The sequence below is a fragment of the Cricetulus griseus genome, chromosome 4 (genome assembly GCF_003668045.3).
Source record: "Cricetulus griseus strain 17A/GY chromosome 4, alternate assembly CriGri-PICRH-1.0, whole genome shotgun sequence".
Taxonomy (NCBI): Eukaryota; Metazoa; Chordata; class Mammalia; order Rodentia; family Cricetidae; genus Cricetulus; species Cricetulus griseus.
In genome coordinates, this window is record NC_048597.1 from 113,455,106 (window position 1) to 113,582,167 (window position 127,062).

General features: G+C 48.0%; 1 protein-coding gene across 13 annotated transcripts; it reads right to left on the reverse strand.

Moving 5' to 3' along the window:
• Positions 1-9,849: 9,849 nt before the first annotated feature.
• Positions 9,850-98,549, reverse strand: Gtf2ird1 (GTF2I repeat domain containing 1). Of its 13 annotated transcripts, none has more exons than XM_027416124.2 (27): positions 97,939-98,089; positions 60,688-60,813; positions 60,131-60,272; positions 55,811-55,966; positions 54,144-54,327; positions 52,372-52,682; positions 51,162-51,251; positions 48,853-48,936; positions 43,447-43,630; positions 40,615-40,640; positions 38,918-39,026; positions 37,901-37,938; positions 37,338-37,418; positions 36,669-36,758; positions 34,325-34,372; positions 33,676-33,741; positions 32,188-32,371; positions 29,844-29,893; positions 29,593-29,748; positions 27,649-27,732; positions 25,156-25,339; positions 24,190-24,218; positions 16,085-16,162; positions 15,344-15,536; positions 13,213-13,250; positions 12,118-12,311; positions 9,850-11,108 (listed from the first exon to the last, which is right to left on the reverse strand). In XM_027416124.2, exons 1-27 carry the CDS (start codon positions 98,077-98,079, stop codon positions 11,043-11,045), a joined length of 3,132 nt encoding a protein of 1,043 aa, XP_027271925.1. In that variant the 5' UTR covers positions 98,080-98,089; the 3' UTR covers positions 9,850-11,042. The 13 variants fall into 13 exon arrangements, 12 of the variants coding, with proteins under 12 accessions (XP_027271925.1, XP_027271930.1, XP_027271928.1 ...); XM_027416129.2 differs by having other exon boundaries at positions 9,850-11,111; positions 12,118-12,245; positions 29,593-29,649; positions 97,939-98,088; XM_027416127.2 differs by having other exon boundaries at positions 9,850-11,111; positions 12,118-12,245; positions 97,939-98,088.
• Between the last annotated feature and the right edge of the window lie 28,513 nt (positions 98,550-127,062).

Below are 127,062 nucleotides of genomic sequence, written 5' to 3' on the forward strand. Positions count from 1 at the left end.
TGGAAACCAGGACATGTGTTACAATGGGGTAGGGGTTTTGCTTTGGTTTCCACAGGAGAAGAAAAACTTTGGATACCATCAATTTGATCAAGATTTGAGTTGAAAAGGAAAAACCTCTCGACGAGGAGAAATGACAGGTATTCTACTAAGGTATGTCTTATAAACTAAATAGAAACCTCCCAAAGGAAAGGGAAGTATTTTGCTTTTATCTTCACAGCAAAACTCATCTCCAGAAAGCAAAGGACACTGCATGGGTAGATGCTTAAGAAGAAAAGGTGGCTATAACCTTCAAACAAAAGGAATATGCCATATGGTTAACTTTATAGCTGTCTCTCAGAGAACTCTATTTCTCTTTATTTCCTAGTCCCTATTCAATTAAACCAATGCTAGCGTTAGAGGTGGATTTGGCTTTCCAACAAGTATGTTATTTAACTAAATGTCAGAGCCACTGTATTGTATCAAGAAGCCAATTGATGTAATACAGAATGAGAGAAAAGTTGGGGACTGTCTTTGTCTTTTCTTGGCTCTTTCTCTCAAGGTGTACATCCTCTCATAATTGTTATGCTCCCATGGTTGCATTCCCCAGCATGTGTACATACACAAGCAAACATTTCTCCACTAACATTTATGTTTGAGTCCCACACAGCCAATGAAGACCTGCCTGATAGCAATCCCTGGACACCCCAGAAAGAAAATGGGCCATACCTCCTTGACTGCACTGGATCCAACTTGCTTCATTTCAATGGACACTCTGGCTAGAGCTTCGGGTACTGACTTCAATCGAGTTGAAGATTTCAATCGAGATCTTCAATCAAGGGAATCCCATCTAATAGGGACTGGATACAATCCATTCAAGACTTTCACTATACTAACATTTTCTTCCTACAGGACCCCACAAGGATGTCGTCGTCATCCCATTTCAGCAGGAAGTAACTTGGAAGATACTACGTCCCCTTTCCCCCATTGTTGTCACTTAGGATAGTGTATACCTGGTTAGGGATAGCTTCCTATTGTTTATGGTTGGGATTGAAAGGAGGTGTTCAGGTTTGGACACCCCTTTCAGATGACTTTAGGGTTTAGTTAAAATAGACATAGTTAGGATGTGTCATAGCAGATTATTGTATCTTCTTGTATTTCATCTTTATGATTGTTTTGTTTTTTTGTTTTTTTTTTTTGTTGTTGTTGTTTTTTGTTTTTTTGTTTTTTGTTTTTCAAGACAGGGTTTCTCCGTGTAGCTTTGGAGCCTATCCTGGCACTCGCTCTGGAGACCAGGCTGGCCTCACAGAGATCCGCCTGCTTCTGCCTCCTGAGTGCTGGGATTAAAGGCGTGTGCCACCAACACCCGCCCCTTTATAATTGTTAATTTTGGATACTTTACACTGTTAAGTTTTAATCCTCTTTTAGACTAAAAGTAGAATTGTAGGGGACACTGTAACCACGCCTTCTATGGGCTGGCTACAGGTGTGCCTGACCACGCCTATGAGGGGGTGGTCAGGGTGACAGGGAAAGTTGAAGAGTTGAGGGGCACACATGTGGCAGCCCTTCTTCCTTTTCATCTTTGCCTTGCTGTACTTAATCCTGCCCTGCCACCTGGCTAGGTTGCTCTGTAAGTAAGGCTTTTCCCTAATAAATACCCTTATATTTTTACCTGACTCTGTATTAGTAAATTCCCACATTACGGGCTGGACAAATGGTTCTTCAAAAGGGACAGCTGTAGTTGTATCTTATCCTATCATTAAGACAGCCAAAATTGCTGCAGCTTCTGCCCAAATGGCTGAACTTTTAGCTTTGGCCATGGCTCTACAACTCTTCCCCAGGGAAGCACTAAACATCTATACTGGTAGTTAATATGTAGCTCAAATTGCCCAACCCTTGGAGATGGCTGCCTATGTTGCCCCTGTCTCCAGAGTACAAGAGAGTTTGTTACAGATGCAGGGTCTGCTATGGCAACAGAGTGAACCTGTGTTTGTGGGACATCTTAGGGCCCAAACCCCTTTGCCAGGACCTCTCAGTGAAAGAAATTACACGGGCAACAGGTATACTCAAATTGTTGCAGGTTCACAAGAGCTCAGTAGAGCACAATCCTTACATAAGCGCTTTCATTTCAGCACAGGGTCTTTATGCTTTCATACTGGGATAACCAAGGAACAAGCTGTGTGGAATTTCTTCCTGTGTCCCACTTGGGAGTTAATCCCCAAGGACTGTTGCCCAGTTACATGTGGCAGATGGATGTAACGAATATGCCATCCTTTGGTAAATTGCAATTTGTCCATGTTTATGTAAATAATTTTTCCATACTAATATTTGCCTCTGCCCATTCTTGTAAAAGATGTTAAAAGTCACTGTTTACAGGCTTCTGCTTAAATGTGGGTCCCAAAACAAATAAAGACTGATAATGGCCCCTCCTATGTCAGCAGAGGTTTCAATCAATTTTGTCAAGATTTTAAAATTACCCCCAAAGCTGATATTCTTTCCAACCCCTAAGGGCAGGCTATTGTGGAATGTGCCCACCGCACTTTAAAAGCCTATTTAGTTAAAGAAGGGGGACCTTGAGGGTCACCTTGGCTCCCCTCACTCTGCTCTATAACTTATTCTCTATATCTTAAATTTTTTAATTGTGGATGATTCTGGTAACTCTGCAGCAGACCATCATTGGCGGTCCTCTGCACAGAAAAGGCCTCTGGTTAAATGGAGAGACCTTCCCTTGGGCCTATGGAAAGGGCCAGATCCGGTTTTGGTGTGGGCCCCGGGGTCTGTTGTGTTTTCCCACAGAATAGTGAGTCCCCAGTTTGGGTTCTAGAGCACTGTGTGGGCCCAGTTCCTGCTGATATGCTTCAGCCATCTAATGACCGACCCATTGGGCTCCAGTGAGAAACCTGCCTGTCTTGGTTTTATTTAAAGTGTGTAAGTGGCCGGGTGTTGGTGGCGCACGCCTTTAATCCCAGCACTCTGGAGGAAGAGGCAGGCAGATCTTTGTGAGTCCAAGGCCAGCCTGGTCTCCAGAGCGAGTGTCAGGATAGGCTCCAAAGCTACACAGAGAAACCCTGTCTCAAACAAACAAACAAACAAACAAACAAACAAAAAAGATTCAGGATGTTATGTTTTTGTTTAAATTAGATATAAAGAAAAAGAGGAGGTGCAAGATGAGACATAGTAACCAATTTATTATAGGCCTGACAGAGTAGGGAGACTAAGAGAGAAGAGAAACAGGTGTAATGGCTGACCACCACGGCCTTTTGCCATAGAGAGGCAGAGAAAGCTCATAGGTGGGAGAAGAGAAGAGCAGAGAGCGAAGAAGAAGCACAGAGAGAGCGAAGCAGGGAAGTTGGAACTTTTAAAGGGAAGACTACGCATGTGCACTGAGGTTCCTCGCATGTTCAGAGTCCTCATGCAGGCTGTAAATGCATGGTGGGTGATGTGGTGATGGCATGTCCCCGTGTGTGCCCTGACTGTTGTCAGGGGGTGGTGGGGGAGGGGTCTGTCTCTTAAAGAGGTAGAGCCCATCAGCATTAAAGCCTGAACCTTTCACAGGGGACATCTGTTAATCTAAGACAGAGGGTCTGCAGGGCCGGGGCAGGCTTTTCTTTGACGGGTAAAACAGGGCCACCTAAGTCAGATACTCATTTTTTGTTTATATATAAAAGGGGTGACCTGTTGGGGACCTCTTGGGGTTTGCTGATCTTCTCAAGACTAAGGGTGACCCACTGTGCCCTTGGGGTCCGCTGACTGTCTTGTGACTAGGTGTTTACTTCCTTGTTTCACGTTCGAACTAGGCCTATATGCAAGAATGCAAATTATCCACCCATTGCAGGATGGGGAGGTGGGGGTGGCTTGGGGGTGTCAACCTTGACCTGAGTAAATTTCCACTGTGGCTTCTGTTGGTATATAAGTCTACTCGCCTTTGAAATAAACGGTGTTCTCCTTGCAAGAATGACCCACTGTCTTGTCTTTATTCAATCCTCCGATTCCCTCGCCTGAACTCGTGAAAAGTATTGTAACGCAGGCAGGGGAGTGTGAAGAGCAGCTGCTGTTACTTCCGGAGGATCCAGGTTTGGTACCCAGCACCCACATGGGCCGCTAACTACCAATTTCCAGGGGATCTGACGCCCTCTTCTGGCCATGCAGGTACCAGAAACACATGAAGTGCACAGACATACATGCAGGTAAAGACACTCATACACACACAATAAAATATTAATTAATTTAGTTAATTAAATAACAAATAAAATAAATACGTATTTAAAAGGGGGCAGTGGATAGATAGATCAGCAGTCAAGAGTACTTGTTACTTTTCTAGACCTGAATTCAATTCCCAGCACCCACATGGCAGCTCACAACTGCCTGTAAATTCAGCTCCAGGGGTTCAGATGCTCTCTTCTGGTTTTCACATGCACTAGGCATGTACATGGTACACAGATATACATGCAGGCAAAAACACCCACACACATAAAATAAAAATTAAAAATAAAAGAGGGTGCTCCTGACCCCTTTTATTTTTTTCCCCAATTACTTGACCCAGTTAGAAGGTAAGTGTGGTGGTTAATCTCATCAACTTGATGGGATACATGTCTGTCTGGCTTGGGTTAGCTGAGGTGGAAAGACCTACTCAACTTGGGTGGCACCATCCCATGGGCTGGAGTCCTGGACTGCATTAAAATGAGAAAATGAGTTGAGTACCAGCATTGATCTCTGTGTGACTGTGGATGCCACGTTACTAGCTGCCTTAGGCCCTTCCCATCATACCTTCCCCTCCATGATGGGGTGTACCTTCAAACTGTGAGCCAAAAGAGATCTTCCCTTAAGTTGCTTTTTGTGGGGTCTTTCCTTGCAACAATGAGAAAAGTAGGGAATGCAAAAAGAGCCTGACTCCCCGGAACTCAGTAGACTTTTTTTTTTTTTTGAGACAGGTTTTGCTCTGTATTGTTTTGGAGTCTGCCCTGGAACTCGCTCTGTAGACAAGGCTGGCCTTGCACTCAGAGATCCACCTGCCTCTACCTCCCGAGTGCTGGGATTAAAGGCATGCACCACCAACACCCAGCTTCTCAGTAGAGATTATTAAGGAAGCCTTGACTCCATATGTAAGAGGTGGTACAGGTCTTTAAGTCCAGCAACTCTGGAGGCTGAGGCAGAGGGGTCATGAAAATGATGGTAGTTTGGGTGTGGTGGAAACTCCTTGTGGAGACACGACTGTCCCTCCTTATGTAGCACGGACAAGTCAAAGTACCATTCTAACCCAAGTCTGATGTGTGGAGCCAATGAGTTTCCTGGGATCACCAACATAGCATGATGAGGGCTATTGACAGGAGTGGGGAGCATGCAAAGCAGCCACAATACTGAAGTCTCACCCCAGCATACATGGAGAGAATGACAACCTCCACACAGTTGCATAGACAGAGTCCCGGCTTCAGTTAGCTTTCCACAGTGTCCTGGCACTTCCCAAGACCATAAGGGCCAGAAACAATCAGGGAAAAATTACATACAGCCATCAGGGAGGTACAGGAGAAAGTGTCTGAGATGAAGTGAGGGGTCCAGGATCCTCCTCACTCCCTCCTTATGTGAATGAGTATCAGCAGTCCTTGTAACAACCAATTCCCTCATGGAGATAGATGACTTGTAAGTAATTGAAGCTACCTTGGTAAAGATGTCTGCTGTTTTGTTTAGAGGACAGCCTTCTACAACATTGGGCTAGGGAATGAGTGTGTGTGTGTGTGTGTGTGTGTGTGTGTGTGTGTGTGTGTGAGACAGAAATATACAAAGAGAGAGGGGTAGAGACAGAAACACGGAGACACACAAAGACATTTTACAGTTGTAACAGTTGGGAAGCTCCTGCCCCCAAGAACACAAGCCCACCCTCATCTGCCTAGTACCCAGATGCACCTGGGCAGCTAGACCGGCCACCCCAGAGAAGCAGGTGAGGTGTGGGGAGCAGGTGTGAGCATCCCCACTCAGTTTCTTCCCTCCTGCAGCACCCTGGCGTTGTTTCTGGCTGATGATTGCTTTATTACTGTTTTCAGTCAGATGTAATTCTAGCATTTTCTATAATCTCGATCTTTTCATTGATACGAGATCTTTATACAAAGAATTTGTATATAGGATGATTAGACACCCACCAGCACACATCCCCAGGCAATTAGAACGTTTGAAATGCAGTGCAGCAATTCACATCCTTCTTTTATTACTTTGGAAAGTGTTTTGTGATTTTTCTTTTTTGGGGGGGTGTGAGGGGTGTGTTTACAAAACTCAACAATTCTCATTTCCAGTTGCAAAACATGAAGCCATTTTGAACGGAGACAGATGGCGGTTAAATGACGTTTAATTAAAGAATGAGCGCGTTGAATCAAACCACTTTACAAAGTGAGGCACGCGTTCAGATTCTTGAGTGCTTGCATAAATAGCATCTGGAAGCCTCTGCAGACGAATCCAGAAAGGTGTCCCAGGGCGATCTGGGAGCTCAGGAAGCAAGGGGCAGGTCTGTGCGGCCTGACCACAGCTCCTAAAGTTCGGGACCCAGAAAGTGGGGTGGGGCTGAGACATGAGACCAGGACAGGGGGAAACAGGTAAATTCTTAGATGAAGTCTAAGTGACACACCTGTAATCCCAGCACTTGGGAGGTGGAAGCAAGAGGATCAAAAGATCTGTCTGCCCCATAATGAGTCTGAGACCAGCCTAGGTAACCCAGGATCCTGTTTCAAACAACAAAGACTGCTTTGAAGGGACACCCTTAATTAATTTTTTGTGGCGTCATTTTTTTTTTTTAATTTTGGAATTTTGCTTCGAGACAGGGTCTCATGTAGCACAAACTGTTTTCCCACTCTTGATCCTCTGCCTTCTCCACTATTGGGGTTACAGATGTGTCTCATCCACTATGCCCAGTTCTACGCAGCGCTAGGATGGAATCCAGGGCCTGCTGCGTGCTAGGCAAGCCATCGGAGCTACATTCTCCCAGCCCGCTTTGTTTTGAGACAGGGTCTCCAAGCCCAGGCCCACCGAAGCGCAGGGATATGCTGAGGGAATGTGCCGCTTTGTGTTGCTCACAGCCTTCGGATCTGGTTTCCCAGTGCCAGCCCCATCCAGGGGCCCCGCCCCAACCGCGGACTCTGATCTGGTTGCCTTGGGCCATGGTGGGGACGCTTAGACCACAGACAGGCGCCAGTGGCTGCTCCCAGAGTAAGGGCGCCAGGTACCCAAGGCCATATCTAGACCAAAGCTGGGTTCCAGCCCCGGATAAAGGGTGGCTTGTGAGGTTGAGCTACAAGACTGACTGGGGGAGGAGAGGGGAGCGCTGGAAGAGCGTGCCAAGAAGTTAGCGCTTAGTGTTTAAGAGGGAGAAAAATCCTGGGGCTGTTGTCCGTTTTGAAATGTGGGGGATGAAAGCCAGGCTTCGTGTGTTATGTAGGTGTCCCACCGCTGAGCAGCCTCTCACGGGATGGCGGCGGCATCGAGGGTGGGTGGGTGGTCTGTGGGTGAAGTCTGATCTAAGAGATTTATTTGAGACAGGGTATCTCTATGTAGTCTTGGCAGGCCTCAGACTCACTATGTAGCTCAGTCTGGCCTCAAATTCCCAGAGATTTTTGCCTGTCCCCGTCTCTGAAGTTCTTTTAAAAGTCTTTTACATAAAAAAGGGGGGGGCGCTGGAGAGATGGCTCAGATGTTAAGAGCACTGACTGCTCTTTCAGAGGTCCTGAGTTCAATTCCCAGCAACCACATGGTGGCTCACAACCATCTATCAGAAGATCTGGTGCCCTCTTCTGGTGTGCAGGCAAATATGCAGACAGAACACTGTATATGTAATAAAAATAAGAAAATAAATTAAAAGAAAAAGAAAAGCATTGGCCAGGCAGTGGTGTCACCCACCTTTAATCCTGCAAATTTGAGGCCAGCCTGGTCTACAGGGCTAGTTCCAGGACAGCCAAGGCTACACAGGGAAACTCTGTCTTGAAAAGACAGAGGCAAAAAAGATTTATTGCTATTCCTCTTAACTATGTGTATGTGTATGTGTGTAGACATGTAGAAGCCATTCACTTCTGGAGCTAGAGTTATAGGCCATTGTGAGCCACCTGACAGGGGTGCTGGGAATTAAGCTTGACACCGCTGTAAAAGCAGGACACACTCCTAATTGCTGGGCTGTTTAGCTAGCCCTAAGTTTTTTGTTATTTTGCAGTACAGGGTTTCTCTGTGTATCCCTGGCTGCTGTAGAACTCCCTACACAGACCAGACTAGTCTCAAGAGATTCACCAGGTAGAGAGTGTGGTTTTGTATTTTAAGAAAGGGTTTTATGTAGTCCAGGCTGACCTCCTAATTTGCTATGTAAAGGAGAATGTCCTTTGAATGGATCCTCTTGCCTCATTTCCCAAACACTGGGCAACAGGTGTGTGCTAGCATATTTGCTTGATTTTGTAGTTTGAGACCAGGTCTCAACTTGAACTCATCAGGCTTTCAAGGTGAGTGTACCTTTTAATCTGGTCTCTAGCTCTCTCTTTTGGTCTGGGGTTATAGGTATACCCCAGGGCCAACCATCTCCATTTGAAGAGGTAGTTTCTGTAAAAAGGATGCTGTCCCGTGATGGGGTCTTAGGCCTTGCAGAGAAATAGGGGATACCCTTCTTTATGCTGTGAATATGTTTCTCTTATTGCTTGATTAATAAAGCTGTTTCTGCCACCAGAGTGAGTTTCCGTAAGGAAACACAATGTAGCCACCAGGAAGGTAGGATGTCTGGGCATTCTCGGTAAGCCAAGACCATATGGAGATACACAGATTAATAGAAATGTGTTAATAATTAAGAGAGAGCTAGCCAATAAGAAACCTGAGCCATCAGCCAAACAGTTTATAATTAATATAAGCTTCTGTGTATTTATTTGGGACTAAAGGGCTGCAGGGACCGGAAGGAACAGAAACAGTGTGGCAGTGAATGCCTGCGATCCCAGCACTGGGAGGCATACACAAGAAGACCTCAAGTTCAAGGTCATCTGCAGTTATGTAAGAAGTTGAGGCCAGTCTGGGCCACATGAGACTATGTCTCAAAAAAAAAAAAAAAAGAGCCAGACAGAGAAGAGAGTGAGTGTCTGGTGTTGTATCCCCCTGCTCCCATTCTATCATTGAGACATGGAAAAGGAGGCCAGCTAGCAGCTGATGTGTGTGTAGTGGGGGTTGGATACGGATGCGAGCAGAGATATGGACAGTCAATAGGGGTATGCTAACTTTGTGGTTTGTAGTATCTTTCCAGGAGGAAGCTGATCCAGATGTCTGTGCCAAGGTCTCTCTCCCAGCTGGGTGCACAGGCTGGGAGAAACATCTGGACTGCTCTGTCATATGTCCAGGCAGAGGGTTGATTCTGACTAGAGCATCAGAACCAGGTCCTGGGGTCATCGTGTCTTCTTTCCAGTGATCACCATGTAATGTTCAGGCAAGAGAGACAGGGGACACTAAAGGGACACAGGAAGAGAAAGGGTGTGTGCATATGTATGTCTGAAAGTTCCTACAGAGGCAGAGAGTCAAGAACTCCAGTACAATCAGCATTTAACAATAGTGGACATAAAGACAATATGGCATTTTTCTAGAGTCTTTTTTTGTTCTTTTTAAACATATGGTCTCAAAAAAACAAAAAATAGCCGGGCGTTGGTGGCGCACGCCTTTAATCCCAGCACTCGGGAGGCAGAGGCAGGCGGATCTCTGTGAGTTCAAGGCCAGCCTGGTCTCCAGAGCGAGTGCCAGGATAGGCTCCAAAGCTACACAGAGAAACCCTGTCTCGAAAAACAAAAACCAAAAAAAAAAAAAAAAAAAAAAAAAAAAAAAAAACCCAAAAAAACAGCAACAACAACAAAAAAAAACAAGCAAGAAAAAAATGCCAGGTAGTGGTGGTTCATGCCTTTAATATTAGGGCTGGAAAGATGTCTCAGCTGTTAAGAACACTAGTTGTGCCAGGCAGTTGGGATGGCGGTGGTGGCGCACACCTTTAATCCTAGCACTCAGGAGGCAGAGGCAGGTGGATCTCTGAGTTCGAGAGCAGCCTGGTCTACACATTGAGTTCCAGGATAGTGAGGGCCACACAGAGAAACCCTGCCTCAGAAAACAAAACAAAAAACATATGGTTTGATGTAGTGCAAGCTTGCCTTGAACCTTTTTGTAATGTGTATGGTGTGTGTGTGTGTATGTTTGAATGTGTGGAACATGTATACAGATGTGCTTACACATGTGTTTGAAGGCTGTCAGTCAACACTGGATGTCTGCCTCAACTACTTCAGGATACACATATTTAAATGTATATAATTAAAAAAATCACACTTGGGGCTGGAGAGATGGCTCAGAGGTTAAGAGCACCGATTGTTCAAGATAGCCATCTTGCTATCCCTTTTCATCTTATTTTTGGAGACAGGATCCAGAACTCAGAACTCACTATTCCAGTCAGGCCAGCAAGCTCCAGGGATTCTATTGCCTCCCATTTTCAGGGTTACAGGCAGATGCCACAATGCACAGCTTTTTTCAAGGACATTGGAAGGTGATTGTGCTTTCAAAGGAAGGCGCACTTTCCCCATGAAGTCACCTCCCCAGACCCAAAGGGGAACTCCTGATCCTCCTGTCCCCAATTCCTGAGTGCTGGGGTTATAGATGTGCACTACCACACCCAGGAGATGCAGTGCTGGGATGGCTGTGTGAAGGCTAGGCCAGCACTCTGTGGCTCCTCCTGTGGCCACAAGTCCTTTGGCAGTAAAGAAAGTAAGTTCTGTCCCAAGACACTTGAGACTCCAGAGTATGTAATCCGGGCACCTGAGCTGGTGTCTTGCCTGACTCGGTTCCTGGGTGGCTGCTGGGGTCACACCACCAAAAGCATACATATAACCAGAAAAAATAAAGAAAGAAATAAAGGTAACACTTTTTTTTCTTTTTCTTTCTTTTACTTATTTAAAAAGGCCTTAGCGGCAGGAATATAGTGTAAAAATCATTGGAAAAACTAAAAGGCATCGATACATATCCGAATATACTTTGTACATAAATTACATTTCCTTTAGTCTTTCTGAGTTGAGGTCCTGATTCGGCTCTGAGGTCTAATAATCAAGGGGGCCTGGGAGCTGCACGTTTAGTCCGGAACAGTCCACCATGTACACTGGCCACTGCTAGAGAGAGGGGACAGAGGCACCAGGTTAGGACTCCAGACGACACGAAGGAACTCCCAGAATAACTAGCTGGCTCTCTTTCAGGGCAAACTCAAATGTTACTGATGCAGCTACTGACCTCTCTGGGGCCACACAGGTAGAGCCTGGTGTGACTGTCCCCAGCCTGTGTTCCAGGGGTTCAACACGTGGATTAGACACCAGAGGGAGCTGAGTGAGCAGGCACAGTAAACACCGTATGCCCAGCCTCACCCCACAGACTGTCCCACCTCTCGGGGCAAAAGGAATACTCAATGATAAAAATAAAGGTAGGAAAAAAATTGCAATTCTGGGCTTTCCAGAGTACCAGAAAGGGACTGAAGGGACACACAAAGGGTCTAGAAATCCTAAAATCAGTCTTTCTTTCCCTTCTTTCCTCCATTCCTTTTTGTTGAGACAGTCTCACGTAGCCCAGGCTAGCCTCCAATTTCTCATGTACTGAGGCTGGGGTTACAGGTGTGTGCCACCATGTCCAGTTTATGCTGGGGACATAACCCGGGGCTTCATGCTGACTGGGCCACACCCCCAGCTCTGTTTAGCAGTTTTCTTTGAGACAGAATCTCAAATAGCCCAAGCTGGCCTTGAACTTGTAGGACTATAGGCATATGCCACCACAACCAGTTTTTTTTTACATGTTTTCCTCCGAATCAGGCAAGAGCCAAACTCAGCAACATGGCCGACAGATGATGGAGGTAGAGTTCTGTCATGTGACCATCTACCCTCTGGCTCCCACTGTCCTCATTTACACACATCGCTGGTGACACACACACTTCAAGCACTGCACTGATTGCCCAGACCCCTCAGTCTATCTTGTGGGCAAGACAAGTGCATGTGCCTGCACCTCTGAGGCTGGCTGAGTCCCTCTTAGAGCCCAGTGCCTCCCAGTTCCTGGAGCTGTGGGCGGCCCTGCCCGAGGGAGGGGCAAAGGCCACACAGAATTAGGGTGAAGTTCAGATCTGCGTGACTTTACCACGAGGGAGATCTGGTTGGTGGATGCCACAGACTCTGGGTTAGAGGACGAGGATGAAGAAGAGGAAGAGGAGGAGACCGAGTTGCCTTCCGAGACCCGCTTTCTCTTGCGCTTGGGAATGTCTTTGGCTGGTGGAAGAAACAGTTGCTGAGGCCGGATGCTGGGGGCCCTTCTGTGTCGGCCTCCTGAACTCCCTGGAGAAAGCCCTTGCTTTTAGAATTTTAGTGTTTGGTTCCCCTCCCCCCCCCAAATGTCTGGGAATGGAACCCAGGGCTTTGTATATGAACCATACTCCTAGGCCCTTATTAGGCAGGTGCTGTACCGCTGTGCTGAAACCACATCCTTTTATAGCAACCTAGGCTCTGTGACTCTCTACCCACTAAGTGGCTAAGGCTCCATGGTCTAGCCTTATTCCCCAAGCAGGTATATGGGCCAGTTGTCTGGCTCCTATTCACCTACCTGCTTTGCTGGTAGGTGAATCTCCCCTCACCCACCTCAATGGGCTCAGGCTCAGTACAGGGCTCCAGCTCACCTAGATCAGTCCATTTTCAGTATGGCTATTTCCCCAAGACCTTCAAAAGTCCTGAGCTCCTCTTTCCACTTCCTACCAAAGTGTCTTGGTTTGCTATGTTGAGACAGGGTCTCGAGTAGCCTAGGTTGGCCTACAAGTCACTGTGTAGCTGAAGCTGGCCTTGACTCCTGATCCTCCTGCCTCCACCTCCCAAGTACCAGGATTAAAGGTGTGTGCCACTATACCTGATTTACGTGGTGTTAGGGAAATTGTAACAGGACTTTGTTCATACTCTCCCGACTGATCCACACCCCAGCCTTACTTATTTCTCTTTTTAGAAATATTTATTTATGTATGCATATATGGCACATGAATGGAGGTCAGAGGACAACTTGCAGGACTTGGCTCCGTTTCTCCATCACGTGGGTTCTAGGGATTTGAACTCAGGTCATCAGGTTTATCAGCAAGCACCTTTATCCACTGAACCATCCCCAGGTCTGTGCCTGCCTGTGCTTTTTTTTTTTTGAAGGCAACAGACTGGTCCCCATGAGGCAGAAGGCTGGCCTCTCCTGCATCTGACTCACCTGGCACCTTGGCATCATTGCAGACTTCTGCAAAAGGTCTGAAAAAGAGAAGCAAGGCCACAGTTAGGTGGTTTCCTCTCCTCACCCGCTCCTTGGGATATGGACACTTACTCTCCATAGTTGAGAGATATAGCTGTTGAGGCTACAGCCAGGTCAGTTCACACTATAGTTTTTACACCCTAAGTGTTGCCCAATGGTCCATGTGTTAAATGTATGGTTGCCAACTTGGCACACTAGACCTTTAAAAGGCAGGTCCTACTGGGAGGGACAGGTCATTGTGGTCATGGCCTTAGTGGGGATCATCATACCATTGCTTCCTCTTCTCTTTCTCTCCCTGCTCCCTGGCTCTCATGAGGTGAGCAGCACCTTCCACCATGCATATGCTCCCATCAAAACCAGGCTCAAGTGACCAGAGCACAAAAACCCTCAAACTGTTTTCCTTTTGAGAAGAGCCTCACTATGTAGCCCAGGCTGGTCCATCCTCTTCTTTCTTCCTCTCTATTACTGGGATTATAAGAATACATTAGCACACCATGATCCCTCAAACATTTCTTCTCTTTTTGTTTAAAATTTTTTTATTACATGTATTTATTTTGTGTGTGTCTGTGCACAAGTGTGCCCAGGAGAGATCAGAGGACAAATTGTGGGAGTCAAGTCAGTTCACTCCTTTTAAGATGTGAGTCCCAGGAAACCTTACTTAGGTTGTCAGGCTTGTTGACAAGTACCTTTACTTGCTCAGTCCTCACCAGGGACCTCTGCGTGCATGTGCGTGACAGTATGCACGTGTGTGTGGGGGCACAGGTTAATGTTGGGTATCTTGCTCAGTTACCCTCCATGTTATTTTTATTCTAAAGAATTATTTACTAGTCGGGCATTGGTGGCACAGCCTTTAATCCCAGCACTTGGGAGGCAGAGGCAGGTGGATCTCTGTGAGTTCAAGGCCAGCTTGGTCTCCAGAGCGAGTGCCAGGACAGCCTCCAAAGCTACACAGAGAAACCCTGTCTTGAGAAAAAAAAAAAAAAAAAAAAAGAATTATTTATTTACTTATGTACATGTGTATACACAGGTGTTTGAGCCTGTGTGAACAGGAGGAGGCCGGAAGAGAGGGTACTGGTGTCTTTCTTTACCGTTCTCCACCTATTCCTTAAGGCACAGTGTCTCCTTGAAGCTGGCACTAATGCTTTCTCACGGGACTGGAGAAAGCAAACTCCAGAGATCATACTGTCCTGACCCTACTCGTGGGGCCACAGGCGCCATGCGAGTCATCTGGGCACTGGAACCCAAGCTCCAGCTCTCACGATTATGCAGCAGATATATTTACCTGTTGACCTTTAACCTCTCATATTCTGGTCTCCATGTTATACTTTTAGGCAGAAACTCTCACTGAACCAGAAGCTCACTAATTTGGCTCCCCTGAATGGCCAGTGTGCCCCAGAAATCCTCTTGCTTTTACCTCCCCAGTGGTGGGATTACAGGTGCACACTGTGGGCCCTGGGGATCTGAACTCAAGTCTTCATGCTTGTATGACAAGCATTTTGTACCAACTGTGACATCCCCCAAGCTCCTACCCCAAACTTTTTAAAAAAAGATTTAATTTTTTCAGAATTCTTTTTTTTATTATATGACTTTCTGTGTGCACATGTATGTGTGCCATGTTTGTGCACAGTGCCCAAGGAAGTCAGAGGAAGGCATCGGATCCCCTGGAATTGGAGTTACAGAAGTTGTGAGCTATTATGTGGGTGCTGAGAATCAAACCTGGGTCCTCTATGAGAGCAACAAGTGCTCTAAACTGCTAAGCCATCACTTCAGCCCTGTCCTTAAACATCTTGAGTACAGAGGATACTTGAGAAATTATGAATTGTGGGCTAGGTAGAGTGGCTCATGTCTGTAATCCCGGCACTTAAGAGGTGGAGGTAGGAATATTAGGTGTGCAAGGTCAGCTTCAGCTATATAGTGTGTTCCAGGCCTGGGCTAAATGAGCCTTTGTTTCAAAACAAACAAAAAAATTGGAGTTGGTTTTCTTTTCTGACTCAGGGTTCTCTGGCGGAGCCCGCTGATCTTGTCCTGGGCCAGGGTGGCACCTTTCCCTCTCCCGCAGCCCTTGCCCTGCTGTCTACCCTGTCGCACTCACTGGAGTTGGTTGATGATAACCATCCGTACATTCTCCCTGGCCTTCAGGATCTTCTCCAGCCGATGGATATCATAGGTGTTGGGGTTCCGGAAGGGAATGTCATCCGGGAGGCCTTTCACTTCCACAGCATCTGGGCTGTCACGGATCAGTTTGTAAGGGACCAACACAGGCCGATTCAGTCCCAGGGCCTCACCTAGAGAGTGACGGTCAGAACCAGAGAAAGATGCCCCCATGTCAGAAGGTAAAACACTGCAGGGAAGGCATCGTGATGCTGACAGCCCAACTCAGCAGCCATCCCACCCCAGGGACAGCGACACCATCCACATACATCACTGTGAAGAACATACTGGTCATCCACAGGTTCTAGAATTACCTAGAAGACATACCTCTGGGCACATCTGCACATGAGGAAGTTTCCTGATTGGGTTAACTGACGTGGGAAGACCCACCCTAAATGTGGGAGGCACCATGTCATCGGCTGGGTTCCAGAACTGACTTAAAATGGACAAAGTGAACTGGGCACCCGCATTCATCTCTCTGCTGCCGGACTGCAGATGTGATCAACTGCCTCATGCCCTTGCCCTAGGGACTAGTTTTAATCTGTGACCCAAGATAAGCCTTTCTTTAAGTTGGGTATTTTGTCACAGCAACTAGAAAAAAGTAACTAGCACATATACCATCAGTCACTGTGGGCGTGCAAGCTGCCCCGTAGACCCACCCCGGCCACCTGGAGGCACTGACCGTATTTCTCATTGAAGAGCTCCTTCACCTGCTCTCGGAGGATCACCTTCTCACCGAGCCTGTTGGCGTCATCCTCATCTGCAGGGAGACAATAGGACTACAGGGCTACTACACACTTCTCTCATGTGCTGTGGCGCTGGCCTGCTGGGCAACCTCTCTAGATACCGCCTTCTCCACTGCAGCTGCTCTGGTCTCATAAGTATTCCCACACACTCATTTCACTCAAATTCATCTATCCACCCACCCACCCCCCATCCATCCACACACCACCCACTACTCACCTCCCATCCATCCACAGACACACCACACCCACTCACCTCCTATCCATCCACACACCACCCACTACTCACCTCCCATCCATCCACAGACACACCCACTCATCCTCCCAATCGCCTGAATTTCCCAAGCAGCATCCTCGTACAGGATAGGCATAAAGCACACCAAGAGGAGCTAACAGTGTAGGGGATACTAGTCACAGCCCCAGAAACAGGTGTGATGGGACACTCAGAAGGTGACAAGAGGTATCACCCAGAGGACTGGAATGCTTCCCTTGTTGCTTTTTTTGACTTTTCAAAGACAGGGTCTTATACTGTTGCCTCACCCAGCCTTGAACACAACCAACCTCTCTCAGTCTTCCAAGTGTTGTGTTTAGAGGAATGTTCCCACATGACCTGCTTGGTGCTGTGGATGGAGCCAGAGTGTACAGCTTGCTGTATAAGGGTTTCTCTGTGGCTTTGGAACTTGTCCTGGAACTCACTCTGTAGACCAGGCTGGCCTCAAACTCACAGAGATCCCCCTGAAAGGTGTGTGCCACCACCACCTGGCAATATGTAGTTTTGCCAGCCTGAACTCAGAGAGTTCCCCCTGCCTCTGCTTCTCAGTCTTGCATTTAAAGATGTGTGCCACCACTCCCAATTTATTTCTTATTTTTATTAATGTGTAAGTCACATGTATGCAGTATCTGAAGAGTCCAGAAGAAGGTGACGGGGCCCCCGGAGCTGGCATTATAGGAGGCTGTGAACTGCCCAACCTGAGTGCTTAGAGCTGGACATCATTTTAATCCCAGCACTGGGAGGCAGAGGCAGGTAGATCTCTAGGCCAGCCTGGTCTACACAGTGAGATCCAGGACAGCCAGGGAGACTGTTTCAAAAAACAATCCTCCCCCCAAAAGACCTAGGGTTAAGATATCTGCTACTAACCTGATAACCCCAGTTCAAACTCCAAGACCTACGCATTACAAAGATAGAACTGACTCCCATAGTTGTCCTCTGACCTTCACATATTCAGTGTCACAAGCACCCACACCTTCTTACAGGGCTAACAACAACAAAAATGTGCTATGAGATAATCCTTCTGTACACTGTATGAATATCTGTCACCAAGATTGGTTTAATAAACAAGCTGACCCCCACCCCACCCTGACTGCCTAATGTGGCTGGTGGCCATGCCAGGCTAATGTCCTACCAATTCAATTAAAGGTGCTGGCTGCTTTTATTGCCATTGGTGGTCTTTAGAAGTTAATGTCTGTGTGTTTGCATTTGTGCCTGTACACCGGTGGAACCCTTCCTCAGGACTCTTACGTTTTGAGAGTGTCTCACATCTAGAACTGGCCAAGTTGGTTAGGCTCGCTAGCTCACAAGCACCAGGGACCTACTTGTCTCTGCTCCCCAGAGCTGGGACGCCAGCCATACCTGTCCTTTTCTCTGTGGGTTTGCTGATTCGCTGAATGAGTCATCCCCTGAGCCCCTCTGCTTCATAATTTACATAAGTGTTTTTGGAATCTTATAGAAAGGTTCCAGGGCTCCCTCAACCTCCTGGATCATGAGAGCCTCTTATTTACAAACCCAAGAACACAGAAGTTCCTTCCCAACCACACATTCGGTGCAGGACTTGAGATCTTTAACCCATCCAGGGGCAGAGTGAGTCACAATGGCCCTGGCTGAGTTTCCATATACCCAGAATGGTCAGGGTCTCCCAGACACCACCCTGTGGCCCAATGGCTCCTTCTGGAATAAAGGAGGAAGCATAGGGCCAGAGAGGCCTCCCTGCCCCACCCTGGCAAAGGTCAGCGCTTACCAGGAAGACAGTAAAGCAGTCATTACTGCAGCCATATTAACAGAGAGTAGCCTAGATAATGACATGGAGGAAGCACAGCTGGCACTGGAATTGTGGCATCACTGGATACTGAGAAAGGACAGTGTTATTTAGCTCTCAAAACCAAGATAGAGCTGGGAGGGTAGAAGGGGAGGGAGGTAGGGATTAGAGGACCAGAGCCAGGAAACTATCCCTCCAGCCTTGGGGTATGGGACACAGAAGGGCAGAGGGAATTCTGAAGAAATGAAGGCCTAGAGATAGTGAGACAACCTACCTGAAATTGTAGATTGTAAGGGGCCTTATCCAAGACCACAGAGATTAAGTTAGTTAACGTATCCAACATCACAGAGAGTAAGTTAACTTATCTATGATCATATATAGTGAGCTAACTTATCCAAGATTATGGAGTAAATTAACTTATCTAGGATTATAGACCACAAGTTAACTTATCTAACGTCACAGCACAGGAATGGCAAACATAGTTCCTAAAGGGACAAAAGGGACTGTTCCCCTCCTTGCTCCCTGATTGTCAACACCAACCCCAAGACTGGTCTCCAGGCCTATGTCAGGTCCCCTTCTCCCTGATGCTCTCCTTAGTTTCAAGGTGACAGTAGACTGTACCAAGAGGGGCTTAGCAACCTGTGTGTGGCAACCCTTTTCCTCTCAGCTGGGCCTCAGACGAAGCTAGAGAAATGGCCTGTCTACTTTCCTCAGTGACATACTGATGTTATAAAAGATTTACCAATAAACTTGCTTGGAAAATATTAAGTTGGCCATGCTGGTGGTGGCACTTAGGAGGCAGAGGCAGGTGGATCTCTGAGCTCTAGGCCAGCCTATGGAAGGAGGGACCTGGGAGTGGGGTGGGCACACGACTGGAAAGCAACTTAGAGATGAAAGAGAGCCTAAAAATCCAGTGTGATAGCTTAAACCTACATAAAGCCACAAGGGATTCCTGTTCTGGGCTGGTTTCTCTTTAGGAGCAGACTATTAGTTTTAATTTTTTTCCTCCTCTTATTCTATGAATGCTTGGAATAAATTCTCATGGGGGTAGGGTGGGCTTAATTAATCTGCCCTAACAATTTCTGGAAATTGAACCTGAATTGGGAAGTCTATTGTGGGGTGTCCTAGATTAAACCGTGACTGTTGAGAATTTGGATCCAGCTCCCTAGGGAGCTCAGGTTTCTGGGCAGTGGGGACCCAGCACACAAAAGCTCATTAGGCCTAATCCAGGGTGCACACCTAAGTTCTGAGCATCTGAGATGGCCTTGGCTTTGTGCTCTAGAGTAGAGAGAAGGCAACCCTTCCTGATCTTTTGGCTTTTTGGGTTTTTTTGTTTTGTTTTGTTTTGTTTTCCCAAGACAGGGTTTCTCTGTGTAGCCCTGGCTGTCCTGGATCTGGATCTGTAGACCAGGCTGGCCTCGAAATCAGAGATCTGCCTGCCTCTCTCTGCCTCCAAAGTGCTGGGATTAAAGGCGTGTGCCACCACTACCCTGCTGATCCTTGCTGTTTTATAGATAAGGACACTGGTGCTCAAAAGAGCTGAACTGGCTTGCTGCTGTCACAAGGGAAGCTGGCAGCTCTGCTTTGCCTGTGGGGACCCCAGTGTACCCATTTTTCCTTGACAGTGGACTGACACTGGACCTGCGGTCAGAGGAAGCAATCATGATGACATACGTATTCGTATGCGTATGTGCATGTGTGTGTACCAAGTGTCTGTAGTGGCCAGAAGTGGGCACGTGGACCCTTTGGTGCTGGAGTTACAGGCAACCATGAGCCACTCGATACAGTTGTTAAGAAGAGACCTCAGGTCTTCTGGAAAAGCAGCAAATACTCTTAACCTGAGTCATATTTCAAGTCCTTATTATTCAGTTTTAAGACAAGGTCTCCTATAGCCCCGGCTAGCCTCAAACTTACGATGTAACTGAAACTGGCCTTGAACTTCTCCCAGGTACTGGGATGACAGATGTCTATCACCACAGCCTACAGAGGAAGTGACAGGCTGTCTGGAAGCTCATAACTGGCAGCAAAGGGAAGTGGGTCCTGTCAGGTACTGTGACAAGGGAACAGCTCTTGCTGTGACAGGGTTTGCAGCAAACCCTGGAGGGAATATTCTCTTTGGTAAGTGATTCACTACCCAACCTCTGCTTGAATGCCTCCAGGGACAGGGAGTTCACTACTTCCAAAGCCGCCCCCTTACCACCCCCCAGTAGATCTGAAGAATCAGGCTTTTAGACAAGCGTCACCTTCATTTTCCATCTTTTCCACCACCTTCCTCCCCAGCCACTCCATCCCCTTCTAGATCTTAATTCATCTCTCTCTGGGACCACCACCTGGGCCCAGGCCTCTGTAGTCCTCGGTTCCAGCTTTACCTTCTGCAGTGTACCTGCCCTAGGTGGAAGCTGGTCACCATGGCTACAAAAAAAAGAAAAAAAAATGCAAATCTGACATCATTTGAAAAACAAATCTCTGATGCCTGAAAATAAAACCCAAACCACACTTAGATCAGTACAGACCTGTAATCCCAGCTACTTGGAAGGAAGAAGAGGAGGATTGCAAATTCCAGGCTAGCCTGGGCTACATAACAAGACACTGTCAAAGACAGGCAGGCAGACAGCTGGCTAGGGGTATAACTCTATTGGTAGGGTGCTTGCCTAGCATGCATGAAGCCCTGGGCTGCATCTCCAGTAGTGCACAAAAAACCCAGCATGGAGTACACACCTGTAATCCTAGCACTTTGGAAGTATCTTGGAGGCTGGAGGGTCAGAGTTCAAGGTCATTCTTGCTGTCTAGCAAGTCCAAGGCTAGCTTGGGATACCTGGGACACTCTGTTTCAAACAACAACAAAACAAACCTAGAGTGGGAAGGCGGAGCTTGTCTGTTTCCTCATCCCAACCTGGAAAATGTTGCCTCCCCAGGCTGGCAGCTATACCCTAACCTCCAGATTTGAGTGGCTTGTCACTGGAGTGAAAAACTCCACCTGAAGGTGGCCATTGTGTGTATTTGTGGAAACCAATCTATAGCTATTTTTGGAGTACTTCAACTGTGCATACTATCCATACATGTGAATGCCTATACATTCACATGTATGTATAGGCCTGTCTTCCTCTTCTCCCCCCACGATGCTTATTAATTTTAGTAACACTCATTGTTCCAGTGAGTCTTCTGGGATGATACCTCCAACAGTTCTTCCCCACAGGAACCTATGCTCCCCAGCTGGGGGACCCTTCCCTATACAGAAGGGACTGCATCTGCTCCCAGCACCTTTCCTTGCTTGACAAAAGCCAAACTCAAAAGAGATAATGCTCCCATCAGATTGCCTTTAAGCAAGTCTGTAGTACATTTTCTTAATTAGTGATTGATTCGGGAGGACCCAGATCCATTGTGGGTGGGACCACCCCTGGGCATGTTGTGAGGTGCATAAGAAAACAAGGTGAGCAGGCCGTGGAGAGAAAGCCAGTGATTAGAGTTCTTCCATGGCTTCTGCACCAGTTCCTGCCTCCAGCTTCCTGCTATGACTTCCCTCATTAACACTGTGAGTTATAAGCTGAAATAAACCCTTCCTTCCCTAAGATAAACATGATGTTTATCACAGCAACAAAAACCGTCGACAAGATCGGACCAGTCTGACAGAGTGGCAAATATTTGCAATCCCAGCACTGTCATGTGAAGGCAGGAAGATCCTAGGTTTAAGATGATTCTCAGCTAAACATCAAGTTCCCGGTCAGCCTGGTCTACATGAGACACTGCCTCAGGACACAGATGGTATGGGATGGGATGGGGGTGGGGACTAGAGAGATGCCTCAGCAGTTAAGAGTGATTGCTGCTCTTGCAGAAGACCAGGGTTTGGTTCCCAGCACTCACACAGTGGTTCACAACCATCTACAACTCCAGTTCCCTGACCTGCACAGACACTAGGCATACTCCTGGTGCAGGGAAAACAAACACACATGATAAACATATATAAAAATATTAGAAAAATAACAGCAGCAGCAACAACCAACAAACAAAAAGCTAGGGCTAGGGAGATAGCTCAGTGGGTAAGTGTGTAACTTGGAAACATAAAGACCTGATTTGAGCCCCATAGCCTTCGTAAAAAGCAGGACCTGGGCCAGCCACATAACTCAGCAGATAGAACTTGCCTTTCACTTGAAGTTACCCTCAGGCATGTACACACACACACACACACACACACACACACACACACACACACTCACTCCTAAAACCAAACCGAAAAACAAACCCCAACAAGTAAACCAGTTTTAAACTGGAAGTTTAAAAGATTGTTGACAGGACCCATGTTATTGCACATAGTGGCCATGAGGGGGGACAAAGAGACACTCAGCAGGATCAGAGATTTAGCACAGTGGATGGGAGTAGACAGCAAATTCAACCCGGATCCTGCAAATCTCAGCCAGGCTACGGAAATGCTCAGTGACTTTGAGAAATTTTCTTAACCTCTCTGAGTCTGTTTCCTCTTGAAAGAAGTTAACCAACCCCAGAGTGGTGGCACACAGTTACAGTCTGAAGATTCTGGAGGCTGAGGCAGGAGGATCACAAGTTTGAGGACTGTCTGGGTTACATACATATCAAGACTCTGTCCCCAATGCAAGCTGGGTACGGAGGGCAGGGGGAGACCCAGGGAGCTACAGTGGGTTGGCTGACAGATACGCTAACTGGGTTTCTATGGGGTCTGGAGGTTCAACTGCACTTCCTAGACCACTTAGGGATAGGAGTAGCACCATTCACAGTGACATCAGGCAGTCACTTGTGTCAGGGCTGGCCATTGGCTAGGGTTTGAAAAGCTATCAGCCTGGAGCCAAGAGGCTTGCATTCACAAATGAACTCAGGAGCTGGGGGTAAGGGGCCGTGTGGGGTGGGAGCTTGCTATTACCAGGCAGAATGGGGCTGGACCAGGGTCAGAGGCAAGGAAGGGACTTTCTGAAACTTTCACTGGTGGGCAGGCAGTGAAACAGGGCAGTCCCCTGTGTTCACAAGTCCCCAGCTCTCTGTTCACAAGTCCCCAGTTCCCTGTGTTCACAAGTCCCTAGTTCCCTGTGTTTACAAGTCCCCAGCCCTCTGTGTCCACAAGTCCCCAGCCCCCTGTGTTCACAAGTCCTCAGCTCTCTTTCTAAGAAAGCAGTCATTTACCCCTTGGGCTGGCTGCCAGCTCTGGCTCAGCCTCTGGCCACACCCAGGGTTCTCTCCATTGTGGGCACAGAATCCTACAGTCCACCCAGTGAACTGCTGCAGAGGGTACAATAGGGTCAGAGGCTTTTTTGTTTGTTTTGTGGTGAAGTACATGTAATCTTTTTTTTTTTTTTTTGGTTTTTTGAGACAGGGTTTCTCTATGGTTTTGGAGGTTGTCCTGGAACTATCTCTTGTAGACGAGGCTGGTCTCGAACTCACAGATATCGCCTGCCTCTGCCTCCTGGATGCTGGGGTTAAAGGTTGCGCCACTATGCTCACTCTTTTTCTTTTGAGTCAGACTCTCACTGGCTTGGAGCTTGCTTAATAGACCAGGCAGACTGGTCAGTGAGCCTCAGCAATTTGCCCTTCTCCACCTCCCTGGCATGGGGATTACAAGTGTGTACTACTATATGCAGCACTCGTGGGTCCCCGGGATCAAACTCAGGCCCTCGTGTTTGCACAGCCAGTATTTTATAGACTGTGTTATCCTCCCAGCTCCCCTGCACCCTATTGACAACACTCAACACTCACTGAGTTAGCCAGGCCCATTAGAGGTCACTGGGACTCTGACACAGCTGCAACCCTGACTGGGTGAAGCCAGGGGGTTCAGTGCTATCTCTCTGCCCTAGGACCTGTAGGCTTTCTCCACTAACTTGGGGCAGATCAACAGGGAATTGTGGGAACAGCAGGTCAGTACCCTGGGTCCCATTGCTTGAGCCAGGCAGTTGTGCCTATGGTGGACTTGGCTTGGAGCTCCCAGAACTGTGCAAGAACCCCAGGTTCCCAATACCACGTGCCTCCCAAACACACAGAATACCACTTACCAGGCTTTGGGATGAGTCCTTGGAATGGCCTGGAAGGGAAACAGAAGTAGGGTTTAGGGAAAAAACATACAGGACAAGACTACCACCAGGTATACGATGATACTAGCTTGCCAAGGAATCGGTAACAAATGCCTAGGGCCCATTTCACATATTAGCATTTAATGCTTGATTCTTTCAGAGAGGATCTCTTGTAGCCCAGGCTAGCCTTGAACACCCTATGTTATAGCTAAGGATGACCTGGAACCTCTCATCTTCCTGCTGCTACCTCCTGAGTGTTGTGGTTACAGGTGTGTACCACTAAGCCTCATCTATGTGGTGCTTGGGCTTCATGCACACAGGACATGCCTGAAACCAACCAAGCCCTTGATTCCCCTGCCCCAGGATCCACGATTCAATCAGTGACCAGGTTAAGTGTGTATATTGAATTTTTGCTTTCTCAGGGGGCTGGGTATGTCTGTGAGCTGCTGAGGAGCATACAGTAAGAAGGGTGGCCAGTCACTGTGTGGAAACTTCTGAACCCTGTCTGGTCTGCAGTTCCTCTCTAACACCTTGTGGTGGCTTGAAAGAAAATGGCCCCCAAAGGGAGTGGCACTATTGGGAGGTGTGGCTTTGTTGGAGTAGGTATGGCCTGATTAGAGGAGGTGTCACTGTGGAGGCAGGCTTTGAGGTCTTTTGCTTAAACTTCACTTGGCGTTTTAATCAACTTCCTGTTGCCTGCAAGATGCAGGACTCTTAGCTACCTCTCTAGTACCTGCACGCAGCCATGACAATAATGGACCGAACCTCTGAAACTATAAGCGAGCCACCCCAGTTAAATGTTTTCTTTGTAAGAGTTGCCATGGTCATGGTGTTTCTTCACAGCAATACTGACCCTAACTAAGACACTCCCCTATTGCAGAAATTTCTGGAGCCCACTCCCAGTCCCAGCCAGTTTAGTCTCAACTCTTCCCCTTCCTCATCAAGTACCTGGTGACTGTGAACTTGATCTTGTCAGCCACAGCGAGGATCCGTTCCAGGTTCTGGGAGCCAAAGGTGCAGGGTTTGCGGAATGGGATCCCAGGAGGCAGGCCCTCGATGAGGACTGAACCTGGATTGCTTTTGATTCGCTTGTAGGGGACCTGCACTGGGTATTTGATGCCCAAGGCTTCACCTGGATACGAGAAGGACAGTTGTGCCAGTTAAGAGGAAGCAGCAGAACAGGGCGTGCAGCATAAGTATGCCAGCGTCTCTCCCATTGGGCACAGGGCACAAGACTGTAGAGCAGCGGTCCTCAACCTTCCTAATGCTGCGACCCTTTAATACAATTCTTCTTGTTGTGGTGACCCCCAACCATAAAATCATTTTATTGCTACTTGTGGTGGATTGAAAGAAAATGGCCCCAAAGGGAGTAGCACTATTAGGAGGCGTGGCCTTGTTGGAGGAAGCGTGTCGCCATGGGCAGGCTTTGAGGTCTTTTTCTCAAGCTTCATTCAGTGTGACAGTGACTTCCTGTTGCCTCTGAGTCAAGATCTAGGACTCTCAGCTCCAGCATCACATCTGCCCACCTGTCACTATGCTCCCCTTCCTGATCATAACGAACCAAACCTCTGAGACTGTAAGCTGCCACCTCAATTCAATGTTTCCTTTGTAAGAGCTGCCATGGCCATGGTGTCTCCTCACAGCAATAGAAACTGAAACACTGCTTCATAACTGTAATCTTGCTACTGTTAGGATTGTAATAAGAATATCTGATATGCAGGGTATCTGATGTGGGACTCCCCCAATGGGGGTGACCCACAGGTTGAGAAGCACTGCTGGAGAAGGCATAAATCCACACTGGGTGGGTCTTGAGTACAGAGAGTAAGAATGTGTGGTTCCAGGTGCTGGCCAGGGAGGTAATTAGTATTTCTCAGACTCTGGGCTGTACCGCACACCTGCCTCTAGGACGGGAACCTTCTCCCGAGACTGCGGTTCTCAGATTCACAGTCAGGACCCACACAGAATGGATGGGACGCTCCTCCTAGCAGCAAGGACATGAGGGACCACTGTCTACCTGGTCTCAGGACCCTTCCCTTCTTTCTTTCCCTCAATTTATTTCGAGACAGTCTTGGCTGGTCCGGGACTCCCTATGTAGACCAGGCTAGCCTTAAACAGAGGCCTCTGCCTCCCAAGGACTGGGATTAAAGGCCCAGTACAGAACAAGTTCCAGGATGGCGTTACACAGAGAAACTGTCTTGAAAAACCAAAACCAAAAAGAGCCATCTCTCCATACCTAACATCTCTTTTTTAAATTCTTTTGATTTTTGAGAAGGATGTCATGTAACTCAGGCTGACTTCCAACATGCTATGAGCTGAGGATAACCTCCAACTTCTGATCCTCCTGCCCCTGCCTCCTGAATGCTGGGGTGACAGGTGTGCCTACCATCACACCCAGTTCATGTGGTGCCATGGACTGAACCCAGTGCTTCACACATGCTCAGCAAGTAGTCTACCAACTGAGCCACACCTCAGTCCCTATTAAAAAAAAAAAAAAGAAGCTTTAAATTACATTTTATTTATTTAGATGTGTATATATGAGCGCATGTGTGCACATCCCATGGCGCACATGGTGGAGGGAAGAGGGCAACTTGCAGTTGTTGGTTCTCTCCTTTCCTGTATGCCAGTTCACCAGTGAGCATTCTCTCTCTCTCTGTCTGTCTCTCTCTGTCTCTCTGTCTCTGTCTCTCTGTCTCTGTCTCTCTCAATCCATATTCTGTAGTTCCTGCTGTCAGGAAACTCACAGCAGTCCTGCTGCTGCAGCTTCCCAGTGATGAGATTACAGGTGTGCACCACTAACACATCTTACACTGTGTCTGTTTTCTATTCCCCAGCACTTGGCATGTCATAGACGCTGAAGAAACACCTAAGAGCTGGTAAGACATCAGTGTGCACAGGTGGTTGCCATCAAACCTGGCAGATTAAGTTTGATTCCCAGAACCCCACACGGCAGAACAACACAGCCAACTACTGCAAGTCTGATTACCATGCTTGTGCTGGGGGTATGTATACGCATCCATATACAAAGCCACACACACAGTAAATAAATAAATAAATAACCAACCAACCAAATAAATAAATAAATGAATAAATAAATAAATAAATGTGTTTTTTTGTTTTTGTTTTTTTAAAAAAGGAAGCCGGACGTTGGTGGCGCACGCCTTTAATCCCAGCACTCGGGAGGCAGAGGCAGGCGGATCTCTGTGAGTTCGAGACCTGCCTGGTCTACAGAGCGAGTGCCAGGAGAGGCTCCAAAGCAATACAGAGAAACCCTGTCTCAAAAAAAAAAAAAACAAAAAACAAAAAACAAAAAACAAAAAGGAGAGAGAGAGAGAGAGAGAGAGAGGAAATACCTATAGACCAACTTCTTTGCCAAATGTGAAGTTGGCCACATGCAGGAAGCTGCCCACCTCTCCCTCCACCTGACCCCTGCCTGTAACTCACCATATTTCTTGTTAAACAGGTCTTGGACTTGTTCCCTAAGTGTGTTGGCGATGTCAATCCTTGAGAGTCTGGTGTCATAATTTTCTGTAAAGTAAGTACAATTATGGACAGAGGCTGTTACATTAAAAGGCACTTGGTGACTTTTACAGGAAAACGATTTCCTAATTACAGCAAACTCCTTCTCTGGCAATTAGCAGATCTTTGGAGTGGGCTCCTCAGAGTCCTTCAAAACCAGTCTCCACGAGACTCAGTGTGTGAGTTTGTTTTGTTTTCTTCCTGGAAGGACTCACACTGTTTCCACAACAGCAATGAGATGAAATTAAGTTAATTGTTGACATTTGAAAACCAACAAACTAATAAATAACCCTGGAAGTGAGACACTAGGGAGAGGGGGTTTCTGTGTCCTCAGCTGGGTAGGAGTTGGAACAAGGGCTTCAAAAAGCTCAGAGGGAGGGCCGGGCGTTGGTGGCGCATTTCTTTAATCCCAGCACTCGGGAGGCAGAGGCAGGTGGATCTCTGTGAGTTCGAGACCAGCCTGGTCTCCAGAGCGAGTGCCAGGATAGGCTTCAAAAGCTACACAGAGAAACCCTGTCTCGAAAAACAAAAAAAAAAAAAAAAAAAAAAAAAAAAAAAAAAAAGCAAAAAAAAAAAAAAGCTCAGAGGGAAACAGAGGACTAGAAATTTGAGTGTCCACTCAGGGCTATTTATTACTTGGTGGTACAGGGGATGGAGCCCAGGGCATTGCAGAAGGTACAGAGATACTCTACTTCCACTACAGAGGCATGCTGTCAGCCCCTCACTGGGGCACTCTAGGTAGGTGCTCTACCGCTGAGTCACACCCCAGCCCCTCACTGGGGAATTCTAGGCAGGTGCTCTACCACTGAGTCACACCCCAGCCCCTCACAGGGGGATTCTAGGCAGGCGCTCTACCACTGAGTCACACCCCAGCCCCTCACTGGGGGATTCTAGGCAGGTGCTCTACCACTGAGTCACACCCCAGCCCCTCACTGGGGGATTCTAGGCAGGGGTTCAACCACTGAGCCACACCCCAGTGCCTCACTGGGGAATTCTAGGCAGGTGCTCTACCACTGAGTCCTGTTGCCAGCTCTTCACAGGGTGGGGAGGACACTTGGCAAGGTCTACCATCCTGAGGTAGTGTGATTAAGGACCCCCAAGTACCAGCATATCAGGACTGCACCTTTGACCTCAGGAAGGGTGCATCTTATCCTGGCCTTAGGAGAGCAAGGATATGGATGGCAGTGGAAAGAGAAAATGACCTCTGGTGTTTCAAATGCAGTCCTGGTGACATTCTCAGTCCCCTAAGGCTTGGATATAGGGATCTACACAGGGAGTGGTAAAATACACACACACTGCCCTCGCTGTTCCAGCTGCCTGGGAGGAGAGTGAGGCACTGAGGTGACCAGCAGCTGGTCCTCTGTGAGGTGACCGTCACTCTGGGACTCTCACCGGCCATGCCCATTAGTTCTCTAAGCTGTGCACACATAGGATGGGATAGATTTTCAGCTATACCCTGATGGCACGGATGTGGGATGACCTCACACCAAAAAGTACCAGGAGTCTCCCCCTTGATCCAGCTGCAAGTCCTCCTTTAACAGTTTCCTATACCCCACTGCCCGTCTCCCTGCCCGCTTTCCTGGTTCTTCACAGCCACCATCCACTCCTTCAATTTCAAAGTAGTAAGAGCTGGGTTGATGAATGACTACAGAAAGGTAGATGGCTATTGCCTAGATAGGGAAGCTAGCCCTGGAGTCCTGTGCTGAGGTGTCCCCCTATTGACAGCCAGACTCTAACTCGGACACAGCAGGCTAGTCGAGCACCCATGGGTATGGTCTAGCCTCTTCCCACTTCCACTGTCGCTCCCCCTCTAGAGCCATTCAAGGTCACGACCCTGGAATGCCTAAATGTACACGGGCCTAAACTTACCTTGAAGGCCCTGTCTCTTCGGGGTCTCGTCCACAAGACGGTCCCAGGAGTCCCTCTCTGGGGGTGGGGTGGGGAGAGAAGGCACGTGAGGAGGGAGCACCTGGGGTCTCAGGTGGCTTCGAGGGGGCAAACCGGACAGGGGCAGTGGGGAAATGCCTAGGGTAGGGGATAGGACAGGGGCATCAGGAGGGGCTATGGCAGAGACTGGGTGCCCTCCCACACCCACCTGTGTCTTGCCCATGCCCAGGTACCTGCAGTATCCACAACTTGTTCTTTGACACCGTCAGTGAGCAGTTCGGGTCTAGAAGACATAACCAGTGCCATCAATGAGGTTTGTCCAACTATCCTAGGGTTGTTCAGCCTACAGAGCTATGCAATGGGCTTTCCTTTCCCTAGCCAACATAGCATTAAGGTCCTTGCCACTAGGGGGCAGCCATCCTGGTTGACGGGAGCTGTCAACAGCTCTGAACGCTGAGGTTCCTCCCAAGTCCTGGGCTGGCTGATGCCCAGAGACTTGGCATCATCCAATCCCTTTTGCCTAGCATCGAAACACACAGCCTCCAGATTGAGGGTGAGTGACTCCTGGGGAAACAATATGTGTGTTTGTATACACACATATGTACAGGTGCAATGTAGGGGCCAACAACTGCTATCTTCCTTTATTGCTCTCCACTTTTCTTCTTCTTCTTTTTTTGTAAGGTCTTATTTTTAAGTGTGTGTGTGTGTGTGTGTGTGTGTGTGTGTGTGTGTGTGTGTGTGTAAAACCACTGAAACTGGAGTTACAGATGGTTATGAGCTGCCCAGCCAGGACCCTGGGAACCAGCTGGGGTCCCTTTAAGAATGGCAACCATTCTTAGCCTCTGAGCCGTATCCGGCTACTGCACGTTATGTTGTGAGACAGGGTCTCTCCCGGAACCTGTAGCCCACTGACTGGCCAGCAACCCAGGGATCCTCCTATCTCTTCTTCCTCAGCACTGGGGGCTACAGGTTCGAAACACCTTGTCTGGGTATTCTTCTTCTTCTTCTTCTTCTTCTTCTTCTTCTTCTTTTTTTTGGTATGACTTGGGTTCTGGGGATTGAGCTCAGGATCTCAGGCTTTCACAGAGTGCACTTTACTCACTGAGGCATCTCTAAAGCGTCTCTCTTCTCTTATTTTTGTTGAGGTGAAGTACTGTGATAATAGTCTAAACTAAATACCAGTGGTTCTCAACCTGTGTGTCAAGACCCCTTAAGGATGTGTGTGTGTGTGTGTGTGTGTGTGTGTGTGTGTGTGTGTACACTCACGCACGCACATAGCAATCCTTAACAATCACCTAAGGCCACTGGAAAATACAGATATTTACATTACAATTCATAACAGTAGCAACATTACAGTTATGAAATAGCTATGAAAATAACTTTATGGGCCAGGAGGTGGTGGTGCATGCCTTCAATCCCAGCACTCGGGAGGCAGAGGCAGGCGGGTCTCTGTGAGTTCAAGGCCAGCCTGGTCTACAAGAGCTAGTTCCAGGACAGCCTCCAAAGCCACAGAGAAACCATGTCACGAAAAGCCAAAAACAAAAAAACAAACAAAAAAACCCTTTATGGCTGGGGGTCACCACAACATGTTAGAAAGGTGTAAAACCACTGGTTTATATCTTCCTGCCTTGGCACTTAGCCAAGTGCTGCTATGTAGTTATCATACCCAATTCTAATCTAGTTTAGAATCAGCAGGACATGGTGGCTTGCATCTATAAATCCAGAGCACTTGGGAGACTGAGGCAAGAAGATTACTTGGGTCAGCCTGAGCTATACAGTGAATTCCAGAGTAGCCTGAGCCAGGTGATAGCAGCACAGGGCTTTAATTCCAGCACTTGGGAGGCAGAGGCAGGCAGATCTCTGTGAGTTTGAGGCCAGCCTGGTCTACAAAGTGAGTTCCAGAACAGGCTCCAGAGAAATGCTGCTTCAAAACCCCGGAAAAGAAACCCCATAAACAACAAACCCAAATACACTAAAATAAAAAACAAAGTAAATAAAAAAGTAAAGGACAACTGGGCAGCAGTGGCGCATGCCTTTAATCCCAGAGCTCAGGAGGCAGAGGCAGGCAGATTTCTGAGTTTGAGGCCAGCCTGGTCTACAAAGAGAATTCCAGGAAAGCCAGGACTGTTATACAAAGAAAACCTGTTTCAAACAAAACAACAGCAACAACAAAAAAATGAATAAATTAATTTAAAAAGTAAAGGAAGTTTAATCCCAGCACCCAGGAGCCAGAGGCAGGCGGATCTCTGTGAGTGCCAGGATAGGCTCCAAAGCTACCCAGAGAAACCCTGTCTCGAAAAACAAACAAACAAACAAACAAACCAAAAAAGAAAAGGAAGAAAAAAAGATTTTGCAATCTGAACAACAGGGAGATGCCAGTTTGGTGCTGTGTCTGGCACTGGGCAACTCTGACTGTGTCCTTCATGGGTCTGGCCAGCCCTTATTTCAATTTTTTTTTCATTACTTTCATCTCCCTTCCCCCACCTTCAAGCCAACACTCTTCTTTTTTTGAGACAGCACCTCACTAGGTAGATTTGGCTGGCCTGGAACCGACCACCACACCAGGTTCAGCCTTACCTCTTGATGACAAACTGGATACTGTTGCTAGCTTCCAGAATCTTCCGAAGCTTGGCAATCCCAAAGCAATTGGGTCTGCGAAGAGAGATGCCTTCAGGCAGTCCCAGTACGAACAGCTCCTCGGGGTGCATCAGGAACTTGGAGTAGGGCACCTTGACTGGCTCCGAGGTACCAATGGCTTTGGCTGCAAAGACATGGCTGCTGTAAGGCTACCTGGAGCCCCAACCCCTGTGCCCACCACTCTCGGAGTTGCAGGGACCACAGAGCTTTGGAGGTGGCATTCATTTGAACCCCACAAACTTGCCAGAGGGAAGAAAAGCACACCTAGCCTATAGGTAGTATGCATGTCCACAGGGGAGGTGACTTGTCTGTGGGCACACACCCTGGGAATGTAAACCCCAAAAGCCAGTCCTCACTTATGCAGGGACCACATATGGGACCTGACTATGGGTCCCTCATCTCACTTCACATTCCACCCACTACCTTCAAAAACCCCAAACCTTGCTGGGCGGTGGTAGCTTACGCCTTTAATCCCAGCAGAGGCAAGCTGATCTCTGTGAGTTCCAGGCCAGCCTGGTCCACAGAGTGAGTGCCAGGACAGGCTCCAAAGCTACATAGAGAAACCCTGTCTCAAAAAAAATCAAAGAACCCCCCCCCAAACCTTAAACCTTCACAAAGCCCCATGGCATGCCAGATCTATGACTAGCTTTATCTGAGCTCTTTGCCCCTGAGTAGCCTGGTACCCTAAGCTAGCCTCATCACCACAGCAGGCTTCATATTTCTCATTTGAAAAATGGGTTTTAGGATACAAGGACTGTGAGGAAGGGATGAGAGAGTCTGAGAAGCCAGCACCTGGCAAACTCAAGGAGCTAGAGAGAAGCAGGCTTCTTCAACCTCTTTCTCTTTCCTGGACTCTTTGTTGTTTTATTGTAGGGCTGTGGATGGAACCCAGGGTATTATCTACCCCTTCACTGGGGATTCTGGGCAGGTGCTCCACCACTGAGCCACACCCCAGCCCCTCACTGGGGGATTCTAGGCAGGTGCTCCACCACTGAGCCACACCCCAGCCCCTCACTGGGGGATTCTAGGCAGGGGCTCTACCACTGAGCTACATCTCACTGGAAGACCCTATGTAGGAACTCTCTACCAGTGAGCCATGCCCCTGGCCCCATCACTGGTGGATCCTAAGAAGACACTGTACCACTGAGTCACCCCTCACCCCTTTCTGAATTTCAGAGAAAGATAGTTCTTGCTGTGAGTTCCCAGGAAGTTAAAGTTAGTTCTTGCTGTGAGTTGCCATGAAAGCCTGGAGCTGTCCACGAGGCCCTCCATGGTTGAGACTAACTAAAAGCACATGATCTGGAGGGAGAATGTGGACCAACAGGCCAGCCGGGTGGGATTCTCTGCTAGAGGCTGTTGCCATGGGTGACTGACTACAAGTGTTCCCATCCTGAAGATAGGTCTCTCTGTCCTAGAGGCCCTACTCACCATATTTTGTGTTGAACAGCATCTCTACCTGCTTCCGCAAGGGCCGGATCACATCACCAGGGCTTTCTAGAAGGCAAAGGCAGTGTGCTGAGCTTCCTGGGTGCAGAAACCCCCATCTCTGGAGGTACCAGGAATTACCTCTGTGACTTTGGAGCACACCAAATGTTTCCTAATACTTTACAGGTACCCTGTCTACATCTAGCTGGTTCTACAAAGTGGCATTCATCTTCTACACTGGGTTGTTTTATTCTAGGGGCAGATACACTATCGACAAACAAGATTATATTCTTGCCTTGACCTCTCCACAGAGAGAGAAAAGGCAGTTTTGCTCACCAAATCTTACAGCAAACCAGTTGTATATATTCAAGCTAAAAATCAAGTTCAGGAAGATGACGGGCACAATCGGTTTAGATGACGGGCTTTCTTCATGGAAAGCCACTGTGTGTGTGTAGACCAAAGCTAACCTTCATTCTGACAGATGCCTGCCAATTCTAGCACAGTCTAGAAATCTCTCCCACCTAGTACAGTTCACACAGGACTCCCAGTGCAAATGCAGGACGTTGGAGAGAGATAATGGAGCAAAGGGGAATTGCTCATAGGGGTGGAGTGAACATGGAGAGGGAACCATGGGAGATAGGCAGGGTCTTACCTTCTGCTGGCTTCTCCTCCTGCCAGGGCTCCTCACTGGGGCCTTTGTCTAGGAGAAAACAGAAGATGTTAAGAAATCATGTTCAGGCTGGAGAGATGGCTCAGCGGTTAAGAGCACTGGCTGCTCTTCCAGAAGTCCCAAGTTCAAGTCCCAGCAACCACATGGTGGTTCACAACCATGTGTAATGAGATCTGGTATCCTCTTATGGTCTGCAGGCATACATTTAGGCAGAACACTGTATACACAATAAATACATTTGTTTTTGTTTTTAAATCATGTTCATGCTGGGCAGTGGTGGTGCACACAGTTAATCCCAGCACTCGGGAGGCAGAAGTAAATAGATATCAGTGAGTTCGATACCAGTCTGGTCTACAAATTCAGTTCCAGGATAGCCAGGACCATTCCACTGAGAAGCCCTGTCTCAAAAGACAAAACAAACAAAATTTACAAAATGTAGGCAACACAAACACACACACACACACACACACACACACACACACACACACACACACGTGTAAAAAAGGCTGTGCATTGTGGTATAATCCCAGCACAGGGAGGCTGAGGCAGGAGGCCTGTGGATTGCAGGATAGCCTGGGTCATGTAGCAAGAACCTGTCTCAAAACCCATGGAGATGCACACCAGCAATAATGGTTAGTTTTAAATTTTGAAAAAGTGCTTTTTACCTGCCAAGCCATCTCTCCAGCCTCCATTTTTTTTGGTATTTTGAATCGCCTGTCAAATAGGGTTGTTGTCTAAATCAGATTGGCCCGTGGACATGTCTATGGAGGACTGTATAGATTATGTTAATAGTGTGTTAAGACCCAGACTAAAAGGAGAGGTCCCATTCCCTGGGTCTGGGTCCTGAATAGTAAAAGAATACAGAAAGCAAAATGAGCAGTGAGTATGCATCCATCCCCTCTGCTCTTGTCTAGAGATGTAATGGATGTGACTAGTGGCTTCAAGTTCCATCATCTTGACTTCCCTGAAACCGGGATCTGTGACCCATATAAACCTTTCCTTGTTTACATTGTTTCTTTTTTTCTTTCCTTCTTTCTTTCTTTTTTTTTTTTTTTGGTGTGTGTGTGTGTGTGTCAATATCTGTGATCAAACAAGAACACTTCTCATCCTAGCAACGTGGGAGGCTGAGGTAAGTAGCTTGGGAGTTTGAGGCAAGTCTGGACTAAACAACCAGTTCAGGAGGAACACACACACACACACACACACACACACACACACACACACACACACACACAGAGCTGGGGATGCAGCTCAGCTCGAGAGTGCTTGCCTGGGATGTACCAGGTCTTGTGTTTGATATAGAGCACACCTTTAGGTTATCTGTATAAGACACAAGTAAAACATAACTATTCTGGGTCTGGGGAGATGGCTCAGTGGTTAAGAGCAATTACTGCTCTTACAGAGGACCTGAGTTCAGTTCCCAGGACCCATATCAGGCAGCTCACAACTGTCTACACCGCCAGCTCCAGAGGATCTGATGCCCTCATCTGTCCTCTGAAAAGGCAAACCACTTTATTTATTTAATTATTTTTTTGAAGACAGTGTTTCTCTGTGTAACAGCTCTGGCTATCCTGGGACTCACTTTGTAGAACAGGCTGGCCTCAAACTAACAGAAATCTGCCTGCTTCTGCTTCCTGAGCACTGGGTTGAAAGGCGTGTCCCGCCACTGTCTGGTTATGTTACCCATGCTTGTATGTATGTTGGGGTGTATGTGTGTTTTTGTGTGTGAGGACATATGCATGACACACAGAGGTCACAGAACAACTCATTACACCCTGTGAATCCCAGGGATCGAACTCAGGTCATCAGGCTTACACAGCAAGTGCTTTTACCTGCCGAGGCGTCTCTCACCCCCATTTTTGGTTTCATGTAGCCTAAGGTTGCCTAGAACTTGCTATACAGCCAAGGATACCCTTGAACTTCTGATCCTCCTGCCTCTATCCCACCCTCCCCCCCAAATGCTGGGATTAATGCCCCACAACATCTGGCTTTTTGGGGGGAGTTACTTTTACTTGTTCAGTTTTTTCACCCCCTGCAGTGCTAGGGGGTAAAATTTGAGCCCTCAAACACATTAGCAATCTACTACTAGGCTTTAACCCAAGCCAATGAGCTGACACGTAGTCTGAGGTCCCGTCTCTGAAAGCATCTATCAAGTTGCAGATACAGGTGGTCCCACATATGTATGGCATGGCTCTTGTGTTGATCCTTCTCTAACAAAGGCACCCAACTTCAAGAAAAACTCAGGTGCTTCCCAACCCACCTGTTTTCCCTGTAGCTCCCCAGGGTGGTAGGTCCCCAGTATGGCCAGCCCCAGCCCACCTCTTACCAGCCGGTATTTCCATCCCATAACCAGAATCCTCCGAGGGCAGGTGTCCAGGTAGTGAGTCGGCCATCTCCTCAGAAGTTGGTGAAGGATCTAAAGGGAAACTCCACATGCTGAGAGCATCCTTTACATGTCCTGCCCATCAGGGTCCCTCAGAGGTGCCAATGGGCCAAGTAGGTCTACAGACCAAGATTCTAAAGAAATCCATTAAGCCAGATGTGATACAGCCTGTGATTTGGTGACTTCAGCTCTCAGGAGAGTGAAGGAAGCAGGACTGAGAGTTTAGGGGCTACTGAATGGGTTAAGGGTTAGGTCAGTCAACTCAGTGAGACCTTGTCTCAAAATAAAAGCGAAAAGGGGGTTGTGGCTCAGTGGCAGAGCCCCTGCCTAGAATCCCCCAGTGAGTGGCTGGGGTGTGGCTCAGTGGTAGAGCCCCTGCCTAGAATCCCCCAGTGAGGGGCTGGGGAGTGATTCAGTGGTAGAGTACTTACTCAGAATGTGGAAGACCCCAGGCTATATCTCAAACACTTAAAAAAAAAAAAAAAATCCACCCAGATACATTGGCCTGATGCACTAGGCCCAGGGCAGCAGAGCAGCACAGCTTCTGTCAACCTGTTTGTTCAGGTTGACAGAACAGACTGCACCAGCAGTCCTTTGAAGTGTGTCTCTTACCTGGGACAGTAACCTGAATGATGTCTAGCTCCTCTGGCTCAATTTTGATGGGCCTCAACATTCCTAGTTCTCCTGAGGTTCCTGCAAAGAGACAAGAAGGATCCTGTCAGGCAGGGGCATGGGCATGCCCACAGAAAAGCAAGTCTTTCCAGAACATTTAAATGTCTGTGACTTAACAGTGAATAACTAGGAAAAGTCATTTTGGACCCTTGGATCCTGCCCAGATCAGGAAGGACCAGACTGCCCTTGGACAAACTCAGGCCAAACCTGGCACCATTAATTTAAAGAGCTTACAGGGGATGCTTGTCTACAGACACAAAAGCAGACAGTGGTGATGCCAGGATTTGGTTTCTACTCCCCTTCCCTCTCCAGAGGGTTCCCAGCATGCTCTACTGCTTGCCTTGTGTGGCTGTGGGATGGCCATGGGAAGAGAACTATCCTCAGTATTGAGGGCTCACAGCCTGGGCAGGTCTCCTCCTGGCTGTCAGCAGGGGACTGCTATCCACCCTCCTGGTTCTATAGTCACAGAATATTATATACAAAAGAGACATGACACTTCTCACCTGGCCCACAGTCTTCAGAGACACTGCTCTTGTCTGACCTGAGAAAGGAAGGTGGGGAAATGACCCAGTGTCAACCTTGTCTTGAGTTTCTCTGCCCAGCATGCATGGCTCTGCCCCCACTTCAGACACCACCTCCCCACTCCCAATCTGAGTGTTACAGAGCCCACTTGTGACCTCAGTACTTGAGAGAAGCACACAGGAGGATTGCTGGGAGCTCAAGACTCTGTAAAAGTCTGAGAAAACCAAACCAGACTAGAGAGCTGGTTCAGTAGTTAAGAGGGCTGGCTGCTCTTGCAGAGGAATCAAGTGCAGTTCCCAGCATCCGCACAGGGGGCTCACAAACAGTTATAATTCTAACTCCAGTTTACCCAATGCTGTCTTACACACGTGGTGCGGGAAGATACAATCAAGCACACATACATGCACATAAAATAAAAATAATCTTAAACCAGGCACGATGATGCACACCTTTAATCCCAGCACTCGGGAGGCAGAGGCAAGCAGATCTCTGTGAGTTCCAGGCTAGCCTGGTCTTTCAAGACAGCCAAGGCTACACAGAGAAACCATGTCTCAAAAAAAAAAAAAAAAAAAAAAAAAAAAGGGCTGGAGAGATGGCTCAGAGGTTAAGAGCACTGACTGTTCTGCTCTTCCAGAGATCCTGAGTTCAATTCCCAGCAACCACATGGTGGCTCACAACCATCCGTTATGAGATCTGGTGCCCTCTTCTGGTGTACATGGAAGCAGAATGTTGTATACATAATAAATAAATAAAATCTTCAAATAAATAAATAAATAAATAAATAAATAAAATCAAGACCAGGTATGATGGAGCATGCCTTTAACCATAGCACTAAGGAGGCAGAGGCAAGAGATTTCTGTGATCCACAGCCTGCCACACACAGTAAGCCCTTGTGTAGAATCCAGGGTCCAAGTGGGGTGGTGGAAACCAGTTAGGCCTCAGCCCTTCCTAGACTGTGCAGATCACAGGCCTAACTCAGAACAGAATAGTGACCTTACCAAGCAGTCCCAGCCAGGTCCAGCATAGTGTCCCTACAGACCTCTGTGGAAGTGTCTTCTGGTGGGCTGGCTGGCTCCAGCTTCATGGGGTCTTTGGTAAACTTGTTCCCTGCAAGAAGAATTGGGTTTAAGATGGCAGTTCTTCAGACAGATGTGGTGGCGCATACCCATAATCCCAACATTCAGGCTGCCATGAGTTTGACGCCAACTTGGACTGTGAGCCTATCTAGTGAACCCCCAATGACAGGGCCTTTCCTATTGGTGAGAGACACCCAGGCAGTGGCTTGTGTAGGACATTCCTAGAGGCACTCCTGGGAGGGGGGAGTCTGCATCTGATTTCTTGTTGGGGAGCTGTGTCTGAAATAGCCAGGAATTCATTCCTGGCTATACCCTGTCCTCATTCTAGAAAGTTCTCCCCACCCGCCACCAGGACATGATAATGTAAGAGCCTCAGGAGAAAGGCCAAGCCCTCACTCCCACCCATTTCTCCCATGGGATCATTTTCTCCTTTAATAAAACCAGAAACTAGCAGGCAGCTAGCTCCTCTTTTTATTTTTATTTTTTGTTTTTCAAAACAGGGTTGCTCTGTATGGCTCTGACTGTTCTGAAACTCTCTGTGTAGACCAGGCTGGCCTTGAATTCACAGAGATCCACCTGCCTAGGCCTCGGATGCTAGGATTAAAGGAATGTGCCACCACCACCTGGCCAGCTAGTTCGTCTTATCGTCTCCATGTCACAGATGGAGAAACTGAGGCCACAGACAATGCCCAAGGTTTCAAAGCTGCCAGTTAGTAAATCTGTTAATGGGACTCAGGTATATTAATGCCCCAAGGATCTGTGTAGATTTTGGTGGCTGAGGCTTAGGGACCACAGCATCTAAGAAAAATGTCACAGCCCCCACTTCTTCAGTGCTTTAGTTGACTTATCTGTATATGGGAGTGGGATCAGACCCATGTCCGTAGAATGGCTGAAAATTATGGGGTGGTGGCATATGCCTGCAATCTCAGGACTCAAGAGACAGCGGTAGAAAGAGCCTGAATCTAAGGCTAGCCTGGGTTACATAGAGGCCAGGCTGGGCTATATGGTGAGGCACTAAAAGAGATAAATAATGGGGGGGGGGATTAATTAAAAGAAGATAAAGGAAATAAAACAAGGTAGCTCAGGGGCTAGGAAGACTAACCTATAAGCTAAGTGCCTGCCATGCAGTCATGAAAACCTGAATTTGGAGACCTAGCACCCACAGAAAAAGACACATCAGGACCATATGCCCATAAACCCAGACAAGGGAGGCAATGACACAATCATTGAGCAAGCTGTCTCCAAAAGGAATTAAGGTAGAGAGTGACCGTTAAAGACTGGGGAAGATGGTTCAAGGACCAAGTGGACTTCTGGTCTCCACATGGATGGACGGACACGTGTATGATCGCACCCTCGCACACACACACACACACACACACACACACACACACACACACAACAAAAACAAAAGTAGTTCCAAAAGGAAGCTGGCTATATGTTTAGCAAATGGTATCACTATTTCCTCCAAGGAGATTGTAAACTCTACAAGGTTCCAGTGTGTCAGCCATTGGGAGCCCAGAGACCACATGTAATCCCAAGATGTCAAAGGATTCAAGAGAAAAGGGTCAGTTTGAGAAGACACCAACTCTAGAACAGACCACACAACATGACCCACTTACCTGTGAAAATGCGTTCATCAAACATCCTGGGAAGAGAGGGAAGAGAGCATGAGAGTGGTGTAGGCTGTCCCACCGGAGATAGCCACAGATCTCACTAGCACAGTTCTTAGAGCCACAGACTAGGGCACAGGGCTGGCCACACACATGGGCAAGGGTTGGGGAGTGACGGTTATTAATCTTGCCAACCTGATGGGACTTATAACCACCGTGGAAACAAACCTCTGGTCACGTCCACGAGGGAGATTCTAAACTAGTTAATTGAAGAGGGAAGCCCCCCATCCCAAAATGTGGGGGCCCCATTCCATGGGCTTGGGTCCTGGGCTGAATCAAAAGAAGAAAGACAGCTGGGCGTCAGCATTCATATCTTTACTTCCGATTGAGGATGCACTGTGACCAGCCACCTCACACTCCTGCTGCCAACCTTACCAGCCTGATGGACTGTATACCCTTCAACTGTGAGCCCAAGTAACCCTTTCCTCCCTTGAGTTGCCTTTGTTAGGTGTTTTGTTATAGCAACAAGGAAAAGTAACAAATAAAGAGGGAACATGAACAACTCAAGCTAATGTCCCATTGTCACTCTGGCCGTGAAAGACCTGTTAGGATTTTTTTGTTATTCTGTTTTTTTGTTTTTTTAAAGACAGGGTCTCATGTAGGCCAGGCTGACCTCAAACTCCCTATGTAGCCAAGGATGACCCTGGATGCCTGGTCCTTTTGCCTTTACTCCTATGTACTGGAATTACAGGCTTGTAACACCATGCCCTGTTTGCAGCACTGGGTATGAAACTGCCAGGGCTTCGAGAATGCCAGGTAGGCATGATACCCACTGAACCACATCACCACCCCTAGACCTGTTCATTAACTCCTGTTATACTTGTGTCTCACTAAGAGCCAGGCTCGGCAAAAAGCAACTTGGAGCAAACGACAGATCATAGCTATGGAAGGTGACCTGAGGGGTCCTTCAGGGGTGTTCCCAGAAAGTAGAGACCCTAAGCAAGGGCAGAAACTAGGGTGTTATGTAGCTAGCTAGAAGCAAAGTCCTTGTAGTGACGTGTAGTGATGTGCTGACACACAGGGCTTCCACTCTTGGGACCTACAGAGCCCTTGAACCTTGTAACAGGGTCCAATCACTGATGGACCAATTAGAGGGGAAGAAGCTGGGGCCCAGGGATGGTTCAAGGACTAAGAAAAACAGACAAAGCAACTGGAGCCCAGGCCAAGAATGGAGATGTTTGCCTGTAATGCCAACATTTGGGAGACTATGGCAGGAGGATCTTGAGGTAGAGGCCATGGGCTCATGACCTCATCTCAGAAAAGACTAACAACAACAGTTATTATTGACATGACCCTACAAGGGGAAATATTCCAAAGAGAAGAAAGTCTAGGGGGGGTCAGGGTTGGAGTCACATGTGCTCTACTTAGTTTTCAATTGTCTCTGTGACACAAACTAGAGTCACCTGAGGAGCTGCTAACATGAGACTGGCCTGTGGACATGTCTGTGAGGGATTGTGTAAATTGATCCCCCCCCCAAGTCCACTCTGGCAGGTGATCCTGGGCTGAGTAAGAAAGCTAGTGGAGCCTGAGCAGCAGGTGAGCCACAGATTGAGTCAGTGAGCGGCATTCCTCTGTGGTTCCTGCTCCAGTTCCTGCCCTATCTTCAATGGTGGACCATGACCTAGAATCAGAAATGAACCCCTTTTCCCCAGTGAAGCTGCTTTCAGTCACTGTGTTCATCAGAACAACAGGAAGAAACAAGGATAGGAGGCTGAGCATGTTACTAGGGGGTGACTATGGGGAGAGTGCCTGTGTGGAAATGTCGTGAAACCTATTATTTTGGATGATCAGTCTAAATTAACTTGCTCACAGTACATGAGACCATATCTTTAAAAACAAAAATGGGGGGGAGGAGCAAAACCCAACAATAAAAACTAGCCAGGAATAGTGGCTTTTAATCCCAGAACTTGGGAGGGCAGAGACAGACAGATCTCTATGAGTTTGAGGCCAGCCTGATCTATATAGTAAGTTCCAGGACAGCAAGACATACATAGTGAGACCTTGTTTGGGGGCGGGGGGAGCCGACTCAGGGTAGACTGGGTTGGGTGTCTAGGTTAAGGCTCAGGGCATGAAGTCTGAAGTGACTTCCTGTTCTTCTGGGAGACTGAGGCTTCACTGCTGTTCCTGGAGCTCTGGGAGCTCACATATATTTGGATACCACAAGGCCTGAAGCAGCCAGAGAGCAATGCCAGTGGGAACTGACTTCCTGTCTGGGGGAAGTAGGGTCAGACTAAACGGGTTTCTTTTTCTTTCTTTCTTTCTTTTTTTTTAAAGATATATTTATTTATTATGTATACAGTGTTCTGTCTGCATGTATGCCTGCAGGCCAGAAGAGGGGACCAGATCTCATTACAGATAGTTGTGAGCCACCATGTGGCTGCTGGAACGTGAACGCAGGACCTCTGGAAGAGCAGTCAGTGCTCTTTATCTCTGAGCCATCTCTCCAGTCCCTAAAGGGGTTTCACATCCTTTTTGGAGATCTGAAGGCAGAGGAAAAAGGGCAGATGGCCTCATAGGATGTCTGGGCTGGAGGGCACGCTAGGAGGACTAGGGTCCCAAAGCAGTCCTGAGTTCTATAATCTGCTTCTCTTTTTGCTTTTGTGGCTCTGAGGACAGAAAAATCCAGTGTCTCACACATTAGGCAGGTGCTCTACCACTATCCACACCCCCAGCCCCTCACTGGGGGATTCTAGGCAGGTGCTCTACCACTGAGCCACACCCCAGCCCCTCACTGGGGGATTCTAGGCAGGTGTTCTTTCACAGAACCAAGGCAATTCACACCTCTTGATTATGAAGTGAATGCTGTGTCGCTCTTCCAGAATCCGCTTCAGCTTGGGCACCCCATAAGTACACGGTCGTTTGAAGGGGATCTTGTCCGGGATGCCCACAATCTCCACAGCCTCAGGGTCACAGGCAATCTTCCGATAGGGGACAGGGACCATGTGGTCCAGGCCCAGGGCTTCCGCTGGAAGGGCAAGAACAAGAATGAGTGCAAGAGACAAGTCACAGATACCGTGGGCCAGAGCCCAGGTCACAGTCTCTTCCCATCTGACACTGCATTGGCTGTGTAGTAACAACCATGTCATCTTTCTCTCTCTTCTTTTTACTGTTTGAGACAGAGTCTCACTGCATAGCCCTGGCTGACACAGACCAGGCTGGCCTCCAATTCAGAGGCCAGTTTGCTTCTGCTTCCCAAATACTGACATTAAATTAAAGAACAGTACCACCTTGACCAGAGTCTTTTTTTTTTTTTTTTTTTTTTTTTTTGACTTTTCAAGACAGGGTTTCCCTGTGGCTTTGGAGCCGGTCCTGGAACAGGCTCTGTAGAACAGGCTGGCCTCAAACTCACCGAGATCCACCTGCCTCTGCCTCCCGAGTGCTGGAATTAAGAGTAAGCTACCACCACCTGGCCCAGAGTCCTTTTTTTTTTTTTTTTTTTTTTTACATTTAAAAAAGTTTACTATTTATTTTGGGGAGGCATTGCCTAAGTGCCTGAGTATGGAGGTCAGAGGACAACTTGCAGAAATCAGTTCTCTCCTACCCTCAGGTAGGCCCTAGGCTTGGCTGCAAGAGCCTTTCTGTACCAGCTGAGCCATCCCTGCTCCCCTGCATCTACTTGAGACAGGGTCTTGTTACATTCCCCAGATTGGTATCAAATTCACAGCAATCCCCCTGCCTCAGTCTCTAAAGGGTTAGACTTGCCAAGCACCAACTATTGCTTATTTTCTGGGGGGCAAGCTGTTCCTTGCTCTGGGCTTTCCCTGTTCTCCTCAGGGCTGTGTCCTTGTAGCTCAGAGCTGCCCTCCATCTACTCACTGGCCACATAAGGGCTGGGCAGGATAGTCCCAGCTACTTCAAGAGCAGTGCATTGTTTTCTTGTCCCCGGTCTGTCTGGTGGTAGTGTTGGCAGCCAGCTCTACACTGTGAAGTCACACTTAGCTTGTTGTCAAATTAAACCTTTGAAATCTCCACAGCTGTCAAATTATTTCTTCCCCACCCCTGCCTCCTGTCTGGGGAGCCCGCCCTACCTGCCTTCAGTGTTTGGGCAACCACTTTTTAGAGTCATGTGAACTGATGACCATGTAATCTCAGCCTCAAGGGACTTTTTTCTTTTTTTTTCCCCTGAGATGGGGGTCTCTTTGAATTCATAATCCTCCTGCCTCCATTACTCAAGTGCTGAAATTATAGGTGTATACCACTATGCCTGGTTTATAAGTCTCAGGGGATGGAACCCTGGGCTTCACACATGCTAGGAAAGCACTCTACCAAGTAAGCCACATTCTCAACCTCCTTTCGTTTTTCTGACAGGGTCTCTCTTTATATCCCAGGAAGGCCTTCAATTCTTAAATCCTTTTGTCCCCATCTCAAGAATTCGGGGATGACAAGTGTATACCACCAAGGCAGCTCTCTCTGCACCCCCCGCCTCGCTGAGACAGAGTTTCTCTGTGTAACATCCCTGGCTGTCCTGGAACTCACTCTGAGGACCAGACTGGCCTCGAATTTACAGAGATCCTCCTTCCTCTACCTCCTGAGTGCTGGGATCTAAGGTTTGCACCACCACTGCCTGGACAGCCAGGGCTGTTACACAGAGAAACCCTGTCTCGAAGGAAAAAAAAAAAAATGGGGCTGGAGAGATGGCTTAGCGGTTGACAGTACAGACTGTTCTTCCAGAGGACCAGGTTCAATTCCCAGCAACCACCCACATGGTAGCTCAAAACTTAAAAAAAAAAAAACTGCCGACAAAGAACAGCACCACCACCGCCCGGCTTTCTTTTTGGAGGCAGGTTTTCATTCCTATTTTTCTTTTCTTTTTTTTTTTTTAAGGATTTTATTTATCTATTATGTATACAACATTCTGCTTCCATATATATCTGCACACCAGAAGAGGGCACCAGATCTCATTACAGATGGTTGTGAGCCACCATGTGGTTGCTGGGAATTGAACTCAGGACCTCTGGAAGAGCAGCCGGTGCTCTTAACCTCTGAGCCATCTCTCCAGCCCCTCATTCCTATCTCTTTACCGGGCTAATTCCCTGTCTGACACCTGCAGGTTCCCTCACTTGTGTATCTGCATGCAAGTACCCACTGCTGTATGTGTCTGCACACACGTTTCCTTCAGGCATTGATTATTGAGGTGCTTGGACATAAAGTCATCCTCTAGTACAGAGGACATCATGGCTGTCATGTTATCATGACATCATGTCTCAGGCTTTACTGAGTGATGTGCTCTGTCCAGGGGGCAAATTCCAAATATTTTATAAAACTCAGCTTTTAGATCATCTCCTACAGAGTCTACCTCCCCCAAGTGAAAAAGATCTGTTAGGCAGAGGACATAAAACAGGCAGGCAAAGCAGGAAAGCCAGAAGGAATCCTAGCACTGTGCGAGGACGGAGGCAGGAGGGTTACTATGAGTTCAAAGCCAGCCTGGACTATAGAGCAAAACCTTTCGATAGATAGATAGATAGATAGATAGATAGATAGATAGATAGATAGAATAAAGGTGCTGGATTGTGACTCAGTTGGGAGTGTTCCCCTAGTACAAAGTTCTGATTCCATCTCTAGCATTGAATAAACTGGGTATGGCGGCACATTCCTGTCATAGAACACTTGGGAGGTAGAGGCAGAAGGATCAGAAGTTCAAGGTCATCTTTGGCTACACAGGGAGTTCAAAGGCAGCCTAAGTGAAATGAGACCCTGTCTCAAAATAAATATATAAATAAGAAAGAAAGCCTGGCAATGATGGTGCTGACACATACCTTTTATCCTATCACTCTTGAGGCAGAGGCAGGTGGACTTCTGGGAGTTCGAGGACAATCTGGCAGCCTGGACTACAGAATGAATTCCAGGACAAAAACAAACAAAACAAAAAGAAAGAAAGAAAGAAAGAAAGAAAGAAAGAGAAAGAGAAAGAAAGAAAAGAAAAGGGAGGAAATAAGGATGGTAAATTGGTCACACACACATAATATTTGGTGGGTATAGGCAACTTAGCCTAAACAGTGATTTCAAGGCTAGCCTTGGCTATGGAGTAAAAGACCCCATCTCCAAAAATCTAAAAGAGAGGAGGAGAGATGATCCGGTGAGTAAAGGCAGTTTATTGCCAAGCCCAACAACCTGAATTTGATCTGTGAAACCCATATGGTAGAGAATCAACTTCTGAAGTCTGTCGTCTATACATATGTATGCCATGGCACACTCCAGCCTACACACATACACACAGGCAAACACAAATAAAAGTGAAATTCTCATGCTCCGGAGGCAGAGGCAGTTGGATCTACAGAACAAGTTCCAAGACAGCCAGGGCAACAGAGAAACCCTGTCTCAAAATAAATAAACAAAACATTCACACACTGAAAACAGCAACAACACAGAGAAAAGACAGGGCTAGTGATGACAGCTCACCAGGTAGAGGCACTTAACACCAAGCCTGACAATCTGAGTTTGATCCCTAGTACCTAAATGGTGGATAGGGACAATCAATCCCAAAAGCTATCTTCTGACCTGCACATATGCACACACACAACCGTATATAATTAAAAAGTCTTAGCTCAGTTGATTAAGTGCCTGTCTTACAAACACACGGATACAATTTTGATGCCCAGAACTGTCGCAAAAAAAAAAAAAAAAAGTCAGGAGTGTAGCTGGCACTTCTAAACCACAACAATGGAGATATAGAAACACATGGGGCCCTGAGGCTTATTAGGCCAGCCCCATACCTACTTAGTGAGTTCCAAGCCAGTAAGAGACCTTGTCTCAAAAAAAAAAAAAAAAAAAAAAAACAAAAAAAAAAAAAAACAGGACATAGAGCGAGGACTATACGAAAGCAGGCTGTGCAAGCCATGAGAGCAAACCAGTAAGCAGCATTCCTCCACAGCCTCTGCTTCAGAGCCTGCCTCCAGGTGCCTGCCTTGAGTTCCTGCCCTGTCTTGCTTCAGTCATGGAGTGTGACCTGACAGTTGTAAGCTAAAACAAACGCTTTCCTTTCCAAGTTGATTCTGGTCATAGTGTTTCAGCACAGCAACAGGGTCTTAAAGGCACTTGCTGCCAAGCCTGACAGCCCAAACTTCGTATCTGGAACCCCACACAGAGGAAGGAAAGAACTGGTTCCTACAAGCTATCTTTTGATCTCTACACTTGCACTGTGGAATGTGCGCGCGCACACACACACACACACACACACACACACACACACACACACACACACAGAGAGAGAGAGAGAGAGAGATGCACACACACACAAATTTATTTAACAACATTTTGTTTTGTTTTTTGAATTTTTTTCCAGACAGGGTTTCTCTATGTAGCCCTGCTGTCCTGGAATTCACTCTGTAGCCAAGGCTGACCCGGAACTCAGAGACCCTCCTACCTCTGCCTCCCAAGTGTGTGTTAGCAAAGGCATGTTTCATCACTGCCCAGCCATAACTCTTCTTTTCTTTTTTTCTTTTTTTTTTTGGTTTTTGAGACAGGGTTTCTCTGTGTAGCTTTGGAGCCTATCCTGACACTCGCTCTGGAGACCAGGCTGACCTCGAACTCACAGAGATCTGCCTGCCTCTGCCTCCCGAGCGCTAGGATTAAAGGCATGTGCCACCAATGCCTGGCTGATAACTCTTTACTTCTGAAAAGAAAAGGCTTCACTTTGTACCTCTCCAGCTGGGATAGAACTTTTTATGGAACCCTGGGTTCCATCCCAGGCACCTCAGAATATTGGACGTGGCAGTACCCCAAAACTCAGGAATTAGAGGAAGGAGGAAAAGTTCAAGGTCACTCTCATTTATATAGCGATTTCAGTGCTGACCGGAGCTACATGAGGCCATCTCAGCCACAGCACACAGCTGAGCTTGTCCTCTGGCCTCTACACACATATATGCATGCACACACAACAAAAATAGCAGAGGGCAACATGGGGCTGTCGGAGTAGTACAAGTCAACAGAGATCGACGCCCCCTGCCCATCTTCCCACAGGTGACTCAAGGTCTGGGGATCTGCCATCACCCCACCCCCACAAAGAATCTGCAAGGCAAATATTGACACAACCACCCTCTCCCCTGACAGGGGAGAGCCCACGCTGGATGCCATCCTCACTGACGCTGTGCGGGCGCCAACATATGGCTCATGCTGTTGTGTTGGGGAACACAAACGACTGCCGCACATAATGAGATGCTCACCCGGTGGGCTGCGCCGCCCACTCACCGTATCTGCTGTTAAACAGGATCTGCACGCACTCCCGCAATGTGTTGATGTCCTCCATCTCCTTGATGAAGACGTCCCACTTCTCTATCAAAACACAGAAGGCCCAGTGAGGGCTGGTCCCCAGAGTGGGGGCCGCGTCCTGTCAGAGCCCGCAGCTCCTATCCCCACAGTGGGGGCCGCGTCCTGTCAGAGCCCCCAGCTCCTATCCCCAGAGTGGGGGCCGCGTCCTGTCAGAGCCCCCAGCTCCTATCCCCAGAGTGGGGGCCGCGTCCTGTCAGAGCCCCCAGCTCCTATCCCCAGAGTGGGGGCCGCGTCCTGTCAGAGCCCCCAGCTCCTATCCCCAGAGTGGGGGCCGCGTCCTGTCAGAGCCCCCAGCTCCTATCCCCAGAGTGGGGGCCGCGTCCTGTCAGAGCCCCCAGCTCCTATCCCCACAGTGGGGGCCGCGTCCTGTCAGAGCCCCCAGCTCCTATCCCCACAGTGGGGGCCGCGTCCTGTCAGAGTCCCCAGCTCCTGCCACTCTCCTTCCACAAGTCTAGGGTGCCATTCTAAAGCACACAGCCCTCCCACCCATTGTCACCTCAGCCCCTATGCAATTTAGGGTGCTCAGACAGTGTCCCCTCTGCATCTCCCATAGTCGTGCAGGCTCAGATCTGTCTCTCCCCACACCACACTACCTCAGGCAGGCAAAAGCCTGGGAAAGCCACGTCTCTTGAGGAAGGAGAATCTTACTACATAGACCAGGCTAGACTGGATTTGAAATCCTCCTGCCTCAGCCTCGTGAGTGCTGGGACGCACGACAGGTATGTGTCACTGTGCCTAGGAAATTAGGTAGTGCCAGTACATGTACATGCTAGAGAAGTCATCTATTGTCCAGCCAAGCTCCCAGCCCCTCATTGAGAAATTCTAGGCAGGCGCTCTAGTGCTGAGGTACACCCCGTGCCCCTCACTGGGTGACTAAAAAATATATGCGACTATTCTGTCACATTCCCAGCCTCCACATACAGTCTTCTTTTCTAGTCTTTAGAGACAGGTCCTTACTGCATAGCCCAGGTTAGCCTCAAAGGAGAGTTTCCTGCCTCAGCTCCCAAGTGCTGGGAGCTACCCATACATGGCTCCTTTCTCTCTCTCTCTCTCTCTCTCTCTCTCTCTCTCTCTCTCTCTCTCTTTTCTTTTTTTCTTTCTTTCTTTCTGAAGCAGGGTGTCACTACATAGCTCTGGCAGGCCTGGTACTTTCTTTTCTTTTTTCTTTTTTTCCTCTGGTACTTTCTATGTAAACCAGACTGGCCTCGAACTCACAGAGATCCTCTGGCCTCTGCTTCCTGAGGGCTGAAGTTAAGGCACACACCTAACTTATTTGGTATTTCTTCTCTAGTGAGGAATACAACTCTTCCCTCTCTGAGCACTGGCTGGAACATTTTGGGCTTCTCACATATAGAATGGGGCAGAAATGAGGTCATTTCTGAAGTGGGGTCATGAAAAAACAGGCCTCCTTTCTCTGTCTCGGACCACCAAGTCTGAGAACACCAGCTGCCATGTTTTGAGCCTGCTCAGCTGACCTGATGTAAATAAACCAGCCCAGATGGTTTAGAACTGAAGTCTCTTACCCATGGCTGCAAGGGTGACCTTACACATGGCTCTCCAGCTTTAGTCAAGCCTTCAGATTAGACTGCAGTCCAGCTGACACCATCATACAAGCTTGTGAGAGACCCTATACTACAAACTACTTCCTCATTTGCTGTGATAATAATCAGGTTTGCTTGGCAACTTGACAGGATTCAGAATCACCATGGAAATGACCCTCTGGGTATGTTGTTTGTGAGAGACTTTCTAGACTGGGTTCACAAAGTTGGGAAGACCCACGCTAACTGTGGGCAGTACCACTCCATAGCTGAGATCCCAGATCATATAAAAAGAAGAAATCAAGCTGAACATTCTATGACCAGCCACCTCATACTCCTATCACTATATCTTCTGCACTCTGATGGGCTGTAGCCCCTCAAACTATGAGCTACAACCAAGTCTTTCTACCTTAAGTTACTTTTTGTCAGCTATCTTAATCACACAGCAAAGAGAAAAGTAACTCCATGGCAATGAGAAAACTAATACACACATAGAAACTATGTAGTAACAAACATTTGTTTAAAGCTCAAGTTTGGGGATATTTGTGACATCCATGGCTATTACACCCAGGTTTGACTCCCAGTCCCTTGGGCAAAACTGTTCATTTCCTTTCTCACCAATATCTAATGGACCTGTTTTCATCACAGAAAGTCACTCTGACCAGGTCACTGCCAAGGGAGTCGGCCTACCTGACTTGTCATGGACGATGGAAAAGAGGATGCGCTTGGAAGCATGGACATTCTGGATGAGAGGCCCAGCAGGTCCTGCGGGCTTCTGTCCTAAACAAGGGGGAAAGAGAGGCATACATTTTGGAGGGGGTCCCACATACCTCAGAGAAACTAGAACTGAGCCCTGTGATCCCAAGGTTCTAGGCCAGACCCCCTAACTACAGATCTCAGTTGTTCTTTACCAGACTTGGATACCCAGGGGCAGGCACCATGAGAGTTCTTTTCTCATTCTTTTGATTACATTTATTCATTTATTTATAAAGATCAAAGGACAATTCAAGGGAGGTGGTTCTCTCTTACTTTGTAGGTCCCAGGAATTTAACTGAGGTCATTGGGCTTGGTGAGAAACGCCTTAGCTAGGCCAGTGCCTGGTCAACTGAGCCATGTCCTCCAACACCCAAGTCTGAAGTATTTATTTCAGGAATCTTTGTTTGTTTGTTTGTTTGTTTTCCAGACATTCTTTCTCTGTATAACAACTGTGCCTGTCTGGGAACTTGCTTTGTAGAACAAGATGGCCCCCAAACTCACAGAGATCGGCCTGCCTTTGTCTCCCAAGTGCTAGGATTAAAGGCGTGCACCACCACTGCCTGGCTGCTTTAGGAATCTTGATCCCAACTATCTTAGATAAGGGACAGTCCATAAGCATTCCATTTTGCAAATGAGGAAAATGAGACTTGGTGAGGTTGAGACTTTCCCTGGCACACACAGCCAGGATAGAGCCCACATCTTCATACCCCCTGCTCCTTCTCTTAGGTCCCTAGATCTTGAATTCAAGCAGGGTATGCAGCAGGCGCTCATTAAATGCATATGGGCTGATTATTTTATTCCTTTTTTAATGGCTCTCATCTCTTACGGGTGTGTGCATGTGCACAAGATGCATGTGTGGCGGTCAGAGGACAAGTTGTGGGATCCAATATTCTCCATCCACTGCAGGAGTCTTAGAGATGGAACTCAGATCAAGCCCCTTTACCAGGTGGACCACATCACCATCCCTGATTAGGCTATTTATGCTCTTCCCAGCCTCCAAGGTCTATCTAGAGGGTCAACTGGAAGCCCCAGTTTAATAGGTTCTCAACAGAGAGGAATGGGCAAAACCCACCCCTGCCCAGAAATGCCTCCTCCTTAGAGGCAACCACCCAGAGAGACATGCAGGCCCCCACTGCAGCATTACCACAGCAGTCGGAGAAATCTTGGGCACTGGGGACCTGGGGCTCAGGCATAGGCCAGCCCAAGCTCAGGTCGCTGGGGGTCAACGGGCAGGTGGGCGCCTCCTGCTTGAGTTCCCGGATGGTGTGGTTGGGCATCGAAGTGCTGTACAGGAAGTTGGTCATGGAGGATGGGGTGGCGGTGGGGGGCAGGTCCTGGGGAGTAACCTTGGAGGCCTGGCCATACAGACCGAAGTCTCGGGATCCCTTGGGCAGCAGGGAGATACCGTTCATCTCCAACAGCGCCTTTGAGTCCCGCCCACCATCATCAGGAGGCCTGGGTAAAGGAGAGGAGATAGTGACTGCCTTGAATTCCTCTTCTTGTCAGTCTCTCCCGTCACAGCCCATGTAACACTCTACAGGATGTAACAGACCTGGGTTACTAAGGGTATTTCAAAGAGATGGGATGGGAGCCAGGCCCTACATTATAGGTAGGGATGCAAGCCTGGTGGTGGCCTGGGCATAATGCACCTGACATCAGGTCTGCACCAAGCTGCCTCAGTTCTCCACTAATCCCATCCTCCACCTGGTTCCTTCCCATCCCATCTCTCCCTCCTCATACCTGCTCATGTACTGCTGGGGAAGATTTAGCAGTGATACGCCACATAAAGTCGCCAGCTATGCTGGGTCCATGGTATTCACCTTGGCCCAGCCTTGACCTCACCTCCCATTAGTCTTTCACGAATCTCATTCACAGCCCAAACTCACATCCAGGCCATGAGGCTCTCCTAGCTCAAGACTTTTAAAATCAATTCATGTTTTTGAGATAAAGGTCTCATGTAGCCAAGGTCATCTCAAACTTACTATATAGTTGAGGATGACCTTGAACTCTTGATCCTCTTACCTCCACTTCTCAAAAATGCTGGGATTAGAGGTACATATCCCTACATGACAATGTCAATTCTACACACCATCATTTGTTCCTGACTGCTGCACATCCTTTGGTGTGACTCTTTCCTAAGCCAGAATTCTTCTGGACACAGTAACACAGAAGTCCCTTGGGAAACTTCCATAGCCATGCCCTGACTCAGATTACACTGTATGGCTGGGCCTTAGCTTTGATGCCTCCCAAAGACCCAAAGTCTTTCCCTCAGATTATCTCCAGCTTTCTACTCTCTGGCTGGGTATGGGGTGTGACAGATTTGTTTGCCTTTTTTGGGGGGGGTGGGAAGGGGGAAGGAGACAATCTCACTATGGCTTGGAATCTGCCACGTAGTCCTGGCTTTCCTGGAATCTGCCAGGGTGGCCTCAAACTCAGACATCCACCTACCTCTCCTTTACAAGTGCTGAGATTAAGCCGTGCATCACTGCACCCTGAGAGTTTTAACTGTTTTAATTTGACATTGTCTACAATCACATGGGAAGAGAGTCACAAAGGGGGATTTAGACCAGGCTAGCCTGTGGGCATGTCTGTAGGGAAATTGTCCTGATTACACCGAGGTGGGAAGGCCCAGCCCACCGTGGGTGTCATTATTCCCTAGGCAAGGGATTCTGAACTGTCTAAGAGTAGAGAAAGCAAGCTGAGTGCTGGCATACATGCCTGAATTCACTGCTTTTGGCTCTTGACTATGGATGTAATGTGACTAGCTGCTTCAAATTCCTGGTGACTTGACCTCCCTACAGTGAAGGACTGTAACTTGGGATCATGAGCCGAGTGAGCCCTTTCTTCCTTAATGGGCCTTTGTTGGTATTTTTAACACAGCGAAAGGAAACGAAACTAGGACACAGGCTTACTCACCTCCTGAGCTTAAACCGTATTCGGTGGCTGTGCTCCAAAATGGCCATGAGCGCCTTGGGGTCATACTCAGCTGGCCTCCGGAAGGCCAGGCCTTCAGGCAGTCCCTGCACAGCCAGCAGCCCTGGCTCCCTGAGCAGCCTCTCATAGGGCAAAGGTACCACACTGGCCCTGCCCATAGCCTCACCTGTCAAGGAGTAAACAGTACTGGCTCAGTACTGGCGGGGGCTTGGCCAGACACATTGGGAACCAGGCAATGTGAGGTGACTCCCCCTTGGAGAGGGGCTTCAGGTCCCTCACTGCTGTAGGCATGGTATAGAATGAACAACACCAGCCTGTAGATAGAGCCCTTCTATTTATGTCTGAAGGCTGGAGAGTGGAGACAGGAAGGCCCATATGCCAAGCTGGTAGACTGAACTCTGCCAGTGATGGCACACTGCATTTTAACCCCAGGCTCATCTTTTGGGAAGATAGCCTTGGTGCCAGAATAACCAGGAGGCAGAAGGGAGTGGTCTATAGGAAGACCATGGGGTGGGGTGGTGGTTAGAGGTAGCTGCCCAGAAAAGGTGGCTGATGGGGACACTCATGCCTGGAGTCTGGAGCTGGAAAAGGGCTAAGGTAGAGAAAGCCATGTCTTGGGGTCTTGCTTTGCTCAGGGGACCTATAGTGCAGACGCAGAGGCCTGCTCTACTGGGTGAGATGGGGAAGGGCCAGACTGTGTGGGACTGGGGTGAAGTAGGTAGGGAACAACTAGGCAGAGCTGGGCAGAAGTGGGCAGGGCTAGGCAGGGGGATGGGTGGGGTAAGGGCTGGGCTGACCTGGGTGGGGCACTGCTGGCTGGCCAACTACACTGGGTGTGGCCCGGCTAGGTAGAACTGGGCTAAAGTGGGTAGGGCAAAGCTAAGCTGGGCTAGATAGAACACAGCTGGAGTAGGCAGAGCTGGGTTGAGATAGGTAGAGCAAGAGGGATTAGAATTCAGCTGGGTGAGGCTGGGCTAAGGTGGGCGGGGCACAGAAGAGCAGGGGTGGGCTACGGTGAGTAGGGCTAAGCAGTGTGGCACTTGATTGGTATTGGTGGAGTGTGGCTTGGTGAGGCAAAACTAACACAGCTGGGCAGAAGTGGGTGGGGCTAAACTGGGGCGGGATAGGGCAGTGCTGACGTGTTGCTGGGCAGGGCTAGGCTGAGGCGGGCAAGGCTGCAGGGTTGAGCTGGGTAGGGGATGGCCATACTGGAGTAGGCAGAGTTGGGTGGGGCGGGGTGTGGCAGAACTGGTGGGGCTAAATTGGATTTGGCAAAAAAAGGCCTGGACTGAAGTGGATGAATAGAGCTGGGCAGGACTGGGTAATGGCCGAGGTGGGGTGGGCAGAGCTAAAACAGTTAAGACCGGGCCTAGACAGGCAGAGCAGGTGATGCTAGGATTGAAGCAAGGCTGAATGAGGCTGGGTCAAGGTGGGTGTGGTTACACTGGGAGGGCATGGCTGGACTGACCTGGATATATGGGATTGGGCAGGAGAGGCTGGGTCAGACACCAGTGGAGCTGGGTGGAGTGAGGATGGGCTGAGGTGGGCGGGGATGATCTGGAAGGGACTGAACTAGACAAGGCAGGCGGGTGTGGGTAGGCTGGTCTCCCACCCGCCCCTTTCCGGAATGGAATGAGGAAGGATCTTACTATAAAGAACATCAAACACTTCCTCTACCATCTTCTGCAGCAGGTACACATCCGAGCACTGCTCCAGAGAGGACCTCGGGATGCTCCGGCCACCACCTTCGCAGCGCTGCACCTTTTTAGGGTGTCCTGCTTCTGGATCCTTCCATAGGGGTCCCCCTGTGGGACAAGAGCACACGAGCCAAAGGTTGGCGTTAAGCCCCAGAGGCACGAATGAAAGAATGAAAGAATGAATGAATGAATGAATGAGTGAGTGAATGAATGAACGAACGAACGAACGAGCGAGCAAGCAAGTGAGCACCCTGCTGAGAGCCAGCAAAGACTGCAGGTCTCAATCTGGCCACACACTTGCTAGTTGACCTCAGGGTTGTCCTTTCCCTCTCTGAGCCTCAGTTTGCGATTCCTTAGAGAAGCCCAAGAAGTTGGGCTCAGAACTGGGACACCACGAACGTCGAATTCACACACCCCACTGTATACTCATACTGATCCACTCTCTTTCAACCCACCTAAGCCCTAGTTTTCTGCGAGGCCCACATGGAAAACAACAGAGATACAGCAATGGTAAGTTTTAAATGTCAATTTGTCACAATCTGAGAAGGATATCTCCAACGAATTATCTAGATCAGTGGTTCTCAACCTGTGGGTCTCCCCTTTGGGAGGAGGTCAAATGACTCTTTTACAAGGGTTGTCTAAGACCATTGGAAAACAGATGGCCGGGCGTTGGTGGTGCACATGCCTTTAATCCCAGCACTCTGTGAGTTCGAGGCCAGCCTGGTTTTCAGAGAGAGAGAGTGCCAGGATAGGCTCCAAAGCTACACAGAGAAACCCTGTCTCGAAAAACCAAAAAGAAAACACGGATGTTTACAGTACAATTCATAGCAGTAGCAAAATTACAGTTAGGAAATAGCAATGAAAATAATCTTACGGCTGGGGGTCATCACAACATGAAGAACTGTTTTAAAGGGTCACAGCTTTAGGAAGGTTCTCAACCTAGATCAATTGACCTACGGACATTGATTGTTAATTGACCCAGCACGGCATGGGGTTCTCCTGAGTATGAAACAGGAGAAAGCTGGATGACAGCAAACAGACTGTCCATGTGATGTGACTAGCTGCTTGAGTTCCTGACTCTGAAATAAGACTGCAACCTAGAATCGTCAAGCAAATAAACACTTCCCGTTCAATTGTTTGTGTGTGTGTATGGGGTTGGGGACTGTTAAGGGATCTCTATGAAATATTCTTTTAGTTTTTGGGGGTAGGGTCTCTCTTATTTGGATCTTGAATTCACAGAGATCCACCTGCCTCTGCCTCTCCAGTGCTGGGATTAAAGTCATGCCTGAAGCTACAACCAATCAGGATGAACAAGGGATGGGCAGGGTCTTCTGGTCCCTTCCAGCTTGGAGCTGCCTGTCCTTGGAAACCATCCAAACTTGAAATAAAACAGCTAGATTCTGAGTGCTATAAATAGATACTCTTTCTGGCTGTGGAAAATATGGTACACAGTCTCCAGGAGGCTGGGAGGGACTACAAGACCCCACCACAACCACTACTTGAGCTCAGCTCCACCCAACCTTTGAGACAGTACAGGCTGGAGAGCAGAGTAGGTGCAGTCTTGGGCTCCAAGGGAAACAGCTAGAAGCTCCAGCTATATACTCCACTAATAATACATGCAGTGCTGGATTAATCTGGGATGGCTAATCCCAGAGATATGGCCCAGGAAGCCATGAAAACAACTAGCAAAACCACTAACAGCCAGTACCTGGATGATCACAGAGGCCCCTGACATCCTCCTTGACCCCCATTGGTCCCTATTCTCCATCTATCTCATTGACTTTGAAGGGATGCAGGAGAAAGAGCAAGGGTCTGAGAACCCGAGTCCTGGCCCTGAACCACACTAGATGTGGTGGCTATTCTTGATCATTGTGGTGATATGAATAAAAATGACCCACATAGGCTCTTAGATTTGAATGCTGGGGTCACTAGGGATTGGCTCTGCTGGATAGGAAGTATGTCACTGGGGGTGAGCTGTAAGGCTTTAAAAGCCCATGCCAAGCCTAGAATCTCTCTATTCCTTCTGTGCCTATGGACCTGGATGCAAGACTCTCAGCTACTGCTCTAGCTCATGTCTGCCATCGTGCTTCCCACTATGATAATAACGGCCTAAACTTCTGAAACTGCAAGCCAGCCCCAATTAAGTGCTTTCCTTTATAAGAGTTTCGGTGGGGCTGAGAGATGGCTCAGTGGTTAAGAGCACTGACTGTTCTTCCAGAGGTCCTGAGTTCAATTCCCAGCAACCACATGGTGGCTCACAACAACCTTGATTGAGATCTGGTGCCCTCTGCTGGCATGCAGGCAGAAGATTGTATACATAATAAATAAATAAAATCTTAAAAAAAAAAAAAAGTTTCCATGGTTATGGTGTCTCTTCATAGCAATAGAACACTGACTAAGACAGTTGTCAAACTGGCTAAATCTGGAATTAACTAAAACCAAAAGATTGGGCACACCTGTGAGGGATTTTTTCCCTTAATTAAATCATTTGAAGTAGAAAGACCCACCGCTTCTAATCCGATCACTGAGGTGGGAAGATAAACCTTTAATCCAGATCTTTGAGGTAGGAAGCTCCCCCTTTAATCTGGGACATACCTCCTGCTGGCAGCCTGCATAAAGGTCAGAGGAGAAGGACCCTGCACTCTGCCTGCTTCTCTCACTCTTGCTAGCACCTCTACTCCTTCACTGGCACTAAAGCCTCCTTTCTCCAGGGTTCTGGTGTATACTGAAGACCAGCTGAGGCATCCTTGTGGACTTAACAATTATTGGGTTTTTTTTGTTTTTTTGGTTTGATGTTTCAAGACAGGGTTTCTCTCTGTAGTTTTGGTCACTCTGTAGACTAGGCTGGCCTCTGACTCACAGAGATCCACCTGCTTTTACCTCCCAATTTCTGGTATTAAAGGTGTGTGCTGCCATTGCCTGGTGGATTTTTCTCAAGTATTGGACTTTCTGAAGCTATTCTAATAAACTCTGTGTGTGTGTGCATAATAAATTTTCCCCCTGTAAGTTCTGTTCCTCTAGAGAACCCCAACTAATACACACACCTTCCATCCTAGGCTAAGTCTGTGGGGGAGGGGAACATGCCCATCGTGCCTCAGTTTCTCATCTACACACCCCATTGGTGACCTCTGGAAAAGGTAATGAGGTTTCAGGCCAATGGCCCAGCAAGAAGTGCTGTTTGAGTTTGATGTTGCTAGGGATGGTACCTAGGGCCTTAAGAATTCTAGGTAAAGCACTCCACTGCCGGGGGATTCTAGGCCAGCAATCTACCTCTGAGTCCCACCCTGACCAAGAGCTGTCCATCACCCACAGCCCATGTATACTGAGCACTTCTTACCCAAAACAAACAACAAAAAACATCTGTTGCCCCGAAAAGCAGATGTCAGAAAAAGTGACCTTGCATAGTCAAGTAAGTGTCATACACTCCCATGTGCTTACTATTTTAGCTGGACAACACTGGTCCCTATCCTCAAATATACTCAGTGAAGAGGAAGAACTGGCGCTGGGAATGTGCCTCATTTGGCAGAATGCTTCATGAAACCGTAAGTTCTAGCACCCTACATACCAGAAGGGGTTGTGAGCACCTTCCCATCTTGGGCAGGTGGGGGCCAGAGAACCAGGAATTCAAAGCCAGCCCCGGCTACAGGAGAACCTGACTTAAAACAAGGGCGGCCAGGCAGAGGTGGCGCATGCCTTTAATCCCAGCACTTGGGAGGCAGAGGCAGGAGGATCTCTGTGAGTTCAAGGCCAGCCTGGTCTACAAAAGCTAGTTCCAGGACAGGCTCCAAAGCTACTAAGAGAAACCCTGCCTCGAAAAAACGAAGGTGATTGCACTGGGCCTCAGTGTTCCCCTCTAAAAATGGACACATGGATGTGTCTATTGGCAGGATTCAGTAATAGGAATTGCTGGTCAGTTCTTTTTTTTTTTTTTTTTTAAGATTTATTTATTATGTATACAGTGTTCTACCTGCATATATGCCTGCAGGCCAGAAGAGGGCACCAGATCTCATTATAGTTGATTGTGCACCACCATGTGGTTGCTGGGAATTGAACTCAGGACCTCTGGAAGAACAGCCAGTGCTCTTAACCTCTGAGCCATCTCTCCAACCCGGCTGGACAGTTCTAACAAGCTTCATCTGGAACAAACTTGTGTCTAGATCATCCTTCTAATAGGCTCTGTGGACTGGACAAAGCAGGAGACACAGGGATGGGCCAAAACCCTGTCCTTTAGCAACAGCAGGACCCTGGGCATGGAGAATGTGGGGTACTCACTGCAGAATCTGAGGAAGTCTGACTGTAGCTCCTTCCGCGTGTTCAAAAACATCCTTCCCTTCTCGGTGCCCATCACAAAGACGCTTTCATTGTGTACCGCCACACAGGCCACCTCCGTGTTCAGCTTGGAGAGTGCGGAGCACTGTCAGGGAGAGGAAAGGTGTGTGAGCTAAATCAAGAGAAGCCTGGAACCCACCACTTGGGAGGCTGAGAAAGAATAATGAAGAGTCTGAGGCTAGCCCTAGCTACAGAGATTGGGCTATTGATGAGAGATGAGCCCTCCAGCCCACTTGGCAGCCCTCTCTAAGCAGTAAAAACAGCACATGTAGCCTGAAAAACATGGTAGTAGAATTTCAATATTATGGTTATAGAAAGGGCTGTCAAGATGGCTCTACAAGGAAACTGCTTGTCTTCCAAGCACAAAGCCCTGAGTTTGATTACCATGTGTCTGGCCTCATCTAATCTCAGAAGCTAAGCAGGGTCGGGCCTGGTTAGTATTTGGATGGGAGACTCTCACCTTGATCTCAGGCCCTCTTCCCACCTGGCCAGACACTCACCATAGAGTCTAAGGCGGACACCAAGCTGTTGATGAGTTCGTCTTTGCGGGCAAAGGAGTTCCAGCGCTCAGACCCGCAGCCGTTGGTGGGGATGTCACAGAGCTTCCCCAGCAAGGCCATGGTCACCTAGAGAAAACAGTGAGGACAGAGTGAGTATCAGTCAGACACATGGTACAACGGAATAGGCACACCTGGCTCCGAAGGTCACCTGGACTTCACAAGTGGGACAGAGTGTTAACTGGCCTTCCTTCCCATCATTCAGTGGCCTAAAAGGTTTGACAGGAATTTTGAGTTTTCACAGGCCAGGAGACAGCAGCTACTGAAAAAAAAAAAAAAAAAAACCTGCAGAGATCTAGTTAATAATGTATAACTACTTCCTCTCATTTGAAACATTTTCAGAGAATTTAAACATTTCCTCCCAGAGGGAGGTGCTTGAAACTCAAGAACAAAGCAACTTATATAACTCAGAAAACTCACAAAGCTCAAGAAACTCATAAGGCTCAGGAAGCTTACAAGATCCAGGAAACTTAGAAGCTCAGGAAGCTCTGAAGATTCACAAGGCCCCTTCCAAAGTTTGTAAGTGTGAGGCGATGGGCAGGGATACAGGACACTCTTCTGTTGAGTTGTCTGTAGCTCATGCAGAGTTCCAGAGAGGCAACTTTCTGTGAGCTGCATCAACCACACTGAGGTGGGCTTTTTGATGAGTCACCCCCATCACAGTAACCCTGTATCCACCATTGTGGTGGTTTGAATGAGCATGGCTCCCACTGGCTCACATCTGAATGCTTTATCCCCAGTTGGAGAGATGTTTGAGAAGGATTAGAAGGATTAGGAGGTGTGGTCTTGTTGGAGTAGGGTGGCCTAACTGCAGGAAGTGTATACTGTGATGTTTCAAAAGTTCCCTGCCTGCTGCCTGTGGATTAGGACTGTGAAGCTCTCAGCTACCATTCCAGGGCCATGCCTGTCGGCTTCCTGTCGTGATGACCAAGCCTCTGAAACTGTAAGTGAAGGGACCAGCTCCCCATTTCGGCAGCCATGACAGTAACATGTGCTGGCTATGACCATGTCTTAGTCACTAGAGGTTAGGTGCCTGCCTCGTGACAAGGAACCAATCAGAAGTTAGCTGGTGGCGCTATGCTTTATGACCCTGGGTCCGCACAGCAATGACGCACAGAGCATAGCAACCACCCTGGGAGGGCCTATGGGTCATAACAACCAGTTGGCCAATCAACACAGGGCAAGCCCTCCAAGCCTGGAGGCACACCAATCCTGGGCCTGTGCGTACCCCTAGACACTCCCTTTACGCTGCCCTACAAGATCTCTCGGGAGCCCCTAGGAGCTGTCTTTTGGAGCCAACCGCCATGGTGGGTGGACAAAAGACCCGAGCTAACATGGGGTTAGCTCGTTAAATTACAATAAAGCCTCATGCAGTTTGTAGCAAGCTCTCGAATCTGCCTGGTGATTGGGGTGATCTGATTGGTCATGGCCTGGGACCCCCGGATACCTCAGTTTTCCGGGGGTCTAACATAAGCAAGCCTTCAATCAAATGCTTTTTCTCTACAAGTTGTGTCTCCTCACAGCAATAATGAAGACATCCATACTCCTGTAAGTAATCAAAACTCACTCATTCATTCACCAAGCTAACCTTGGATGGAATTCAGTCTGCTATCAGTGCCCTCCTAGGGCAGACGTTTACTCATGTCTCTCCTTGAAAAGACACACAACAAGCTGGGCAGTGGTGGCGCACACCTTTGTCCCAGCACTCGGGAGGCAGAAGTAGGCAGAGCTCCATGAGTTCAAAGCTAGCCTGGTTTACAGAGCAAGTTCCAGGACAGTCAGAGCTACACAGAGACCCTATCTCAAAACAAAACACCCGCACAACAGCAACATAGCTGAAGGTTGTGCCCCAAGGAACAGCCCCCAGGTATTCAATCACTGAAGTGAACCCGATCCCATGATATTAGTCTGCCAGGTAAGTCTTAAATACCAATGTTTTCCATGTGTGTAACTCCAATCACAGTCCTTTCCTGCCCACATACCCTCCTTGGCTCCCTACTACCCACACATGTTGAACAAGGTCTTCCTTACTTTGTAGCCTGGGCTGTTTGAGTTCTTGATCTTCCTCCCTTCCACTGTCAAGTACTAGCTGGGATCATGGCCTGTGTCCATATCCCTATAGCCAACCCTGCTGGAAAGGCACCTGACAGCCTCTTCCATGGCCAGGTTGGGCATCGCCCTCAACAATTCTGTACACACCTCTGGGCTTGGTCACAAGTTCCCAGATCAAGGTCACTGCCTGAAGCCTGAGTCTATTTCCTGGACGTGGGATATGGACTTGGAGCAGACAGCTTTAACAGAGCACAGGCACTTCCTCAAACTAGGAATTCCCCAGTAGAGGACTTCGTCCCAACTGGGGTTCCACCTGGCTCCTCCTTTAAAGACCTCTTTGCCTTGTTCAACTCTAAATCCAAAGACAAGGCTGGCTTGGTGACAGTTCTTCCAGAGCTGTCCCTAGGAATGGGGCCGGGGGTCCCTACATGCTGCCTCACTAACCCAAGCAAAAAGAGCAGGGGCAGGAGCAAGCGCAGGCATTTGCAGGCTTGTTCCTAGGGTCCTGTAAGGCCCCTGGCTGGGTGTGTCACCCATGGATAGAATTGTAGATTCCACACCCTGTTTGCCACCTGTCTGCCGCCTGTCAACAAAGATTCTAGACACTCACTGGGTGGGGTAGGGAAAAGCCAGGTGGCAAGGCTCTCCAGGCCCACAGCCTAAAAGGGCACCAAGCCTAGATGTCTACTGCCACTACAACTGACTTCCAGACTAAGCTCTGCCAGGGTCAAACTGTGTCTGCCCACCATGGCTGACCCTCAGGACCCAATTCACTGCCCCATGTGTTCAATGGGCCAGGCACAGAATCACAGACAGACAGACAGACAGACAGACAGACAGACAGACAGACAGACACACACACACACACACACACACACACACACACACACACACACACACCCCCAAACCTGGCTGCAGTGTGGTGGGAACCTCAAGACAGCAGCAGGTGTCATATGTAAAAAGATGCAACAGAAAACACCAGATCATTAAAACAGAATAGAGAATAAAACATAGCCCTGGACCGAGGACCGGCTCAGATCTACTCTTGGGCTACAGGAAAAACAAAAACAAAAACAAAACTGGTTTTCCAGCCAGTGAAATTGCTCAGAGGGAAAAGGTACTTACTAAGGGCCTGAGTGGATCCCCTGGGACCCACACAGTAGAAGAGAACTGACACAAGTTGTCCTCTGACCTCCACAGGCATGTGGTAGCACGTTCACACACATACATGTACACATACCACAATATATTAGTAAAAGTGAAGAGAAAAATAAAATGCATGGTTTTAGAGGGCCTACTGGCCCACCCAGTTATCTTAGCCACTCAGATAGCGGAAGCAGGAGCATCTCAGTCCAAGGATAGCTTAAGCTATGGAGTGAGTTCAAGCCATCCTGGGAAACGTAGTGAAATTCTATCTCTAATAACAATATCAGAAGATTTTAAGAGGGCTGTGTAGTAGAGCGCCTGCCTAGAATCCCCCAGTGAGGGGCTGGGGGGCATACTTCTATATTAGAGCATCTGCCTAGCAAGTTCAAAGCCCTGAATTTCATCCCAGAACCACAAAAATAATTTAATAATCAATAAATAAACCAAGCCAGGTGGTGCACACCTATAATTCCAAGCATCCAGGAACAGAGGATGACCAGGAATTCAAAGACATCATTGGCTACATGGTGAGTCTGAGACCAGCCTGGCTACATGAGACTCTATCTCAAAACAAGTAACAAAGAAAATAAAAATACCCAGGTATAAAGGTGCACGCCTTTAATCCCAGCACCCAGGAGGAAGAGGCTAGCAGATATCTGAGTTCATTTCCAGTCTGATCTACAAAGCAAGTTCCAGAACAGCCAGAGCTCCAGAGCTCTTACACAGAGAAACCCTGTCTCGAAAAACAATAACCCCCCTCCCCGCCCAGTGAGAGAGAGAGAGAGAAAGAGAGAGAGAGAGAGAGTGTACATCAGACCAGTCTCTCAAGGAGACAGGCAGACCATGGATACCATGCACTAAGAGGCTGCTGGTGGCTCTGTCTTGGCCACCAAATGGTGGCCCTAGGTCACCCTGCTGGGGGAATGGGGAGGGTCTACTGTATAACTGTACTCACTCTCGAGTCCCTAGCCAAGAGGTCTGCCTGCCTGGGAGTCCTACAGCCATCGCTGCCAGCTACTCCTTTGAGCCCTTGGGCCATTCCCAGAAAAATTCTGGGTCGCCAGTCACCCAGCTGCCCAGACCGAAATCAAATCAGAGCCAGGCAAGCAGCAGTACTTGGCACTCGTGACCTCCAGCCTGCTCCAGACGCCCTGACTCCTTCTGGCCAAGGTCCTAATCTACTTAGAACCAGGGACTCTGAGCCAGAGGACTAAGGAGATGGAAGGGAGCTGGACTGTGGGCTATCCTAAGTCCTGGTCCCAGCTAGCTGAACTTACAAGATCCTCTGTCTCCAAGGGAGTCCAGGTGAGGCATTTGGGAAGTCACCTGAGCTATGTAGAAGCCAAGAAAAGCCCCAGGCCCAGGTATGCTAGGAGCACGTAAGTGTAAGTGGATTCATTAGTAAAAGCAGGGCCAAATGAAAGGGGCAAACAGGGCTGGCGAGATGGCTCAGTGGGTAAAGACATCTGCTACCAAACCTGCCAAGTTTGATCCCCTGATGTACATGATGGAAGAAGACAAGCAATTCCTCTGAGTTGTCTGTCCTCTGACCTCCATATACACGAACCATGCGTGGCATGAGCATGCGCACACACACACAGAACCCTAAGTAAAAAATGATTTTTAATCAATAAATAAGGAAGGTAAAGTAAAAAATGGATTTTTACTCAGTGTTAAGGGATGGGAAACAGGGAACGCCAAGTATGAGAAGCAGTTAAGTCCCCAGGGGAGGGAAGGGGACCAGAAGAAGAGAGGCCCCAGCCCAAAGCAATTATAGGAGAACAGCAGAAGAGATGTCAAAGTGTGGTGGCTGATGCCTATAATCCTAGCACTTAGGAGGCTGAGGCAGGAGCATTGCGACTTCCAGGTTACCCCTGGATACACAGAGAGACTGTATCTCAAAAAAGCAGGACAAGAAAGATAGCTCCGTTTTTGGTATATGTGCTTGCCACCAAGCCTGACAGTCTGAATTGACTCTCCAGGACTCAAAATAGTAGAAAGAGAAAACTGACTCTATCATGTCGTCCTTCAATCTCTACAAACATGCAGTGACATTGCAAGCATGAGCACACACACACACACACACACACACACACACACACACACACACACCAATACCAAAAAAGTATACAGAAAAAAATCCAACAGCCTCGTCAACAAGGCAGGCACTGCGGGAACTGGGTTCATCTGCCCTCTTCCTTCTTCATGGGTCTCCAAGTCTACATCACCCCATCGCTGTCTCTTCATTCACCCCTCCCACAGCTCAACCTTTCTCCCATAACCCCATCTTCCCTTTTATTTTACTATGGGTTTTTGTTTTATTAAAACAGATTTCTGTGTGTATCACTGGCTGATCTGGAACTCACTCTGAAGGCCAAGCTGGCCTTGAACTCACAGAGATCTGACTGCCTTTGCTGCCTCCAGATTGCTGGAATTAAAGGCATGCACCTCCACCACCCGAATACTATGGGTTTTTGTTCTATGACACAGTCACTGAGCCGAGGCTGGACTCTAAATTGAAAGTAGCCTAGGATGACCTTAAACTCCTGATCTTCCTGCCTCCACTTCCTAGGTACTATGTCCAGCTCTATTTTTTCTACAGAACCAACTGTGATCTGAAATGACCTGTTTACAAGTTTCTGGTTGGATTTCTTGACCTCAAAGGTAAACTCCTTGAGGCCAACAGTTGTGTCAGTCATGTTGACTGAATTCCTATGATCCAGACACATGTCTGCCTTTTCCCGGGTACTCAATGCACACTTAATGAACTAACAAGATTCACGTTCAATTGGGAGTCAGGGATTCCCAGACTGTAAGCAGAAAGGCACTGCCTGGAGCTCCAGATGAAAGGCGCAACTTGGAGAGCAAGAGAGATGGTTCAGCAGTTAAGAGGGCTTGCTGCTGAAGACTCCCAGCAACCACGTCAAGCAGCTGACAACTGCCTGCAACTCTAGCTCCAGGAGATGCAACACCCTCTCCTGGCCTCCACAGGCACCTCCACACATGCGATATTGACACTATGACATATGCAGGAATTTTTTTTTAATTAAAAGAAAGAGTTGGAGACCATTACAAAGAAAAAAAAAAAAACCCACAACTGGTCAAAATACAGAGATAATTGATCCTGGGATGCCTAGCCCCAACAGATACAGCTGCAACACACTATGCTAAAGGCTCAAGAAACATGGCAGAATAGGGGGTGGAAAGATTGTAAGAGTCAGAGGACCACGAAGTCTTCAGGGCATCATGTCTCTTAGAATTGACAGGAAAGCCACACCCACGATACCTGAACAATTTTCTACCTAAACAAGACCCAAACAATGACCACGCCAATAGACATGCAATCTTGAAAGAGGAAAATCTCAGCAACCCCCTACCCTGGACAAAGAACCACGGGGAATTAATGACTGTTGAGATGGGGAGAATAAGTCCTTCCCAAGGAGGCGCCCCCAAGTTGGTCACCCAATACTAAGTGGTCAGCCCTCAAATCATACACACACAAACAATGATAAATGGACTTAGCAGGTTGTATGCATGTATTTATATGTTTATATATGCATGTGACAATAAATAAATTTTAATTAAAATTAAAAAATAAAGTTGCAACTTGGAAGCAGTTTGTGGTAGTCCAAACCTATACCTGAAGCCACGGCACTCAGGAGGTGAAAACAGGACTACTAGGAGTTCAAGGTCATCCTTGAGTCAGTATCAAAATAAAAAAAAAAAAAAAAGGCGGCAACATGGCTCAGTTGGTAGAGTGCCTTCCTAACATCATGGAGCCGTGGGTTTGATCCCAAGCTTACATAAACTGGGCATGATGGAGCATGTCTATAACCCCAGAACCTGAGAGGTGAAGACGGCAGGATCAGAAGTTCATGGTCACCCTTGGCCACATAGCAACCTGAAGGGCTGGGGCAATGGCTCAATGAGGAATAACACTTTGTAAGCATGAGGAGCAGAGTTCAAATCCCCATCACCTAAATAAAGAGCTGAACATGGAAGGGGTTGGGGAGATGGCTCAATGGTTAAGAGCACTGACTGCTCTTCCAGAGGTCCTGTGTTCAATTCCCATCAACCATATGATGGCTCACAACCATCTGTAATAAGATCTGGTGACCACTTCGGGCCTGTAAGCATACATGCAGACAGAATATACTAAATAAATAAATCTTTTTTTTTTTTTTTTAAGCTGAGTATGGCTGTGCATGCCTGTGACACCGTATTAGAGAGTAAGACAGATGGATGCCAAGTGCTCACTGGTCAGCATGCCTAGACAAATGGCTAGCTTCTGATTTCTGATCCAGTGAGTGACCCTGTCTAATGAGTAATGGAGGAAGACACTTGATGCTCTGCTTGGCTTCTGCATGTGTATGCCTGGGCTGGTGCAACACACATACACACACACACACACACACACACACACACACACACACACACACACACACACACACACACACACCACACACACACACACACACACACACACACACACACACACACACACACACACACACACACACACACACACACACACACACACCACACACACACACACACACACACACCACACACACACACACACACACACACACACACACCACACACACACACACACACACACACACACACACACACACACACACACACACACACACACAGTAAAATAAAAATACAAAGTACATCCCAACTGGGAAAGAACAGAAGGAAGACTTGAGACTTGAGAGTACTGCACGAAGATCAGGGGTGGAGCCTCAGAACAGAGGACACCCAAGGGGCCTAAGGCCAAGACAGTCAGTGCCAAAGAAGTACAGCCTTGGCAGATGGCCCCGGGGCTCACTCTGCTCTGTCTGCAATGCCCAGCAGAAGGGAGGGAAGAGGAGGAAATCTCAGAACGTCTGGCTCCTTCCCAAGTGCTAGATTAGTTAAACCCAGCCAGGTACATGTCTCATGGTCACTATTACCTTTTGCTAACTAGGCATAGTGACACTCAGCTCCTTTAATCTCAGCACTCAGGAGACAGAAGCAGATAGATCTCTGTGAGTTTGAGACCAACATGGTTTACACAGTGAGTTCCAGGACAGGAAGAGCTACACAGTGAGACCCTTTCTCACTGTATAGGTGAGGAGGATAGCTTTGAAGAATAGAATGACATAGTTTTTTTTGACTTAGAGGTGCTGTATCTCCCCAAAAGCTTGCCTGTTGGATACTACTGAAGAGTGACTGGGTCTTGAGGGTAGGACACAGATGACTTATTGAGCAGTCACTGGTGACCCGGCTGGCAGGAACTTAGTTGGAGGAAATGGGTCACTGGGGACTGGATTTGATGGGTGCATCTTGTTTCTTTTCTTTCCCTCTCTTTCTCCTCCCTGCAACTCCCACTCCCTTCCCTGTTCCTGGATGTCCTAAGACAAGCAGCCACCCCCTCCTCCATCCCCACCATCCCCACCTCATGTTCCCAGAACCACAAGGCTCTTCCTCACCTCAGATCCAAATCGGAGCCAGCTGACCATGGACTGAAACCTTAGAAACTGTCAGTCAAAATAAATCTGTCCTCAACTTAAATAGTTTCTCAATTGTTTGTCACAGTATCAGACAACTGACTAACACATGGCTCCAAGCCAAGGCATGTCACCACCACCGAAGGTTGGAGAGGGAGGGCAAGGAGAGTATCTCCCTGGAGCCAGCTCTGTGAAGGCAATGAGTTTGAACTGTGGCCTCCATAAGCGTGATGGTATAGAGTCTGTTGTCTTGGAGGTACCATGTTTACAGGTTGAGCCTCCCCAATCTGAAAATCCAAAATCTTAAGTGCTCTATAATCCAAAACTCTTGAGTGCTGATAGGATGCCACAAGAGGAAAGTTCCACCCCTGACCTCTTGTAACACTATGGAGGTATGAGGAAAGAATCATACAAAGTTACCTTCAAGATGGCCAAGACGTCTTATCATGCAGAAGGCAGAGGGTTGAGGATCACTGTGGTGATACTTTGTTTATGATCTCACAAATAAAACTTGCCTGAAGATCAGAGTGCAAAGCTAGCCACACCAGTCAGCCAGAGAGGCCAGGTATTGGTGGCACACACCTTTAATCCCAGCAGCCATACTAGTTAGCCATAGAAGCTGGGTGGTGCTGGTGCACACCTTTAATCCAAGCACTAGAGAGGAATAAGAAGTGGTTGGAGACAGAAGCACAATGTATTCAGTCTGCAATCACCCTGAGAACAGGATCTCCCCCTTTGGCCCCAAGTCTTGGTAGAGCTAAGAACTCCCTAGTGGTTGGCTGCTTTGCTTTTCTGATCTTCAGCTTGAACCCCAATATCTGTCTCTAGGTTTTTATTATTCTTGCTACAGATCAACCTAAGCTTGAAAACAGCTTGGTCTACAGAGTTCTAGACCATCCATGGCTACATAGCAAGACCCTGTCTCTAAGCAAACAAACAAAGAATTGCTAGGCATGGTTGGGCTTACCTCTTATCCAGCATTTAGGAGGTAGAAACAGGAAAATCAGGAGTTCAAGGCCAGCCTTAGTTACACAGTAAGTTCAATGCTAGCCTGGGCTATATAAGTTTTCTGTCTCAAAAATATCAACCCAAGCAACCAATCAAGCTGGGTGGAGTAGAATACGACTGTAATCACGGCACTTAGGAAGAGCAAGAGTTCAAAACCAGAGGCTTGGGGAGACAACTCAGTGGGTAAACTGCAGGATGTGCAAATATAAAGTGTGAGTTTTGATCCCTGCATCCATATAAAAGCCAGGTATGTATGGCAACATACACATGTAAGCTCAGTTCTGGCAGGCAAAGACTGGCAGATCCCAGGAGGGTCTTTGGCCAGCAAAACAAGTAAAAAAACAGCAAGCTCCAGGTTCATTGAGATACCCTGTCTTAAAACTATAAGGGAGAGAGAAGTGATTGTGGAAGACCTCCTAACACCAACCTCTGGATTCCCCCCCCCACACACACACACTTCAAAACCAGTCATAGATACATAACATGTTCAAGGCTAGTATATACTACATAAAAGCCTGCCTGAGAAACACCAAAAATAAGAATAAGTAAATAAAGATAAAATGCTTTAAAATCAAATTACAGACCAGCGAGACGGTACAGCAGGTCAAAGCGCCCACCACCATTTCTGCCAACCTGAGTTCAATCCTTGGGCCCCACATGATGGGAGGTTAAGAATCACCTCCTGTAAGCTGTCCATGGTACATGCTTGCCCCTTCCCCGACCCTGAAGTACAAATGTAATAAAGGAAACAGATTTCTTTTTAAATCACGGGCTGGAGAGATAGCTCAGTGATTAAGAGCAGCTACTATTCTTCAGAAGGACCCAAGTTCAGTTCCCAGGGCCCACACTGGGTGGCTCACAACCACCTTTAATTCTAAGCCTCTGGCTTATCAAGTTGGCACCTGCACACATGTGCACATACCCACACATACACATGCACATAATTAAAAATAATAAGAATCAAATTTAAAATAAAATCAAATTACCTTCAGGCTATATGCAGAAGGTAGAGGTGTAACAGTGAACCAATTTGTTGTTCAGACACAGTCGTCTCCAAGGAAATCCCAAAAGTGAGGTGTCTGTGGTCTCAAGGGCTTGGCTTGTCCTTCTAGCTGCAGCCTCAGGACCATCCTTGAGGCTCCTGCACTGTCCCTATCCCTCCTCACCAGACCCACGCCATGCTCAGGCCCAGGGACAGATACATGGGTGTTCCAGCATCTCAGAACTCTGCAAATCGAAGGTCTGGGTCTGCGACTAAATTCTCATCTCTTCCACATTGGAAACCCCACAAGAGCCACTGGGGAGATCTAGATTTTTCTGGATCCTGGGAAAAGTTCTCTGACTCAGTGTCACTGTCCCATGGACCAGCTGAGTAGATGTTGAGAGGCAATTCAGGAAAGAAAACTCCCAGGCAAGCACGCAAAAGGCAAAGTCAAGCACACAAGCCACCCAAACACTGCCTCCGCACCAGCCGCCACCATATGCTTGTGTTTCTCCAAAAAGAAGCCCGAGAGAACAAACAAAAGGCAGAGTCTACCATCCCGCTGGGGAAGAATGCCGTTTTCTCTCAGCAATCCATTTCCTGTCCTATGGGCTGCCCAGAGGGGATGGAATTGCCCAGAGCCCTGCATTCCAGAACCCTGTCTGTGCTCCACCCATAGCTGGGAGAATCTTGCAGTCTGCAGTCTGACTCCCTCTCCTGTCTGCTCAGGTCTGAGTCCAGGCTGTATTGCCTGAGGGGATCTTAGAATCAGCAATGCCTGGAGGCTGGGGGGAGGGGTCCAGGGTATGGTGTGTAGAGTGTTTGCCTACGTGCAACACCCCAGGTTCCAACCTCAGTACCCCATAACCAGATGTGGTGGCACAAGCCTAAAACTCTATTACTCAGGTTGGAGGCGGGAGGATCAAGAAGTTCAAGGTTGCCGGGCAGTGGGGCAGTGGTGGTGCACGCCTTTAAACCCAGCACTTGAGAGGGAGAGGCAGAAGGGTCTCTGGGAGTTCGAGGCCAGCCTGGTCTACAAATCAAGTTGCAGGACAGCCAGGGCTGTTACAGAGAAATTCTGGTTGTGTGGGGGTGGGGGTGGAAGGGGTAGGATTCAAGGTTACCCTCAGCTACATAGTAAGTTCTAGATCAGCCTGGGCTACAAAGAAAGACTCTACCTCAAATCATTAAATTTAAAAAAATTAGGAAGGTTGCTAGGCTTAGTGGTAGAATAAGTATTCATAAGGTCCTGAATTTTAGTTTCAGCACCACAAATTTGTCTCCTGGTTCATCTCACAGTGGACAGACAATCCATTTCCAGTTGGAAGACAGAGAGCCTGTTTTGTGAGCTTCCCTTGACAATTTAAGACCTGAGCAGGACAGGTCTTCAGTGTACTTGGTTCCACAGTGTACACAAAGCACAGATCCCTATCTGTGGACATCCAGCAACATTCTCAGACTCCAAGCACCAGATAAAGGGCTGATAGGCATCTTCTTGGGTCTACACCGGGTTTAAGACCCTTCCTGATATTATAGTAAGCTAACAACAGTCTCAGAGACTAACACACCTCGATTCACTGCAGCCCTGTTCACACAAGACTAAAGGGGAAAACAAGCCAGGTAACCAGGATAGATGGATGGCTCAGTGGTAAAGAACACTTGTTGCTCTTATAGAGGACCTGGGTTCAGTTCCCAGCACCCACATGGTGGTTCATAACTAACCATAACTCCAGTTCCAAGGGGTTTGATACCTTCCTTTGACCTCCAAAGGCACCAGGCACACATGTGGTACACACATATACATGCAAGCAAAATACACACAAATTAAAATAAACACTTTTTTAAAATTAAGAATGCACATGGACAGAGTGTCTTAAGGCATGATGGTGGCTAATACTTGTTATCCCAACGCTCAAGAAACTGAAGCAGAAGGATTGCTGCAAACTCCAGGTCAGCTTGGGCAGCAAGTCCTACTTTAGCCTAATATATACTAAGAATTCCAGCCTAGCTTGGGCTACATAGCAATGCCTCCCCACCACCACCACCACACACACCTGTTATAGTTTGAATCGGAGGCAACCCCCCAAAGACTCATGTTTTGAAGCCATGGTTCCCCACAGGTGGTGGTTAAATCATGATGGCTCAGACATCGTACTACTTTTCTGGCTTTGATACAATACCAGACAAGCTGGGTGTGGTGGCGCACTCCTTTAGTCCCAGCACTGGGGAAGCTGGAGCAGGTGGATCTCTGATTTCAAGGCCAGCCTTGTCTATAGTAAGAGTTACAAGGCCGCCACGGCTACACAGTGAGAGCATGCTTCAAAAATTAATTAATTAAGCTGGGTGGTGGTGGTGCACACCTTTAATCCCAGCACTCGGGAGGCAGAGGCAGGTGGATCTCTGTGAGTTCGAGGCCAGCCTGGTCTCCAGAGCGAGTGCCAGGATAGGCTCCAAAGCTACACAGAGAAACCCTGTCTCAAAAAAAAAAAAAAAAAAAAATTAATTATTTAAAATACCATACAAGAAGCAAGTGAAGGAAGGGTTAATTTGGACACAGTTTGGAGGACACAGTTCATTTCATCATGGAGGCTGGAGCATGAGGCAGCGGGTCACATGGCACCTGTAGTTGGGAAATAGAGACTGATGCTGCTGCTCAGCTCACTTTCTCCTTTTTCTTCAGTGCCAGCACACCCAGCCTGTTTGGTTTATTTTGAAAAAAAAAAAATTTTTTTTTTTTGCATTTATTTGTGTGTACACACAAACACACCATGGTGTGTTCACCCGTGGAGTGGAGGTCAGAAGACAACCTTCGGCTCATTCATGTTCTCCTTCCTTCCGGCAGGTGGATTTTAGGGATCAAACTCAGGTTGTCACGTTTGGTGACAAGTGCCTTAACCCACTGAGCCATCTTGCCCATCCTTGTCTGGTTTATCATTTAAGATATTTTTTGAGGATGAGGCGATGGGTTAGTGGATAAAGTGTTGGCTGCACAAGCAGACAGACTGGAGTTCACGTCACAGCACCCGAGTAAGAGGCTGGGGTTGGTGGTTGCTTATCTCAGCACTGGGGAGGCAGAGATAGGCAGATCCCTGAGGCTCACTGGCCAGCCAGTCTAGACTAATTGGTGAGTCCCAGGTCCTAGTACTGGTCTCTATCTCAAAAAAAAAAACAAGGTGAGGGGAGCTGGAGAGTTGGCTCAGCAGCTAAGACACTTGTTCTTGCAGTGGACCCAAATTCAGTTCCCAGTGGCCATGTTGGGTGACTCATGGCCACATCTACCTCCAGGTCCATGGCATCTGACACCCTCTTCTGGACTCCTTGGATACCAGCATGAGCATGTATACAAAGATAGAGTCTCCATCCAAGTACTAACCAGGTCCAACCCTGCTTAGGCATGTCTAGTATGGTATGGCCAGGGGTGAGATAAGGTCTCGCTAAGTCTCCCAGGCTGCCCCTAAACTCCAGTTCCACCAGCCTCAGCTTCCCAAGGGAGGAGCAAAGGTGTGCACCAACACACCTGGCTTCAGCATTTCAGTTCTATAAGATAAAGACAGTCACATGACTACAACTGAGGAAGACAACAAAGATATGAGCCTGAACACTTTCTGTGAACTCTCAGCTTCAAGCACCTCTTAAATACATCTCATGGCTAATATCTGGGTCTGGAGAGACCCACCCACTGTCTCCCCAAGACGAGTCCAGAATTTCTGGCTCCTGAGGTTCCAAGTTCACACATACCACACTGAGAGAATTATTGGAGATGTCAGTATTCCTGCAGTCCAAGGAAGCCCTGGTGTTCTGGCGGGGTAGCCCATGTTGGACAGACAGGATCAGCCCCACTGACGTCAACTTCTATTTCTGAGAGACTCATTTACCAGGGTCTTCTAAAGAGGATCTCTCAGGTGACGCACATTTGTCATCCCAGCACTCAGGAGGTGGAGGATGGAGGAGGATCATGAATTCTGGACCAGGCAAAGCTACACAGCGAGAGACCTTGTAAAACCAACTAACCAGGACTCGTGAGACGGCTCAGTGGGTGAAGGTACATCAGACCAAGACTAAGGATTTGTATTTGATCTCAGAGACTCACATGGTAGAAGAGAATCGACTCTCCCAAGTTGTCCTCTGGCTTCTATGAGCATGTATGGCACACAGAGGTGTGCGCGTGCGCACACACACACACACACACACACACACACACACACACACACACACACACACACTCTAAACTAAATAAAAATGTAAAAATTTAAAATAAGCACAAAAGATGGTCTCTGTCCCCAGGACAGCCTGGCATTTTTATATGTAGCCTAGCTCAGGAAAAACATGGCCAAGGTCACAAGAGCTCACATTTCCTCTCCTTAGTGAGCCAAGTTGGTAAATAAGATGCGAAAAATTTTCAACTGATTTAGAAAAACACCTCTTATCCAAGTGTGCCACTGTCAGCTGGCAACGCCAGCACTCAGGAGGCAGAGGGAGGATGATCAGGAGTTCAAGGTCATCCTCCGTGACACAGGGAATTCTAGGGCAGTGAGGACAATAGCACTCCCTATCTCCAAAAATGAAGCAGTGGGGGAAAGAGGAAAAAAGGAAAGAGGAGGAGAGAACCACCTCTGGGGCCAGTGAGATAGATAGCTCAGTGAGTAATGGCATGTGCCACTAAGCCTGATGACCTGAGTTCAATTCCTGATGAGACTATGTGGTGGAAGAAAATGGACTCCTGGAGGTTGTCTTCTGACATCTCTCTCTCTCCCCGCTCTCTCACACACACTCTAATAAAAAAAATTATTTAATTTTTTTAAAGAAAACCATCTTTCAGCACTGTGTTTGCACAGTGTCCTTCTGCTCAGGGCCAGATGGGCCCCTCACCCAACCACCTCCATGAAGGTCCAATGGGGACAGATGATGTCCCAAGACTTCTGCATCCTTACCCAGGGTTTCACTAAGACTCCATAGTCTCTCTCATGAGCATAACTCTTATGCCACTTGCAAATGCAAATTTTCGAATATCTTTTTTCTCTTCTTCCTTTGATAGTAGAAAAAGAAGCCAGGACCTGTTCTTAACAGGCCAGTGTGCACCAGTAAGCCACACCCCAGCCCCTCACTGGGGGATTCTAGGCAGGGGCTCTACCACTGCACTACATCCATAATGTGGTTGTTTTTGAGACACTATCTCCCCATGTAGTTCAGGCTATGGTTGTTTTGAATTTTGTTTTTACATTTATCAATCTAGTGGGGGAGGGGGATGCCACACCAAGGATGTGGAGGTCACAGGACAACTTTCGACCATGTGGGCCAAACTCAGTTGGTCAGGCACATACCATTACTCTCTGAGCCACCTAATCAACCCCACGGCCTACAGATTTTTGAGACAGGGTCTCACTATGTAGCCCAGGCTTCACCTTGAATTTACAATCCAGTGGCCTCAGATCCCAAGGGCTGGGATCACAGGTTTTCCTCACCAAGCATGGTGACATCCTTTTGTATTCAAGCAGGCGAGGTCTTTTAGAGAAACGAACCTTCAAGATTGTGATTTCTGCACTCCTCCTTGTCTGTTCCCTGGAGCCCTGTCTACTGGAAAACACATCAGATAGGCAGCCCAACCTCCGCCTCACGCAACATCAGGGCTGGATGTTGAAATGATGAAGAAAGATTCCAGGTGCGAAAGTTCACGCTATGCAGAGTTCAAAGCCAGGTCAAACCCTGGCATCCAGAGTCAGACAGCGAGGGACATGGCAAAATGGCTTAGCCAACAGAGTGCTTGCCATACAAGGATCTGTGTTTCATCTCCAGCACCCACAAGAAAACAAGTTAGGTGTGGTGGTGCCTCGGTGTTAAGGAGGCAGAGACAGATGGATCCCTGGGGCTCACTGGACGGCCAGCCTAGCCAAACTGATGAGTCCTCAGGCCAGTGAGAGACCTGTCTCAGAGAATGAGGAGATGGCTCAGTGGGTAAAAGTTCTTGCCACACAAGCCTGAGAAGACATGAAAAGCCACACGCAGTAGCATGTCTGCCTGTAATCCCAGTACATCAGTGAAGAGACGGGCAAAAAGAGACAAGAGAATCCTTGGAAACTATGGGACAGCTATCCTGGAGAACTCAGTAGCAAAATAACAGAGACCCTGCCTCAAAACAAAATGGAATAGAGGACCAATGCATGAAATTGTCACCTGACTTTCACACTGGTGCCAAGGCACACACCTGCGTGCACGGGCACAAACACACACACACACCAAGGTGACCCATGGCTGAGAATGACACTGGAGGCTGCCGGGCACACATACAAACACATGCATCAGGGTTTGTTTGTTTTTTAAGTTAAATGTTTAGGGAGATGGCTCAGTGGTCACAGTGCTTGCTGTACTAGCGAGAAGACCAGAGATAGGATCCCAAAAACCCATGTCGATTCCGAGGGGCAGGGTGCCCCCCTGTAATTCCAGTCATAGAAGACAGAGACAAGGGATCCATGGAGCAAGTTATTAAGACTAAGCCATATCAGCGAGCTCTGGGTTTGGCTGACAGACTCTGCCTCAATGAACAAGGTAGAAGAGAAATGAAGGAAAGTTTCCAACATTGCCTTGGGTCTTCACTCATGTGCGCACCCACACATGTGCATAGACACCACATAACACACATGAAAAGAAGGAATAGTCAAATGGTAGGTATCTAAAGGGTGGAGGGCTGGGACAGCAGGCAACCAGGGAGCTGGTAAAACAGGTCTGGTTTGTAAAAAAAAAAAATACACACACACACACACACACACACACACACACACACACACACACACACATCAGCACTCAGGAGGCAGATACAGGTGGATTTCTGTGAGTTTGAAGCCAACCTGGTCCAGGATAGCCAGAACTACACAGAGAAACCCTGTCCCGGAAAAAAACAAAAAACAATATATATATATATATATTATTATATAATATATATATATATATTTATATTTATGGTCATCACTCAATAAATAATGTTTTTCATTTTCATTTTAGACAGGACCTTGTTAAGTCACCTAAGCTAACCTTGAACTTGTGTACTATCTGCTCAGTAGCTAGGATGCCAGGCACATGCCACCATACCCTGCCCAGGTTTTTCTCCCCCCATCCACCTCCCACCCCTGTGAGACAGAACCTCATGTAGCTGGAGTCCCCCTCAAATTCAATATGTAGCTAAGGATGACCCTGAACTCTCATCCTGATCCAAGCACTAGGATTGCAGACGTGTGTCCTCATGACCAGTTTACGTGGTGCTAGGACTGGAACCCAAGGAGGGCTTTTTGAGTGGGAGCACTCCACCATCAGGGCTGAGCATGAGCACTGCACCCACCAAGCTATGTATGAGCACTACGCCAACCAAGCTGAGTGAGAGCACTGCACCAACAGAGCTCCATCCTCGGGCCCCCGACTGGGTTTCCTATAACCATGGAGGGTAACCTGATTCTCCCGTGTCCACCTCCCAAATAGGGTCACAAGCATGCACCACAGTACCTGACATTTTCTTCTTTTTACTGTTCTCTGTATCATAAATGACCTAAGTAAGGTGTTACTTTATTTCTTTGGGAAGCAAAAGCAGGTTCTTCAATAGGGCTCAGCTGGTAAAGGCACTTGCCTCCAAAGCCCAATGTCACGGGTTCAGTCCCCAGTCCGATATGGTAGAAGGAAGAAAACTCCTGAAAGTTGCCCTTTGACCTCCGCATATATATACATATGCAAAAATAGATAAAAGTAATTTTAAAAATATTTTTAAAGTAAATATTTAAGAATTAAAAACAAAAAAAAAGCAAACAAACACCCACCAGTGCTGCCTCACCCTCGGAACAGGAAAGGGGCCCAGCCCAGGGAAGGCCAAGGCAAGGAAGCAGGCACCAGGTTTCCGGGCCAGGATTCATGCTACTTTCTAGTAATACTAGGGTAGTAGAGCTGGGGGACAGGAACGTGTTTCAGGTCTGGCTATTAGAAGTCCTTCCTCTTCAGAAGTCCAGAATTGTGGGGGGTGGGCTACAAAGTGCAGGGGTCAGAGTTTCAGGGCAGGGACCTGAGTTCTCTCCTGTGTACAGAGTCTTAAATCCCCCAGAGGCGCCCTCTGTCATGTTACTCCAAGCCCCCGGGGAAGGGCAGTGGTGACAACAGGAGGGGCGTCACTGCCCTGAGCCTGCCCCTAGGAGAATAGGCCAGGCTTTGGTAGACAGTTTCTTTGGAGGGTCAGGTTTCCGCCAGTTATTTAAAGCCTGGCTCCTGGCAGGCGACACTGGCAGCCGCCTGCGTGACCAGGATGAGAAATCACAGCACTATCTGGGACCTGAGTGCCTATGGCAACTGGCGCTGTGGCCTTGGAGACTAATCTCCAGGCAGCAGGGGCCTCTCTTGGGGCGGGGGCGGGTTACAGTTCCCCAAGGGGTGGCCTCTGGCTGGGGGATGGGGCAGGCCCCTGGCCCTGCAGAGGGGACATCTGCCCAGGTGCCCAGACACAGGACAGGACTTCCCACAGCCACAGACTCTGTGAACTCGTGTGTGCGTATATATACACAGACACACAGACACAGACACACACACAGACACACACACACACACACACAGAGACACAGACACACACACACACACACACACACAGACACACACACACAGACACAGACACACACACACACACACACACAGACACACACACACACACACACAGACACACACACACACACACACAGACACAGACACACACACACACACACACACACACACAGACACAGACACACACACACACACACACACACACACACACACACACACACACACACACACACACACGACCAGCAGCTCTCACACATTGCCCTAGCATGCTTGGGTTTCAAGCTGGGAAGGGACCTCTTGATGACAAGAAAATAGACCACTGGGATTAAAACCAGGTTTTGTTTTGCTTTTTGGGTTGTTTATTTGTTTTTGTTTTTTTAAGGCAGTGTCTCAATTAGCCCAGACTGGCCTCTAATTCTAGAGGTGGCTAACGATTACCCTGAATCCTGGTCCTCCCACTTCGATCCCCCAAATGCTAGAGTACAGTCATGTGTCGTGGCCACATCAATTTATGCTAAAGATGGGGCCCAGGGCAAGCACCCTACCAACTGAGCCCCAGTTAAAAGGTCTCATGTAGTCCAGGCTGGCCACAATCTTGCTATGGAACTGAGAATGACTTTGAACTCCTGATTTTCCTGCCTCAGACTCCCCAATCCTGGGATTACAGGCTTGCACCAGCAACATTTGTCCATCGGTCGGTCCAATCGTCCCCCCAAACTCCCCCACCCCTGTAGGGAGAGATCTGTAAGCACCTGTGGCCAAAACAGGTGTGGTCAGCACCATAGGTACCTACAGATCTCTCACTACACCTCCCCCGCTTTTTTTCTGGGCCAGGTTTCTCTGTAGCTTTGGAGGCTGTCCTGGAACTCGCTCAGTAGACCAGGCTGGCCTTGAACTCACAGAGATCCGCCTGCCTCTGCCTCCTGAGTGCTGGGATTAAAGGGGGCACCACCACCACCCAGCTATTTGTCCCTTTTTACTATGACTGCACTTCTATCAGAGGCAGAGATAAGGAGTAGGAATACAGCTCAGCTAGCAGAACACTTCCCAGTTTGCACAAAGCCCTGGGCTCAATCACCAGCAATACATAAACCCGGCCTTCTTGAAGCCAGCCTGAGCTATATAAGACCTTACCTCAAACATAAAACAAAAACCAAAACAAACAAGAACCCTCAGAAGACAAAATTAGTGACAAGCAAGAAGCACAAAATGATGGGAGGCAGTGGGGGGAGTGGTTCCCCAAAGGAGACGATGCCAGAGCTGACCTCAGCAATGCAGTCATCAAGGGGGACGCCTGCCCCACCCCAGCCCAAAGTACCCACCTCCCAGGCCACAGAGTCGAGCAGACTTTGAAGGCCTGCCAAAGGACTGGCTGCCCAGGAAACCCAGCCGCCAGCCTGGGCCGCCCACGTGTCGCGGTCAGGGTTGTGCAGGACAGTGGCCTTGGCTGGGGGCTGGGCTAGTGGGTGAGGTGGGGACCAGGGTTGCTATGCTGAGGGGAGGAGCAGGAAGTGGTGGGTGAAGACACCAAGATGGGCCTTAAGGCCCTGGGACCAAGGACAGTCAAGCAAACAGAAGGGCTGAAAGCAGGTGCAGTGCCCAAAGGGTGATGGTTATGGCAGATGTAAAGCTGCCCCTGGGGTCAAGGCTGGAGTTTGAGAGGTGGGGATCATGCCAAGGCTGCTGCAGACAGGAGAATATTGAAGCAGTGATTTGGGGCACAGAGTCTTGAGGAGGAGAATTGGAGACTAATCCCAGACATCTGATTCAGATCTTCACATGGATATCGATACCATGAGGAAGAAAGAAGGCAGGAAGGGTAGGAGCTGAGCTTCTCTGGGTGAAGGATGACCAAGGCCCGTGTGGGTTAAGGGGTTGTGGGGCTGGGCACCTGGACTGGAGAGACAAGGTCTGAGAGATAGGTGGGAGTACAGTGAAGACCTCAAGATCTGAGAGATAGGTGGGAGTACACTGAAGACCTCAAGTGGATGACAAGAGCTGGAAGAGCAAGCAACAGAGACACAAGAGAGAGAACAGAGAAGGTGGAATTAGGGAGGTTGAGGAAAACTGGCCACTGACCCCAGGGGAGGCGGGTCAATGGTCAGGAAGGGCACCAAGGTAGAGGGATTGAAAGGCAGATGGAGTGGAATGGGGAGGCTAGTAAGAAAAGGACACAGAATGGGCTCCAATTAGCTTCCTTCTTTAGGAAGGAAAGAGGATTGGATGGACACACAAACTACTTCAGGTTGAGGATCATGCTTCCCAGCCCTTCATACATGCAGAGTTGAAAACCCACATACCAAGGGACACCCAGACTCCACACCCTTTCCACAGGCCCAGAAACTGGTTAGAAACTCAGATGACCATCTCAAAGGCCAATGAAGGCTCCCCACCTTATGGCCAGTTTCTGGTACGTTCAGTCTGTTGGGAAGGTAGTGAGGTGGTCAGACCCAAAAGCTTGATGTGGTGAGACATGGTAGCCCCGCCAACCTCCCTTTTTGTTCTGTCCACTGCTGACTGAGGGGCCCCACAACAGTGCCTGGCATACAACAGGTGCTCTATAAGCAGTCACACACTAAGGAAGAACTACAAAATACTGGAAGAGAAGCATTACTTCTGTGTTGTGTGAACACCCGGTACACATGGACAAATGAAGACTCGTGTTGAGGGCGCTGAGTCAGTTAATTTCGTTTGCTTGTAAGAAACAGGGTCCCAGGTTGGCCTCCCAACTTGCACAGAGCAGCCAAAGATGACCTTAACTCCTGATCCTTGCTCCTCCCCCTTACCAGGGCTGGGATCACAGGTGTACGATACCATGCCTGGCTTATGTGCTGGGGATGGAATCCAGGTTTCCTTCGCATAAGGCAAGCACCCTATCAACAGAACTGCCACCCCGAGTCGCCATCATTATACAGGGGCATCCTCAAATTAAATGGTTGTATCTGGGTGACTGAACAATTGGCAGAGGAGGAAGTAAAGGGTGCCAGCACTGGCATATAAAACCCTCCTGCAAACACTAACAATTGCCTAGAATCCCCCAGTGAGAGGGCTGGGGGGTGTGTCTCAGTGGTAGGGCACCTTCCCAGAATCCTCCAGTGAAGGGCTGGGGTGTGGCTCAAGAGGCACAGTCCTCGCCTTGCAAGTGCCTCTCCTTGCCTCAGCTGTCTCATAGCAAAAGGGTATCAACAGCTCTGGAGAAGGCGAGGACTATAGGTGAGGCCACGTGGACACTGTCTGATATCAGGCTAGGTAACCCTGAGCACTGGTTACTGAGCAACTGTGATTACCAGGCTCTGCCCTGCCCCCCATGGCTCTGACATCAACTCTCCCTGTTGCCTGTTCCCTGCCACACACAGGGGGAGCAGAGTGGGACACGCAAGCCTGTATCATTCATCTGGGAGCCCAGGGTACGCTGGCCGCCAGCGGCAGATGCATGCTTCTCCACACCGGTGTACCAATGTACTTATTCCAGAACAGGAGGGATGGCCGGATGCAGCGCAGAGACGCCAGAGTTGGGGCAGTGCCAGCCCCACGGGCGAGGCTGTGGTGGGAGGCCCAGGAGGGTGTCTCTGGAGACCCCCTTGCCAGACGTAAACACGCCTTCTGAGAAGATCTAGGAGGTGGAGGGGCATCAGGTCCTTTCATGTCGGGAAATGAAGGCTGAATGGAAAACAGCCAAAAGCTCTGGGATGATCTAACTCTGGGCGCTGGCTTGGGGGTGGGGTGGGGTGGATGAGAACTCTCCCTTCTGAGCAGGCTGCCCCTCCCACTGCCGCCAGCCCTTCTACCCTCTGAACCAATGGGGTGAGAGCAGAGCCCCAGGAATGGCTGGTGCGGGCATATCAGGACACTCAATTCCGCTTGAGTCTGAGCATTGTCCGCACCTACCCACCACAACTTGTTTCCCTATCTACAAAGAGAACTTAAACTATGAGTTAGTGATGTGAGGGCTCTCGGCCTCAGCCGCAGCAGGAAGGACGACTCCTCCCTCAGTCTGGTCTCTTCCACTATCCTAATCCACTTCACAATATTCTCTATAGTCATTCCGGCTGCCCCAACCACCCGCCCCCACCACCCCACCCATGTCCTGCCTAACCCCTGCCACGACCTGAACGCTGCCCAGCTCCTGTCCCATCTACTACCGCTCTAACCTCTAGGTTGCATCATCCAAGAAGATTCTCTTCGTGGATACCAGTGCAGCCCAAGCCTGCCAGTCCCAGTCCTACACCAGCCTACCTTCATCTACCTAACGTTGTGTGCCTCTGATTAACTGCACAGAAACCCACGCCTTGTGAGCTGGCTACAATTCCTAGCACAGAAAAGAAGGGCTTAAGGTTTATTTAATTTTTTTTTTTCCGAGACAGGGTTTCTCTGTGTAGCTTTGGAGCCTATCCTGGCACTCGCTCTGTAGACCAGGCTGGCCTCCAACTCACAGAGATCCGCCTGCCTCTGCCTCCTGAGTGCTGGGATTAAAGGCGAGCACCACCAACAACCAGCATTTTATTTAATTTTTTTGGAGACAGAGTCTTATGTAGCCTAGGCTGATCTCAAACTCCCTATGTAACCAAGGTTGACCTTAAACTACTGATTTTTCCAGCCTTCATCTCGAAAGTGCTGGGATTACAGGCATGCACCACCGCACCCAAATTATATGATGCTACTGAGAGAACCCATGACCTCCTGCACGTAATGCAAGCACTCTCCTAGCTGAGCCACACCCCAGCCCCTCACTGGGGTATTCTAGGCAGGGGCTCTACCACTGAGCCACACCCCAGCCCCTCACTGGGGGATTCTAGGCAGGGGCTCTACCACTGAGCCACACCCCAGCCCCTCAATGGGGGATTCTAGGCAGGGGCTCTACCACTGAGCCACACCCCAGCCCCTCAATGGGGGATTCTAGGCAGGAGCTCTACCACTGAGCCACACCCCAGCCCCTCAATGGGGGATTCTAGGCAGGAGCTCTATAGCTGAGCCACGCCCCTGCTCCCAGACTTGCTGCCTTGCCCTGCCCTGCCCACCTTTGATCCTCCAACCTATATTCAGAAGTCTTCAGAGCCCCTGGGAACCTTAAGAGGATAGATGCAGCCCATCAACTGGAGACACAACACCTACACCAGAATAAACCCCAGGCAGCTGGGTGTGACTCATGCCCATTATTCCTCCATTTGGAGGACTGAAGCAATGGAGGATCTGAGTTTAAGGTCAAACAGAATAAAACTCAGAACTTGCATGTCCAGAACTGCATGCATCCATTCCAGAATGGGGCAACACCTGAGATACCCCATCTGCCCCATGAGCCAAGGTCTCTCCTGGAGGAAGCTTGTCTTGGTTGTTAGACTCTCACCTATCAAACTGTAAGCACTGTGTTCTCTGAGGTTCAAGGAGACGTAAGGAGACTTAAGAGTTCCTCCAGGGGAGACCAGAGGTTCTGATGAGTGACACCCAGTGCCTCTCTTCCCTAGGAACCACAACCAAGCTCTCCCAGGCTTCACAGTGGTCTGCCTTCTCTTCCTCCACTGGGTATTTTAGACCATGCCCTGGCCAGCATGCGTGCCACCGTACCTGGCTTACTGTCTGTTTTGACACAGAGTCTCTCCAAGTTGTGCAGGCTTGCCTTCTACTTGTGATCCACAGATGGCATCTATGTCCCTTTTGCAAGTATGTCCTGGTGCTCAGGTAGACGACTGTAAACTAGACTAGTTCTATCCAGCCTGACTTTGCTGGCAACTGACGACTCTGTCCGGGAATATGACAAATAGAAGAGCAGGTCTCTCATTTGTGGCTGGGCCTCAAGGCTCAGGCGGCAGGACTCATAGGAGGGACTCATAACACAAGCTTGGAGAAGCAGAGAAGATCAAGGACACCAGCCACTAAAAAGGTCTTCCAAGCTGAGACCTGCAAGCCATAACTGGGCCCAGGAAACAGACCAGTAATACAAAAACATTCTTTATAGCCAGGCATGGTGACACACACCTTTAATCCCACTCAGGAGGCAGAGGCAGGCAGAACTGTGTGAGTTCGAGGCCAGCCTGGTTTATAGAGTGAGTTCCAGGACAGGTGCTAAAGCTACACAGAGAAACCCTGTCTCAAAACACTAAATAAATAAATAAATAACTGACCCCCCCCAAATCAACTGCACATGTGCACCATAGTGCACACACATATACACTCAAGAAATATTTTCCCTGTTAAGGTTCTTCTTTATTCCCATGATGCTCAGAGAGGTGAAGTCACTTGCCTGAGGCTACTCAGCAGGCCAGTGGTCAAGCTGGAACTCGAACTCACTCCTGCCCAGCTTCAAAGGCCCTGATGTTTGCACTGTACTCCACTGTGAGCTGGGGATGCCCCAGGCAGTGCCATGGCCTCTGACTCAGGAAGACCAAAGAGCATTTCAGCTTGGAGGTGCTGAGAGCAGTTTCAGGCTGTGGCTGGCCCAGGGTGGGCGGGCAATGGATCTGGATCAAAGAGGAGGATGCGGTTTGCCCACCTGCCTGGGAGCAGGGCGGGTGCTGTGTCGGCACCTGGAAGCCAGGGTGCATGGGGGAAGAGGGGAGTCACCTCCCTTGTAGGGCCCCACTCACCCCCAGCCTGGGCCTTGCTAGAAGCAGCTATTCCTGAAAAACCAGCTCCTAAATAAACACAAGAGACCAACCTGGCGCAGTCACAAGAACCCCCCAGAAGCTGCCAGGACCACCCTGGAGGTGGGTGGGCTGGCAGGGGTCCTGTTCTACTGATGACCACCTGGGAGTATCCCAGGTCCCACCTGCACCAGCTACTGGCCCAGAGTTTCCCAGAGTCTCTCACTGAGTGCTAGCCCCAAGGGTCCAACCATTATGGACTTCAGCAGACGTAGGGAAAACATGGGGGTGGGGTGCTGAGGTTGGCAAAATTTGTCAGGGGAAGGCTAGGATAACCACACACGCACAAAAGTTTTCAAACCTCCAAACCCATGGCTGGGGTTGTAGCTTAACTGTAGAATGCTTGCCTAGAATGTGTGAGGTTCTGGGTTTTAGCCACAATACTTCAAGGAAAGTAATGAGGGAGGGAGGAAGGGAGGGAGGGAGGGAGGGAGGAAGGAAGGAAGGAAGGAAGGAAGGAATGAAGGAAGGAAGGAAGGAAGGAAGGAAGGACAGGACAGGACAGGACAGGAAACAAAATCCACACAAAAACCCACATCTGAGCCAGGAGTGGTAGTGTACACTTGTTCTCAGGAAGCTAAGGCAGAAGGACTAAGAGTTCAAGACCAACCTGAGCAGCCAGGGCTGCTACACAGAGAAATCCTGTCTAGGGGAAAAAACAAAAAATCCTAAAAGGGTAAGCAAGATGGTTTAGTGGGTAAGGACACTTGCCACCATACCTGACAACCTGAGTTCGACCCCCAGAATCCACACGGTAGTAGGACAGAACAGAGTTATGCAAATTGCCCTCTGACTTCCAAATATGTGGCACGTACACACGTACCCGATAAATAAATAGTTAAGAAAATAGAGGTGGGGCTCAGTTGTAGAGCGCTTGCCTAGCATACACAAAGCACTTTTGAATCCCTAGCACTTCATGAGCCAGCACTTGAGAAGGGAAGGCAGGAGGATAAGTTCAAAGTCATCCTTGGCTAAATACTGAGTTAAAGGGCAACCTGAGACCCTGTCTCAAGAAAGGGGAGAGGGGAGGAGAGAGGGGAGGGCCTCATCATACAAAGACAGACAGACAGACAGACAGACAGACGCCCAAAGTAATACAGCCCTGTTCTGTCTCACATAAGTCAAGGCTGTGAGGGCCACAAAAGCAACTTGGAATTTCCACACCAAACAAAGCAGCTACAACAGGGGACCCCAACTCCCAGCTGACTCCTGAAGCAAGGGGAGCATAAGAGATGGACATGACCTCACTCATCAGACTGCTCCCCTGCCTGGCACCATCCCAATCCTAGCTCTCAGGGCCCTACAGCATAGATTGTTCTGCAGCCCACCTGGACAACAGAGGATCCAGGGCCAGAGGCCCTGAGGGCGGCGGTAGAAAGGTGTAATTTCATCACAGGGGCTCGCTGTGTGAGTCACCAGAAACGCCGGATGAAATTCCAGCTCCTGAGACCAGAGGTGGGTTCATTCTTGGCCTCCAGTCAGCACAGAAGTGGGCACAGAAGGCACTCTCATAAAAAGGGGAAAGAGGGCCCCCCATTTTGGGTAGTTCCAATTGAGCATACAAGTTCTTTGGGAATGCCTGGATTGCCCCTGAGATGTAGGTGTAGATGTGTGTATGTAGTACAACCACAACACAATGTCCTATCCAAGTGACTGACAGGAACCAGGTCTGATGTGAGATACCTGTAATCCCAGAATTTGGGAGACTGATGCAGGAGGAGCTCAGAGTTTGAGACCAATTTTACAAAATGAGTCCTAGGCCAACCTGGGCTGCACAGAGAGACCCTGTCTCAAATAGAAAGATAACAGATTTAGTTGAGTTGTACAAGGCCTACCTACAATCAGGCATGGCTCAGCAATGGAGCACTTGTCTAGAATCCCCCAGGGGGGTGCAGGAGGCATGGCTCAGCAATGGAGAACTTGTCTAGAACCCCCCAGGGAGGCACTGGGGTATGAGTGAGCAGCAAAGTGCCTGCCTTGAAAAAGCAAGGCCACTGGCTCAATGGGAGTGAGAAGGAAGAGAGCAAAAGGATTTATTCCTGGTTCAGGACACACCAAGGGCTGTACCAAGTGGAAGAAGCCAGTCTCCAAGGCCACATACTCTGTCAGCCCATCTATGTGACGCTCTAGAAATTTAAGATTAGAGACAGAACACTGGTGAGTAACTGTCAGGGATGGGACTAACAACCTGACAAAGGGACTGAAGGACAGTCCCTTGCTCTGATAAAGGTGGGATCATGTTGGCATGTGCACCAAAAAAAGACCTGTGATGGTATAGGCTTGTCACCAGCTGTCCCTCAGCCAGTCATCCGGAGTACACACAGCCATAATTGGTGGGAGGCTCTCACCGGTGCTGTTGAGAGATTACCACTAAGGGCAAGTGCCCTGCGCATTTCCCATTGGCTGGTGAAATGACCAATGGATGGATGGAAAAATAAAGTCTCCCCTTATTTTCATTTTGCTTTCACTCCTTTTTAAAAATTCAATATTTATTTATTATTTTTATGTGTATGTGCTAACATGAGTTTATGTGTACCACTTGTGTGCAGGAGCTCAAGGAAGCCAGAAAAGGGTGCCAGAGAACTGGGACTTGAGTTTCAGTTGTTTGTGAGTTGACAGAGAACCACACCTTTTAACAGCTGAGCCACCTCTCCAGCCACAATTCCAAAGGGTTGCTGTATTTTTCAGACAGTTTCAGTACATAGCTCAGGCTTGGTCTCAAACTCTTAATCCTCCTACCTCAGACTTGCAAATACTGGGATTACAGGTCAATATTACCACATGCAACCCGACTCCCTCTCAGGGTTGTTCTGCCAACAAAAAGATCATTTTAAATGTATTTAAAAAATAAATAAATAAATAAATGTATTTTAATGTTATTATTGGTGTGTGTGTGTGTGTGTGTGTGTGTGTGTGTGTGTGATGTATATGCTGGTCATACATGTACTGTGCACATATGTGGAGCTCAGAGGATAACTTGCAGGAGTCACCGTGCAGGTTCCAAAGGTTTAAATTCAGGTCATGGGGCTGACCATCTCACTAGCCTTATCTACATTTTAAAAGAAGCAAGCTGTCCAGACAGTAACAGGCCAGCCTGGTCTACAGAACAACTTCCAGGACAAGCCAGGGCTACACAGAGAAACCATGTCTTGAAAAAAGGGTGAGGGGGAGGTGGTAAGAGATGGGACCTAAATGAGCCACTGACTTAGATGAGATCATAAGGATGAAGCCACCATGATGTCACTGCTGGGTCTTTAAGTAAAGGAAGTGAGGGGTGGAAAGAAGGCGAAGTGATTAAAAGCACTTACTGCTCTTGCAAAGGACCCAAGTTCGTTTCCCAGCACCCACGTGTGGCAGCTCACACCTGTAACACCAGCTCCAGGAGATCTGATGCCCTCTTCTGACCTCCACAGGCACCTCCTCACATGTGCACAAACCCACACTCACGAAAACACATATATACATAATATTTAAAAATGAAATCTTGGGGTTAGAAAGATGGCTCCGTGGTTAGCACCAGACCTTGCAGAGGATCAGGGTTCGATTCCCAGCACCTACATGATGGCTTGAGACTGTCTGAAACTCCAGTTCCAGGGAATCTGATGCCCTCTTCTGAACTCCCAAGGCACTGGGCATGCAGTTAGTACAGAGATAAACATGGGTGCAAAACACTCATACACATAAAATAATGATAACAATAATGAATAACTAAAAACTTTTAAAAGAAGTAGAGGCTTCAAGTCGGCATTCTTTCGGTATCACCATTCAACGCCTCACACCTGCACCAGAGTGCCCCACGGTCATGGAGGCCCTCATAGTAGAATGTGGTGAATCTTAGCACTTAGGAGGCAGAGGTGTACAGAGGTCTGTGAATTCAGTGCTAGCCTGGTCTACATAGCAAGTTCCAGGCTAGACAAAGCTAAACAATGATACATACATACCCTGTCTCAAAAAAAAAAAAAAAAAATCTTGCCAGGTGGCCGGATGTGGGACCCTTAATCTTGTACCCTAAGAACGATAAACTAAAGAAATCTCCACCCATGAACTCTTACCCAGCCTGCAGTATTCTGTTATAGCCACAGTAAATGGGCTAAGACACATGTGCTCATTTCAAGTTCCCCCAGGAAGGCAGCCCTTCTCCCCAACCTGTGACCTTCATAGGAAGAGATGCTGACTCCCTACCTTCAGAAAAAAAAAAAAAAAAGAAAGAAAGAAAGAAAGAAAAGAAAAAAAAAAGGCAGGTGCCGTGGCATGTACCTTTAATCCCAGCACTTCGGAGGCAGAGGCAGGTGGATCTCAGTGAGTTTGAGGCCAGCCTAGTCTACAAAGCTAGTTCTAGGACAGCCTCCAAAGCTATACAGAGAAACCCTGTCACAAAAAACCAAACCAAACAAACAAACAAAAAACAGACTCCCCACCTTGACACTATAATGGGGACAGCAGAGAAACCGACTCCTAGTGCTCAGTTTTTGGCTTTACATATTTTGTATTGCTTTGCTTTGTTTTTTGAGGTAGGGTTTCTCCATGTAACAGTTCTGGCTGTCCTGAGACCCTAAATCTTCATGTCACCCAGACCTCTCTAGAGAAAGGGACCTTAGGCCCCAGTGAAGTAAACCGCAAACTACACTAAAGATGTTAAAGACAAACTGTGCGGTGGTGGTGTACACCTTTAATCTCAGCACTTGGGAGGCAGAGGCAGGAGGATCTCTGAGAGTTTGAGGCCAGCCTTGTCTACAGAGTGAGTTCCAAGGCAGCCAGGACTACACAGAGAAACCCTGTCTCTAAGAAACAAACAAGAACAACAACAAAAAGAAATTAAAGACACCAGGTGGGATGACTGGGGTAAAGCATTTGCAACCAGGTGGATGTTCAACCAAATTCAATCTCATGACCCACATGGTGAGAGGAGGAGCTGATTCCTGTCCTCTGACCTCAGCATGCATGCTGTGATCACACACACACACACACACACACACACACACACACACACACACACAAACACACACACATGACTCTTCTCCTCTGACCTCTACATGCATGCTATGTCGTGCACAGACACATAGACATACTACAATATTAAATTTTTATATTAAATTCTAATTTTTAATTAAAAGAAGGGATGCTGGAGAAATGGTTCAGGGGTTCAGAACACGGGCTGCTCTTTCACAGGACGTCGGTTCAATTCCCAGCCCCTACATGGCAGCTCACGACAGTCTGTAACTCCAGTTTGGGGGGCATCTAACACCCTCACACAGACATACACGCAGGCAAAACACCTGCGTGTTTTAAATCTTTAAAAAGAAAAAGCTAAAAAAGCCAGCAGTGGTGGCACATGTCTTTAATCCCAGCACTCAGATAGCAGAAGCAGACGGATCTCTGTGAAATTGAGGCCTGGTCTACAGAGTGAGTTTCAGGACAAGTTCCAAAGCTACAGAAAGAAACCCTGTCTCCAAAAACCAAATAAAGAGATAGATAGATAGATAGATAGATAGATAGATAGATAGATAGATAGATAGATAGATAGAGCTAAAAGAAGGGCTCAGCTGGTAAAGTGCTTGCAGCACAAACATGAAGACCCACATTCAATACCAAGAACTCAGAGAGAAAAGTGAAGGTCAATGAGGTGGCCAGTGGGTAACGGTGGCTACCACCAAACCTCACAGACCCAAGTTCAGTCCCCAGGACCCACATGGTAGAAGGACAGAACCAACTCCTGAAAATTATCCTCTGAATCTTGGTGCACATGACACACACACAATAGTAATTAAAGCCCAGGTGTGGTAGCAATTGTAATCCCAGCACTGGGGAGGCAGAAATAGGCAGATCCCTGGGGGGTCACTGGATAGTCAGCCAAGCTTACATGGCAAGCTCTAGGCTAGAGAGACCTTGTCTCAAAACTCAAGGTGGAGGGGTTAGAGAAATGGCTCAGTGGCTAAAAGCATGGACTGTCCTTGCAGAGGACTCTAGTTTGGCTCCCAGCACCCATGTCAGGTGGTTCATAAGCACCTGTAACTCCTGTTCCAGACCAATCACCTCTGGCACCCATGTGGTAACACAAGTGTGTGTGCTGTGTACACCACACACACACACACACACACACACACACACACACACACACACACACACACACTTAAAAATAAAACAAATCTAAACAAATAAAACCAAGGTGGAAAAACAATACAAGGCAGATAGTTCCTAAGAAACAAAATATCCAAGGCTAACCTCTGGCCTACACACACCTCTCTCTCTCTCTCTCTCTCTCTCTCTCTCTCTCTCACACACAACACACACACACACACACACACACACACACACACACACACACATAAAGTTGCTCTGTCCCTGGAGCCATAAGGTGAGCCCAGACCCCAAGCCCCTCCCTCCTCTGCCCCATACCTTCAGTCCCCTACAGCACAGAACTATAGGGCTAGCAGATAAGCCCCAAGATCTCCAGTTCAGGGTGCTCTATAAATGAACAGTAGCTCTTAGTTGAACTACGTCATCCCTTACTTATCTGCAGTCCAAATTTAACCAACTGTCCTTATTTTTATTAGCTACATCTAGACTTCAATAGCAGGTGGTCCTGAAGGAGGGAGACAGGCAAACCTGCAAATAGCTCCAGATCAACCAGGCTCCACTCAGGGTCAAGAAGAAAGGTATCTGGAAAAAGTGTCCTACACTCCCTGTCGGGAACACTCCATGAGTCATCCCACACCCAGAGGTGGATAAAGTCCACGCACCGAAGAAAACCTCATCTCATCTCCCCTGAGTCAGCACTCAGAGCCCCTTCCTGTCCACAACTGTCACCTGGGACATTGTGTCTAGAATTGACAAGGGCATCCAATCACAGACCATGTCAAGCTATGTCCTTCTAGAACAATGGCCCAAGGTAGGTGCAGGGGCAAAGGTTCCTCTTGGGTCATAGGGCAAGGCAGGAGGTGAACTGCAAGAAAAACTCAGGCTCCCTAGCTTCCCACCATCCTGTGCACCCTCAATAAGCTGCTGAGCCTCAGTGACCATCAAAACAGGAAGACTAGAAAGAAGGAAGACTTCAAGCCAGCCATGAAGGTCTGCCCATGGGGAGGTAGAGGCAGAGTCTCATTAGCTACCTCTCTCTCTCTCTCTCTCTCTCTCTCTCTCTCTCTCTCTCTCTGTGTGTGTGTCTGTCTGTCTGTCTCTCTCTCTGTCTCTCTCTCTCTGTCTCTGTCTCTCTCTCTCTCTCTCTCTCTCTCTCTCTCTCTCTCTCGTTTCTCAAGACAGGGTTTCTCTGTACCTTTGGGAGATGTCTTGGAACTCACTTTGTAGACCAGGCTGGCCTCGAACTCAGATATCCACTTGCCTCTGCCTCCCTGTCTACTAAATAATAATACTTATTTAGTATTGTTTTGAACAAAATCTTAATCATTCACTTTTGCTGGGCAGTGGTAGTGCAAACCTTTAATCCCAGCACTCGGGAGGCAGAGGCAGGACGATCTCTGTGAGTTTGAGGCCAGCCTGGTCTTCAAAGAGAGTTCCAGGACAAGCTCCAAAGCCACAGAGAAACCCTGTCTCGGGGAGGGGGGCGGGAATCATTCACTTTTAACAGTAAAGACTCAAGAGCCAGATACTGGGTGAAAGCCTGATAGCTCAGAGAGGCAGAGAAAGCACCCAGCTGTCCTTCCTCTTCCCTGACGACCCAGAAGCCTCAAACAAGTCCCTTAAACTCAATGTCCCTCACTTCTACTTCCTGTGCGTCTCTCTATCTGTCCTCTTGACTCCTCCTTACTCTCTATTGTTTTTTTCTTAATCCTATGCTCACTTCCTGTCAACTGGTTGCTTGATCTACCTCTTGAACTATGGTTGACTTAATCCTATTTACAATAGTCAAGCAGAAAGCTCTTGGATTAAAGGTGTGTGCTAGGGCTGAGCCACACCACAACTAGAAACAGGTTTTTCCAGTATATCATGCAATCTCCGGGTTCACAGTGTGATCAAATATCCTGCAACATTTTAGTGTGTGTGTGTGAGTGAGTGAGTGTGTGTGTGTGTGTGTGTGTGTGTGTGTGTGTGTGTGTGTGCGCAAGCAAAGGCCAGAGACCTCAGGGGCTGTTCCTCTGGAGACACAGTCCACCTTATTTTTGTTTGTTTTGTTTTTGAGACAGGGTCTCAATATGTACCCAGTTGGCCTGGAACTCACTATGTAGACCTGGCAGGCCTCAAACTCACAGAGATTCATCCACCTGCCTCCATCTCCCCAAGTGCCTACACCACCACTCTCAACTGCCTTGTTGCTTTGTTTTGTTTCTTAAGATCAGGCCTATTGATGGGACCTGACAATCCCCAAAAAGGCTAGGTGGGCTGGCCAGCAAGCCCCAGGGATCCATTTGTCTCCTTGTCCCCAGTACTGGAATGACAAGTGTGTACAACCACGCCTGACTTTTTACAAGGATGCTAGAATTAACGAACATTACCATGATTAGGTGCCAAGTGCTTTACCTATTTCCCTAGCAACAATCAGGGTTGTCAGACCATAGACATGTGTGCTGACCAGGGCTCCCAGCTCCTCCATGCTATTCCACTCCTGAGGCCAGAAATCCCTCCTTCTCAGGCCCACCTCCACCATAAGTCTCTGCTGGGACTTCTCTACTCCCTGAAGGGTCCATGTCTCTATTTCTCTTCATCCAGGAAAGCCTTTATGCCACATGAGTTCAGGCCAAGCCTGGTGGCACTTGCCTGCAATCCTAGTACTTTGGGGGGCTGAAGCAGGTAGATCATGAGTTCAAGGACAACCTGGGCTACATAGTGAGACCCTGTCTTTAATTAATTAATTAAAATAAAATAAAAACCAACTCAGTGTGAGGTCTGAGCCCACAGCCAGGATCCTGCTCTGTTCCCTGGGGCTTCTGAATAAACCCCCACAAATCTTGCTTTTCAAGTATCTGTCAAGGTTTCTGCAGGTCCCAGGCAACTGGCTTGTCCTAAAGAGCCTGGCTTGTGTCACTGGCTGCTTGGCACACTCGAGCCATACACACACACACACACACACACACACACACACACCATGCACAAGCACATCTGAACAGAGGCAGGAAGGATCGGACTGGGGAGCATACTGCCAGGCTTGTGTTTGGGGGAACACACAGGTTGGGATACACACAGGGTGTCCCTTGGGAACCAGGAACAGAAGATGTCCTTCCTGGAAGGTCACTAGGACTACTACTAGGTAGCTCATAGCTGTAATTCCACCCAGCATTTGGGAGACTAAGGCAGGATGATTGTCCTGAGTTACAGATCAGCCTGAGCTATAAAGTAACTACCTAATTAACCTAGTGCTTCACAGCTTGAGTGCACGCACGCATATGCACACAGCCAGTTAACAGAGGATTTCATTCATTCATTCCAACATGTCACTCAACAAGTGAACAGAAAGATCCTATCCCCACTTGCATCTAGTGCAACCAAGGGACACACTGGAACAGCCAAGCAATAAGGGACAGAAGAAAGCCAGGACAGTATGGAAACACAGATGTGGTAGGCTCTAGGGACAAAGCATAACTAGGCAAGTCTTGAAGTCTGAAAGCAAAGAGGAAAACTCCACATGGTTACACACCCTCCTTTAGCCAGGCCCACAGAAGGATGCCCTGAATGCTTCCAGGGTGTCCCAGGTGGGACAAAGTGAGAACAACCAGGGTCCAGGCAGCCGGGAAATGCTGTCTGTGGTCCTGAGGTCACACTAAAGACTTGATGAATACCCCAAGCCTTCCCACCAGGCAAGCTCAGCTCGGGTCCCCAACAACCCAGCTATTACCCAACTGTGCACGCCCTGATCTTTGCACACGCAGTAATTGAGCAGCTGCCTCCGAGACCTCTATTATTATGTCTGTCTTTGGGACTATTTCCAAGCACCAGGCACTAGACTGCCGCGTGTCAGGGGCTGGCTGGGCTCTTGGGAGCCTGCCTTAAATGATAACAAAAATATCATTAGTCTGTAAATAAAGGACTCCCCCCATCTAGACAACAAATCCCTTAGTAAGTTAGGCATACCCCTCAAGATACTGTCTCCAAGACCAAACTCCATGTCCAATGACCAGACAAGGAGGACTGCATAGATCCAATCCTTTCTTGTTTCCTTGTCTAGGATCCACTGGGACCCTTGGAGTTGGAACTGGAAATTTCTAGGTCATCCTCAGAGCTGGCTATAGAATGAGATACAATGTTAGCTTTCTACAACACAGAAACAGGCTGGGGGTTCCGACAACCCCCTACCTCCATGCTAGGCCTGTTTCTATGTCTGCCGATAGCTTCTCTAAAGAGGCCAAAGTCAATCTCACACACTCCTGAAGCCCTAAACAGGTGGCTCATGGTGTCGGACAGTATGGGCACCCCATTTTGATGCCCCACTACCCAACCCCCTCCCAGCTGCCAGTCACGAGCCTCCTACCACTTCCTCTTGCTCCAAATAGAATAAATAATCGATGCGGGTGCCCTTTCCCTCTGGGAATGACGCTGCTAAAATAAATGAACCGATCAAGGCACCTCCCAAGGCCAGAGACAGGAGGGCCATAACAGAGGAACACGGAGCACTGACCACGGATCGCCCCGGACGCTGCTCTGCACTCGAGCAGTAGTAACAGGAGCCCCTTGTAAGTCCCCACTCCTTTGAAAGGCTGCGGCAGCCCGGCCATCACACCCTACATTCCAAACACACGCTCCATAGGTGAGCCAGCTCCTGAGTTCCTTCGCTTCACCAGGATGGGGCCCCAGGAACTGCCACCTCAAGTCTACTCCTGGGATGCCGGGTCACCAGACCAGTTGCCAAAGCTGGAGCTCTACTAGCCGCCTGGCAGGGCAGAAGAACTTTAAAAGCCACGTTCCCCCAGCTTTCCCTGGGGCCTAGGCCAGGGAAAGGTTGCACTCCCAGTCCGGCTGCAAGCCTGGGTGTCACAACGGTCACGATCACTTCGTCTAGAGACTCCGGATGGGGAGACGCGAAGCACCCTTTGGCCCCTCCCCCTCCTCTTCAAGAACTCAGAGACCACCCACAGCCGAGGCTCCCCCAACTTGTTCCTCGGCACCCTCTGTGCCCCTCTTAACTGCCACCCTAAGTCTCCCTGCCGTCACCCCCAACCAACCAAAGAGGTCCGGCTCCTACCCTGCAAGCCAGCCCCTTTACAGGATGACCCCCAAAAGAAACCACCGCTCTGGGGCAGTGTGCGGACTCAGCTTGCGCTTTGGGAGACAGGAGAGAAAAGGGGGGAGGAGGTCTTTAAAGCCTCTTTCCGACGCCCCCTCCACCAGCCTCCCACAGCAGGGCAGCACCACTGACCTCATTCGCCCAACTGTATCCGGGCCTGCCGGGCTCCAGGCCAGTGGGGCGCCTCTCTCTCCACCTCCAGGGAATGTGAGGGTAAGAGGGGTGACGGCTTTCCCGATTCCAGCAGGTATCCGGAGGGAAGAAGCTGACCATCCCAACCCATCCCCCTCCAAACTCGAATTATAATCCCGATCACGTGCACACACACCCCAAAAGGCGGGCCTTAGAATTGAGACACCTGGAGGGGGAGGGGAGGGGAAGGGACCTCCCATGCACACAACACACTGAAAGACCGGGGGGGGGGGTGCAAAATAGGGGCTCAAGGCCAAGGCAAGCTTCCGAGCACCCCCTCTCCATCGTTCTCCACCCCATCCCCCACTCCCACCCCACCCCCAGTCAAACTTTCTCCTTTTTTACCTTGCAGGATCCCCAAGCGCTCCGGGCGCCCCGGCCCCGGCCCGGTGGCCAGGACTCGGTGAATCCAGTCGCCTCTGGTTGCCGAGTTAATAATCCGGGAATGGGGACAGGGTCAGTGGAGGGAGGGAGGGAAGGAGGGCGGACGCGGTGCGGGCGGGCGGCCGGCCGGGGGCTGCGCGGGGCCCCCACCCCCGGCGCGGGCTGCGGCGGAGGGCGGGGCGCGGAGCGAGCGCGAAGCCGAGCCCGGGCTCTGGGAGGTTCTCTCTTTGTTCTGTAATCCCAGTAAGATTGCCAGCCATTCGCCCCGGCCCTAATCCCAGCCCCGCGCAACACCACCCTCCATTGGCTGTCATTTACATACGGGATTAGCCCGCACGGCCCGCCCCGTGCCACCGTAGGGGAGGACTCACAACCTTAGGGCCTCGAAAGTCCCCCAGCCGCGGATTAGAACCCCCTCCCCGGGGAGATCAGGGTACATCAAGGTCACCCAGAGGACGCCTGGAGGATCCCTGGGTGGCTTGCCCTGCTGGTTACTGTTATCCCGAAGTGTCCAAGGTCGGGAAGGGAGGGACCCCAGGTTTCCATCTTGGATGGCCTGACCCAGGCTTTTTATTTATTTATCTCAGGATCTCAGAAAGCCCAGGCTGCGGTCAAACTGATTAGGGTCCTGAGCACTCAGGACCTAAAAGTGAAGATAGCCTTGAACACCTGAAAGAGGGGTGGGGTGGGCTCCATCTCCCAAGTGCTGGGATTACAGCCTTGCTCCTAGACCCAGGGAGGACTCGAACCCAGAGCTTTCTGCATGCAACGCCACCGGCAACCAACCACTCTAGTAACACCTAAAGCCCTTAATGTTGTCGTTTTAGGACAGAGTTTCACACACCCCACACTGGCCTCAAACTCTCTGTGTAGCTGAGGGCAATCTTGTATTCCCGCTTCTCCTGCCTCTACTTCCCAAATACTGGGATTACAAGTGAGTACTACCACACAAAATTTTTGGATCCAGGCTTTTATTTTACCTTCCATCTGACCATCTCTATATGCTACTAAATCAAGGGGGGAACATTCCCCGCTAACCTCCCAAAGCCATATGTCCTAAATCACCCCAGCAGTTGGTAACCAGGAGGTTCCCTGAGTCCCTGACCAGGCCTTTGCTGGGGGTTGGTGCCTCAGAGAGAAAGATGTGTATCAGACTAGTCCCCAAGCCACCCAGGGAGGTCCTGCCCCAGGTCTGTAAGGCAAAGATTAACAGAGTCAAGACATGGTGGAACTTGCCTGCAGTCTCAGCACTCAGGAGGCTGAGGCAGGGGGATTGTGAGCTCACCACAGACTGGGTATCATAGGAAATCCAAGACCAGCCTGGCAATACAGAATCCCTGTTTTAAAATAAAACTTTTTTTTTTTTTTTTTAAGAGCTAGGCTTAATGACTCGCACCTATAATCCCAGGGCCTGAGAGTCTGAAGCAGCAAGAGGACTGGTGAGACTTTGAAACCCACCTGGCTATGAGATCCTCTATCAAAAAGTCAAAACACACACACACACACACACACACACACACACACACACACCCTCTTTCAAGCACACACTCACACACAGACATGCTCACAGTGAGTTACAAATATAGTTTGGTTAGTAAGTAGAATGATTATCTAGCATGTGTAAAGCCCTGGGGTTGACCTTCAACTCCAGCTGGTGAGGCAACAGGAGGATTGGGAGTTCGAGGTCATCCTAAGCCACATAGTGAGTTTGAGGCTACCCTGGGCTACATGAGACTCTGTTTTAAAAACAAACAAACAAGAATCTACCAGATCCTAACGGTGCCTAGCTGGTCTCCTTCCAGCCCTCCTCCTACAAACACATCAGGCCCAGATCTTAGTGACAATTAACCTTGAATGACCATCTCTGGGGACAAGCTCACAAGCCTGTCTCAGGGAGCTCCTCCCCTCGTGCCAGTAGAGGGGTTTGGGCAGAGCACCAGGGATCTGGAATGAGGCCATAGGTGATGGGCCCCCGGAGACCTAAGGATGCCTTAAAGCCACCTAAATGGCCCCTCTGACCCACTTTGCCCAGTGCCTACCCTGGTTTGACACCAAGGTCAGGGCAAATATCAAGGGTCTGGCAGCTGAATGTGTAAGTTCAAATCCTGGCTCTTCCAAGTGACCAGGGGCAAGGCAGTTCCCCTGTCTGAGTTTCCACTTCTCCCTTCCCACAGCCTCTCTGCCAATCACCACCTGACTCCCACAGTGGATAAGGCTGAGAAAGGAAGTCAGATGTTAATCACCTGCTAAATGAAAGTATGTAACATGTAAGATGTATATGCTTGTTGGGTAGGGAGAGGTGCCTACTATCCTAGCTACTCGAATACTGAGGCAGGAGGATTGAAAATTCATTGGTTGGCAAGATGGCCATGTGAGGAAAAGGCACTTGCAACCAAGTCAGATGACTTGAGTTTGATCCCCAGGTCCCATGTGATGGAGGAGAACCCACTCCGTGAAGTTGTCCTCTGCCCTCCACACATGTGCCATGACACACACACACACACACACACACACACACACACACACACACTCACACACACAAATAAGTAATAAATAAATGTAAATAAAAGAAGTTTAAAGCTACCCCAGGCTACACAGTGAGGATGTCTTAAAAGGGGCTGGGTATGGTGGTCCATGGATTTAGTCCCAGAAATTGGGACCAAGAGACAGACAGATCTCTGTGAGTTCAAGGCCTGCCTCCTGGTCTACAAAGTGAGTTCTAGGACAGCCAAGGCTACATGGTGAGACCCTGTCCAAAAAAAAAGGCAAAACGGAAAGATTCTGAGATGACAGCTCAGTTGGTTTGGTTAGGTTTTTGTTTTACATGTACAAAGATTTTGTTTGTTTGGTTTTAGAGACAGGGTTTCTCTGTGTAGCTTTGTAGACCAGGCTGGGCTGGCCTCCAACTCAAGAGATCCGCCTGTCTTAGCCTTCTGAGTGCTGGGACTAAAAGAGTGCGCCACCACCGCTTGGCACAAAGATCTGAGTTGAAGGCCTATAACCTAGGGATGACTCCTCAGTTAAGAACACATACTACTTGCACTGGAGAGATGGTTCATCAGTTAAGAGCACCGGCTATTCTTCCAGAGGTCCTGAGTTCAATTCCCACCAACCACATGGTGGCTCACAACCATTTGTAATGAGATCTGGTGCCCTCTTCTGGTGTGCAGATATACATGCAGTATACATACATGTATACGTAATAAATAAATCAATCTTAATGATAATATAAACAACACATACTATTCTTGTGGAGGGCCTGAGTTCAGTTCTCAACACCCACTCTGGGCATCTGACAGCTTTAGCTCCAGGAATCTAATGACATGTAGCATCCACCAGCCTCTGCATCCAAATGTATGTACCCACCCCCCACACACAAATGTATGTACCCACCCCCCACACACAAATGTATGTACCCACCCCCCACACACACAAATGTATGTACACCCCAACACACAAATGTATGTACCTACCCCCCACACACAAATGTATGTACCCACCCACACACACACACAAATGTGTGTACCCACCCCCCCACACACAAATGTATGTACCCACTCCACACACACAAATGTATGTACCCACCACACACACACACACACACAAATGTATGTACCCACCCTCCACACACATACATCTACATAATTTAAATTTTTTTAAATACATTTAAAGTTTTAAGTTTAAATTTAAAATCAAACAAAACTTGCTGGGTAATGGTGGCGGACGCATTTAATCCCAGCACTCAGTAGGCAGAGGAGGGTGGATCTCTGTGAGTTCAGGGCCAGCCTGGTCTACATAGGGACTTCCCCATGGCTACATAATTGAGACATTGTCTCAAAACAATACCAATCAATCAAACAAAGTACAAGTGTCAGGAATCACAGTACTCCTATGGAGGGAGAGAAGGGAAGAAAGACCCTCTCTCCAACAAAGAGGAAGGGAAGGCTTGTCTTCTGACCTCCACGTGTTCACGTGTGCTCACATTCTCACACATGAATGTGTATATGAACACACATGCAAACACACATACTGACTAGGTAGAAAACAAGGAAGGAAGACACTTAATACTTACTTACTTAAGAGGAAGACACTTAATACTTACTTCAGGCCTATATACATGCCTGCATGCATACACGTGTAACATACTCATGAAAACACACGTATCACACATAGACATACACACACACACACATTAAGAGGGTGTAGAAACAGAGAGGAGCCCTCTGGAATTTGGTAGAAGCCTCTCTTTCCAACTGAGAATCTAAACTCCAACACAGTCAACATTTGCTTGAGTCTTCTCTCCTTTTCCAGCTGAAAACCTATAAATCTCTACCAGTCTCTAGAAAAAAAAAGAAAAAAAAAAAACTTGTGGGATCCCAGGGGCTACTGGCTTTACCTTATCAGATTGTCATCCTGTCCAAGGTCCCCATTTTATAATCCCAATTGTCCAAAGGGGTTAGTTAGGTAGTCAGATAGCTTAGTAGGTAAAGGCACTCGACACAAAGCCTTATGACCAGAGTTTGACTCCCCAGCTCTATGTGGTACAAGGAGAAAACCAATTCCCTCAAGTTGTTTGTCCTCTGACCTCCAAGTTAGGGCACTGTAGCAACTATAAATGCCCCCACATAAATAAATAAATGAATGTAAAAAAATTAAGAGGGGAAAATGTTGCTTAGCACCTCTTTAAGATTTTAAGAGCCATTAAAATGGCTACTTGTCCACTCCTAAGACAATTAAGTGTGACCCTTCTATGAGAAGCCCACACCAGACTCTTGTGTTTTTCTTATTCTTTCCCTAAGCAAACACTTTTCTTTCCTTCTTTCTTTCTTTCTTTCTTTCTTTCTTCCCTCCCTCCCTCCTTCCCTCCCTTTTTCCTTCCTTCGAAGCTTCCTTCCTTCCTTCTTTTTTTTTTTTTTTCATGGTCTATGTAGCCCTGACTAAGCTGAGACTCACTATGTAAACCAGGCTGGCTTCAAACTCACAGACTCATAGAGATCCACCTGCCTCTGCCTCCTGAGTGCTGAGATTAAAAGTGTGTGTCACTACACCCATCTTCTTTCTTCTTTAATAAACTCCAACCCCTCTTCACACTGGCTCATCATCAAAATCTTTTCTTCCTTAAACCATGGATCCAGTTTTACCTGAGTTGAGGTCCATAAAAGATTAAAGGAACTAGGCAGGCAGTGGTGGTATATGCCTTTGATCTCAGCACTTGGGAAGCAAAAGAGGGCAGATCTCTGAGTTTGAGGACAGCCTGGTCTACAGAGTAAGTTCCAGGACAGCCAGGGCTACACAGAGAAACCCTGTCTTGGGGGGGAAAAAAGATAAAAGAAATTCTGCAGGCTACTGGGGGTGATAAAATGGAGTTGTGTCTTAGTCTCTGCTGCTACTGACAGTCTGTTGGTTTCTAGTCCCCCAACCCTAAATTCTAGATCTTAGGGCCCTCTAGAAATGAGACCTCCTGGGGAGGAAGACCCTTGGAGCTCAACATTGCTGTCTGCTATTTGCCAACAGAATACACAGCAGCAGGGATAAAGTAAGGGGTGGGTATGAAGTCTGTCTTACAGCCTCTGGGTTCCTGCTGCCTCCCAGAAAGGCTAACCAACCAGCCATACACTGTCCATTTCCAGGCAGAGAGCAGGGAACAGTTGGCAAAACAGAAACCGTGCCCTGCTATGTCCCAGATTCCATTCAGTCACATGTGATATGGATTGTTTTTCTTTTTTCTTTTTTTTTTGTTCTTTTGAGACAGGACTTCTCTGTGTAGCCCTGGCTGTCCTGGAACTAGCTTTGTAGGCCAGGCTGACCTCGAACTCAGAGATCCGCCTGCCTCTGTCTCCTGCATGCTGGGATTAAAGATGTGTGCACCATAATCTGATTCAATATGGATTTACCAATGGGTTCTACTGGTGCTGTGTACCTTAGGCCAAGCCACTCAGATGCTCTGGGCCTTATCTTCCTGAACATTACATATGAAACAGAGCTAAAATAAACTGGGGTGTGTGTGTGTGTGTGTGTGTGTGTGTGTGTGTGTGTGTATTTCATATAGCCCAGGCTAGCCTGAGGATGATTCAGTCTCCTTCATGAACCTCCTGATACCCGAGATTGCCTGGTTTATGGATGGAACCTGAGGCTTTGTGCACACCAGGCAACATCTACCAACTGAGCCACGTTCCACCTTCAACTTGCTGGTTGTAAAAGCGAGTGTATTGGGATACCCTGCTTCCCTGTTGCCCCATGAGCTCCTGTGACAAGATCCATTCTCTCCCTACTGGTCACCTGGGATGGCTGTCCAGTGGATTTGGTTTCTAACCTGCCTGAGACCTGGATCTCTGCCCTCCAACAAACCAGTATGATTTCCATCTATGCTATTAGACCACCTCTCTCTGTTCCTTGCTTCCTGGAGTTAGGTAGCCAGGGTGGCATGGGGACAGGCGGGTGAAAGGGCAACCCATCTGAGAACCTCAGAGGAAGCCCAAAGCTGGACTACTTTGGATGAGACCACAGAGTGGGCAAAAGGTGAGAGCAGGGAGCCCGAGGGCTCACAGATTTGGAAGCCACAGGACACAGATGCAGGGCAGTTCTGCAGCAGTAGCCGGAGACAGCAGAAGGGGTTCACCTCTGGACTCTTCAGATCTCTGCCATTCCTTTTTTGCCACCACTGTGGCTTTCCTGGTATCTTCAGGATTGGTAATTCTGTTTAAATCCTTTTAAAACTGAAATCTTGAGGGCTGGAGAGATGGCCCATCAGGTCAAGGGACCTATCACATAAGACTGATGAGTGGGTGAGGCCTCCAGGACCCACATGGAGGAAGGAGAGGACCAGTTCCTAAATGTTCCCCTCTGACCCCCACAAGTGCTCTGGGACATGTCCCCCAACCTCTAAATAAATAATACATGTAAAAATGTTTCTGAGATTAAAAAAAGAAGAAGCTTAGTCAAGCCTGTTGGCAAATGTTTGCAATACCAGAAGTTGGCCTGCTCTGTTTCTGACCTGGGCCGGTTCACTCCTCCTTAGGCAACCTGATGGTCCTCTGCTCCCAGGAGGTCACCATATTGATGCCGAATTTAGTGCAGACACCCAATCGGCATAGCCCACTACAGGCCAGAACTCCTGGACTCAAGCGATCCTCCTGTCTCAGCCACTGCGCCTGGCACAATACCAGAAGTTGAGAGAGTGAGAAAAGAGGAAGACTGTGAGTTCAAAGCCTGCCTGAGCTATCTAGACTATCTCAATAACACAAAAAATAGGAGTTGAAATGTAGCTCAGTCGGTGGAGGACTTGCCTAGGATGACATAGTCCTGGGTCCATCCTCAGCACCACAAAACCATACACAATGGCACACTTCTGAAATCCTAGCACTTGGGAAGTGGAAGAGGCAGGAAGACTAGGAATTCTGGGTTATTCTTAGCTATATAGTGAGTCCAAGCCAACCTAAGATGTATGAGACTGTCTCATAAACATACTTTATAAATAAATATAAATATGAGGTGAAGGGCTGAGAATGTAACTTAACAGCAGAGTGTCTGCCTACCCCCCCTCTTGAGGACTGGGGTGTGACTCAGTGGTAGAGCTCCTGCCTAGAATCCCCCAGTGAGGGGCTGGGATGTAAGTAAGCTCAGTGATAGAGCACCTGGTTAGATGCCCGCTCAGTAAAAGGCTTGGGGGCATACTTACTGTAGAGCACATCCTCAGCATGGACCTAGATTCCCTTCTCTATACCATAAATAAAACAAACTGGAAGAGGTGGAGAGATGGCTCAGTGGTTAAGAGTACTGACTGCACCAGGCAATGGTGGCACATGCCTTTAATCCCTGCGCTAGGAAGGCAGAGGCAGACGGATCTCTGTGAATTCGAGACCAGCCTGGTTTACAAGAGCTCATTCCAGGACAGCCTCCAAAGCCACAGAGAAACCCTGTCTCAACTCCCCCCAAAACAAACTAACAAAAAGAGCACTGACTACTCTTCCAGAGGACCCAGATTCAATTCCCAGCACCCACATGGCAGCTCACAACTGTCTATAACTCTAAGATCTGACACCCTCACACAGACATACACCAATGCACATAAATTAAAAAACAAATAAATTTTTAAAAAGAATATAACTCTCACTGGGTGGTGGTGGCACGCACCTTTAGTCCTGGCACTTTGGGAGGCAGAGGCAGGTAGATCTCTGTGAGTTGGAGGACAGCCTGGTCTACAGGACAGGCAGGGCTAATACACAGAGAAACCCTATCTTGAAAAACCAGAAAGAAAAAGAAAGAAAGAAAGAAAGAAACAAACAAACAAACAAACAAAGATTGATGGTATGGAAATATTGGTTTTTGGGGGTTTTGTTGTTGTTGTTGTTTTTTAAGACCGGCTTTGTGTATTCCAGGCTGGCCACAAACTCACAGAGATATGCCTACTTCTGCCTCTCAAGTGCTGGGATTAAAGGCGTGCACCACTCCTCCCCCAGCCTTACCTAAAACTTTTTTTTTGGGGGGGGGGGTTCGAAACAGCGGTTTTTTTGTAGCTTTCGAGGCTGTCCTGGAACTAGCTCTTGTAGACCAGGCTGGTCTCGAACTCACAGAGATCCTCCTACTTCTGCCTCCCCAAGTGCTGGGATTAAAGGCATGTGCCACTAATGCCTGGTTTACCTAAAACTTTTGATCTTCCTGCCTCCATCTCCAGAGTGTTGAGATCATAGGCATGTGTCACTATGACTAGTTCTTTTTTATTTATTTAATTTATTTATTTAAGTATATATGTGGGTGTAGGTGCCTACCCAACATGGGTGCTAGGAACCGAACTCAGATCCTCTGCAAGAACAATCTGTGCTTTTAACTGCTTTGCCCCAGGCTCTGTCTTTTTAAACAGCCTCCCACAGCTCCTCTATTTTTGTTGTTGTTGAAACAGGGTCTATTTCTATGTAGCTCAGGCTGGCGTTCAAATTGCTATGCATCCCAGGCTGGCCCCAAACTAGTGATTCTCCTGCTTCTGCTTTCCCAGTGCTGGGATTGCGGAGAACACTGTCTTGCTTGTTCACACCAGTGCCCCTCGGCTACCCTGCACTGGTTGCTTCTTTCATTCTCAAGATCTCTCTCTGTCTGAAGGTCTCTGCTCTCTTGAGGTGTCTCTGGGACTACATAATTTCTCCAGTTCTGTCTTCCTCCATCCTTGGGTATCTCCTCAGCCCTGGCTCTCTCTCTGCCTCTCTCTTCTCCCTGCCCCCGCCTCTGTTGCCTCTCCTCCACTGGAATCTTTGAAGAACAGAGCCAGGCATGTAATTGACTCGGCCGTCTCCATGGTTGCAGCTGTGGCGTTACTGAGAGATCAATTTGGAGCGCCGGGCTCCTCCGTAATTGCACCTTAATAGTTTGTGTGCAGCAGAATGGGGCTTCGCAGGAGACAGTCAGGACAGCCCAGGGACCCTGGCTGGAAAAGCCACCTGGGGTCACCAGCATCTCTAGGTCAGGCCTCAGAAAGGAGACAGCCACAGCCTCGGCCAGGAGAGATGAATAGGAGTGGAGAAAGCTGCCCCATACTCCCTCCTAGAGGTGCAGCGCCTCACCCGCTGGGCCCTGCTCCTGTTTATAATTTATGCTTATGATCAAAATTATCAGCAATAATGATAACGTGATTATAATTGCCAAGCCGTCTGGCTCAATTGCAATGCTGTTGGTAAATATTGTGATAGAGACAAGCATGAGGCCCCTGCTTCCCGGAGCTTGAGGGACAGCAGGGGGATGGGAGTGCCGCGGGGGAGTAGGGGGGAGGTGGCATGTCCCAGTGCCTTCTTCCAACCAGAACCCTCTATAAGCTCCAGAGAAGCTGCAGGGTTGTTTGGTTTGTCTGCTTAATTTTTTTTATGTGTATCTCTGTGTGAGTTTGTGCCTAGGAGTGCGGGTGACCCTGGAGGTCAGAACAGGGAGTCAAATCCCCCCTGGGGCTGGACTTATAGGTGCTTGTGAGCCACCCAATATAGGTGCTGGGACCCAAACTCAGGTTCTCTGCAAGAGCAGCAGGTACTCTTAACCATTGCACCATGTCTCCAGACCTGTGTTTGTGGGTTTGTTTGTTTGCTTGCTTGCTTGCTTGTTTGTTGAGTCAGAGTCCCAGGCTGGCCTTGAACTCCAGGCAATCCTCCTGCATTAGCCTCCCAAGGCTGAGAGGACAGACATATACCACCACACCAAGCAACACCCTCATCTTACATCTGGGGACTTCAAGCTCAGAGAGACTCCCTTAAGTGACAGAGCCACAAGTGTCAGGGTAGAGACCTACCTGCCTGAGGCACATCTGTGGGACCATTTGGGGACCGTTTGAGGACTGTTCAGAGCCCAGGGCCTGGAAGCACCCTCCCTTTCTTTTCCAGGCTCTACCACTGACAGCCCCTGGGTGTTTGTTTCTTTTCTTGGTGTTCAAGTTAGGATCTCAGCAGGTAGCTCAGGCTGGCTTCAAAATTACTATATAGGCAAGGATGACCTTGAACCTTTCAAATCCTAGGATTACAGGTGTGCACTGTCAAGCCTGGCTTTATATTCATCTTTTTTCTTTTTTTTACAAACTCTCTGTATGTAGCCCCGGTTCTCGTGGCACTCACTATGTAGACCATCTAGCTGCTTTTGTCTCCAGAGTGCTGCAATTAAATTGAGGAGCTGGGACAGTGCTAGGAATGGAAACCAGGGCCTCACACACTTTAGATAGGCGCTTCCCCAGCTGAGCTATGGCTCCTGCCCCACTTAGGGATGTCTTAGGAACAGTCAGTGTCATAGGCCTGGGTCAGTCTGGTCTCCTACCTGGAGAACTAGGATCTTCTGGAAGTTAATCTTCAAGTGTCTTCTCTTCTCCCGGGGCTGATGCAGCCCTGTCTCAGTGCCTGCATTGTGCTTGAATTTAGGTCAGGTCTATTTTAATTCTACTGAGGACCCAGGTCCTTAGGGCCGACAAGGAGGAGTGTCGGGCCAGCCAAGCTGCAGAGGTTTTGGGGAAAATGAGTAAGCAAAAGGAGGAGGCATAGAGGTAGAAAGGGGCAGGGGCCCAGAATTTGGGCCCCCCTAGGGCTCTTTCACCCCCTCCCTCCTTAGAATGGTGTGGAGAAAGCAAGAAGAGCCGGGAATTTGGCTCAGGTTGGCAGAGAGCTTGTTTAGAACGCATGAAGCCCTGCATTCTATATTCCCAGCGTGGCGTAAACCAGACATGGTGGGGCATGCCGGTAATGCTAGCACTCAGGGGATAAAGGCAGGAGGACCAGAAATTCAGGGTCATCCTTAGCTACAAAGCCAAATTTGAGGCCAGCCTGAGCTACAAGAGGCCCTGTCTCAATTTAAAAACAACAACAACAACAAAATGAGTATTGGTTATAAAGCAAGAGAGGTAACACAGACCTGTAATCTCAGCACTCAGAAGGTGTAGGCAGGAGGATCAGGAGTTCAAGGTTATCCTCAGCTACAGAGCAAGTTTGACATCAACCTGGGACACATAAGACCCTGTCTCAATAAAATAACAACATCAGAAAGAGTATAGGTTGGGGGCTGGAGAGATGGCTCAGTGGTTAAGAGCACTGACTGACTGCTCTTTCTAGACCACCTGGGTGTAATTCCCAGCACCCACATGGCAGCTCATAACTGTCTGTAAATCCAAGATCTGACACCCTCACAGGACATACACACAGGCAAAACACCAATGCAACTAAAATATAAATAAATAAATAAATAAATAAATAATTTTTAAAAAAAGAATATAGGTGGAGCCAGGCGGTGGTGGTACACACCTTTAGTCCCAGCACTCGGGAGGCAGAGGTAGGCGGATCTCTGTGAGTTCGAGACCACAGAGATCTAGATCTGCAAGAGCTAGTTCCAGGACAGCCTCCAAAGCCACAGAGAAACCCTGTCTCGAAAAACCAAAACCAAAACAAAAAACAAGCCGATGCAGGAAGATGGCCAGAGTCTCTACTGTGAATGAGTATCAACCAAAAGCACATACGATCCAGAACTTATTGCTACCGTTGGCTGTGTGACCCAACAGAGTTACAAAACCTCCCCGTGCTCCAGTGCTCCTGGTCATAAGAGGGATTAAAATAGGACCTTCTCACAAGTCTATTAGGAGCTCGATGACGTAAGCCATGGAAAAGTAGATCGTGGAGTGTAAGTGAGAGGCTTCTTGGGAAGGGAATGTGTTTTTGTGGCCATCAACTTCCTCCTCCCAAAGTGCCTGGCACTGCATGCAGCCCCTCCACAGGCCCTCCTCAGTCCCAAGTCTAGGGTCCCATTGATTCTTCCCCGTCTAAGTAAACCAAACCCTGTAAATCAGCAGGTTCACTGATTGATACCCTCAAAGGGTGTTTATTGGAATCAGTGAAGACCTGTACACGTTTTGCTTTCTAATTTATAATCAGCCTCCCCCTCTACACCTCCTCCCTTCTCCCAGCTGTCCTTAAGGGGACCAAGGACCCAGAGTCTCTTCTCTTGTGCTTGGTTTGACCATCTCTGCATGGTAGAACACCTGATAGGAACACAGGGACATACCCCTATTTTGTTACAGACCCTGGAGTATTCTTCATAGTACCAAAGAGTTAACCAGAGACCTCACTCAACCTGAGTTACTCCTGGAGACAAGGCCAAGTGAGAACAATCTGAGGATGGAGATGTTGTGGAAATGGATAAAGTACTTGGCTGGCACTCGTAAGTCCTTAGGTTCCATCCCAGCACTGCATACCTCTAACCCCAGTATTCAGCAGGTGGAGGAAGAGAAATCAGAAGTTCAAGGTCATCCTCAGCTACACAGAGAGCTGAGGGCTAAATTTCACTATTTGGGACCCTGTGGCAATGCCCATATAAGGAGCAGCTTGACAGGGCTGGAGAGACCGCTCAGCAGTTAAAGCATGCACTGCTCTTGCAGAGAACCTGAGTTTGGTTCCCAGCATCCACACTGGGCGGCTCACCACTTCCTGGAATTCCAGCTGCTCCTGGAACTCCAGCTGCAAGGGATCTGATCCTCTCTTTTGACCTCCACAAGCTCCCACATGCTTCCCTGCTCGTGGTATATGCACATACACTCAACCACATTCACATAAATATTAAATGTATGCATTTTATAAAAATAAGCTTGCCATCCAGGCAGCAGGGCAAACGCCTTTAATCCCAGCATTTAGGAGGCAGAGGCAGGCAGATCTCTGAGTTAGAGGCCAGCCTGGTCTATAGAATGAGTTCCAGGACAGCCAGGAATAAATACAGAAATACTGTCTCTAAATAAATAAACAAATAGGAGCTGGAGAGATGGCTCAGAGGTTACGGGCACAGACTGCTCTTCCTGAGGTCCCGAGTTCAATTCCCAGCAACCACATGGTGGCTCACAACCATCCGTTATGAGATCTGGTGCCTTCTTCTGGTATGCAGATATATATGGAAGCAGAATGCTGTATACATAATAAATAAATAAAATCTTTTAAAATAAATAAATAACATAGATCAGCTAGTCCCAGAGGTCAAAGAAAGCACCTATGCCCTGGTACTTGAGAGACTGTGTAGCTGTCTCAGTTGCTCCAAGTAGCACAAATTCTAATTGTTCTTAATAATAAAAACTCAGAGTCAGCTATCAGGGCACGAAAGCTGAAGGATCAGAGAAGCAAATCTGTCAGCCACTAGAATTCTTACCTCTACCAATGCTTAGACCAAAGGAGTGATCCTGTCCTTAAGAATCCTCAGACTGGCGGGGTGTTGGTGGCACACGCCTTTAATCCCAGCACTTGGGAGGCAGAGGCTGGCAGATCTCTGTGAGTCGAGGCCAGCCTGGTCTACAGAGCGAGTGCCAGGATACGCTCCAAAGCTACACAGAGAAACCCTGTCTAGAAAAAAAAAAAAAAAAAAAAAAAAAAAAAAAAAAAAAAGAATCCTCAGACTACAATGATGAATGAGCTCCTGTCTCTCCACAGCCACATCACTCCTGTTCCCACCTCCCCAGTGCTGGGATTAAAGACATGTTTGTGTGAGCTCTGTTTTTCTTTTATACAGATTCAGTCTCGTGTACCCAGGGTAGTCTTGAACTCACATAGATCTGTCTACCTCTCTCTCCCCCCCCCAATGCTAGGATTAAAGGTTGTGTGCCACCACTGTCTGGCCTCTATGGCTAACTAGTGGCTTAGCTCTGCACTCGGATCTTCAGGCAAGCTTTATTTGTCATAGCATAAACAAAATATCACCACATTTTCCCTTTTTTGTCTAAAACATAAAAGATTATAACTAATGTAAGAAAAACTATATACAGTAAGTACAATAACTATATACAATATATACAGACAATAAATACATCAACTTTGTCTAGTCCATTATCAGTTGACAAACTTAGAGAAAATACTCTGTATCCATCCTATTTTGATGAGTCCAAAAGGTTGTACCTAATTCACTTTCTATTCTACCTTGTGTGATCATAGTCCTGGTGGAATCGTCTTTGTGGGCCCCATTCTCCTTTTGGAGAATTCAGAGGTCACTGTTAGGCTTGGTCATGGTTCACTGCAGAAAACTAATAGAAACTCAAACCTGAAATCATGTACAGGAAGGTAGATGAAGCCTTTTCTAGAATTAGTTAGTACTCTATATGACCATTAGTATCATGACAAAAAGCACACACACACACACACACACACACACACACACACACACACACACACATATCTTATAAATTTTGAGATAATATTTATACCTTAAGAAAATTTGTTAAAGAATTAAAATAAAACCAAGGGATTATGAAATCAGTGGCAATACAACAGTCCCTTAATTTTGGTTTTTGTTCTACCCCATATCAGGTGGCTCTTCTGACATGAGACAGAGATTTTGGATTTTACTTTAACAAGCATGCCTGGGTTTAGAGAAGGAGAGAGCCACACTCCAACTCCAAAGCCAGCTTTAATCTTTAATTGGACTGGGACTACAAAAATATTGTTTGCATTATATGTCTGTAGAGAACAGCAGAAACAAACGTTTGGGAAGATTTATGAAATTTTATCCTGTTGGAAATGTGATATACTAATAAGCCAATTTACTCTTTTTCTTGGGACTTTTTTTTCTGGATGATTTGTCCTTTTCTTTCAGATGTCTCATTTGTCCAGTGGTCTTGGATTCCTTAGCTGGATTCCTTTATTCTCCTGAAAAGACAGAAACAAAACCCTTCCCAACCCTAATTTTGGGACAGTTCCCTTTTGGTAAGTTATATCTGATCAAATAATAACCTGTTAGTTTCACAGGTTAGTTTAGACTAAATGGCCATGCTGCTTGATGAACTATCATCTCTTGTAATTAAGAGGTCTCTCTTGTCCAAATCCAATCCTTAGCAATTTTGATGGAAACAAAAGCAAAACCCCTTTCCCAGTGTAGCACATGTCCTGGTTTCCACTCCACGCTGCTCCCGGCAGCTGGAATGCCTCTATGGGAAGGCTCACGGTCAGAATGAAGCTGCGTGGTAGAGATTGCTGGAGTGTCAGAAGAGGGGACCAATGGACCAGCTATCCCGAGGGCAACAAGGAGATGAAGCAGGTTATGTACAGAGAAGAGACAGAGTCAGAAGTGACTTTTAAAATCTGTGCAGTGTGTGTGAAAGGGTTGCCCAGGGACCAGAGGGGACAGGGGAATACAATGAAATGTATTAGAGCTGGGGGTTCCTGTCCAATCAGGCCAGGTTATACCTCCACCTTATGATCCCAGGAGCCCGGCTCTTCCGCAGAATGTCTGGCAAGCTCGCTTCAATCCCAAACTTAACTTCTTCCTCCTGCTATTTTTAATATAGCCACCTCGTTAACATGCAAATGAGCATCTCTCATCTTTGCATAATTTCCCCAATTAACATTTTCGAGGTACCAAAGAAGGCAGCAGATACCCCCTCCTCCTGTGGGGCCCCTCACTCTTGGAGGAGCAGGCTCAGCAAGCAGGGAACATGGTCCTTTTGTTTCAAAACTCTGACACAGGTGGGATGATTGAACACTCAAGTGTGGGCCTTTTAGCTCTTTGGGCTTCAGTTTCCCCTCATGAAGTCACAGGGCATAAAGGATATATATATATATATATATCCCTACTAAGGGGTTTTCTGGGATTTAGAAATCTCCCAGGGTCTCTTCTCATTCCTTTATAAGGTAAGGATAAAGTCAGGCGGTGGTGGTATATGCCTTTAATCCCAGCACTTAGGGGGGCGGAGGCAAGCAGATCCCTGAGCTGAAGGCGAGCTTGGTTTACAGAATAAGTTCCAGCACAGCCAGCCTATGTAGAGACCTTGTTTAAAAAAAAAAAAAAAAAAAAAAAAAAAAAAAAAAAAAACAAGAAACAAAAAAACAAAAATAAAAAAAATAGGGAAGGATATGAGGGAAACATTTGTCACAGATGACAAAAGTGAGGCCCGGGTGGGAGGGATTATCCAGAGTTTATTTGGGCTTTTGTGGAATTAAACTGTGTCCCATTTCACACCTTGGGGAATACAATGAAAGGGAAAGTGGATGGGCTGGAGAGATGGCTCAGCGGTTAAGAGTGCTTGTTGCTCTTGTAAAGGATCCAAGTTCCATTCCCAGCACCCACATACGACTGCCTGTTACTCTGGCTGCTGGGGATCTGATGCCCTCTTCTGTCCTCCTCTGGTAACTACACACACACACACACACACACACACACACACACACACACCCATAAATCCATCTTTTATTTTTTAAGTGGGCAAGCCTGGGCTATAAGGAAACCCTTCCTACCTTCCAGGACTCAATTCCAACCTGCCACCTACAGGAACCTTCTAGATTTCCAGTTTCTCCAAGCTGCTTCACTCCTCATCCTATGAGACGTGGACTATCTCCTCCCAGGATGCTCTGGTTTTCTGAGCTGGTCTGTAGCTTTGTCAAGAGCACAGAAGGAACCCCTCCTCTTTCTATACCTTCCTGTTCCCTGGTCCCTCCAGTGGCCTGGCAGGGATCTATACACCCAGAACTAGTTAACTCCAAATGCCTGTTTTTGAAATACATGTAGGATCCTGGGTGCAGACTTCCTCTTTGCTCTCTAGTCACCCAGCATCCCTCAGGGTCGATGGGATTTGTGCCTCTCAGAGATCCTAAAAATAAGATGCAAATTCTCTTTATTTTTAACATAGTATTGGGAACTGAACATAGGGCCTTATGCATGTTGGGCCACACCCCAGCCTCTCACTGGGCAATTCTAGGCAGGTGCCTTATTACTGAATTATACCCCTAGCCACCCCCCAGCTTTTAAAAAAAGATTTATTTATTTATTATGAATACAATATTCTGCCTGCAAGTATGTCTGCAGGCCAGATGAGGGCACCAGATCTCATTATTAATGGTTTTAAACCACCATGTGGTTGCTGGGAATTGAACTCAGGACCTTAGCAAGAGCAGCCAGGGCTCTTAACCTCTGAGCCTTCTCTCCAGCCCACCCCTAGCCCTTTTTAAAATTATTTTTGAGATGAGGTTCATGATAGTCTTGAACTACCTATTCTCTGCCTCAGCCTTATAGGTAGCTGAAATAGCAGGCCTGGCCTACCCCTTGGGCTGTTTGTTTATTGATATAAAAATATTCTTACATAGCTCAGTTAAAAAAAAAAAAACAAGCTGTTGATCCTCCTGCCTATGCCTCCCAAGTACTGGGATTACAGTCTGATTTCCAAATAGGTGTGGTCAGAAGACTGAAACCTGGCCAGTGAAATGTGACAGAATATCTATAGGAATTCTGGAACATTCCTTTTCTCATGTTCTTCATAATGTCACCTACAATATAGATGTGATGGCTGGAGAGCCACCCTTCTCTTTGGACTTTGAGGTGACCTCAGCTTGAAAGAAACATACAAAAAATGGTAGATCAGATAGAGGCCTAACTCTGTCTCTCCCTCTCCCCTCTCTCTCCCTCTCCTCTCTCTCTATTAGTCAGTGTTCTCTAGAGTAACAGAACTTACAGAATGAGTGTGTGTGTGTGTGTGTGTGTGTGTGTGTGTGTGTGTGTGTGTGTGTGTGTGTGTGATTTATTAGAAGACATACAGCCTGTGGTTCAGCTAATCCAGCAGTGGCTGGCTATGAATAGAAAGTCCAAGAATCCAGTATTTGTTCAGTCCATGAGGCTGGATGTCTCAGCCAGTCTTCAGTGTTCACTGGGATCCTGAAGAAATAGGGCTCCAATGCCAGAGAAGAATCAACTTGCTAGCAAGGCAAGAGCAAGAGCTTCCTTCTTCCATGTCCTTACTTAGGCTTCCAGCAGAAAGTGTGGCCCAGATTAGATGTGGATTAAAGGTGTGTCCTCCCTACAAGAGCTAGTTCCAGGACAGCCTCCACAGAGAAACCCTGTCTCTACCCTACCCCCCAAAAAAGTGATCTTCCCACTTCAAATTAAGCAGAAATTCCTTACAGATGTGTTCTCCGGTTTTGAGTTTTAGTTAACTCCATATGTAGTCAAGTTAGCACCAAGAATACCCGCCCCCATGTGTTTGTGTGTGTGTGTAACATGCATACCATAGTCAGAGAACAATTTATTGGCTCTTTTCTTCAGCCGCGTGGTTCTGAGATCAAACTCTGGTCAAGAGGTTAGGTGGCAAATACCCTTACCCACTGGATTACCTCTCTGTCCCCCTTCTTGGTTTTAATATAGGGTTTATCACCAACCTGAAACTGAGGGCCCCAAGGCTGCCTTGACCTCCCTAACACTGGGATTACAACAAGCATACCCGACCATGCCCAGCTGTTTACATAGGCTCTGGGGTTAAATGTAGGCCCCTTTCCCTGCAAGGCCAGCACAGTTTTGGCAGGGCCCCTGATAAATAATCTTCAATAAGAGACAGAGGGCCTGACAGACTGGAAGGATGACTCAGGGGTTAAGAACACTTGCTGCTTTTGCAGAGGATCTAGTTCCCTTCCCACTACCCATGTCAGGTAGCTCACAACCACCTGTAAATCCCAGTTCCAGGGCATCTGATGCCCCCGTTGGCCTCCATAGACACCTGTATGGCACGGTGCACATACAGACAAGCAGGCACACATGAATGCATATAAATAAAAATATACAGAATTTTTGCAGGGTCTGGTGGCACACACCTTTAGTCCCAGCACTCAGGAAGCAGAAGCAGGAGAACCTCTGTGAGCTCCAGGCCAGCCTGGTCTGCAGAGTGAGTTCTAGGACAACCAGGCCTACACAGAGAAACCCTGTGTCAAAAACCAAACCAAATATCTATATATCTATCTATCTACATATCTATCTAATCTATTATATTAGATATCTATATATTATTAAAGAAAGGGACTTTTTTTTTTTAAAGTAAAGGTTTGAACCACAGTGTTTGTTTTTTCCTAGTCACGTACATTTCCCTGCTCCACATTTTGTTTTGAAAGTTTACAGCTTTACTTTTCACACATAATTCTTTGATCTGGGTCTGGCTTTTACTTATGTGGGAGGTGGGAATCTATTTTCATTCTTTTCCCATATGGACAGCTAATTGTCCTTGCACCGTGATTTGACTAGTCCAAAACAAAATATAAGGTGTTTTGGAATACATTTACTAAAGATCTTGATAGCTCAAGACCTCAATAGCTAGCACTGTAAAATTAACTTAGGGATTAACATTATTATAAATAAAACAACAAAAAACCTCTTTTCCAGGCATGGTGACTCAGACTTGTAATCCCAACAACACTCTGGTAGAGCTGAGAAGGATGTCACACCTGGTTTGAGACCAGCCTGGGTAATGGAGTAAGACCCTGTCTCAGAAAGCTAACCCATGGTGGCACACGCCTTTAATGCCAGCACTAGAGAGGCTGAGGCAGGCAGTTCTCTGTGAGTTCAAGGCCAGCCTAGTCTACATCGAGACTTCCAGGCCAGCCAGGGCTACACAGTGAAACACTGTCTACAACTTAATAAAAAAACGGTCAAGGAAAGGAGATAGATTCCAAGGGTACAGAGGTAGTCACATATAATTTCGTTCTGATTTTAAATTTTATTTTATTTCTTTTTATAGTTATTTATTTGAGACAGGGTTTCTCTGTGTAGTCCTGGTTGTCCTGGAACTCAGTGGCCTCAAACCCACAGAAATCCACCTGCCTCTACCTCCCGAGTACTGGTACTAAAGGCGTGTGCCACCACTGCCTGACTTCTTTTTTTTTTATAATGATGTTTGTGTGTGATGCATGTGTATGTATGTTTGAATGTGTGTGGGCTGCACATGTGTGTGAGTGAGCATGAGCCGGTGTGTGCCTGCATATGGGTGCTCAAGGCTGATGTTTGCAATCTTCCTTGACTACTCTTCCACCTTCTTCTCTTGAGGCAGGGTCTCTAGTCGAACCCGAACTTCATCAATATGGCTACCCTCAAGAGCTAGGTTGCTCTGTGAATTCTCTGTCTCCCCTGTCTGAGTGGAATTACAGGTGAGCCTCCATGCCACTCCAGCATTTATATGGGTTCTGGGGATCTGAGCTCCCATCTATTTGCTTATGGGTGAGTGCTTCAACTGCTGAGCAACTCCCCAGCCTTTGTTTTGTTTTGTTTTTTAGTTTGCCCACGATTTTGTTTTTTATTTTCTTTGTTTATTATTTTGTATTTTTGAGACAGAGTCTCAAAACTCTGGCCTGAAACTCACTGTGTTGCCCACACTAGCCTTGCACTCCTGTGAAGTGTGATGTTTTACTCCTTTGGATTGTTGGCTTTTTTGAGGGCCTGGCCACCCAGCTCCCAAGTAAGTCATGCACAGAGGCTTATTCTTAGTTCTGTGTGCCCGGCCTGAGCTTGGCTTGTTTGCAGCCAGCTTTTCTTAAATTGACCTGTCTACCTTTTCCTCTGGGCTTTTATCTTTCTTCTGTGTACTTTCCTTATTTCTCCGTGGCTGGGTGACTGGCCCCTGAAGTTCTCCTCTCCTTGTTCTCTTGTTCTCTCTTCTTCCTCGGTTCTCCTTCTATTTATTCTCTCTGACTGGCAGCCCCACCTATCCTTGCTCTTGCCTCACTATTGGCCGTTCAGCTCTTTATTAGACCATCCGGTGTTTTAGACAAGCAAAGATTCACAGCTTCACAGAGTTAAACAAATGCAGCACAAACAAAAGTCACACACCTGAAAATAATATTCTACCACACTCCTGACCTTTGAACTACTGACCTTCCAATCTCTAACTACCAAGTGTTGGGAGTGCAGCTATGTTGCATCATACTAAGCCTACAAATTTGCCTGAGGGTTTTGCTTGCTTTATTATTTAGTATATGTGTGGTATATGTGTATATTCATGTGAGTGTGTGCACTGTACACATAATTGCATAATTGTGTGTGTACATGCATATGGAGGCCAGAGATTTGCCATCAGGGACTTTCTTGATCACTCTTCACCTTATTTTTGGAGACAGGAGCTCACCAATTGGCTAGACTGGTTGACTATCGATTGTCCCCAAATCTCCTAGTCTCCACCTCCCCAGCAATGGGATTAAAAGTGCATGCCATCATGCTTGAATTTTTTTCTGTGGGTCCTGGAGAGTAACCTCAGGTTCCAATGCTTGCAGAAAAAGCACCCTACTGACTAAAACATCTCCCCAGGCCCCATTTTTGTTTATTTTTGAGACAGGGTCTTGCCATCCTTGGCTGGTCTCAAACTCACGACCCTCCTGGGTGCTGGGTTTACAGGCAAGCTCCACTGCACCCAGTCTCTGAACTCTTTGGTAATTGATTGGTGTGGGAAAGTTCAGCAGATCTTTTTTTTTTTTAAGATTTATTTATTTATTTATCATGTATGCAGTGCGTGACAGAAGAGGACACCAGATCACATTACAGATGGTTGTGAGCCACCATGTGGTTGCTGGGAATTGAACTCAGAACCTCTGGAAGAACAGTCAGTGCTCTTATCCCCTGAGCCAAATCTCCAGCCCCATTTCAGCAGACCTTCTTCCCAAAGATGAAAGGCTATCATTTGTCCAGGAACACACCACTACTCCTAGGTAGAATATATGGGGTATTTCTGGGTGGTGGCTAAAGTGTGTGGAGTTTCCTTTAGGAGAGATGAGAATGTTCCAGAATCCAAGTGTACAACTTGTGATTTATAATAAAACCCTTTGAATTGTATGCTTCTAATGGATGAATGAGTGAGGTAGGTGAATTATCTCCAACAAAAATGTAGGTGCCTTTGTTTTGCTTTGTTGTGTTAGCCCTCCATCTCACTAGGTAGCTGAAGATGACCCTGAATTTCTGGCCCTCCTGCCCCCACATATTACAGGTATATATACCACTACCTGTGTGTGTGTGTGTGTGTGTGTAGCACTGGGGATGGAACCCAGGGCTCTGTGCATGTTAGGAAAATGCTCTACCAACTGAGCTACATTTGTGGTCCCAGGAATCTTCTTTGCATAGCAAAAAAGCAGTTCAGATGAAAGAACCAAGAGCAATGCCAAGGAGATGAAACGTGGAAACCGCAAAGGAGAGGGTTGAAGTCTGAGTCCCGATTCAGCACACACAGAATTAAAATTAGAAGCCAGGAAGAGGGACTTGAAAGTTACTCTTGCCAGATAAAAGTGGAGAGATTTAAAATAACGATAAAATTAAGTGACAGATGAAGATGATTCCAGAAGATAGGAGATCAAAGCCCGGAGCCTGGATTAAAAGATTTTTTAAAACTATCAACGTTAAAGATTCAGGCAAGGTCTAATTGGATGCAGGAGGCCACCCAGGAGGCGAAGTCTTGGGGGAGTCAGCCTGGAGGGTGGGGTGGGGGTTGGGGGGATTGGCATGTTTGTTTTTTAAACATGATAGAAGCATAAAAAGGTAAGAGGACTGAAAAAAAACCACCTGTCTCCAAGGAAGAAAGCTTCCAGCCCAGAGCTGGATGATTCTAGAAAAGAATGGACAGAGAAGCCAGGTGTGATGGTGCACACCTGTAATCTCAGCATTTGGGAGGTGGAGGCAGGAGGATCAAGAATTTCAGATTACTCTTGGAGTTGAGGTCAGCCTGGGAAGAGGAGGACTCTGTCTCAAACAAGAACAATGAAACAGCAAGAAAGAAAAGAGACACAGAAACACACACACACACACACACACACACACACAGAGACAGAGAGAGAGAGAGACAGAGAGAGAGACAGAGAGAGAGAGAGAGATGGACGGATGCACACACACAAATCTGACACCTCTTTAGTGAACAAATTCATGGATGGATACGGGACCTAGAGGCAGGCAGGCTCTCAGGCAGTGGGTGCTCAGAGGCACCCCCTCTGGATACGAACTTGGTGTGCGATAGGAAGAAGTCTGAGACACAGTACTCAACCAAGGTATCAGACAACAACCAGGCAGAAGATTCTAAGTGTTGATGTTTGCACCACCCAAACATGACTGGCATGTGAAACCACACTTATGTTAATTGGCGCCATACAGCCACTCTCCAAGGCAGACCTGTGTCCAGCTGTCCTGTTGTACAAAACAAAACAAAACACAATGGGTATGATGTTTGTTTTACTTTTGTTGTTGTTGTTTGTTTGATTTTCAGGACTGGGTTTCTGTGTAGCCTTGGCTGTCCTGGAACTTGCTATGTAGACCAGGTTGGCTTCAAACTCATAGAGATCTGACTGCCCCCGCCTCCCAAGAGCTGTAAGTAAAGGTGTGGGATTAAAGGCTGAAAGTTTTTTTTTTTTTTTTAATTCAAAACCAAGAACAGGGCACTGGAGAGATGGCCCAGTGGTTAACAGTGCTCCCTGTTCTTGCAGAGAACTTAAATTCAGTTTCCAACACCCATATTGGGCAGCTCAGTCACCTATAACTCCAGCTCTATGGGTTCTGGTGCCCTCTTCTGGCCTCCGTAGGCAACCACAGACATGTGGCACACACATAAATTACAAATAATAAAACCTGCAGCTGGAGAGATGGTTCAGTGGTTAACAGCACTTACTGCTCTTATAGAGGCCCTGAGTTCAATACCCAGCACTCACTTTGGGTCACTCAGAACTACTTGTAATTCTGCCTCCGGGAGGGTCTGATCTCTCTGGCTTCTGGAGGCACTGGCACTTATGTGTACACATCCACACACAGACACACAAGTACACACATAAAGCTTCAGAAAATAGAATAAAATTAGAGCTACTCAGAGAGATAGCTCAGTGATTAAGAGTACCTATTGCTCTTGCAGAGGAAGAGGGCTCAGTTTCCAGAACCCACATGGTGGCTTACAACTGCCTGTAACTCCAGTTCCAGGGATCTAGCACCTCTCTTGCCTCTGTAGACTCCAGAAATACATGCAGCATACATACACATACATGCAGACAAAATATTTGAACATATAAAATAAGAATGGGGGACAGAAAGGTCAGGACAAGGTGGCGCACACCTTTAATCCCAGCATTGGGGAGGCAGAGGCAGGTGGATCTCTGAGTTTGAGGCCAGTCTGGTCTACAGAGTGAGTTTCTGGATAGCTAGAGAGCTATTATACAGGGAACCCTATCTGGAAAACAAAACAACAACAAAAAAATCCGGATTAAAGGTGAAAGACCCCCGGAGGCTCAGGCCCCCAGGATCTCAGCCCAGGGCTGTTGTCACCCCAATCACCAGGCGGAGTCAAAAGCTTGATGCAAACTGCACGAGGCTTTATTGTAGTTGTTTAACGAGCTAACCCCATGTTAGCTCGGGCCTTCCATCCATCCACCATGGTGGATGGCTAGGAAAGAAGCTGCGAAGCCACTGTATAGAGATCTTATAGGGCAGTGTAAGGGGAGTGTCTAGGGGTACGATTGGTGTGCCTTCAGGCTTGGAGGGTTTGCCCTGTGTTGATTGGTCAATTGGTTGTTATGGCCCATAGGCCCTCCCAGGGTGGTTGCTATGCTCTGCGAGTCATCGTTGTGCACTTGTCCGTAAAGCACACCCAGAGTTGTAAAGCATAGCACCACCAGATAACTTCTGATTGGTTCCTTGCCATGAGGCAGGCATCTGACCTCCTAGTGACCAAGACAAGGTCAGGCAAGCACGTGTTCGGCTGTTATGGCTCCCGAAATGGGGAGCTGGTACCTTCAAAAGTATGTCTTTTCTGACTTCAAATTAAGCAAAAATCCCTTACAGATGTGCCCTACATTTTTGGGATTTAGTTAATTCCAGATGTAGTGAAGTTGACAAGCAACAATAGCCATCACAATGCGTGTGTGTGTGTGTGTGTGTGTGTGTGTGTGTGTGTGTGTGTGTGTATCTAGATACATGTGTACATATATGGATATTTATATGCATGTGTGTGTGGTATTGTGTGCAGGACTATGTATGTTTAGGTATCAATATATACACATGTATGAGTTTTTGGTGTGTGAACATACGTGTGGTTAATTACAAGTATATGTGTTCACATATATTGTGTCACTGAAAGTCTATGTGTGTAGGTGTGTGTGTCCATGTAAGTATGTGAAACTTGAGCTACAAACTGAGGACCAGGCCAGAGCGGGTACAGAAAGAGGCTAGGACAGGATATAGGGGTGTCCTAATTTGCTTTCTGTTGTGTTGTGCCCCAGCATGTCTCAGTCCCAAACCAGAGAAACCACAAGGTCCGGCCTGAGTGGGGAAGCATGGACTTGGAAATTCCTAGTAACCCAATGGCGATAAAGACCAGACACAGGCATCTTGTCATCTTTGGAGAGCTCTCGGTTCCTTGCTGCAAACTGAAGTCTCCCGTTTATTCCAGGATTTTCCTCAACTGCTTTCTAACCATTCTCCCCTGACCCCAGACCATTTTTCTCCAACCTTTCTCTAGACCTTATCAACCCATATGTCCAAACAGTCTCTCCTCACGAAGGAAGACCCCCCCCTCCGCCCTGGCGCAGCCCTACTCAAATGCTTAGTTCTGTAGAGATGCAAAACTAGGGGGCATTCTCCACTGAAGCTATGCCACTCAACAGCAAATCAGCTAGCATCTGCAATACAATGCAGCCTAGTGCTCCCCATACTGGAACCCTGAGAAATTCTCTAATAGCATAATTTTCAGCTTCCGACACTGTTGCTGTAATCTGACCAAAATCAAATTGGGGATGGGGAATTTATTTGGCTTACAAGTTACAGTTCATCATGGAGAGAAGCCTGGGCAGGAGCTCAAGGCCAGAATTGAAGCACAGTGCATGGAGGGACGCTTCCCCTGGCTTGCTCAGCTACCTTTCATGTATAACCAGGTCCACCTACCTAGGAACGGTACCACCCACAGTGGGCGGAGCCCTCCAACACCAACCAGCAACCAAACAAATGGCCTCCAAGATGGGATCACAGGACAGTCTGGTAGAGGCAATTCTGCAGCTGTGGTTCCCTCTTTCTAGGTGTGTCAAGATGACAACTGGAGCTTTGACAAGGGGAGAAGAACAGAAAGTGGTGGGGGTAGTGTGGGGACTGAGTGAGGAACAATGAAAAATGCACCTGGTAGCTGGACACTGAGAAATCCAGTACAGAGCAGTTCCAGTGCGGCTGTGGGAAGGGCAGCTGCTGAGCCAGGGAAGGGGCTCTGAGGGTGATTCTGATGACAGCGTGGGGAAAGCCTTGCCCAGGGCTCCAAAGAACAGTCTAGAACTATGCTGTCTTGATTCAGCAAGGACCCTAATGAGGACATTTTGAGTCACCCTCAGGGAGATTTGCTAGACAAGGAACAGGGAGTTTAGGAAGGGGGTCAGCCCAGGAGCATCAAGTCCTACCTGAAGGAGCTCTGGAGATGGAACAAATGTCCCCTCTCTAGCCGGCTTCTGTTGCTGGAATGAATAGGTGGACAGATGGACACCCACATAGAGGTCTCAACAAAGCCTGGTGACTCCCGAGGGCGGGGAACTCTAGGGCCAGGAGGGAGACACCTATGTCATCCCTTTCCGGTGCTGGCTTGCCAGGCAGGTCTTAAGCCTTCTGTGCCCCATAGAGATGGGGCTGAACCAGAAGGTGCAAAAGCTGAGGGAGACACCTTGTGGTAAGTTCTGTACATTACAGGCAAGACTTGTATGTGTTCCTTTCTGCATTCCATTCTCCTCCCCGTTTATCCTATTCACTCACCTCCTTTCTCCTCATTTCTCTTTCCCACCTCTAACCTCTTCTCTCTCCTCCTCTTCCTCCTCCCTCTCCCTCCTTCATGCCACCCAGCCTGGCTTTAAATTTACTGTGCAAGCTGGAGCTGACAACAGGCTGTGCCCTGCTGTAAGTTTACTCCATATTGGGTAAATGCTTTTTCAGGATGTGTTTTACCCTCACCTTGAGGTTCCATTTTGCCACCATTTGAATCCATTTTGTGCCAGAGGATGATGGTTCCTGAATGGATCTGCAGGATCATCATCCATCCAGCACCAGCCATGCAGCACAGACTAGCAAGTGACTTATTCCTGGGAGTAGAAAACTGAGTGTCCCAGCACTCAGAAGGTGGAGGCAGGAGGATCTCTGTGAGTTCCAGGCCAGCCTGGTCTTCAGAGTGAGTTCCAGGACAGCCAAGGCTACACAGAGAAACCCTGTCTCAAAAAGCAACAACAACAACAAAAGAAAAACTTACCAGGAAAATTAGGCTCAAGAGCTTGGGCTCAGGCACACAGATGAAAGGGTGTAATCCTCTCACCTGGAGCCCGTAAAGTGATGGCCACCAAGCCCCACACCTTCTTGTCATGTGATACCCAGTGCATGTGTGAAGGACCAATACACAGCACTCCTGCCTGGTCCTGGGGCCTCAGCTCAGCCTGGTCCCCCGCCTGGGACTTTGGACTAGGAGAGCACTGAATGCTGTAGCCGAGCTTAATGAGTCTTCCTAGGAGCATGAAAGACAGAACTGCTGAAAGCCGGCTGTGGAGGTCCTGCTTCAGGAGTCTCAGAGGGGAACATTAGCTACTGGGTTAGAAAACCATTCTTGTGATACTCGGGCAAAGAACATGACTGCTCTCTGCTCTTGCCCTAAAACTGTGCCTGAGATGGAACTGAAAAGTTTTGGATTAACTTTGTTGTCAAGAAATTTCAAGGCAGCCTAATAATGACTCTGCCTTGTGGTTATTAGCGGTCACTCTAATACATCAGGATTGTTATCCAGAAAACAAACTTAAAAGGCAGGTTTCTATTTACCAGGAACTACCCTTAATTGGCCAGGAACCTCCCGTAACCTTCCATCCGAATGCCAATTACCTCGGGAAGGGCACTTAGTTTCTGGTCAGTCCTGTTTCTGGTCAGTTCAGATTCTCACCTGTTGTCATATAAAATCTTCTTGCCTTTTCACTAGTTCGATTTTTCTTTCTGCCCCCCCCCCACAAGAGATAGTCTTGTCAGTTTGATTCCCAATATATAATATACATACATAATGTTTTTTTGAGACAGGGTTTCTCTGTAACAGACTTAGTTGTCCTGCAATTAGTCTGTAGACCAGGCTGTACTTGAACTCACAGAGATCCACCTGCCTCTGCCTCCTGAGTGCTGGGATTAAAAGTGTGCACCACCTGGCTTTTACTTAATTTTTTTTAAGACTTATTTATTATGTATACAGTGTTTTGCCTGCATATCCAGAAGAGGGCACCAGGTTACATTATAGATGGTTGGGAGCCACCATGTGGTCGCTGGGAATTGAACTCAGGACCTCTGGAAGAACGGGCAGTGCTCTTAACCCCTGAGCCATCTCTCCAGCCCTTATTTAATTTTTTAAGCTTTATTTTTTACACAACTGGTCTCGTTTGAAGGTATGTCTGTGTGAGGGAGTCAGAACTCCTGGATCTGGGGTTGCAGAGAGTTGTGAGCTGCCATGTG

Coding starts and splice junctions, on each gene's coding strand:
- Gtf2ird1 (XM_027416120.2), bottom strand. CDS start 98,079: ATGGTCAGCTTCTTCCCTCCGGATACCTGCTGGAATCGGGAAAGCCGT. Junction 43,631..48,852: donor CCTGTTTAACAGCAGATACG/GTGAGTGGGCGG, acceptor TTGCCCTTCCAG/CGGAAGCCCTGGGCCTGGAC. Junction 24,219..25,155: donor ATCAAGTTCACAGTCACCAG/GTACTTGATGAG, acceptor TTTCCCTTCCAG/GCCATTCCAAGGACTCATCC.